At 42.3% G+C, this 106,089-nt stretch overlaps 2 protein-coding genes across 2 annotated transcripts; both read left to right on the top strand.

The window, feature by feature from the left end:
- The first annotated feature begins 9,828 nt into the window (after window positions 1-9,828).
- On the top strand, window positions 9,829-79,343 carry bmpr1aa (bone morphogenetic protein receptor, type IAa). The gene is made up of 13 exons (XM_015976647.3): window positions 9,829-9,991; window positions 30,847-30,925; window positions 61,477-61,739; window positions 72,553-72,715; window positions 72,984-73,086; window positions 73,514-73,613; window positions 73,696-73,783; window positions 76,555-76,690; window positions 77,016-77,208; window positions 77,290-77,587; window positions 77,725-77,900; window positions 78,557-78,687; window positions 78,796-79,343. The coding sequence occupies exons 3-13, from the start codon at window positions 61,676-61,678 to the stop codon at window positions 78,919-78,921; spliced, it is 1,578 nt and encodes a 525-aa protein (XP_015832133.3). The 5' UTR covers window positions 9,829-9,991; window positions 30,847-30,925; window positions 61,477-61,675; the 3' UTR covers window positions 78,922-79,343.
- Window positions 79,344-83,801: 4,458 nt separating this feature from the next.
- LOC139062257 (putative leucine-rich repeat-containing protein DDB_G0290503) lies at window positions 83,802-87,848 on the top strand. The gene has a single exon (XM_070543126.1). The coding sequence runs from the start codon at window positions 83,802-83,804 to the stop codon at window positions 87,846-87,848; it is 4,047 nt and encodes a 1,348-aa protein (XP_070399227.1).
- Window positions 87,849-106,089: the final 18,241 nt, after the last annotated feature.

Genomic DNA, 106,089 nt, shown 5'->3' with positions numbered 1-106,089 from the left:
AACAAGCGGAATCAGAAAATAGCGTTTTTAGCCCCGTTGATTTGCATTCATTTTTTTGATCTTCCAGGGACCCGTGGTGCAGAAGTAGATGGCCATGATTTAGGCTCCCTTTAGGGCTAGACAGGAACTCACACACTGTTTCAGTGCAAAATCCCTGGTAATTTTCAAAATAAAAGTGCTGCAGTGGTGCAATTTCATATATATGAAGCTTACATGTGACCCAACGGCTTATTTACTTACATCATCCCTCCAGAAGTGAGCGGTGTGTTTTTCATGGCTTTAATCCTGGCGGTGGAGAGGAGCAACATCATTTTTGACCTCAAACAGCTGTATCAAATGTAATTTCCTTCTTTTTGGTTTAATGGCGGATTGCGCCAAGACTCCCCCGGCATGAAATTAAGCGTTTTGAAGTTTGCGAGTAAGCCGTTCCATGCCACTGATGCTTCCAGTGTTGGGGGTTAGGTCATCGCAGCAAGACTTTCTAGTCATTCCACGTGTGAAATTCTCGACTAGAAGAGGCAGGGCTTTCTCGGTTTTGGTCCCTAGGCTGTGGAATGGCCTTCCAGTCGTGGTCAGACAAGCAGCCTCGCTGCCAGTTTTTAAGGGTCTGATCAAGACTCACTTCTATACTGTGGCGTTCCCTCAGAACGTGAGTTAGCCTTATTTTTAGATAATTTAGCTAAAAGCCTTTTACAGTGATCCCTTGTTTATCGCGGTAGATGCGTTCCAGACCTGGCCGCGATAGGTGAAAATCCGCGAAGTAGGGACACCATATTTGCAGTACAGTACTATATTGACTGTGGGTAAAACTCAAGAAAAAAAAAGTTTTACTTGTTTTTTTTTATAGTTTTATTACAAAAAGTGCATTTTATCATGAAATTGATGAAAAAAACAGGAATTTCTTGATATTTCGCTTAGAAAAATACCGCGAATCGGTGAAAAATAACGCGAATCGGCGAATTTCCCTTGAATAAGGCTCCAAAGAAAAAATCCGCGAAGTCGTGAATCTGCGATAAACGAACCGCGAAGTAGCAAGGGATCACTGTACTTTTATCTCCTGGTCTTTTCTGTTTAAATGTATATTTTTGGCCCTTGAATGGGTCAGTGATGGTTTAAATTCCTTTATGCATGTACAGCGCTTTAGTTCGCTTCCTGACTGATGGAAAGCTCTTTATAAACCAAGACGATGATGATGATGCTCTAGTGACTGCTGACACCACAGAGAGTCGATGCGGCATCAGGACATGGCAAAAGAAGGTGAAAGGTCGGAGCTTTAACTGCTGGACTACCAACACCAACACAAAGATCCTAAGACACTGTTGTGGATGGGTTTTGTCGGACTGGACGTGAGCAGAGCCCCGGCGCTGTTTGCAAACATACGTTCTACTCTTTTGATGCTTTGCGAGTTATGTTAACAGGTGGAGCTCGGACCGCTGGAGGTGGGGTAGACTGAAACAGATGGTTTCATTTCTGGGTACAAAGACAGGCTGACGAAAGTAACTCATATTTAAGGTAAAATTACATCTCAATAGTGCCAATGGTAAGATTTTATCTACATTAGCTCTCAAAGAGTTAAATAGCATGATCTGGCTCCTTTAATGATCCACCAGATAGAATCCTAGAAGCCTTTAGTTTTATTTTTTCTGACTTCACAGAGTTTCTTGTGAGTGCTGATGTTTTCTAACATCTGGAAATGTTCTGAAGCCTTACTGCTTGACTGTTTATGTTTCTGTTCACACTGCTGCGCCTCAGACAGCTTTGATACAGGAAGTGATGTCGGCCTGAGCAGGAAACAGTACATTTTTTAAAACAAGACTTTATTAAACAGAGGCTATGCTGTTGAGTTTGAGGTCTGGAAAATGATACAGCACTTCCAGAACAAAGCTGAATTTTGTGTTTGGTCCAGAAAAAAAAACGTTCTCTATCACTAGTTTTAGGAAAGCTGAAGTCTGGAAGAAATGACCAAAGTCCTCTAAAAGATCACTGAAGAAACCAGCTGTAGAGGGTTAGACTCCTGGTCCTCCTGGGAGGAGACTCGGAGACAAACCCGGGACTCGATGGAAAGATTATATTTCAGAGCTGGCTGAGGAACACGGAGTGGATGGAGGCCCAGTAGGATGGAGGGATGATGTCACTGCTCTTTGAAACACAGAAGCTGATTTAGCAGCATCTAGTGGTCAGTGGAGGAATGACACCTGCACCAGCAGGTGGAGACGTCTTCCTGCTTTGCTCTGGGCTAATGAACAGAAGGGTTTGTTTTTGGTGAAGGAACAGGAACAGCTCCAGGTGTCTGAATTGAGTACAACACCCTAAGTTTCTAACAGCATTGTAGTTGTGTGTGAACTGAGGACCTGGAGCTCTGCAGTGTGAACAGAACCTGAGATATCCCGACTATGATGGATTATTTTGGTTTTAAATGTTTTTTAGATCCACTTAATCAGGTTTCTGTGATGTTTCTGCAGCGATCGGTGCCTGGCACATGCTTTGTGTACAGTTTTTACTCTGTTCTGTCATTTTATACTGTTTGTTTTCTTGAGTGTGAATGTGTGCATGCAGACGGGTTTGTGGCAGCATGTCAGCGTTAGTTTGTGTCACTGCTTCATAACGGGGAGCGTTAACCCACAGGAAGGTGAGGAGCAGCAGGACAGACGGAGATTGTTGGAGTTATGATCAAAATGCTGCTTCATTACGTTTGTTTTGTGGGTTTTGAAGTATTTGTATTGCAGGTTGAATAAAATGAGCACCTCAAACACTTGGAATCATTTGTTCTGAAAGTTTCTTGTCTTTTTATTCATGCTGAGTTGGTAAAATACCTGGTCGACTCTGATTTATTAAAAATAAGGACAACTATAAATATATAGTTACAATATTTATCGGATTGTGTGTGTGTGCGCGTGCGTGCGTGCACGCATGTGTGTGTCAACATGAGTGTAATGAGGGGGTATTGTTAAAGTTCAAGTTTATTTATATAGCACCAAATCTTGACAAGAGTCGTCTCAATGCACTTCACATAGTAAACATTCCAATACAGGTAATTTCATTAAGCCAATCAGAAAAATATTTCCTATATAAGGAGTCCAGCAAATTGCATCAAGTGTCACTGACTTTACAGCAATCCTCATACTAAGCAAGCATTTAGCAACAGTGGAGAGGAAAACTCCCTTTTAACAGGAAGAAACCTCCAGAGAATCCTGGCTCAGTATAAGCAGCCATCCTCCACGACTCACTGGGGATCGAGAAGACAGAGCGCGCACACACACACACACACACACACACACACACACACACACACACACACACACACACACACACACACACACCATATATACCAAGTAGTGTTTCTATGGTTACACCGTGATTGCTTAGTAAATATTCTATTTGGTGAGAGATAAACTTTATTGTATTTATTCTAGTGGATCTATAATTAAACGGATAAACTAGCAGTAGCACATCCAACATCAAGGAAAGTAAAAAGTTATTATCAGGAGAGAGAGAATGTTTAAGTGGTTAGCAGCAGTGTGCTAGACGATGGCCCCCTCCATGAGGCCACCACAGCTCAGCAGAACATCATTGTAGCTTCTTCTGGGGAGAAAAACACTTAGAGAAAAAATAAAGTTAACAGCTGAAATAGCAGGAAATAATACAATTAAAGAGCAGATTGTAGAAGAAAGTAGTAGAGTGTGGAAAGTGGTCAGTGTATCCTCCAGCAGTCTAAGCCTATAGCAGCATAACTACAGAGATAACTCTGGATAACCTAGCCTTTTTTCAGCATCACTCCTGGAAAGGATTTCAGGAATGTAAAAGGCTTTTACATTCCTGATGATGGGAGGGAATGTAGGTATGTTGCATCATTTTAACTTGTAAAACACTTTAAGTTGAGTTGCATTATATGAATTGTGCTATATAAATAAAGTTTATCATTATTATTATTATTATTATTATTATTATTATCTAGTTCATAATAAATATTAAGAAGGGCATTTTGTGTTTTGAGAGGGAATACCATTGTGACAAAAACAAACCCCGTTAAGATTGTTTCAACCCTCTACATTACAGCTGCAACTGCACCTCCGGCCACATGAAATAATTATTTATTAATTTGGTTTTATGTGTAAATAAAATGAATAACTCTCACCAAAGTTGCTGATTATTTATAGATGAAAACCATCCTCCTCTCTGCAGGAAGACTTAGATAACACTGTCTCTGTGTTTTAGTTCCATCAGTAAGTCTTTTCTATGCCGTGGAGGTCGAGGCTGAGTCGCCTCTGGCTGAGACAAACGAGTGACGGGGTTGGGCGACTCTCGTAATGACGATCAGCTTCTCTGAAAAATCCATCTTCAAAATGGAACTGAAATAATCCCTGAGACCAAATCAATTTCTTCTTCTCTGTTAGCCGCCTAGTTTGCTATCTGTTCACAAGAGATGATGGTGGTGGACGGCTGATGACGAGTTTTACCCATAATACTCTTGGAGACGATTTCAGAGATCCACTTGTAAACGAGCACATCATAAATCTACATGTGAGAGTAAAAATAAAGCCAGTCATGCAGCACACATTTTTATTTAATATTTGACAGCTACTGCATCACTAAAGTCAGTCGGTCTTGTAATGTTTTTAGCAACCATGACTCAGTCCTGACTGGGGCAGCCCTAAATAAATCTGCATGAGAGGAATTATTAAGAATGGAGCCCATTCTCCTCTGAACACAAGCTATGGAAGTGCTTGTCTTCTCCAGCATCTATCGTTTGTTTAGAGGCGCCGTTCCCCCTCATCTGCCTCACTGCAGGGGCGGGCTCCTCCCAAGCATGCGCTGGGGTGCCAGATGGTGGACCAGAGTCTTCTCAAAGTCTTGCTCCATGGTCTTACCCAGCGATGTCCAAAGTGTGGCCTGGGGGGCCATTTGCAGCCCTCAGAGTGTTTATGCGTGGCCCTCACTAGCGTTTTTAGAATTGTGGAATTAAGATTCTCTAGGAGGCTGTTGATCGTTCCACAAATGTGGAATGACCTTCCTCCTGGCCTAAACTCCTGAAGACCCTGCTCTTCAGAGAGCATCTTCTTAACTAGCATCCTCCCTGCACCTGTCCCCCCTCTACCGTCCACTCCTTTGTTCCCTCCTCCATGATTGATGTCAAGTTGTTGTTATTGTTGTTGTTAGCCTCAAGGGCAACATGCCGATTATCACTTGTAAGTCGCTTTGGACAAAAGTGTCTGCTAAATACATAAACATATAAAATCATACATTTAAATATTTAATGTTCCAATTTTTACTAATATTTTATGTAATATTTTATTTATCTAATATTTTAATAATATTTTCATTACTATTTAGGCCTTTTTAGCAGAACAAATGAAAAATCTGAAATAATGTTTGCATTCTTAAATTTATATATTAATTTCTTTATTTTTTTATTTTTTTGTGGCCCGTGAGGAATTTTAACTTCATGATTTTGGCCCTCATCTTGAAAAGTTTGGACATCCCTGGTCCTACCAAACTCAGCCACACCTGGGTTTTTGCCTCTGTGACCACCCAAGTTGCATTCTGCTTGGGCTGCCGGCACCTATCAGCCATGAAAACTGACACTTACACATTGTAAACACTGCTGTTGGTTGGAACTCAGCCATGAAAACTGATACTGTTTATAATCCATCCAGATTTATACCAAAGAATTGTACAATTGTTTTCTTATTAGTTACGTTTTACATCGAAGGTCTTGTTGGTAAACTAGAGATCTGTTATTGGGAGATGGTTTAATACAAATCAATGGTGAGATCAGAGACGGGTGATGGTGGTGGCATTTGAGAAGGGCTACATGAGGGTTAGACTGATCATAATGAATATCAGCTGATTCCAATCACTTTGCTTCAACAGAAAAGGGGGTATTTGTGATGGTTCAGAAACTATTTGACATTTATTTAGTTCCTCTTTCTATTTTAATCCACATTTCTAAAATATTTGTCATCAATTTTCTGTAACTGTGACAAAAAGTGTTGCAACATCAGCAGCAGCAGCCAAACCCAAACACTGGATTCCTGCTGGATCCTTATCAATGGACTAATTATAAGTTTCAGACGTGTTATCCTGCCGTTACCGCTAGGGGGAAACACAGTCAGTTTCAACATCTTTGAGCAGAACAGAGGTCTCACTCTGACAGGTTCTTCCTACTTAGGATAAGGCAAACTAATGAACATAAATGATGCTTCATCTGTATTTTTTTTCTATAATTAATAATAAAAAGTATGACAACTGTACATTTACTTTATATGTGGTTGTTGTGTGAGAATACAATAAATAAACTCGCCTTCTTTATCATTTTTTCTTTATGCTTTTCAAAGAAAAGAGATCCATATTTAATTTGTTTTGTAACAAATATTACATTTTTTATATTTAATTTTTTTGTACTTACAAAGACTTAAATAAATATACAAATAGATTATACTTTTGTATAAAGATTTTGTCAGTTTCCTTGTTCGATCCCCAGACAAGGAAACTGGTTTTTGGGACATGGAACGTCACCTCGCTGGCGGGGAAGGAGCCGGAGCTTGTGGCAGAGGTTGAGCGGTACCGGCTAGATATATTTGGACTCACCTCGACACATAGCATTGGCTCTGGAACCCAAGTCCTTGAGAGGGGGTTGGACACTCTCCTTTGCTGGAGTTGCTCCGGACGAGAGGCGGAGGGCTGGGGTTGGCTTTTTGTTAGACCCGAGACTCTCTGCCTGTGTGTTGGGGTTTACCCCGGGGGACGAGAGGGTAACTTCCCTGCGCCTTCGGGTCGGGGAACGGGTCCTGACTGTTGTTTGTGCTTATGAACAGAATATCAGTTCAGAGTACCCACCCTTTTTGGAGTCCCTGGGACGAGTGCTAGATAGTGCTCCATCAGGGGACTCCATTGTCCTGCTGGGGGAGTTCAATGCTCACGTGGGCAATGACAGCATGACCTGGAGGGGTGTGATTGGGAGGAACGGCCCGCCTGATCTGAACTCGAGTGGTGCTTCGTTATTGGACTTCTGTGCAAGCCGCAGTTTGGCCATAACGAACACCATGTTCGAACATAAGGATGCCCATCGGTACACTTGGTACCAGGGCAGCCTAGGGCGCAGGTCGATGATAGACTTTGTAGTTGTATCATCTGACCTGCAGCCGTATGTTTTGGACACCCGAGTGAAGAGAGGAGCGGAGCGGAGCTGTCAACTGATCACCGCCTGGTGGTGAGTTGGATCAGATGGCAGGGGAAGATGCCGCGTAGACCTGGCAGACCCAAACGCATACTGAGGGTCTGCTGGGTACGCCTGGCAGAAGAACCTGTCAAGACTGTCTTCAACTCCCACCTCCGGCAGAGCTTTGACCGCATCCCGAGAGCAGTGGGGGGGCATTGACTCCGAGTGGGCCTTGCTCCACTCTGCGATTGTTGAGGCGGCTGTTGCTAGCTGTGGCCGCAAAGTGGCCGGTGCCAGTCGTGGTGGCCACCCCCGTACCGTGGACACCAGAGGTTCGGGGAGCCATTAGGCTAAAGAAGGAGGCCTACAGGGCGTGGCTGGTCTGTGGGTCTCTGGAGGCAGCAGACGGGTACCGGATAGCCAAGCGGGGTGCAGCAGTGGCAGTTGCTGAGGCACAATCTCGGGTGTGGGAGGAGTTTGGTGAGGCCATGGAGAAAGACTATCGATCGGCGCCAAAGAGGTTCTGGCAAACTATCTGGCGCCTCAGGAGAGGGAGTCAGCAACTCGCTCACACTTTTTACAGTGGGAATGGGGAGCTGCTGACGTCAACTGGGGCTATAGTCAAGTGGTGGAAGGAATACTTTGAGGAGCCCCTCAATCCCACCTACGCGCATTCCGATGAGGAGCCAGAGCCAGGACAACTGGGGATGGACTGTCCAATCTCCGGGGCAGAAGTTGCTGAGGTGGTCAAACCACTACACCGCGGCGGAGCCCCGGGGGTGGATGAGATTTGTCCTGGGTATCTCAAGGCTATGGATGTGGTAGGGCTGTCGTGGTTTACACGTCTCTGCAACATTGCGTGGTCATCGGGAGCAGTTCCTGTGGAGTGGCAGACCGGGGTGGTGGTCCCCATCTTTAAGAGGGGTGACCTCAGCCTCCCTGGAAAGGTCTACTCCAAGGTACTGGAGAACAGGGTCAGATCGATAGTTGATTCTCAGATTGAGGAGGAGCAATGTGGTTTTTGTCCTGGCTGTGGAACTGTGGACCAGCTCTATACCCTTGCAAGGGTGATGGAGGGGGCATGGGAGTTTGCCCAACCAATCCACATGTGTTTTGTGGATTTGGAGAAGGCTTATGACCGTGTCCCCAGGGGCACCCTGTGGGGGATGCTCCAGGAGTATGGGGTGGGTGGCTTTCTGTTAAAGGCCATTCAGTCCCTTTACCAGAGGAGCGTGAGTTTGGTCCGCATAGCCGGTAGTAAGTCGGACCTGTTCCCGGTGAGGGTTGCACCCTGCCAGGGTTGCCCTTTGTCACCGGTTCTGTTCATAACCTTCATGGACAGAATTTCTAGGCGCAGCCGTGGTGTGGAGTGTGTCGAGTTTGGTGGCAGGAGAATCTCGTCTCTGCTTTTTGTGGATGATGTGATCCTCATAGCTTCATCCAGCTCTGACCTTCAGCTCTTACTGGGTTGGTTCACGGACGAGTGTGAAGCGGCTGGGATGAGGATCAGCACCTCCAAATCTGAGACCATGGTTCTCGACCGTGAAAGGGTGGCTTGCCAACTCTGGGTCGGGAGAGAGGTCCTACCTCAAGTGGAGGAGTTTAAGTATCTCGGGGTCTTGTTCATGAGTGAGGGTAGGAGGGATCGGGAGATCGACAGGCGGATTGGTTTGGCATCTGCAGTGATTCGGACGCTGAGCCGATCTGCTGTGGTGAAGAGGGAGCTGAGCCAGAAAGCCAGGCTCTCGATTTACCGGTCGATCTATGTCCCAATCCTCACCTATGGTCATGAGCTTTGGGTAATGACCGAAAGAACGAGATTGTGAATACAAGCGGCCGAAATGAGTTTCCTCCGTAGGGTGGCCGGGCTCAGCCTTAGAGATAGGGTGAGGAGCTCGAACATTCAGGAGGGACTCGGGGTAGAACTGCTGCTTCTCTGGATCGAAAGAAGTCATTTGAGGTGGTTTCGGCATCTGGTCAGGATGCCTCCTGCACACCTCCCTGGGGAGGTGTTTCGGGCATGTCCTGCTGGCGGGAGGCTCCCCGGTCGACCCAGGACACATTGGAGAGGTTACATCTCCAATCTGGTCCGGGAACGCCTTGGGGTCCTGCCGGAGGAGCTGGTGGAGGTGGCTGGGGAGAGGATGGTCTGGAGCTCCCTAGTTGGGATGCTGCCCCCGCGAACCGGACCCGGATAAGCGGAGGAAGATGATAATGACAATTTTGTCTTAAATGTCTTCAAATTTTGATTTCAAATCTTTCAGTATCTAAATTAATATGTTAACTTTGCTGGTCAGAATAAGTTATTATGGGACTTACTGTAGAGCTGGACCTGCACTTTTTATTATTTTAATCATTTATACCATTTTAATTTCTCATAATACCAAATAATTTATTTGTATATTAAAGCCAGAGTCTGTGTTTATTTCTTCAGACAAATAATTATATTTTCAAAAAATGCCTAAATGAATAGTTTGACGCAAACAAACTATTTATTAATCCGAGATTCATCATCAATCTGCTTATCATCTATTGCATTTACCAGGAAATAGTCGTGCTGGACAAAAACTCCGTGAATACGTTAGGAACCTTAGAGTGAGCCGTCTTCACGCTCATAGACTATCTTAGTTGTGTTTGCTCTTCATCGTCTAACAGGAAAAACCGCAGAGTGAGAGGTCTTGCGGCTGGAGGAGGACGGCACTGAAAACATCGCAGAACTCGCTGGAATTTCGAGTTTCTGTTCCGCTGCTGCTGGTCTGGATCTGACCCACGGGATCGTTTTTAAAACAGGAGAAACAATCGGAAGCCAAACCAAAGCACCAATTAAAACAGGTAAGGCAGGTCCGCCCTAACCCATAACTTCTTACGGGTCCAAACCCTGTATGTACAGTCTATGGTCCTAACCCAATTGTCTCACCGTCTATGTCCTGGAGCATAAGTTACACACGGGGTTTAAAGGTGTTTGTTGTAAAACAACCGCGGAATTGCTTTCACAAGATGGACGAGTGTGTTTTTTTTTAACCAAAACTATGTGTCGCCTTGACATCAATATTATTTGATGATTTTACATTTGGTTTGTAGACTCAAGTGATTTAGTAAGAGTCCCATGGACTGATTTCTGCGTTGGCGCCAGGACATAGACGCATCCAACCGGGGGAAAAGTTTGCTTTACTTTAGCCGTAACTCGAAATCTCGCTGTTTTTAGGCGGAAATCACATTTTTATTTTATTTTAAAAGACTCCAGTTGGTGTCAGGCAAACGAGTCACTTTGTGTTTTTGTTTATTCTAAACCAGTTTGTTTACCGCTCGTTAGCCTGTTAATCGGTTAGCATGCCGGCTAGCCTTTTTTCGTAAATGGCTGGGAAAGTTAAAATGCGACAACCCTTTCGTGAGATTCTGGTTGTTTGTGAAGGTTGCATTTAGTGTGGACGTGCCCGGGTCAGACGGGTGTTTTTATCGTAAACAGGCAGCGTCCTCCTGGTTTTTGTCCCCGTGGGTGCTGCTGGTTTGGGACCAGTCTCATTTGCATCAACTCCATCAGCTGTCTGCTTTCTAACATTGTGTTTATTTATCTCCTCAAACTCGAGTAACGTCTTTGATCTGTTGCGTTGTGACTTTTAAGGGTAACTGGTGACTTATGTCAGAGAGGAGGTGTCTACCGCGTCATGGCTCATGACTGAGGTTGTTGTGGTTGTTGCTGATGGGACTCATCACTCAGCAGCCAATTAAAACCTCTAGTTCTATTCTTCTTTCTTTTTTATTTTACTTGTTCCCATCCAACCCCTAGGCCCAAACCGATGCTGGCTTTACATGAAACATGATCTAATCTAATGTCACAAACTCCTGAAGGGTAACAGCAGAGCTGCTGGAGAACCATCTGGGCTAAATGGTTGGTTCTGGTCTCGTTTGAACTCTTCAAATTGTTCCTAACACAGTCAGAATGGCTGCAGACTGAGCTCCAGATGTCTGAATGTGGTTAGAGCAGAGAGATGTCTGACCGGAGCACAAACGTTGGTTGTAATCGTGCTTTGGGCCAGTTCAGGCTCAGTAATGTAGAATCGTGTCAAAAAGCTGCACGTCTGGGCTGATCCACACATAGATTTGGCGTGGCTCCAACCACAGCTGCTGCCAATCTTTTTTCTGATGTTGACTAATCTGTGATTTCATTGATGCCTGCTTCCTGTGGGTCTCTGTAACTAGAACCTTCCTCAGAACATTCATGTAAGGACCAGTAAAGCAAAGGAATCAGAGTCAGAAGGGTTTATTTCCATATGTGTGAGAAGGTTCACAACATTAGGTAGCTGCTGTGGTGCTTGGTGCAAAAATCAGAAATAAGTACAATAAAATAATAATAATGTAGAGAAGCAACAGAGAAAAGACTAATATACACAAAACAAGTCGGTACTGGTGAGAGCAGATCAGACACAACACTGGGTCAGGTGACTGGAGTGGGCAGTCCTAGGATTGTTATTCATGAGTCCAACTGCAGAGAGATGAGAGGTTCGGGTCCAAATGGATCAGAACCTCCTGATGGAGCAAATCTAAAAGACTGTCCAGGGTGAAATGGTCCTGGAGGTGTACAGGTCCTGCATAGAGGGGTGTTTGCAGCCAATGACCTTCTCAGGTGAGCGTACAAGCCACTGCAGCCTCCTCTTATGTCTGATGGAAGTGTAACAGTCTGCTCACTAACACACCGTAAACACTGCTGTTGGTTGGAACTCTAATGTGGCGATGGTGATAGAACGTGTGCTGATCTACCAACGCAGAGCGACGGTGGAATTATTCACATTAGGGCTGGACAATATATCTGCATCAGAATCGGTATCTGCCGTTGTTTTTAACATGTCAGTATCGATCCGATAAAAAAAAAAATACTGGGCTGATATTATCAACCGATATTTTTTTCATCTTGTCACCATTTGTTTGCCTGTTTCAGAGGGTGAGGGGGTGATGTGTGTTTGTTTAGTCACGTGACAGTGATCGTAATCATCTCAGAAGCATACATGTGTGTGTTGCATGTACGTAATAACAAATTCAGCTTTAATGATTTTCATTCTATACAAAATCTGCTGATTTCAGAAGCATTAATGTCAGTATATCAGTATCGGCCATAACAATGACCTTAATATCGGTATTAGGGTTGTCACGGTGTGAAAATTTAACCTCACGGTTATTGTGACCAAAATTACCACGGTTTTCGGTATTATTGCGGTATTTTTTTAAACGTGCTACATTTTCATACAATTAAATAAACCCTGTTTGTCAGAAAATATTGTCCTCAGTTTGTGTCTAAGTTTAGCCTAAAATGTGTTATTTTGTAATGATGTTGTTTATTTGTTTACATTTTTTCCCTTTAGTCTTTAAAATACCAATATTTGCCCATAACTTCTTATTTTATGTCTGTTTGATGTCATCATTTTAAAAATATTAGATCAGATGATACTCAGTACTCAAGTAGCCTTCTAATCAGATACTTTTTTTTACCCTTACTTGAGTAATAAACCCTATATCAGGAAAATATCATCCTCGGTTTGTGTCCTTCCAGTGAGCTTTGCGGATGTGGGGAAAATGTCATCAGGCAGTAATCATTGTTAAATTCATAATTATTCTCAGAGAGACCAACTCTTATCTGCCCCTGGGAGCCCCGTAATGCATAGCGTCATTTCAACATGGTGGTGTCCGCAACACGGTTTATATGCAGGTAGCGGCGCGTTGCTGCCTTTCACAGACACTTTTTCTGCACGTGCTGCAAACAGGATAGCCGTCTTCTATCAGCTGTCCCTCGGCATTCTTCAAATATCCAAAAGATGCCCGTACTTCCCACTTTGTCTTCTTTGAGGGATAATAAATGTCCTCCTGAGCGCTGCCGTCTCCTTTGGCCATTATTTCAGCTTTAGGTTCAAGAAAGTTTTGGTCGTAAACAACAAAGTGCGCATGTGCTGCCGGCAACTTCAGCAGATGATACGGTGGCTGGTAAGGGTCACCGCGCCCACACCGCAGCCACGGTAAACCCACCAAGATAATATAGTTTTTTTTAAAAACAAGACGGTTATTATTATTGTCAACTTTTTTACCAGGGTTTACCGCTACACCGGTTACCGTGACAACCCTAATCGGTATCGGCTCAAAAATTTCATATTGGTGCTTCACTAATCCACTTGGACGTGACACGCTCTGAGTGTGTTTACCACACCTTCATGACCATGTGGATGGACTCGACCTGCGGGCCTGATGGTGTTATTGCAGGAGGTGAGTCTAACCCGGGGCTCATGCTGTGTTCAGTAGAATCCAGACTTGAGACGGTTTAACCATGACCCCTGCTCTAAAATTAGATCAGCAGCTTTTATCACAAACACAGTTGCTGTCAGGTGTAATCAATAATCTGGTTTTTACGTCAGAACAGCTGTTGAATGAGTACAAAACATATTAGCTTTCAGGAGTGTGCTGGCTCTAATTTAAACATCTCCTTCAGCTGCAGCGATAAACGCGAGGGGTGGGGAGGGGGTCTGGATTCAGACAGCTGGGCATTCCTCAGTCCGGCCCTGGATTGTAGATCCACAAATAACTGACTGGCCGAGCAGGAAGCAGCAGAGTAACCATCGCCAGATGATCCTGTTGTCCTCATACCCCACACTGCTATCACCAGGCGCGTGTGTGTGGTTGGTGTGTGTGTGTGCGTGCGTGTGTGGAGCAGCTCTACAGTGAACTCAGACTGATCATCAAGTTAAAGGACCAACAACTTTGGCGCTAAACCGTCCCTCAGCTGCGTCTGACAGGCACAAGTCTGCCGCTTGGTTTAGGAAAACCAGACTTGTTCTGATGGGTTTTCTTTGCTGATTATAGGTGAGGGGTTTACTCTTTGTTCTCATTTACCTCCACTTTTTCTTAGAACATGAGTGATTTATCATTTCTCCACATAAACCAATCAGAGAAACGGATAAAATAGACCCTCTTCTTTTCGTTTTCCATCCCCTTCTTCCTCCTCCTGTTGGTTTCTTCTGTCGGTCTGCTTCGTCTCCGATTTCTGTCTCCTGGGAACGTTTCCAGTCTTGGAAGTTGAACCTGGGGATCTCTCCTTTTCTTCAGCTCTGTTTCAATCCCTCTCTCCACTCCTTATCCTCAGTTTCCTCCTCCTCCACCTCTCAGAGATTTTCCAGCCTGTAGAACGAGGATCAAATTTCCGAGGGAGTCTCTGAGGCTCTCTGGCAAGGTTGAGGTGGAGGAGGGAGGAGGTAAGGAAAGAAGGGAGGAGATCAGGTTTCATGTCTCCAGCACTCTCCTCCCTCCTCCTCCTCCCCCACCGACTTGGAGACAGAGTGGCTGGGCTGGGGAGCAAAACATGCAATCCAGCCCTCTCCTCTAGCCTCTCTGCTGCAGCACAGCAGATAAATAAAGGCAGTAAATGGCAGCCGAGCACACAGAGGGGCGATTCTTCACCTCCTCCATCCCTCCCTGCACAGACGCTCTGTAACCTCCTCCCTCTGTTGGTTCTGCTGGGTTTGAGACCAAGGTGAAGCTGCTGCAGAGCCAGGCAGGTTCTGGTGTTTTAGCTGAAGCAGATTCTAAAGAAGAGTTATTACAGGTTTATGTAATGAGGAGGAGAACTCATTTTTTATGATGACATCATTTATACTGACCATTGTTAAATGTTCTAAACTCTGTTCTTCGTCCTGATATCAGCAGCAGGTCGGCGCCTCCGCCTGCCCTCCAACAGTATTGATCTCTGCTTTAAATACGCCCAGCCCAGTGAATAATTCAGACTTCCTCACCACGGGCTCAGAGGTCCGTTGAATGGGAGGAATGCTGGTTCTGATCCCGGTGGGAGCTCAGATGTGTTTGCTATGCTGAATTATTGATGGATTGAGGATCATTCTCTGGTCCAACCGATTCTCTTAATGTAAAAACTAAAAACTGTCACATTAAGTCCAGCGTGAAAAGGAGCAGTAGAAACATTAATCCACCAGATTAAAATCAAATACTTTCAAAGTTATTGGCTTTAAATATCATCTGTTGGTTTTCTCCAGCTGTTCAGTAACCAGTAAAACCTAAAAGGTAACGAAGCAGCTGCTGCGTTGATTCTAACATCAAAGCTTCTGGTTTTACAAACAACGGAGACATTTTGTCTTCTTGCTCCTCATTCCTGAAGAGGATTGACCTTCTTTTCTCAGTAATCCTCCCTGATACCAGCAATGATTCCTCAGATGTGACTGTGGCCCCTGACCTCCAGCCTTGTCCTCTGACACCCCCTACCTGCCAGCTCGGCCTGGATTAGACCCCTCCTTGTTGATCTGAGGCGGCTGGTCAGGGAGAAACTTTTCCAGATGTTTTCAGAACTCCTAACGATCCCACAGTTTTCACTTAGAGCCGTTGGCTGTTGGTCTAAAAGACGAGACGTTGTTGGGTATTTACCACGTTGGGTGGTAACGATTCATAAATTCATCTGGGATCTTTTTAGCGCTGCCACCAACGACTATTTTAGTAGTCGACTAATCGTGTCATTAATAAAGTTTAGCTTATTGCACAAGAATGCTCTAATATACCATCATTAACTTCTAGTCTGAAGTCTGATCAGCTATGTGCCATCTAATAATAAAGACAAGATGATAAATGACCCGCACTTGGATAGCTCCTCTCAGAGTAAGGATTCCAAAGTGCTTTACACTACAGTGTAGGGCTGCTTGATTATGGCAAAAATGATAATCACGATTATGGTGACTGAAATTGAGATCTCGATTATTTAGGACGATTTTTCAATTTATGGTGATTTTATTTGTTTTTATTCAGTCATAAAAATACTCAGGGCACAATCAGGACAAAAATAAATAAGAAACAAGATGATCACTAAAATAACTCCTGATTCCCAGGATAAAAAGACCAATATACTTATAGCTCATAGTTTATGACCCAAGGGCTATAGACCTTGGTTTAACTCATTTAAGTCTAACCAGTACAGACCCAAATACCAATATCTTGCAAATACTGTCAGCAAGAATTATACAGTGACATTTATAACAAATAAACGCAAATAAATTGATGTTCACAAAATGTTGCATAACATTTATTGAGTCGTGTCAAGGTGCTGTACGAGTGTGCACTAGCACGTGTCCTCAGAGAGATTAGTTATTATTTATCAACGTGAGGAACTTATTTCTATCTATTTCTACCTTATTTTTAAACTATTTATTTACAAGTCCATCAGTTAATGTAATAATTGTCCCAACCACAGCTGCACCCCCCAACCCGGTCTCAGCAATCGGGGCAAGCTGCACGCGTGTTTAGCACGCCGCACGCGCACATTTAGCCGTTTTTAGCAGCTCAGGAGTCCGCAGGTGCGGTGTGTGTGTCACTCACTCTGGTTAATCCAACAGGGAGCTGGCTCCGAGAGCCGTTTCTTTAGTGACTGACACATCACTACATCATTCCCTTTCCTAATGTCCTGAAGAACGGTCCAGAGCGCAGGCGGAGTGTTTAGCTAACCTGCAGGAAATGTCGACGACAGTTATCCAGAAAGTAGCTAAGGGTTAGCAGAGATGTTTCTGAGGTGTTCGCTAGGTACTTTTAAGATTTAAAAAGGGGGTCTGAAAAGCTGTTGGAAATAGCGTCAAAGTCGTTAAGTTGGCAACACTGAGTACGTTTACATGCAGCCAATATCCGGGTTATGATCAGGTAAAGGGCGGGATTCGGGTTTCTGAGTTGATCAGAATAACCCGTTTACAAGCATAAATAGAAAGAGTTACCCCTAACGTGCATAACCCGATTTAACTGCGGACGTTGGGGTAGCATCAAGACGTATGGACTACGTCCAGACGCAATATGCATCATTTCCGGTTCTTCTTGTTCCGGTATCCGTGAAAACAACAACATGTTTCCCAGTTTGGAAGAGATAGTGACCGTGTTTGTTTGCGCTTTAGTTTCCTCGTCACTCAAAGTGTGGTGCTGTGCCGCGACTCGCCATTTTGCCCCCAACTTGTTGTTTACCTCCGGTGTTCTGGCACGTACAAGACGTCTCGCTACTCAAAAGACCAAGATTCCTTGCGAACAGAGCATGCGCAGAACACACGCTTTGATGGGGATATCCCGGTATGCGTTTACACGACCAAACATTCGGGTTAGAAAAGGGTTACCCCAGGTGTAGTAACCGGGTTTTTAAAAACCCGGTTATGAGCAAATCCGGGTTTTTGGCGGTGTTTACAAGGACCTGCGGAACCGGGTTATTGTGAATATTCGGGTTTTAAAAGGGTTACTGGCTGCATGTAAACGCACTCACTGTGGGAGGAGCGCTTCATTTGCAACTCGGAGCAGCGCAAGTGGGAGGAGCAAATAATCGGCTTGTTTTGTTTTTATAATCATTCAAAACTCAGATCGTAATCGTGATTAAAATTCAATTAATTGAGCAGCCCTACTACAGTGTATCATTCATCCATTCACACACTGATGGTGATGAGCTACAATGTAGCCACAGCTGCCCTGGGGCGCACTGACAGAGGCGAGGCTGCTGAGCACAGGTGCCACCGGTCCCTCCGACCACCACCAGCAGGCAAGGTGGGTTAAGTGTCTTGCCCAAGGACACAACAGCAGAATTCTCTGTCCGGAGCCGGGATCAAACCTGCAACCTCCCAATTACAGGACAACCCGCTCAACCTGTTGAGTTACTGCTGCCCCATAGCTTATCAAACTACTTTAATTAACTTTGTAACCTGTTAATACAAAAGCTACAGTCAGATTTAGGTAGGCACCTAAAACCAGAAATAATTTGTACACAAAATGACTTGAGTTCACAAGAGACATGGTGGCTGTGTTGAAGCGCTTCATCTTCCAGTTTTAACTCAAGAAATGGCAGCAAGGTACGCCTCTAGCACGGCTAGTCCACATGTCAGCAGTCAGGGACCATCGACAGCTCTGAGGGTCTGCTTTACCGTAAAGATAAAAGATATTAAAGTTAGTTTATTTACCAGATTAATAATTCTGTTATATCAAATAATGTAGGTTAAGATTTAACACAAAGAAAATGTTTTATGCTTTAAAAATATTAGTTTCTTGATTGTTCAGTCAGCACCCTTTTTATTTTATGATAAAATGCATTTTATTCTAATGTTTGTTTTTATTGTGTATTTTATTTTGTTTATTTTATGTGTCAAGAGAGAAAGATGCATCACACATAGGGCTGAAACGATTCGTCGAGTACCTCGAATAATTCGAGTACAAAAAAGCCTCGAGTCAAATTCTCTGCCTCGAGGCTTCGCTTAATTCATGTTTAATTAATTCATGGCTTTGCAATCGCCCGGGGTCATGTTTCACCCGGACCAAAATAAGTGACGCACATGCACATTGCACTGAATGCACACGCGAATAGCGAAGCGAATGTAACTTAACTTCCTCTTAAGCCACGGCAGACAACGTGGACCCCGGTGGAGTGCGAAAAAGACAAAATGTCAAATGTGTGGGACCATTTTTCACTTCGTAAGGCGGAAAACGTGGTCCAGTGTAAATACTGTAAAATGAATTTAGCCTACCACAACACCACATCATCAATACTGCAGCACCTGACCAGGAAACACCCACATGTAAATGTCACTTCTGCAAGCGGACTCGGAGGTCTGCTAAATATTCTGCGGACACTGTGCGACTTTTGTGTTTGTAGTAGAGCTGAAACGATTCCTCGAGTACCTCGAATAATTCGAGTACAAAAAATCCTCGAGTCAAATTCTCTGCCTCGAGGCTTCGTTTAATTCATATTTAATTAATTCATGGCTTTGCAATCGCCCGGGGTCTTGTTTCACCCGGACCGAAATAAGTGACGCACATGGCCACTGGACTGAATGCACACGCGAGTAGAGAATATAACTTAACTTTCTCTTAACAACGTGAACCCCGGTGGAGTGCGAAAAAGACAGAAAAAGTCAAAGTTGTGGGACCATCTTTCACGTCGTAAGACGGAAAACGTAGTCCAGTATAAATACAGTAAAACGGATTTAGCCTACCACAACACCACATCCTCCGTGCTGCAGCACCTGTAAATGTCACTTCTGCAAGCGGACTCAGAGCCTCTACAAGATAATGCTTTTTAGCCTGTTTTTCTATATATTCTGCGGACACTGCGACGTTTTCGTTTGTAGCACTCAGTTTCAGCTCACACCGTACGTCTGGTAGCAACACGTCAGTCTTAAAATGTGCTAAAAATAGCAGTTTTTACACAACACGTCGGACTTTTTATTGTGTTATTGATGTCTGTTGTCCCTCGGGGTTTCTGCAGGAGGACACGGGTATTTATGAGTGGCGGAGGAAAACGAAAGAAAGTAAATAAATGTTTTGTGATCAGTATAATTTGACAAAATCACAGCAAACATGCTTTTGGCAATCCTTGTTAGTGTGAGACAAAAAGTGTAGAAATTAAAACGGACGTGTGTTAATAGGGAAACAGCCGGCGAGCTGTTTGCGCCGTGAGCGGTTCTGGTTCTGTTTGGGCCGCAGCCGCTCGCAGCGCTACTTCAGCAGTTATCCTCCTAGTTTTTGTCTGGCTTGCAGGCTAGCAGATTCTCGCACGAGGGGAAAATCGGCTCAGGTTTACTTATTTTTTGCACACGCATTTGTTTACTGTGAAGTAAAGTTGAAGTGCTGAAGTTATGCAAACTAATTTTGAATAAAACTTGAATAACTGGCAATTGCTTGCTCATTTTAAGAGGTCTTTCATAATTATAACATGCTATTTGATATCAAATCACTTTTATTGTCACGTCACATGTGCAGGTACACTGGTACAGTACATGCGAGTGAAATTCTTGTGTGCGAGCTTCACAGCAACAGAGTTGTGCAAAAATACAGCTTGTAAAAACAAGTAAAATATAAAAATGGCTAATCTAAGTATACAAATGAATAAAGTAAACAACAAGATAAGAGATATAAAATGTACAGAGGTTGGTATGTGCAAAACAGTGGCATTAATGTACAGTATGGAGCGTGCAATGTTGGAACTTGGTGGAGCTCGCGACGAGGCAGCCATACTCGGCGCCATCTTGGCTCATCAATATATGATATAAAGGTTTACAAACACAAAAGGGTAATTTATTAGAGTGCTCGATTAATCGAAAAAAAGATTCGATAGAGTACTCGATTACAAAAATATTCGATAGCTGCAGCCCTAGTTTGTAGCACTCAGTTTCAGCGTACACTGTGTCTGGTAGCAACACGTCGGACCTAAAAATGTACTAAAAATAGTAGTTTTTACACAACACGTCAGACTTTTTGGTGCGCTGTTGATGTCTGTTGTCCCTCGGGATTGCTGCAGGAGGACACAGGTATTTATGAGAGGGGCAGAGGAATACGAAAGAAAGTAAATAAATGTTTTGTGATCGGTATAATTTGACATAACCACGGCAAACATGCTTTCTCGACAACCCTTATTATTGTGTGAGAAAAAAAAGTGTAGAAATTAAAATGAACGTGTGTTAATAGGGAAATAGCTGGCGAGCCATGTTTGCGCATGTGCCGTGAGCGGTTCTGGTGCTGTTTGGGCCGCAGCGCTACTTCAACAGTTATCCTCCTAGTTTTTGTCTGGCTTGCCGGGCTAGTAGATTCTCGCATGAGGGGAAAATCGGCTCAGGTCGTGTACTTATTTTTTGCACAGGCATTTGTTTACTGTGAAGTAAAGTTGAAGAGCTGAAGTTTTGAAAACTAATTTTGAAAAAACTTGAAGAATACCTGGCAATTGCTTGCTCATTTTAAGAGGTCTTTCATATTTTATAACATGCTATTTGATATAATGGTTTACAAACACAAAAGGGTAATTTATTAGAGTACTCGATTACAAAAATATTCGATAGCTGCAGCCCTAATCACACACACACGCACACACACACACACGCACACACACACACACACACACACACACACACACAATTTCATAGCCGTTGCGCAGTGCCACGGCTGAGCCTATGTAGGTGAAACACTGGTCATTTATATGGATATTCCAGCAATCGTAATAAAACAGCAGAATGTACGATTTTTCTGAAGCAAAGACCAAATTGCCGCATGAGGGTGGAGCGAGATGAAACGCAAACGGGGTTCCCCTGACGGCCTTTTTGGGCCGTGTTGTTTCTGTGATTTGGGTGTTTCAGCCAAAAATGCACTTTCAGGTAATTTTCAGCCTACGTTTTTGGGTTGCCAAATTTTTGGTGCATCCCTACTAACAGCGTTAGTCTAATTGTTTATGAATGGTAACTATAAACAGATTTTCGCCACAATGAGCTTCTGCATCAGTCTGATAGTAAATGCTGAAATACTTCACCAAAAGTATTTCTGCTGGTAAATAGTCTGTAGCTTTAAAGCTGCACTAAATGTTTTTGGACGTAATTGCAGATGTACAGCTGGGATGTTTGGGTTCATGCTTCAGAGTTTTCTCTGCAGTCACCTTTGTCTGCATTAACCATCAGATGTTCTAGATAAAGCTGGATACTTGCTAGGTTTTCATGCCAGAGCTGCTGCAGCTTCCTGTTCAGGACAAATCTTTAGTCTGCTTTGACATTAAGCCACCTTCAGACACAAAGCAGACATTGGCATGTTTACTCTGCAGCTGTCATAATTAATTATATATTTTTGAAGAAATGATGGGATTATGGGTTATATGGGGTGATTTTAGCCTGTAAAGCACTTTGAGCTGTATTTTTATATGAAAAGTGCTATACAAATAAAGTTTGATTGATTGAAAAGACACGCCCCTTTGTTGGCTTCACTCTTAATCTGAAAGATAAGCTAACAGCTAGTCAGAATGAAGCCAGTTACAAACGGGCTGGAGGATGCATATCTTTATATGCAAATGCTGTTTTATAACCATGGAATCACCATAAAACTCACTTTTTGTAGTTATTTCAGCAGAATTATGAAAACCTAGTTAAAAAATTGAGTGGAATTTAACTCGTATCCATTGTAACTATTTACAGAACGTTTTATGTAAATAACCATGTAATTTTACATTAAAATTATAGTTCTGTAAAATTTAATATAATTCCATTCACATGAACTGCTACAGTTGGTTTAAGATGAGATAAACACTTAGTAACTGGCTTTATTCTGCCTAAATGTTGGTGAGTCCTAGGAAATGATTTAAGGTGGTCGTGGGTTGTGCATTGAGTTTTATTCTTTGTCCCTGTTTAGAGCCAAAACTCCTGGACATCTGCTCCCATCCAGAAGGTGTGAACTAGGATGCACATTTTCCAAAATTTCTTTAACTGGTTATAGCCGGTTTACTGGAAACATACCGCACACAAACATTTGCCCCCACTCTTTAAATAATAAATCTTATTCCATCCATTGTAATATAATCCTGATGTACGACTAAAGTCTCACACTCATTAAATTTCTGAACTAAAAGTAAATATGACAGCTGAAATGTCCGTCAGACTCAGGACCATTTGGCATCAAATACACAGCACGCTTATAAGCGCATTCTGGAGGCCACGCTTTTTAAAAAACACTTTAGTTTTCTTACATTGAGCTAAATAATTACACTAATTATTTAGTTCAAGACAAATTAGCAGTCACACTCAGGCTGGAGCGTGATGGCCGACTGACCTGTTGTTGCACATCCCTACTGTGAACGCATACAGGAAGCTGAATGTAAACCATCCTGGACGCCTCCGCTGTCATCAGTGTGAGGAGAGTTTTCTAAAGAACAGTCTGCGTTTGGGATGCCACTTCCTGTTCCTCCAACTTAGTGTGATGCTAAATAATCTGACAAGATTATGGACATTCTTTATCGCCAGCTGCTTTTTTTTAGATTTTCTTTTATCGACTTGCAAAAGAAAAAAGATTAGCATGGAAATGTAATAAAACATGAAAACAAGCTGTTCTTTGAGCAGATGAGTAGATTTTCTAAGTTTGCTTCTGAACACTAACCACGCCACCAAACCACTCTCTGATTTACCTTTGAATAAAGCTCCTCTTTCCTTTTACCATTACCAATACTCTGAGAATATACTTACCTTTAAATCAACAAGTTTAACAGAAACCACTGAGATGTCTCGTATGGGAATTTACCATACCACTTTTATTTAGAAAGCGCCTTTAACATGGCGTTACAGCCAACCAAAGAGCTGCACATAATAAAAATATCACACGAGGCATAAAATAGTTGCATCATAAAAACAATCTAAACATAGTACAACAAAGAATGGTCAACCAGACAAGCTGTAACCATAAAAACAGATCACACATTTAAAATCAAAGAACCAAATAGAAAAGGAGTAATGCTTTAAAAATTGAAGGCTGGGGAGACTCGTGTTACAGTAGAACAGCTGGTCACTTGAGCCTCAAGAGCAAAGGTTATAAAATTGTTTTGGAAGATTTAAGGCGTCTGATGACAGTATCATCTGAATGTTGAAGGGTAAATGGTTTGTAGTTAAAAAGCATCTTCTAGAGTCACAAACATTCATCCCTTCACACACTGTTGGTGATGAGCTACACTGTAGCCACAGCTGCCCCAGGGCACACTGACAGATGCAAGGCTGCTGTACGCAGGCTCTACTGGTCCCTCCCTCCATCGTTACTTTTGTTTTAAATATTTTCAGTTTTTTTATTTAGAACATTTAGGATTTCGTTAAAAAAGTAAACGAGCATCAGTCAGGAGTTACGGATTTACATAGTTATTTCCTTCACTGCCAGACATTTTCTGATCAGAAAAGCCCCCAACTGCCAGCGTTCTTGAGCATTTTAACTTTATTTTTTTTTTTTGGAAGAGTCACTCACAGACTATTGTGCTCTATGATGTAAACGCCAAAACCTCCAGTAAAAAGAGTAGACTCACTTTTTACATTGGGAAGAATCAGCTTTTTCAGTTCTTCCACGATAAGGTTTATTGATTATTACACTGATTATGTATTTTATCTGCGTTTAAGTTTAGCAGCAGCAGAAACAACATTTATCAGTTTTATACTTTAGAGGGCAGCAGGCTGCAAACAGAACATAGCACACGTGTAGGTTACAGATCATGTTTAGCTAAAATAGGGAAACTTATGTAAAAATAAGTGTTTATATAAAACACTCAAGGATGTAGTTTATAATTTGAGGGTTTCTGTTGTCAGCATGCTAGCATAGATGCTATACTTTTTGTCCTGATATAGACTTAAATGTGTCAGATGTTCAGAGCTCTGCTCCTGCTTAGCTTCAGATCTACAAACCAGGAGATGTTACTGTCTCCAGGATTTAATATTCAGTCACTCTGTTCTCTCTGCCTGCTGTCAGATGGGACTTGAGCTGATCTAAGTTTTTATGACTAGGAGGAAAACGTGTGGCTGTAGATGCACCTCTAACCTGCTGATTGTTCTTCCAGTCTAACATCTAGTGGGTAATAGTAACTGATTTATTAGAACGTTAATTTAAATAAAACTGTTTCTGGTTAAAAACGTATTAGATGACAACATAGATGTGTGAGGTGTGCAAAACCAAATAAACATGTTTCATATATTTATTTATTAAAAGCCAGAGGTCATAATAACAGAAAACTGTGTGATGAGTTTTACCGGCACAAACATTTTCAGTCAGGGATCGGTATGTTTTAGTCTCACAAGACCCATAAAGACCTTCTGCTGCAGTGAGCTCAACAGGCTTCAGACTTCTTCAGGACATGAGGATCTCTCTCTCTGACATCAGAACCCACCAAAGAAGACTCCAACACCTTCAGCTGGAACCAGGTGTCTGCTGCTGCTGTCATGGAGATCCCAGATGTGATGAATGTTCTAGAGAGAAAAGCACGTCTTTAGAGAGCTGCAGTCTTCATGTCATGATGTGTAAAATAAAGTAAGCAGCAGATTCATCAGGCTGAGATTTGGAATTAATTACAGCTAAACAGATCTAGGCCTACTGATGAGCATGTTGGGAATAAAAAGACAAAAACAAAGAAAAACATCACAACAAGCACACCTCCACCAATGCTCCAGCACCAGTACAGATGAATGGTGTGTTTGGAGGGTTTTTAGGTCCTTTAATTTTAATATCAGTGATTCTATAAAAGTTATTTTATTCATACTGAATCTTGACATCTGCAGGAAACCTCAGAGAAAGTTGCTACATTGCTAGCATTAGCTTTGGTACGTGATAGCCTCCCCATCACCCCACCAGTCCACTACCAGCTTTTACTCCATCACTGACCGCAGCTGCAGCTCTCACCAACCTGCTCATCACTCATCACCACTCATGATCAGTCCCTCTGAAAACACGAGGATGGACAGGTGTGACCTGTAACTGTTTAGCTACTGATCTACATTTAGTTACTTATGCTGATATTTTATCATTAATAATTCTTAATTTCTTGTTCTGTCTTCAAGTAAAGATTCTAATCCCAACTTGACCTCAGATGATGAATTAGTGATATTAAACAGATGCAAATGAACAGTCCTGCAGTAAATACCAACGTTGTAAAGGTTCTGTTGTTCAGACATCCTGATTCAGCTCTGGTTATTCTGGAGGACACATCGTGTTACCATGGTGATCCTGAGTGTGTAACATGCTTCAGCAGGTCACTGAAGTCGGCGTCATGGGGTTTAACTGAAAAATATGAACTAATTACTCACGTTCATGATCACATTTTACTTTACTGATGATGTCCTAATTTATGCTGCTGTCTGTCACATGATCTATAACTCAAACTAAGTTAATCACGGCTGTCTCAGAATAAAACAGCTTCTCTCTAGTTGAGATGGTTTTAGGGTTGTCACGGTATGAAAATTTAACCTCACGGTTATTGTGACCAAAATTATCACGGTTTTCGGTATTATCGCGGTATTTTTTGAACGGTGTTGCATATGTTCAGAAAGCATTGATAGTCCTGTTCTACACAAACTGAAATAGTTCTGAAAAGGTTTAACAGTGTTTATTAAACCTAAAATAACAAAAAGCCTTAGCAAAAGTGCAACTTTTCACACGTAAAGGAACAAATAGCTTATTTTTCTGGAACATGTTACAGTAGTCAGTGCAGGTTTAAATGATACAAATCCAAACATTCAAAACATAAACAATATGTAAACAAATCAAAGAAACACCACTTGTTTTCTCATATACTTGTTTTCTTCATTATCAAAATGAAAATCTAAAACTCCAGTCCACACTTGACTTGAGCACTGTACAAGTCAACCTTAAAAAATATGTATTTAAAACAAATAGCCACTTTAAACAAATTACTAAAATAACTACTACACTATGTAATCAAATCCAAATGTTCAAGTATAAATGGCATTGAATAAGTAAACAAATCAATGACAAGGAACTAATTGTATATTTCTCTTCATCATCAACAAATAAGATGCTTCATCCAGCAACAGGGTGTCCGTGACACGGTTTAAATGCTGGCAGAGGACGCTGCGGCTGCAGTCTATAGTGACTCGTTGCATTCTCCCTCAACCAAAAGTCCTCACGTCATGCATTTCAGCTAAAATGCTAATGTTAACTTACCTTGCACTGGCTGTAGAGACGTGGGTGATCGTCACGCAGATGTGCCATGAGATTTGAAGTGTTGCTGCCTTCTGCAGACACTTGTTTCCTGCACGTTCTGCAAACGGGATAGCAGTCTTCTATTAACTGTCCCTCAGCATTTTTCAGAAATCCCAAATATGCCCATACTTCCGATTTAGTCTTCTTTGAGGGCTGATGGATGTCCTGGGCGCTGCCGTCTCCTCCTTCGGCCATTATTTCAGCTTCAAAGTTTTGGTGCCGTTGCAAACTAAAAAGTGCGTGTGCGCGCAGCGGGAACTTCAGCTGAAGCGACGGTGGCTGGTAAGGGTCATCGCGCCGAAACCGCGGCCACGGTAAACCCACCGAGATAATTTAGTTTTTTAAAAACTGGACGGTTATTTTTATTGTCAACTTTTTTACCGGGGTTTACCGCTATACCGGTTACCGTGACAACCCTAGATGGTTTAGTAACTGGAGTTGGAACGAGTTACAGAGCTGCATGGACACAGGAAGTTAAAAACGTGTCTTATGAAGAGTGGTTGGTCCTCTACCACTCTGATCTTAACAGTCAGACATTTTTGTGTCTTAAAATAATTTATTTTTAACTCCGAAATCACCAAAGAATTTACACAACACTAAACATAAATATTTAAAACTGCTTTGAATGAATTAAAAAGCTGAATCAGACAGAAATAGGGCAACTCTGATTGCTGTGGCTGGGACAATCATTACATTAACTGATGGGACCTATAAATAAATAGTGTATAAATAGATAGAAATAAGTTTCTCACGCTGATAACTAGGGCTGGGGGTAAACGATTATTTTTAAAACGATTATTCTGACGATTATTTTATCGAATAGTCGACTATTCTAATGACTATTTAGAAAATTAATCTAATGATTATTTTTCTATTGCACAATTAACAAAAAACAGAAAATCTCAAATAAATTCCTCAAAAAAAAAATGATAAATTCTTACTGTAAGAGAATAAACACTACAGGCCTTCCATTTTGTATAACACTGCTTTTATTGTGTTGTTTGGTTATGTTCTGGTGACGTGTAGAACTTGGGAGTGCAGGCTGCTGCCTGAGAGGTGGTAGAAGATGGAGTGTCTCCATGCCGCTTTGTTTTGGTCACTTATGTGCGTGAGGCGAGTGGTCTTACGGGTTAAACCAAACTCAGGTGATATTTTACACTAAACCGAAAACCCACAACACTCTAAATGTAATAAAAGGGAGATCTACACCACAAAAAAGATGAACTCTAAACCAAAACGTAACAGCTTATCCCAACGCAAGAAGCTGTTAGCGAAGATGCTAACAGTAGCTTTACCAACATTAAGTTCAAGTTACCAAGTTTAAATAAACCAAAAACACCCAGCAGCAAACAGACCAGCACGGAGGAGAGACTGCTACCACCAAAACAGCTCTCCTCATGTCTGAAAGAAGCTCCTTAATGAAGGGAGAAGCGCTCCCGGTGATTTTCTACATCTGCGATAGACACGAAGCAGCGCATCTGACCCCGGAAGTGTTTGTCCGTTGCCGGGAGACGAAGGGGCAAAACAGGAAAATAATCTAGTAGTGGACGGACGTTGTTCCGGGTCTTCGGTATTTGGCGGAGATGTTAGTGAAGGCGGAGAAGAGGGTGAACTAGAGGAAAAACAGGCAGATTCCTCCTCTATTTACAAACTCCTGGGGATGCAACAAGTGGGCGCGGTGCGTCGACTTCCGGATCTGACGTCGACAAATTTTTAGAATCGAGCCGTCGACTTCGTCGAGGCTTCGCTACAGCCCTACTGATAACACGCTGATAAATATGAATTAATCTCTCTGAGGACACGTTGCTAGTGTACAGACATACAGCACCGCTTGACAGGACTAAATAGATATTATGCAACATTTTGTGACCGTCACTAAAACACATATGTTTATATATTTTTTATTTGTTATGAATGCCACTGTATAATTCAGTATTTGCAAGATATTGGTTGGATATTTGGGTCTGTATTGGTTAGGCTTAAATGAGTTAACCCTCAGCTCTTTGGGTCATAAACTATGAGCAAGTGTGGTGGGCTTTTTATACTAGTAATCAGGGGTTGCTTTTTGATTATCTTGTTGCTTTCTTTTTCTTTTTTCTTTTTGCCGTGATTGTGCCCTGAGCAATTTTATGACTGAATAAATAAACAAATAAAATCAACATTCATTAAAAAATCGTCTTAAATAATCGAGATCTCAATTTCAGTCACAATAATCGTGATTATCATTTTTGCCATAATGGGGCAGCCCTACCACAATGCCATTTCCTGTCGTGTTTCTAAATGTTACTGTATGTTGTCATGTTCTTAAGCTTGGTTTGAAGAAAATCCTTAAAACTAATTAAATGACGATGTCTGGCAGAAAATTCCCGATCAAGTATTTTCCTAAAACTGTTCAGGCCTAAGGAAGGCTTCCTGCAGTTTCTGCTCAGCTGTTGGTGCTCGGTGTAGTTCATGTAAAAATAGTTGGATGTGTTTGAGGGCAGGATCTGTTTCCCCCGCTCGTCTCTTTTTCTTGGCGTTGCGTCACGGTCTATAAACGTTATGTGTTTGTTTCTGTGTGTGTTCCAGCTTGTGTGTTATACCAACGGCTGTTTCTACCAACCCCATGACCGCTCTCAGTCCCCGTCTTCAGACCGCTATTTTCTCATCAGCTGTTCTATATTAATACAGAGGCTGAATCCAACGCTGCCGGAGTTCTTTCTGCCTTTTTCCCCCGTCCTGGGGTGGAGCTGAACACGCACACACACGCACACACACACACACACGCACACACACACACACACACACACACACACACACACACACACACAACCGCACAAACACACACGCACGTACGCACATACACACACACGCATGCATGCACGCACACACACACACACACACACACACACACACACACACACACACACACACACACACACACACACACACACAACCGCACAAACACACACGCACGTACGCACATACACACACACGCATGCACGCACGCACGCACACACACACACACACACACACACACACACACACACACACACACACACACACACACACACACACACACACACACACACACACACACACACACACACACTTGTAGTTATATGTTTGTGTTGACCTCCATTAATTTTAGTGACTCCACTATGTCTAACCCATACCCTAACCATAAGCAATGGGGTTCTTTTCCTAACCTAAACTAAAGGTTAATTCACACCATACCTCTAAAACCAACTTTTAGGGTGTTTAGCATCGTTGGGACCAAGGCAAGTACACACACACACACACACTCAGTAGAGCTGCTGGTGAGCTCGATTTTCCACGTGAAATCGGGGCCTCTTCCAGCTGATGTGACTTCAGCCCCAGCTCGGTGTTAATCCAGGAGAGACGATGTTTTCAGAGCCTCAACGTAAACATTTTACTTTTTATCTATCATACAACCTTAAATATTTAAAATGACATGCCTTAGATGAAAATGTGAAGTCTGTTAGATCATTTGAATATTTAAAACCTAAGCCTTAGTACAGATGAAAGATGTCTCTTTTACCTGAATATTTCTCAGTCTCTTTTTTTTCACCCAAGCAGCCACATTTCTGATCTATGTCCGAGTTCTTTATTGGTTTCTCAGGCTTGCTGGAGGTCTCCTCTTTGAGGGATGCTTATTGTTTCTGTTAAACAGAGTTTTACCATATGAAATGTAAACTGAGCTGCTGACCTAGCTTGTTAGCTTTTAGCAACTTTGTCTATGTTTCTGCTGTCTAAAAGGGACTCTTATTTTGAAGTTAGACTCCAGTAAGAGCAACTTCCTGCTGTATCTGTCTAAGCTGTTGGCTGGAGCTGCGAGTGAACATTAACTCACTGTCCTGACATCGGCTGCCTTGACTAAATAAAGCTTTCTTTGCTGAGCTTTAATACAGAGGGCTCTGTGCGGAGGAGGCTGCTCCAGCTGTTGGCCACGCTGACCCACTTATCTCACAAACAACACATTCAGAGTTCCCAACTGTGGGCCAGAAGGAGGCGCATACTAGGGTTTGTCGGCGGTCTGGCCTTTATTATTTTTGTCCTTTAGAAGCTTACTACACAAATGAAAATTGTGCACGATTATGGGATGTGTGAGATAGCCGGCAGTGGCAGCACCAGGTGGGCTGGATCAGGACTGGGACTGTTTGAAACAAACCACAAAGACAACCAACTCCTTCCTACTTGTGTTCCAGGCCGTCTGCTTCCAGACTACGTTTCCCATGGAGCTGTGCACCAACACACTTTTGGTTCTACCGTGGAGTCTCCTAACAGGTATACAAACACTTTCTGCTCTGCGTTCCGGATGTTTGTTTTGGGGTGGGTACCAGTGATTTCTTCTGGATGACCTTGTCCCCTCCCCTTTGCTCTTTGAGGAGATTAACCTTTGACCCCAAAGCTAGAGGCAGAGTCTGCCAATCAGGAGGCCTCCTGGTCTTTCAATTACAGAGTCCGATTGTGTCATTGGAGCTGTCGTCTGGTTTGATTAATAACTGCAGTGCAGGAGAGCAGGAAGAGCACTGATTACAGCCAGCCTGAAGGCATATTCTCCATCTGATCGTGTGTTTCTGTGGAGAAAAAGTGTGTTTGAGCCAATGGTCAGGAATGTGTGGAAAAGGTGAGGTCCTCCCTCGATGTGGGGTCTTGATTGTTGGTCTGAAATCTGCTTCAGCTTAGGGTCGTGCAGTCTGAGGATATAAGATTGTTAAGGATTATAATGTGATGACGATCAACCAAAGTTTGGAGATTGTACAACCATCTGTTTGCATTCCATCGCCTGCCTGTGCCGTTATTTCTGGACGCGTCTACAGGCACACAGTTTTCTTTTTCTCTCAGCCGAGTAACTCCATTTGCTAGTCTGCTTCTGTCCGCATGACAGACACACCGTTGAACCAGTCAGAACAGGTTTTAGGCAGCATGTTTTGTCTGTTTAGCTGGGCTAATAAATGATTATGGGGGTGCGTGGCTCATTCCACTACTGTGCGTCGTCTGCGACTGCAGGGCGTGTGGGGTCGGGGGTGGATGCTTGGCCTGGCTGGGGACCTAGCAAGGCCTGGCGGCCTGCCAGGCTTATAAAGCGCTGGCAGGCCTGCCTTACCCTTTTTTATTTACTCAAGGTGTTCCCGCGGGCTCATTTAAAAGTATAAAAAGATCTAAATATTCATAAATTTAGGACCTTAAAAAGTAGGGCTGGGGGTAAATGATTATTTTTAAAACGATTATTCTGACGATTATTTTATCGAATAGTCAACTATTCTAATGACTATTTAGATGATGAATCTAGCGATTATTTTTCTAATGCACAATTAATAACAACAAAAAAATCTCTAATAAATTCCTCCAAAAAATGGATAAATTGTTACTGTAAGAGAATAAACATTACAGCCTTCCATTTTGTATAACACTGCTTTTATTGTGTTGCGGTTGTTTATGTTCTGGTGACGTGTAGAACGTGGGAGTGCAGGCTGCTGCCTGAGAGGTGGCTGGAGATGTAGTGTCTCCATGCTGCTTTGTTTTGGTCACTTATGTGTGTGAGGCGAGTGATGTTACGACTCTTCCTGGGGAGTTTGGCTCGTGTGCAAAAAGGAAGGGACAATAACGGGATTTAAAAGTTAAAATGATGAATCAGGCTTATTTACAACTACAATAAACAAAACAAAAAAAAACAAATCTTTCCATCCACAGGTTGGGAATAATAAAACTAATTCTGCCTGTGGGGAATTAAAACAAAAGTACAAATAAGTAGGGATGTCTCACTGGGCAACGATTAAAGGGTTCTGGACCAAAAAAAGCATCTCCAAAGGTCCAAACTCTAAACTGGGTGGTTAAACCAAACTCAAGGTGATATTTTAAACTAAACCGAAAACCCACAACACTCTAAATGTAATAAAAAGGAGATCTACACCACAAAAAAGATCAACTCTAAACCAAAATGTAACAGCTTATCCAAACGCAAGAAGCTGTAACAGTAGCTTTACCAACATTAAGTTCAAGTTACCAAGTTTAAATAAACCAAAAACACCCAGCAAACAGACCAGCATGGAGGAGAGACTGCTACCACCAAAACAGCTCTCCTAATGTCTGAAAGAAGCTCCTTTATGAAGGGAGAAACGCTCCCGGTGATTTTCTACATCTGCGGTAGAGACGAAGCAGCGCATTTGACCCCTGAAGTTGTTGTCCGTTGCCGGGAGACGAAGGCGGGCAAAACAGGAAAGGAATCTAGTAGCGGACGGACATTGTTCCGGGTCTTCGGTATTTGGTGGAGATGTTAGTGAAGGCGGAGAAGAGGGCGAACTAGAGGAAAAACAGGCAGATTCCTCCTCTATTTACAAACTCCTGGGGATGCAACAAGTGGGCGCGGTGCGTCGACTACCGGATCTGACGTCGACGAATTTTTAGAATCGAGCCGTCGACATCATCGATGCGTCGCCACAGCTCTATTAAAAAGTCTTAAAAATTCCCAGATTTTCATCCAGACGTCTTAAATTTTATGAGGTCAAGTCTTAATTTTTAAGTTGTTTAGTCCCAGGAAGCATTCGCCATGATAAATAGTAAAACTTGGTTATCTACTGTCTGCCTTTTTCTGAGGGGCCATGTTGGTACTTGTGAATACGTTACGAGTCTCGCGATAACTGCAGGCTACATAGAGCACAGAGAGTTTGCAGCTTGTTTGCTGCTAGCTAAAATCTGATGAGTTAAGTTGACTGCTTGCCACTGAAAACACAGGAAAGTGCGAGTTCAATGAGAGCTGGCTGTCTCCCACAATCGATACGAAGCTCGCTGTAAACTTTGCAAGAGGACCATCCGGTTAGGGACCTTGGGTGTAAAGGCACTTGAGTCTCACTCGCTCGTATTTTGCATGACAAACGTTAAAGTGAGCACGCTCATTCTGGCGTTTGTGAGAATGGGTTTATGAACGACGATCTCTCCCTGTTCGAGCTCCAGATCTCCATGGAGCTAAAACCTTAAAATATCCTGTTAACCATAGACTTTAAAAAATGTGGACCCTGAAATTGACTTGCATTCATTTTTTTGTTCTTCCAGGGATCCATGGTCTGGAAGTAGATGGGCGTGACTTAAGCTTCCTATTAGCAATGTAGCTTTACATTCCTGCTGTTCAGCTAGTGGCAGAAAACAAAAGTGGTTCTCCAGAGGAGTCAAAGGATGAATCAAACGTTAAACTGTGGTTTTAATGAGGAATGGAAGAGAACTGAGAACGACGAACCTAAACTTGGAGACGGCCACAGAAAAGGAGCGCTCAGAGAGATAAGAGGAGAACCACTCCAGAGCAGATCCTGATAGGCCTACCCAGTCTCTCAGCCTCTCCAGTATTAGGTGATGGTCAACAGTGTCAAAGGCTGCAGTCGGGTCCAGCAGGACCAGAACAGAACAGTCCCCTACATCACTGTGAGTCAGAAGGTCGTTAGAGACCCTAAGAAGAGCTGTTTCAGTAGAATGAGTTCTACGAAAACCTGACTGGAAGCTATCATAGATGTTATGTTCATCAAGAGCAGCTGTGAGTTGTTTAGCCACAACCTTTTCCAAGATCTTGGAGATGAACGGAAGTTTAGAGATGGGTCTGAAGCTGCTATGGAGAGAGGCGTCAAGACTCGGTTTTTTAAGAAGCGGGTGGATTACAGAGTTCTTAAAGTAAGCAGGGACCTGACCAGAAACCAGAGAAGCATTAATTATAGAGAGCACGCTGGGACCGATGGACTGAAAAGCACTTTTAAACAAAGATGAGGGTAAGATGTCGAGGGGGCATGCAGAGGTCTTCATAGAGTTAACTAGTTTGGTTAACTCAGGCAAAGAAACAGGAGCAAAGCTATGATGGGCCTGGTTGGAGTCGGGAGAGGCGGCAATAAGGCTGAAGGAGAGATGCTAGATCTAACATTATTGACTTTGTCCACAAAGAAAGACAAAGTTCTCACAGTCTGCAACAGAGTGGATGGAGGCTGTAGGAGTGGCAGGAGAGACGATGCTGCTGATGGTGTTAAACAGCACCTTGGGGTTCCCTTTGCTCTGGGACACCAGGTTGGAGAAATAGGAAACCCTAGCATCTCCAACTGCAGAGTTAAAGGATGTCAGAAGATCCTTTAGGTGCAGCAGATGGACATGGAGATGGGTTTTCTTCCACAAACGCTCAATTATTCTGCATTGGCGCTTCAGGCTGTGAAGGCTGTCATTACACCAGGGATAGGGTTCACTGCAGGAACTGATCTGATATTGGTGTGTGTATGTGGTGTTGCTGGGCTGAGCGCTGGAGTTCTAACCTGAGGCCGGACCTGAACTGAGCAAACCTGAAGGTTTATGTTAACTGAGCAGGTTGGGTCGTGCAGTTTAGGATTTTTAAAACGTTTTATGAATTTTTTTTTTGTATTAAAAAGAATTTGATTCATTGTCTTAAGGACTGTTGTGACTAAAGAGCTTTTGAGGGATGGCGTGCGTTGTCTGACATGTTTTTGATTTAAACTAAAATAAATATCTGACATCTTCCATTTATCGATGAAAACAAATCCCAAATACGAAATAATGGTGATGCATCGAGATATTGGATAAAATCGAATTGTTCACCCGATAATCTTAATCGAATTGTGCGACTAGTGAAAATCTACACCTTTAGTTCAGGCATCTTGTTAGAAACGTCGATGAGGAGAGGGACGTAACGCCACCTCCAGGACTTGGATTGTTGATGAAAGCTAGCTGCAGGAATAACAAACAGACAGCTGTTGAATGCACATCTCATAAACTAGATGATACAAGTCAAAGTGCTTGTCACTTCTGTATCATGCAGGCTGGTTTTTATTTTATTCTCAGGTTTAGGTTAGAGTTTCATCCTGGAGCAGTTTCACATCTTTGAGTTTTTCTAGACGTGTGCGTGCATGTCTGCATGTGTTAAAAGGCTCATCGCTGCCTTTGTTTCAGCTCGCCATGACTCAAGCTGTCTGACTTCAGAGCTTGCTGACAGACCTTCAAACAGAGCCGGCCAGTCTGCAACACCAAATCACTCCCATATGTTCCTCACAAACCTGCCCCCACAGGCCTTGGCTCAAACTCTGCAGCCTGCATCTCGGTCGGCCCGTCTCTGCTTACAGCTCAGCCTCTGATTTAGTTCCGCACACGTTTTGGTGCTCTGGGATAATAAGGCTCTACCTGTGTGATAGAAAAAACCACGTTAAGATTCTCCAATGAAACAAACCCTGCTCTGACCTGATAAATACACGCCCCGTCATTGGCTCTCACATCAGAAGCTTGTCTTCCTGTCTGAACTTGTCTCTGCAGCTCAGTCCACCATGTTTGTGCAGCTGGAACCTCTTGCTTCAGGTAGCATCAGTGGGGAAAAAGGCAGAAAACTGAGTGCTCTAAAAAAAGAAAAGTTATTTTGGCTATTTAAAGTTGAAGGAAAACAAAGTAGCTGCGCCACAAGTGATATTGAGCACAGGTTCCAACAAACCACAGAGCCGTTTTCTCACCTGAACCAGCACCACCCAGTGGAGCAGCAGGATTTTAAGCTGTCCACTCCCAGATGTGAGTGAGACATCCCCCCATATCGTAATTTAAATCAATATCGACTGATAAGAAAACTGCTCTTGTGATTGGATCTTGGCCTACTTGGTCCACACTTTTATTGTTGGTCCAGAAGGTAATATTGAAAGTTTTTCATCATCCTGTGCTTTTAGCTTCATGTTTTTCCTTCAGCTTCCTGCACACACACTCAGGACCACCATTCAAGCTGTTTGGTCCAAGCATGGCCCAGTGGTCTGGCTGTAGTTTCCATGGTGTCATAGTGGATAAAACCACCTGGACCTCACACATACAGACTTGCTCTCTTCTGCTGTTAAAAATATTTTTGCTGCAGTGTTTAACTTTTGTGATTTTGGGGAAAGTTGAACTGTCTTTTTATATATATATATATACTGAAGACCAGTACAGCAGTAAATTATGTTCAGGAGGCACAACTGAAGGTGCCGCTCTCTGATCAAATTCATTGTAAAAAGGATGAGATTCACATTTGAAATGTTTACAACATGATCTTAGTCGGGATGCACGATATGGGCTTTTTACCGATGTTGTCTAACTCTTAACTCCTTCGCTGCCAACATTTTTCAACGTTTTCACTGCGCTAGGATAATGTCAACGCTAGGGATGGGTACCTTTGACATTTGAATCGATCCGGTACTAATTCCCGGTACCTAGGAATCGATACCGGTACTTAACAGTACCAATTTTCAATACTTTTGAGTGTTTAATATTTTTAATTCTCTTTTATAATTAAATATATATTTTTCTCAATATATAACCATATTTGATAAATATCACGATAAATAACATACAACTGTTTGTATTTTAACATCGTCCTTGTAGTTTTATAAGTTGATAATTAAACTGAAGCAAACATCTTTACTGTGAACTAAATTTACTGTGTATCTTCATTCCTTTTACCATCCTTTTTCAATTGATTTTTCCTACTGGAAAGTCAGAATTTCCGAGGAGAAAGCGAATGCACCATTTAATGATAACAATGGTGGCATAGGAAGCTAACATATCAAGCTAATGTTATCTTTAACAGTTTATTTAACTGCTGGAGCAGATTTAAACGATGATGCCTCACACTTAAATCGTTGTCACTGGTTTCATCTTCACCCAATCACCCGTCGCATTTAGTAAAGTGAAGCCAAACTTTAGAGCGCGTTCATGTTCTTCTAGTCGGAATTTCGGAGTTCCGAGGAGAAAGCGAACGCACCATTAGTGAAACGGAAGCTAACAAATCAAGCTAACGTTATCTTAAACATTTTATTTACCTACCGGAGCAGATTAAGATGAGGATGTCTCACTTAGATCGTTGTCACTGGTTTCATCATCACCCAGTTACCCATCACATTTAGTGAAGTGGACCCAAGCTTTAGCTTTCGTTCTTTCTACCATGCTGCTCTGTTTACAACTGGCTTGCAGCGACCGATGACATAACGCTCTTGCACATGCGCAGCTGTCTAGGCAAGTTCTCGTTGTGACGGACGGGTACCGAAACGAGGCACCGTTTCAAATGAAGTGAATCGGTGCTCGGTCGGTACTGTGGAACTCAGCGACTTTCTCGCAGGGCACATCTCACGAGTCTTGTGCTCACACTGCACGACCCAGTTCTCGGATGCGAGCTGACTGCTCACACTGTACGTCTTGTAGCAACACGTCGGCCCTAAAATATGCTAAAAATGGCCGTTTTTACTCAACACATCAGACTTTTTTGTCTTGTCTTGCCTGTTGTCCTTCGGGAGTGCTGCAGGAGGACACACAGGGATTCGCTTCAACATTGCGATACCCTCACGAGGGACGAGCAAAATATTAAACACGCCAGAAGTCCATGCGAGCTCATGATTGCTGATCGGTAGCTGGTCACGTGGTGTTAATTGCCTCTTGTAACCCCCTGTACACTACACGACGCTCGGTGCAAAACTCGCCCCGATCTCGTGGATTCTCGCACGAGTGGAAAATCGGCTCAAAAAAGTGAAAAAGTCGCACAGTGTACGCCCGGCTTTAGGGTCTCTAATGACATTCTGACTCACAGTGATGCAGGGGACCTTTCTGTTCTGGTCCTGCTGGACTTGACTGCAGCCTTTGACACTGTTGACCATCACCTGCTACTGGAGAGGCTGAGAGACTGGGTAGGCCTATCAGGATCTGCTCTGGAGTGGTTCTCCTCTTATCTCTCTGAGCGTTCATCTCTGTGGCCGTCTCCAAGTTTAGGTCCTCCACCACCTCTCTAACCCATGGTGTCCCACAAGGTTCTGTGCTAGGGCCTCTGCTCTTCCTCCTCTATCTGCTTCCTCTTCAGCAAATCCTGAGCTGCTTCAAAGGAATCTCCTACCATCTTTACGCAGATGACATCCAACTGTACATGTCCTTTAAGCCCCATGAGATGTCTAAGCTGCAGCTGTTACACACCTGCTTAGACTCTATCAAAACCTGGATGGCTGGGAGCTTTCTTCAGCTGAATGAAGATAAGACTGAGATCCTCATCTGTGCCCCAGACAAGCTGGTTCCCAAAGTCAGAGACTCTCTTGGTCAGCTTGCTTCTCACACCAAACCTTCTGTCAGGAATCTTGGCGTGACCTTTGACCCAGCTCTCATCCTGGATTCTCATGTCAGTTCTCTTGTTCGCTCTTCCTTCTTCCATCTCAGGAACATTGCTAAGCTGAGTCCCATTCTGTCTCGCTCTGAACTTGAGACTGTTCTCCACACCATCTCCTCACGCTTAGACCACTGTAACTCTCTTTTCACGTGTCTGAGCAGAACCTCCCTGAACCGTCTGCAGGTGAGTGAGAATGCCTGTGTTCGGCTTCAGACCAAGTCCTCCAAACACACCCACATCACCCCACTTCTCCTCCATTTTCATTGACTGCCAGTCAACTTCTGGGTTCTTTTCAAGATCCTGGTTCTGGTCTATAGGGCCTTACATGGACAAGCACCATCTTACATTGGTGATCTTCTTAGTCCCTACACCCCCAGCAGGTCCCTGAGGTCCAGTGATCAAAGCCTACTGGTTGTGCAGCACCAGGCTAAAGACCAAAGGTGACAGATCATTTGCTGCTGTGGCCCCCAGACTCTGGAACTCTCTCCCCCTGAGCCTGAGATCAGTGGACTCAGTGGACTCCTTTAAAAAGCAGCTGAAGACTCACCTGTTCAAGCTGGCTTTTGTATGACCTTCTTCACCACTCTCTCTTTATTCTGCTCTCCCTACCTACTCCACCTTCCTCAGGATCCACTGACTTCCCTCTTTCCTATTCACTCTTCCTCTTTCTTAACATTTTCTTTAATCACAATTGTCTATTTTTTGCTCATTTTAAATATATTTTTAAGCATTTTCTAAATTCCTTTTTTATAGTTTTTACATTTTTTGTTTTTGTGAAGCGCCTCGTGATTTTAATCTTGAGAGGCGCTATAGAAATGATATTTTCTTCTTCTTCAATATTTCCTACTCGGTAAATGTGGAGGACATGTCCCACTCTGACAGATTTGGATGCGACGCTGGTGATTTATGAAAACAGTACATTCACACTGATTTCACAAGTAAAGTTTTCCCCCTGTCTTAGTGCTGTTTTATTATGATCACTGGAATATTCCTATCAATTATGTGACAATTTTTACTTTCGGTTTCTGCCCGGCATTTTTTTCCCTTCTTTCTTTTACATTTTCGCCACGTCTGTCACTATTAGCGATGTCTTACCATCCTTTCTACACCCACCATGACCTGAACACCGTGAAATAAGCTTTGCATCGTTTATGTGAAGCGTGTTTACTCTCATGAAGCACACACTCTGTTGCTGCGCGCAGCATTAATGTCGCGTCGTCTTACTGGACGAGTGAAAATCTTGATCAGAGGGTGAATATTACTCTTCAGAACCAGAGTCAGCTGTTACCAGGCCTGTCAGCAATGTACGTTTCTCCCCTAATATATAATAATATATACCCTCTGTGAGCTCCGTTTGTGTCTCCTCCTCATTCTGGAGCCTCTGGTTGAGGGGCAGTTTTCAAAATCTATAAACTCTGAAAATTGCAATAGAAACACCCAAAACTGTTGTTCAGATTGAAGTTACACATCTCCACTATCTTCTGGTGTAAAGTAATAACTTGAGGGATGAGGGATTTTATTTGCAGCTGTGGCTTGTTAAACGCAATATTGCGACTTTGGCGCTTAAAAGAATAATTTTACAGTACTCCTAATGCTATGGTTTCTAATTATAGAAATAATTTCTTTTGGTTTTTGGCCTTGGTTTCCTCCTTTTTTGGTTTCAGCCTAGACTTTTCGTTTTGATTCATCCTTATGTGTTTGTAACCTTGACCAGATCTGTGCCTTGCCACGATTCTGTCTCTGAGCTCTTCAGGAATTTCTTTGGTTCTCGTCTGCTCTGACATGCATTGTGAGCTGTAATGTCTTATATAGACATGTGTGTAACTTTCCTTATCAACTCCAGTTAGTCGAATAAACCACATCTAGACTCCAATGAAGGTATAGGACCATCTCAAGGATGATCAGAAGAAATTGAAAGCACCCGAGTTAAATATATGCCTGGTCCTGAATACGTAGGACCATGTGATATTTCAGTTTCTTTTTTAATAACTGCAGAAATGTCTGCAATTCTGTCAATATGGGGTGCTGTGTGTACATTAATGAAGAAAACATTCAATTTAATTGATTTCAGCAAATGGCGGCAATATAAAAGAGTGGAAATGTTGACTGGGGTCTGAATACTTTCTGTACCCACTAGGGCTGCTCGGTGATGGCAAAAATAATTATCTATTATTTTGATTGAAATTGAGTTATCTATTATTTAATACTATTTTTAAATTGGTGTTGATTATTTAAATTTTTTTTATTTATTTATTTGTTTGGTCGGTCGGGAAGAGGGCTGAAAAAGTTGCAGTCGAGAAGATCCAAATGAGAACCCCCCCCCCCCCCCCCCCCCAACCCGGTCCAGGCGGAGTGCAGCTGATGCTAGTGTGTAAGGGCCATAAAAGAGCCATTACTCTTGCTCATAGTTTATGACCGATATCTAAGCCTACCCAATACAGACCTAATTTGATAAACATATCTTGCAAATACTGACAGCAAGAGTTATTCAGGGAATTTAAAATATAAAATCATTAGAAACATATAAACATCTAGGTTGTAGTGAACTTCCACAAAATTCTGCATAATAATTATTTAATCCTCTCCAGTGGTGCTGTAGAGGTGTGTACCAGCAACATGTCTCTCGGAGAGATTATTTATCATCGTGAGGAACTTATTTCTGTCTATTTCTAACTTATTTCTAAACTTTTTATTTACGGGTCCCATCAGTTAATGTAATAATTGTCCCAGGCATTTTGAGCCACCACTCTCCTTTCACAGCAAATGGAGTTGCACTACAACACACACGCCCCCTCTCGAAGTCTCACGGCAATCAGGGACACGCTGAATGTGAGTGTGAAGCACGCCATTTGTGCACGTTTTGCAGTTTCTTAGCGGCTCAGGAGCCTGCAGGTCCAGTGTACGTCACTCACTTCAGGTAATCCAAGAGGAAGCTGGCTCTGAGAGCAGTTTAGTTTGTGACATTTACGATTGTGCTTTTTGCTTTGAACCGTCTGGCGCCTGCGCACTTGTCAGACCTACTCACACCCTATGTGCCAGAGCGCTTGCTATGGTCAGCTGATCGCCTGCTTCTCTGCACTCCGACAATGCATTACAAGAGTTGTAATTCTCAATTTGTATATTATAAAGGTTTGATTTTCGTCTTCGTCTTCGTCTTCCTCCGCTTATCCGGGTCCGGGTCGCGGGGGCAGCATCCCAATTAAGGAGCTCCAGGCCGTCCTCTCCCCGGCCTTGTCCACCAGCTCCTCCGGCAGGACCCCAAGGCGTTCCCGGACCAGATTGGAGATGTAACCTCTCCAACGTGTCCTGGGTCGACCCGGGGGCCTTCTGCTGGCAGGACATGCCCGAAACACCTCCCCGGGGAGGCGTCCAGGAGGCATCCTGACCAGATGCCCAAACCACCTCAACTGGCTCCTTTCGATCCGGAGGAGCAGCGGTTCTACTCCGAGTCCCTCCCGAATGTCCGAGCTCCTCACCCTATCTCTAAGGCTGAGCCCGGCCACCCTACGGAGGAAACTCATTTCGGCCGCTTGTATCTGCGATCTCGTTCTTTCGGTCATTACCCAAAGCTCATGACCATAGGTGAGGATTGGGACGTAGATCGACCGGTAAATCGAGAGCCTGGCTTTCTGGCTCAGCTCCCTCTTCCCCACGACAGATCGGCTCAGCGTCCGCATCACTGCAGATGCCGAACCAATCCGCCTGTCGATCTCCCGATCCCTCCTACCCTCACTCGTGAACAAGACCCCGAGATACTTAAACTCCTCCACTTGAGGTAGGACCTCTCCCCCGACCCGGAGGTGGCAAGCCACCCTTTTCCGGTCGAGAACCATTGTCTCAGATTTGGAGGTGCTGATCCTCATCCCAGCCGCTTCACATTCGGCCGCGAACCTACCCAGGAAGAGCTGAACGTCAGAGCTGGATGAAGCTAGGAGGACCACATCATCCGCAAAAAGCAGAGACGAGATTCTCCTGCCACCAAACTCGACACACTCCACACCACGGCTGCGTCTAGAAATTCTGTCCATAAAAGTGATGAACAGAACCGGTGACAAAGGGCAGCCCTGGCGGAGTCCAACCCTCACTGGGAACAGGTCCGACTTACTACCGGCTATGCGGACCAAACTCACGCTCCTCTGGTAAAGGGACTGAATGGCCCTTAACAGAAAGCCACCCACCCCATACTCCTGGAGCGTCCCCCACAGGGTGCCCCTGGGGACACGGTCATAAGCCTTCTCCAAATCCACAAAGCACATGTGGATTGGTTGGGCAAACTCCCATGCCCCCTCCATCACCCTTGCAAGGGTATAGAGCTGGTCCACAGTTCCACGGCCAGGACGAAAACCAAATTGCTCCTCCTCTATCTGAGATTCAACTATCGATCGGACCCTCCTCTCCAGTACCTTGGCGTAGACCTTTCCAGGGAGGCTGAGGAGTGTGATCCCCCTATAGTTGGAACACACCCTCAGGTCACCCTTCTTAAAGATGGGGACCACCACCCCGGTCTGCCACTCCCTAGGAACTGCCCCCGATGACCACGCAATGTTGTAGAGACGTGTCAACCATGACAGCCCTACAACATCCATAGCCTTGAGATACCCAGGACGAACCTCATCCGCCCCCGGGGCTCCGCCGCTGTGTAGTTGTTTGACTACCTCATCAACTTCTGCCCCCGAGATCGGACAGTCCATCCCCAGGCCTCCCAGCTCTGGTTCCTCCTCGGAATGCGCATTGGTGGGATTGAGGAGCTCCTCAAAGTATTCCTTCCACCGTCCGACTATAGCCTCAGTTGACGTCAGCAGCTCCCCATCCCCACTGTAAACAGTGTGAGCGAGTTGCTGCCTTCCTCTCCTGAGGCGACGGACAGTTTGCCAGAACCTCTTTGGAGCCGATCGATAGTCTTTCTCCATGGCCTCACCAAACTCCTCCCACGCCCGAGATTTTGCCTCGGCAACTGCCACTGCTGCACCCCGCTTGGCTATCCGGTACCTGTCTGCTGCCTCCGGAGACCCACAGACCAGCCACGCCCTGTAGGCCTCCTTCTTCAGCCTGACGGCTCCCCGAACCTCTGGTGTCCACCAGCGGGTACGGGGGTTGCCACCACGACTGGCACCGGCCACCTTACGACCACAGCTAGCAACAGCCGCCTCGACAACCGCAGAGTGGAACAAGGCCCACTCGGACTCAATGTCCCCCACTGCTCTCGGGACGTGGTCAAAGCTCTGCCGGAGTTGAAGACCGTCTTGACAGGTTCTTCTGCCAGGCGTTCCCAGCAGACCCTCACTATGCGTTTGGGTCTGCCAGGTCTACGCGGCATGTTCCCTTGCCATCTGATCCAACTTACCACCAGGTGGTGATCAGTTGACAGCTCCGCCCCTCTCTTCACTCGGGTGTCCAAAACATACGGCCGCAGGTCAGATGATACGACTACAAAATCTATCATCGACCTGTGACCTAGGCTGCCCTGGTACCAAGTGTACCGGTGGGCATCCTTATGTTCGAACATGGTGTTCGTTATGGCCAAACTGCGGCTTGCACAGAAGTCCAATAACAAAACACCGCTCGAGTTCAGATTAGGTGGGCCGTTCCTCCCAATCACACCCCTCCAGGTCAAGCTGTCATTGCCCACGTGAGCATTGGAGTCCCCCAGCAGGACAATGGAGTCCCCTGATGGAGCACTATCTAGCACTCGTCCCAGGGACTCCAAAAAGGGTGGGTACTCTGAACTGATATTTGGCCCATAAGCACAAACAACAGTCAGGACCCGTTCCCCGACCCGAAGGCGCAAGGAGGCTACCCTCTTGTCCCCCGGGGTAAACCCCAACACACAGGCAGAGAGTTTCGGGGCTAACAAAAAGCCAACCCCAGCCCTCCGCCTCTCACCCGGAGCAACTCCAGCAAAGTAGAGTGTCCAACCCCTCTCCAGGTCTCGGGTTCCAGAGCCAATGCAATGTGTCGAGGTGAGTCCGACTATATCTAGCCGGTACCGCTCAACCTCTGCCACAAGCTCCGGCTCCTTCCCCGCCAGCGAGGTGACGTTCCATGTCCCAAAAACTAGTTTTCTTGTCCGGGGATTGGACCGCCAAGGCTCCCGCCTTGGTCTGCCACCCGATTCGCATTGCACCGGACCCTTCATGTTCCTCCTGCGGGTGGTGGGTCCACAGTTGGACGAGCCCATGTATCCGGTTCGGGCTGGGCCCGGCCGGGCCCCATGGGCGAAAGCCCGGCCACCAGGCGCTCGCTCACGGGCCCCAACCCTTTACCAAATAAAAAAATACATGTACAAAATGAAAATTTCCTGTTACAAAACAAGAAATACAAGTACAGACTGAGAATTACAAGTTAGAAAACTAAAGTTACAAGTTACAAATCCAAAGTTACGTGTCATGAAACATGTTCCAAGTTACAAAACCTGGTACAAGTTACATTGAATATTGTCCCAATCCTAGCTCCATACACATGCTATTGAATAGCAAACACGACGTACTCACCGCCACAAATATCAGTCAATAAGGCAAAGAAGACTTAGTCGCCATCTTATTTTTTCAGTAACATCCTGCCTACCAAGTGCTGTGATTGGCCCAACAAACCAATAGAGCACTATGATTAGACCGTTACTGGGCCGTGACCAACTTGGTTTGCAGTTAAAACATCCCGCCCATCTGACTGATAAAGTACTGTTAATGGCCTGCCAAACCAGTAGAGTGCTGTGATTGGCCTGCTACGCATGTCAGTGATTGAGGCAGTCCGCTATTACATCATGGTATTATATTACTTTTGCTTCTTGTCAGCAAATGGTGTGTTTGACAAAGTGTGTTTTCCTTTACCTGCTTCCTACATTCCAGCAGTGTTTTAAGGGGGGTGATGGGGGGAGGGCGAATCAGTCATGGGGAGTGAGGCAGGGAGGAGATGAGTGGTTATCGATAAGATCCTTCAGGGCTGTGATTGGGTCATCTGTGGGATCCTGGTGTTGATTTTATGTTCTGGATGTGTTTGCATAGTGACTCACCTTCAGAATAGAGACAAACGCTACGGCGGTGATGGACAAACCCATTGCTATGGCAGTTAAAGTGATAAAAGCCCCTTTTCCAGCTAAGGTTGCAGGGATTAACCGGCTTGACTGTTCACTACAGTGTGAATCTCTGTGGTTAACCCATTGTTAAAAAAACGCACATACACACATTAGCGGACCAAAACAAAAGTGAAACTGAACTGAGGCAGAATGCAACAGCAGACACAGGGGACTGCTCAGTTTCCATCGAGGAAGCGCTTGAAATCTCCTGTGAGGGAATATTTTAGATTCCCAAAGCTGCTAAAGGAGAAATTCAAGACGATGGCTCGTCCATCTTCTGAGCTTGTAGAAAAAACTTGCAACACCTACTTGTTACCTTTGAGATCATGTTCCAACTTAGTCAGATTATGTTAGTGACTGAATGGATTCCCTGTCTACGACAAGCCATTTTAACATTTAATGTACAACACCTCTTTGTAGTTACTGTTCTACATAGCAATATCAAAATGTATCTTCGACTAAATAATATACTTGTTGATGAATTTGAAAAGAAGTACAGGTGCTGGCCAGTAAATTAGAATATCATCAAAAGGTTGAAAATATTTCAGTAATTCCATTCAAAACGTGAAACTTGTACATTATATTCATGCAATGCACACAGACCAATGTATTTCCGATGTTTATTACGTTTAATTTTGATATTTATAGGTGACAACCAATGAAAACATCAAATCTGGTATCTCAGAAAATTAGAATATTCTAAAGGCCAATGAAAAAATGTTTGTTTCTCTAATGTTGGCCAACTGAAAAGAATGAACATGAAAAGAATGTGCATGTATAGCACTCAATACTTAGTCGGGGCTCCTTTTGCCTCAATAACTGCAGTAATGCGGCGTGGCATGGACTCGATCAGTCTGTGGCACTGCTCAGGTGTTATGAGAGCCCAGGTTGCTCTGATAGTCGTCTTCAGCTCCTCTGCATTGTTGGGTCTAGCGTATTGCATCCTCCGCTTCACAATACCCCATAGATTTTCTATGGGGTTAAGAACAGGCGAGTTTGCTGGCCAATCAAGGACAGGGATACCATGGTCCTTGAACCAGGTGCTGGTGGTTTTGGCACTGTGTGCAGGTGCCAAGTCCTGTTGAAAGGTGAAGTCTGCATCCCCATAAAGTTGGTCAGCAGCAGGAAGCATGAAGTGCTCTAAAACTTCCTGGTAGACGGCTGCATTGACCCTGGACCTCAGGAAACAGAGTGGGCCAACACCGGCAGATGACATGGCACCCCACACCATCACTGACGGTGGAAACTTTACACTGGACCTCATGCAACGTGGATTCTGTGCTTCTCCGCTCTTCCTCCAGACTCTGGGTCCTTGATTTCCAAAGGAAATGCAGAACTTGCTTTCATCAGAAAACATAACTTTGGACCACTCAGCATCAGTCCAGTCCTTTTTGTCCTTGGCCCAGGCGAGACGCTTCTTGCGCTGTTTCATGTTCAAGAGTGGCTTGACACACGGAATGCGACACCTGAATCCCATGTCTTTCATGAGTCTCCTCGTGGTGGTTCTTGAAGCGCTGACTCCAGCTGCAGTCCACTCTTTGTGGATCTCCCCCACATTTTTGAATGGGTTTGTCGTCACAATTCTCTGCAGGGTGCGGTTATCCCTAGAGCTTGTACACTTTTTTTCTACCACATTTTTTCCGTCCCTTCGCCTGTCTGTTAATGTGCTTGGACACAGAGCTCTGCGAACAGCCAGCTTCTTTAGCAATCACCTTTTGTGTCTTGCCCTCCTTGTGCAAGGTGTCAATGATTGTCTTTTGGACAGCTGTTAAGTCAGAAGTCTTCCCCATGATTGTGGTGCCTTCAAAACAAGACTGAGGGACCTTTTAAAGGCCTTTGCAGGTGTTTTGAGTAAATCAGCTGATTAGAGTGGCAGCAGGTGTCTTCTATATTCAGCCTTTTCAGAATATTCTAATTTTTTGAGATACCAAATTTGGAGTTTTCATTAGTTGTCACTTATGAATATCAAATTTAAATGTAATGAACATTGGAAATACATTGGTCTGTGTGCATTGCATGAATATAATGTACAAGTTTCACGTTTTGAATGGAATTACTGAAATATTTTCAACCTTTTGATGATATTCTAATTTACTGGCCAGCACCTGTATATGAACAAGTAGAAATGTTATTTAAGAAATGGTCTGATCATGCTGTGAGTTTATATGCTTTTACACAGATAGTCAACCAGAATTAGGGGTTGCATGACTTAAGTTTTTTTTAAAGTCGACCGTCAAGTAATGAAAATAGGGTCGACTTCGACTAGTCGTTGATGACTTCATACGGGGGGGGGGGGTTCGCTGGAGTTTTTGACAATTAAAATTGCTCCCACATTTTCTAAGTTAACACACATCTCTCTTAACAACGGTAGTTTCTGCATCATTCTTCAGCCCTCTCCCCCCTCCCCCGCGCAGCGGCCGCAACCTGCAGCCTCTCAGAGTTCCTGCTGCTCTAAACATTAAAATAATTATTTCATTTTTTGTTCCTCACTTCTGATTACCTTCAATGGTGTCTGTTTGTTGCAACAGCAGGTACAAAATCTAACTTATTTTTATTTGACTATTTTTCTGTCCTGCCTGTTTATTATCTTCCTGCATCTCCTCTCAGTCCTAAAGAAAAACCGCTACCTGGGTTCATATATCCTCATGTCCTCATGAGTTACCTTTGAACTGCAGTTCCAAAAGATCCACCCACCGCAAAAACAGTGGAGAGCACGCCGACCGCATCAGTGAGGTAAAGTCACCAGAGGACAAAACACGTGATGCATTTCGCTGCTGTGGAGCGAAGCGCATCAGGCACAAATAAAAGACAGAAAACATAAAAGGAAATGTGGCGACATGAACGATTGCGTGTTAAATTAGTTTTTGAGGTGGCGACACCTAATTTGATAAGGTTACTGTGGCCGTGCTCAGGACGCAGATGTCTGGAGCGCGTCAACGATCAGAGCTTTGCATGCACAAGCTAGCTAAGGTTAGGATGGGGGTGAGGGGAAGATTAAATTGCAAGAGGGTAAAGGTCACAATTCGGTCAAAAGTCTGTTTTATCGCGGGCGTCAGATACCAAAGCTCTGGCACAGCGCGTCGCCTTCCAACGTGCAGGGGCTCGTCACCTGCTGTCTTTTCCGAGGACTGCATCTTGTCGGTCATTATCACGTGACAGCGACTAGTCGATGAAAGGCATAAAAAGTCACTACAGAGCAGTGAAGTCGACTAGCTGATACAACCCTTTCCCAGAATATTTAACTCGGGATGTTTTTCTACTCAACATCAGCCTCCTTAAACTCAAACCACGTATGTTTAACAGATGTTACCCTGTCTTCTTTACGAGCACGTCTCCATCCACCTGCTGCAGAAACAGCTCCTGTGTTCACAGAAACAGGAATCCATGCTGCAAACCCAAAATGAATCTTCATGTTTCCAGTACAGACTTGAACATGTTTGTCGAATGATTTGTGCAATAATCAGATTTTTATTTTACTTCCACAAAATACAAGTTCTGCTTTAGATAATACTGAAACGGGGACGGCTTGCCATCATATTTAACAGCTGGCGCTCGTTAATTAGGCCGTCATTTTTTAAGTTGGGTAGTGTAAATGGAGGCAGGGAGGCTCGCTACCTGTTGCACACATGCGCAGTGGGCATTATTTTACTCCAATAATCTGAATGGCTGTGTAAATGCACGTCAATCGGAATGATGATCAGACAAAACCACCTCTCTCAATCGGATAGAAATTTTATTCCGATCGAGCTGAATCAGATCAGAACATTTCGATTGACATGTTTACTTGCAGAGTTTTTGATCTGATTGGGCGTTCAATCCGACTGTGTCCATGTAAATGTGGCAAATATCACTACCTCCATGGAATCATCCATCTTGACTCACAACAGGGAAGGCTGTTGTTGATTTAGCATCCAGGAAATGGCAGAGAATGTCTCTGCTAGTAGAAAGTAGCCATTTGCATTAGCAACTCAACCACACAGAAGAAGAAGAGATATTTTCTATAGCGCCTCTCAAGAAAAAAATCATGAGGCGCTTCACAAAAACAAAAAATGTAAAACTATAAAAAATAATTTAGAAATTAGTTAAAAATATATTTAAAATGAGCAAAAAATAAACAATTGTGATTAAAGAAATGTTAAGAAAGAGAGAGAGTGAACAGGAAAGAGGGAAATCAGTGGATCCTGAGGAAGGTGGAGTAGGTAGGGAGAGCAGAATAAAGAGAGTGGTGAAGAAGGTCATACAAAAGCCAGCTTGAACAAGTGAGTCTTCAGCTGCTTTTAAAAGGAGACCACTGAGTCCACTGATCTCAGGCTCAGGGGGAGAGAGTTCCAGAGTCTGGGGGCCACAGCAGCAAATGATCTGTCACCTTTGGTCTTTAGCCTGGTGCTGCACAACCAGTAGGCTTTGGTCACTGGACCTCAGGGACCTGCTGGGGGTGTAGGGACTAAGAAGATCACCAATGTAAGATGGTGCTTGTCCATGTAAGGCCCTATAGACCAGAACCAGGATCTTGAAATGAACCCAGAAGTTGACTGGCAGCCAGTGAAGCCGGAGGAGAAGCGGGGTGATGTGGGTGTGTTTGGAGGACTTGGTCAGAAGCCGAGCAAAGGCATTCTGAACCACCTGTAGACGGTTCAGAGAGGCTCTGCTCAGACACGTGAAAAGAGAGTTACAGTAGTCTAAGCGTGAGGAGATGAAGGTGTGGAGAACAGTCTCAAGTTCAGAGTGGGACAGAATGGGACTCAGCTTCTTGATGTTCCTGAGATGGAAGAAGGAAGAGCGAACAAGAGAACTGACATGAGAATCCAGGGTGAGAGCTGGGTCAAAGGTCACGCCAAGATTCCTTACAGAAGGTTTGGTGTGAGAAGCAAGCTGACCAAGAGAGTCTCTGACTTTGGGAACCAGCTTGTCTGGGGCACAGATGAGGATCTCAGTCTTATCTTCATTCAGCTGAAGAAAGCTCCCAGCCATCCAGGTTTTGATAGAGTCTAAGCAGGTGTGTAACAGCTGCAGCTTAGACATCTCATGGGGCTTAAAGGAGATGCACAGTTGGATGGCATCTGCATAAAGATAGTAGGAGATTCCTTTGAAGGAGATCAGGTTGTGGTGATGAGGAAGCAGATAGAGGAGGAAGAGCAGAGGCCCCAGCACAGAACCTTGTGGGACACCATGGGTAAGAGAGGTGGTGGAGGGCCTAAACTTGGAGACGGCCACAGAAAAGGAGAGCTCAGAAAGATAAGAAAAGAACCACTCCAGAGCAGATCCTGAAAGGCCTACCCAGTCTCTCAGTCTCTCCAGTAGCAGGTGATGGTCAACAGTGTCAAAGGCTACAGTCAAGTCCAGCAGGACCAGAACAGAACAGTCCCCTGCATCACTGTGAGTCAGAAGGTCATTAGAGACCCTAAGAAGAGCTGTTTCAGTAGAATGAGCTCTACGAAAACCTGACTGGAAACTATCATAGATGTTATGTTCATCAAGAGCAGCTGTGAGTTGTTTAGCCACAGCCTTTTCCAAGATCTTGGAGATGAACTGAAGTTTAGAGATGGGTCTGAAGCTGCTATGGAGAGAGGTGTCCAGAGCTAGATGGAAGGTGGTCTCTGAAAACCAACAGCAGAACTGCTCCAGGCTTGTGTTATTTGTGGAGATGAAACATCCACATTACAAGTTAGTGCTGGAGTCGTGTTGCTGTCATCTAATCTGGGGTGTGATTTCCAAATATCAGCAAATAAGACTGCAGGCTGTGCAGCAGCCAGAAAGCTCTGAAGCAAACAGTGACTCCGCCCCCTAGCCAATCAGCAAACGACAGACGCGATGCTGGCCCAGGTCGGTGTGCTGGAAACTACGATGGAGCAGGCACTGAAAGACGGAAGGTAGGGGGGAAATACCAAACTGCTGTTGGAAAAGGCAGCCAGACTGAATCGCACCAACCCAAGTCACGCTGTTGGAAAAGTCCTATTAAGACCTCATGTGAACCACACCAACCCCAGGATCAGCCTCTTTCTATGTATTCAAGTTTAAATGCAAGCTTGTGTTGTCCTTATGGGTTCTAGGAAATCTGTGTTGCAGTAACCGGAGAAAAGAAGAGACTAATGTTCCACATCAAGCTTTATGACTTCGTTGATTATCTTGTCGACCTTTTAAATAAAATAAAATTGGTTTTTGGAACAGTATCGGTACCACATTCAATTGAAAAATTCTGCTTCTATTTCAGAAGTTAGCATTACTTAAAGGTTAAAATGCCTTTGACATGTTTTGGTCCAAATCTAACAGGATCTGAGTACCCAGGCTGGATAATTGATTTGGCACCGGACTCTGTGATGTAACAGAACCCTGCAGATCTGAACGCATCACTGAATGGGAGGTTTTCAGACCGAGGAGGCTCCAAACTATTTGAAAGGATGTCTAGGTTCATAGTGACCCCATGCACCTAAATAGGAGATTTTTGGATAAAAGGCTTGTCTCATAATGTATAGATACATTTTTATATAATGTCCATGTTGCAAAATATGTATTTTTTTGTCTGTTAGCAGAATATCACATAAAATACAAACAATGTTTTAAAAGTTAATGCAATAAATTTAAGTATTGTTTTTTTTTAGTAGATTTCAGTCTTTGAGCAGGTTTCTTTTAACAGACATCTGGTTTCTCCTCGTACTCCACTATCTAAACTTAAAACGACTGAACCAGTGCAATGGGTCAAATGGGGCAGAGGTCACCTCTAGATGAAGCAAGGTACTGCTGTGGTTGTGGGTTCATTCTAAATCTTTTAGACTTTGTAGTAATTGAAATAATGCGATTAAAGAAAAACGAGAGAGCAAAAGATGAAGAGGAGGAAAGGAGGCTGAAGATGCTGTGCTCGCCATGGCCCGTGTTGTTCTGGGTATTCTTATGCTAATCCATGGCAATGGAAGAGGCACAGAGCAGCCAAGCAAACAATGGCAGTGGAGCCAGAAAGTCTGGCCTGCAGTCTCTCAGGCCCTGAAAGGCATGTCGGGCAGGGCGCCGACCACGACAGGAGGCTGCTGCAGCACCCAGAGGCCTGCCTGCAAGGAGGGGCCCCCAGAGGGGTTGGGCAATGGGGCCAAGATGGAGGGAGAGGGGATGGATGATGCAAAGCTAAAGGAAAGAGAGAAAATCTGGGAAAGGAGGAGGTAAGAAAAGGAAGAGGTCTTAAGAAAAGGGAGAAATCCTTTAGGATGGGGTCATAGGCATCTTTAATGTTTCTAATCATTTCTGTTTAGGTCGTTAATGTGACAATATGCTGAACATTTTAGCAAGTGTTTCAATCAAACAAACTGAATTTGAAAATAATCTAGGTAAAAAATCCACCACAGACCAGAACCAAGACCATCTTCAGCTGTGTGTCCAGCTTCTGAAATCCCCTTGTTGGAACTAAAGTAATATTAACTCTGTCATCTTTGGCTTTTTTCGTGGATTCAATGGCATAAATTGAAACTAATCAAGTATTAAAAAGCAGTGACAAGGACAAGATGTTGTTCCAATCAGTTAGTTTCCTTGATAAAATCAGCAAAATCATAACACCCACTTGCATAACAGATCAGAGAACCGAGAGAGCAGTGAACACAAACAGCAGAGCATCCCTCCACCTCGCTGTAGTTCCTCTCAGTCAGTATTGTCCTCCAGCTGCAGCTTTGATGCCAATCTTCCCTCATTACTGCATTTATTTGTTGAGCTCAGGAGCTGCAGCTATCAGGCCTCAGCAGGCTTTATTTAGTCTGCCGCCATTCTTCCAGATCAGGAAGTGAAGACACATTAGGGCTTGATTATCGATGTCTGGCTTTTCATGCCACAGTTAGTCCTGAGGGGGTTGAGGTCAGGGTGGGGAAATTATGGATTGATTATTAATGCCTGCAACCGTCTGTCTTTGTTGTTTTCACAGACTTAAATTAGATAGAGCTATTTTTCCTTTTACAAAACAAGTGTGTGCTCTTTTGAGGTCCACCACAGAATCTGTCAGGTTTTGATCTAAGATTTGGTCCGTTTCAGCACCTTAATTATTTTCTTTTTCAGCCATTCTGCTGTAGCTCTTATGTATATCTGACATCATTAGCCACATTTCCACTATAGGATTTAGGTTGAAAGTACACGGGCTTGGTCATCTCAGCCGGTGTGTTGCTACATGATAATCGCCCTTGAAGGATGTCAGCATTTGCGACCATTTCAGCAATGTGTGGCATCACTGGTCAGTGCTTGAAAGCACCCACAAGTTTAGACATGAGCAGCATTAAACGCGTGCTATTTTTTCAGGGTGTGTCGTATATTTTACGTCGTTCCGGACATGCGCAAAGAAAATGGTTATGTGCAACATAACCCACTAGAAGAGTCCTGGTTAGATGTAGAACAAACACTTTGCAATATGATAGAGCTTTTGGAGCTACCACTTATTAGCTCAAGCATAAGAAAACATGAAAGCTTTAAAAGTATTAATATCAGCACCTCTCTGACAGCATGGTGGGAATATCTAATAATGACAGTCTTCACTAATACCAAGCAGGCGAACACCCATCTGGAACAACTCGGACATTTTGCAAAACATTAAAATGATTAACCTTCCGGACTGGAAGTGTTCTTTTAGCTGGAACATATATTTGAAGGATTGTATTGTATCCCATTTAACTGAAAAGTCTCCCAATATGGGGTCGATAAGAATAGATTTTTAGAATATCACCCATGTAAGCTTAATAAGGAACAATTACAAACACAATCAAGAGTACTAGACTTCTTTAATCTCAAACACCCCAAATTACTGTCTAAAGTACTTAAGACACTGTTAGCAGTTTCTACTGAAAGGTGGATCTATCCGTCAGCTTTAACTCAAATTTCTGGTTTCAGACTTGTTTAAAAACTTTTAAAATTACCAGGAATCCCGATTTATAATTGCTTCAATACAAAATTCTGCACAGTGTACATTATACAGAGTACACTATACAGAGTACGTTACATAGGTCATCGTCCCCAGATGGGAATCTGTGCTGGGCCTGGGAGATTGGGTCCTGGCTTGTATGCTGCTACATTGAAGCTAATCACCATCAGCATGTGAATGAATGAATGATACATTGTATTGTCAAGCGCTTTGGACTCTTCTGACTCTGAAAGGCGCTATACAAGTACGTGTCATTTATCTTGCCCAAGGACACTTCCACACCTGATATGGAAGCCAGGACTGAATCACCAACCTTCCAACTGGCAAACCAATGCAGGCTAAACCATTTGCCCTCCACTACCATGCTGAAAGTTGGAATCAGTTGTTGGTGCTAATATGGATTTCTCCAAACCTATTGCTATGCATTATGGATAAAAATCACAGCCTGGGTCTTCCTAAAAACAAGACATTATAGTAATCTGAAAGCCTGCAGAGATAATAATTTCATGTTTTACGTTGTGTGTTGATGGTGTGGGAATTAAACCTATAACTGTTTTCTACTTGGTGCCTTGCCCTGGTTTAAACAAATCAGAGGCTGATATGTTCCATTTTCAAATCGTCTTCTTCTGCAGCCAAGTAAAGTGTTCACAGCCAGAAACATAAAGGGTTAAAATCCTAAAAATCTGCTTGAGTTTCTGTCACCATATTTCCCAGCACCCTTGGAGAAGTGTGACCTCAAATTCCTTACTCTGGGGGGTTATGGCTCACTGACTCCTCATAAGAGCAGTTCATTCTGTACAGGTGGGATGGCAAACACTACTTTCTTTCATTCCTTTCATGCTGAATGTTACTCCTCCAAGACTAATGTCACGTCCATGTAGCAAGAGCAGCTACGCTACATTAGCCACAAGTAACCTGAGAGGGCACCAGGACGGGCTGGGAGATGGGACCATGGTTTGAACCCTAAAGAAGTTGGTTTATATCAGACCAGATGGATTGGATGGTGTCAAATTTATCGCTTCATGCTTAGTGTTGCAACAATTTTATATTTTGCTGGTACGATTATAGTCTTGAGAAATAATCATGGTTTCACAATTACCACGATTGTTTTACATGAATTTATTTCACATCTGTATTAACATATACAAATCACACACACATTCTATAAAGCGTTAATTAAGTGCATTATTACTGAAGAGTGTACCACTGATTACTAGGGCGCAGTGTGGGGGAACCCTTTATGAATGGTTTTCTTCTGTGAAGCCGGCAGAGCATCTTCAATTACGTTCATGATGCAATGCGTCTATTTTACTGTTCCACTTGTATCTGTCTGTACAGCTGTTTCACATTTGTTAAGCTGTTGCTGTAGTGTTATATGTTGTTAGTTTGCATGCTAAGTTGCGCTTCATCATCCTGTGTTTGGTAGCCCATGTGGTTGTTGCATGCTGCTGTTAGCCTTAGCTCATGTAGCTTTACACGCCGCTGCAGGGCTCCTTCATTGTTGTCAATAGTTACCTGACACCGAGGAGTGTTCCTTCAATTACAATCTAGAAAAGTTTTGAACCCCTGAAGTTATCTAGTTAAAAGTTAAAGTCCCATTAGTTGTCACACACACACTGATGTCTGTGCAAAATTTGTTCTCCGCATTTGACCCATCCCCAGGGAAAGCAGTGAGCTGCAGACACGGCTGCGCTCGAGAACCATTTGGTAGTTTAACCCCCCAATCTAACCCTTATCCTGAGTGTCAAGCACGGAGACATTGGGTCCCATTTTTTTTCAAGGTATTTGGTATGGTGCGACCAGGAATTGAACCCTGATCTCCCAGTCTCAGGGCAGACACCCTACCACTAGGCCACTGAGCTGGTCTGTTGCTGCTTTTCAGAGGTTCTCCTTAGAAATAATCAGTTGTATAATCAATTATAGTTTAAAACTTTTAAATACACTCAAAGTTGTGGAACACTCATTTAATCAATACATTTGCAGTGGTCTCTGGTAGGAATGAATGCCTTGAAAGTCATACTCTGAGGAAAAAATACACCAGTCCACCATTTTCAGGACTTACAAGTAAGCCACATCACAGCTGAGCTTCAGACGGCAGGTTTTTGAGTCTTATTTGCAGTATATTTGGACATCTCGCCTTGGATTGGATAACGGCAAAGTGACTCTACCACTGTCTCCACAAATAGCACAAGCCAGGAGAAGTTCTGCTGTGTGGTGGAGTTGCTAACGCTAACTGTTAGCAGACAACAACTCAGCTAGTAGAAGCTGTCTCATGAATGCTTAACCAACATCCTGCCAGCTCACTTCAACCAGCACAGTGAAATGAACACTCAGGAAAACCCTTTGAACCTTTTGTCACAGCCTATGTGAAGGTTTTTCATAGGCGTGGGTAATATCTCAATCCTTATTTAGGGCTGTCGCGGTAACCGCAAAAATGAAATATCGCGATATGAAGAAGCCCACCGCGCTGCATCATGGGCCACCGCGATTACTGAACTTGGTTCAACTCAATGATGCATGTAGAGAAGGATGGCTGCACTGGTATCAAAACGAAACGTTACTTCGCTCCTTTGGGAGCACTTTGGTTTTCAGTACGTCAGCTGCTGCGCAGCCAGAGTCCTTGGCCGAGACGGAGCTGCCACCAGCGGCAAAAAATAAATAAATAATAAACGCTCTGAGACCTCCTGAAGTCCTGGACAAGCACTGCTTCTGCAACCGTCCCGAAGAGAGTTTGAACCGAGCTGGAGCTCACTCGCTACCTGCAGGAGGAATGCATCCACCCTAAAGAACCCCCCTGACATGGTGGAGCAACAACCGGGAGAGATTCCCTTTGCTCGCCAGAGTCGCACGCAAGTTGAGTTCGGTAGCGAGCGGGGCCGGAGCGGAGGGGAGCGGAGGTAGTGGAATTTGGGGTTAGTGCAACGAGCGCACCATCCGAGAGGGTTTTCAGTGTTGCTGGAAATGTTGCCACCCCTCTCAGATCCTCTCTCAAACCGTATATGGTTAACATGCTGGTTTTCCTTGTGGGTAACAAGGACGTGACCGAGCTATAAATCACCGTCATTCGTGTGTGTGAAAGTGAAATGATAGTGCGCCCGGTACATGCAATTTTTTATGCTTGATTTTAAACAACTAAACAAAATGGGGACTTGTTTCTTATTTGTTAGATGCTGCAGCCAAATTTGCATTTAAAAGTTTAACCTTCTCCTGAATTTTGTTGTTTTTAAGTTCAGTCGGACTCCAACTGTCGGACAAACAAACGTTACTGCGATCTGTGTTGTTACTGCCCTTTGATCTGCATTCAGTAAAGCGTTATAAAAGAAGGCACGGCAATTTTTAACCTTTTTTAAATGTGTAAACATTATGTTTAGATAGTACTGCAATAAAAAAAGGACTGCAATAATATCGCATACCGCAATATTAAGCCACCCTGAATCACCGCAGGGGGAATTCCTCAACCGCGACAGCCCTATCCTTATTACAATCCAGTGCAAGCATTTTATCTTCAAAGATTCTGGAGATTTAGTCAGTTAAGTCATGTGCTGTATGGGACAGCAGTAGCTCAGAAGGGAGAGCGGGTTGTCAAGTATTCGGAAGGTTGAAGGTTCAATCCCGCCTCTAACCAGAGAATGCTGCTGTTGTGTCCTTGGGCAAGACACTTAACCAGCCTTGCCTGCTGGTGGTGGTCGGACGGACCGGTGGCGCTAGTGTTTGGCAGCCTCGCCTCTGTCAGTGCGCCCCAGGGCAGCTGTGGCTACATCGTAGCTCATCCCCACCAGCATGTGAATGTGTGTGTGAATGGGTGAATGACTGATTGTGTTAAGCGCCTTGGGGGGTTGCAGAACCCTAAGAAGTGGCTATTCAAATACAGGCCATTTCAAGTATTTTTCAAAGAAACAAAAAGGCAACAGAGCAAGAGAGCTCTGGTCAGCTGAGGAACACATTTATACACATATCACAATATCTTTATTAGAGATAAACACACGTAAAATTAATCTTTGTCCTGCAGGCATTTTTCATATTGTTGTATCAAAAACAACCTCACTCAAATCAAATAACAGGAAAGCCCAACCTGAGTACATTGTAACTGACTTTGACTCATGCAGACCCGCTATCGGGTCAGGGTTGTTCAGAGAAGTGTAGAAGTGCGTGTTTGTGCCATTGAGCCAAATAAAAGCAAGCGTCTAGCTTGTGTCGGCGGCGTCTGGGTGACGATATCTCAAGTAGGAGAATCTCACCTCGTTGCCACAACAAAAACACACAAGTTTGTTTGTGGCTCTTCGCTCCATTTACAGATGGAAGGCGACGGCAGCTCAGCGAGATAAAACACACAAAGACTCATTCAGACAGACACAGGCAGGACAAGATGAAGCAGGCCTGATGTGAGCCCCCGAGACAGGAAGCACACCTCCCCCATCCTGCCCCCTTTACACACACCCTTTTCAAATCACCCAACACATCCAGTTCCCTTTGAAAACATGTGTGCCTGATGACGGACGTGGAGACTCTAAAATCACCACACATCACTCTGGGGAGCTCTAGAGTCGACTAACAGATTCTGTCACCTCACTGAGAAAACTATGTAGGTGGTGCTGGAGGTCTTCAGCACAAACACCCAAAACCTCCTGAAGGAGTTTGATAACTGTCCCTCCTACTCGGTAGAGTCATGTTCGAGCTCGTCTCTCTTATTTCTTGTCTGCTTCTTAACACTAGAAAGGCCATGGCAGTCATTCTGACTGTTTAGCCATTTGTATGTTTAAATACTTCATCAAATTAAAAACATACACCCTTGCCGGTCCCCAAATTTTCCTAAAACAGTGTACAGTTTCATAAAAAATGGATTTCACCATTGTTATTGTGCAAAAGACAGGCTAATATAATCATGTCTAGCTATTTTGATCCGAGACAGTCATTTGGACTACCAGAGAATTTCTTGCTGCTTTTCCCTCTGAATAACTGTCAGGTTATTTGGGGGGGTTTCAACACTATTATTACTGTCTGTGAAGGTTCTCAGTCATCCAGGTCATTGTAGTCTAAGGAGCTTTGAAAGAAAAGCGTCTGGACTTCTTTGAGTTGCTTGAAGACGTTTCACCTCTCATCCGAGAGGCTTCTTCAGTTCTAAGGTCAAATAGGAATCTGGGACTCTCCACCATTTAACCTTAGAACTGAAGACGCCTCTCGGATGAGAGGTGAAACGTCTTCAAGCAACTCAAAGAAGTCCAGACGCTTTTCTTTCAAAGCTCCTTAGACTATTATTATTATTATTATTATTATTATTATTATTATTATAGTGTTATAATAATAATAACACTGTTATGGGTATCTCAGGAAGCGCTCGTGGTGTTTTCAGCAGAAATATTTAACAAGAAAAGTTGTTTTTATTGTTGGTTATTGGCCAGAATCTGCATGAACATTGTAGAAGTTCAGTGTAACTATACTCATTACCATCCATATAAATTTTAACTGGGTTCAGTTTTTCACTTTAAGGAATTTTGTCAGAAATCATTATAGAAAGTTAAAATTCTCTAAACAGTGAAGCACTGTGACGCATACGTCACTGAAAGACAGCTTACAGGGAAGCTGCTGCTGCTACATTGTGATTAGCTGGATTTTGTTTACTTTCATGCTCTCAATGATTGTGGGAAATTGCTTTTACAGCAGCAGCAAACGGTCTGAGCCATATGTCCCAGCTGTACACACATTTTTTTAACTAACAGGTTTGATCTTAAATTATAACCTACATCTATAACTCCTTCTGGAACTGCTACCGGTCCTTTTAGACGCCTAATGAGTCCCGCTAGCATGACTGCAGCAACACTGCTAATCGCGTTAGGAGTGTAAGGGCAAATGAGTCATTTGGGAAAGCTACGACACACACTCAGATATGATCTAAAAGATGGTCTAAATATTTCAACAATAGATCCTCCTGGGACCAGTAGAACCTCCGTGCCATCCTGGATTAGTGCAAACAGCAAAGAGCTAGCGAGCTACTGCAGCATCCCTGTCAGACAGAAAAAGAGTTACTCTGATAAGCTACCGATTACGTTTTCTGGAGTTATATTAATATATCCAGTGATAAAACTGGCAGCAGGTTCTTTTATTTATCTGTAGATTATTGAATTATATTGGCACAGCCTGGTGCATCAGCAGAGAGAGCATGGTGAGAGTGCTGCAATACCAGAAATGTTACAGAGGCTCATCGGCTCTACTGGGAGTGTCACGTGTTTGAAAATGCCCACAGCTTGAGGGGGGACCCACAGGAGTGTGGTAACTTGTACTTCTGGGCAGGACCAGTTCAGGGTCTTTGTTCTCCATTTCCCCGGTTTGAGATGTGTGAAAAGTGGGCAGAGGTCAGACCTTTTTGCCGAACCCCCCAACTCCAAGAGGCAGCATCTCTCCACAGGAGTTCTTTGGTTGGAGCTAAAGATGAAGAGGACCCCCCCCCCCCCCCAAATCTGTTACACAACTCTTTATCCTCTAATCATCATCAATATCTTGATCTTCCTGCAGAGTTTTAGTCTGACAGCACTCGGGTCATACAGCTGCTTTTGTCTGTAGGAAAATACTTTCTCACATAAAGCACTTTAGAAAACAAAGACAAATTGTTGATTTAGTTTTTTATTTAAATCAAGTTTAAACAAACCAGAATTGTCTCTGGCCTTTTTGTTTCAGCTCCTTTGGTTTCTACTCAGCTGGGAAAACTGTGGGCCAGCTTAATTCATTTTGGATTTCTTTCCTCCTAGGGTTTTTGGTCCCAAAGAACCAGTGAGACCCAAGTAGACCCGATGTGATTTCACCATCAGAACCTTGAGGCCATTGTTTCCTCCTGTTGCACCTTCATCGGAACTTCCCTCTTCTTCAAGCTTCTCCAGCTGGGGACTGAAACATCTTCCCAGTCCGTGTGTTCAGAGGCTCGGTCTGGACCTGCTCTCCAGCTGCAGGATGGCGGCCCTGTCCTGTTTGGTTGTGATAGTTGCTGCTCTTCTGCTACCTCTCAGAACTGATGGTGAGTCTGTTTCTTAACTGGTAACAGATGCATACACACAGTATAATTTCAATTCAGTTTGTTTATAAAGCGCCAAATCATGACTAGAGTCGTCTCGGGGCACTTCACACAGTAAACATTCCAGTACAGTTCAGTTCATTAAGCCAATCAGCAAAAAGAGCATGAGAAAGGTCACCTTCTCCTACCGCCTCAGAGTAGCTGATAAGAGCTGTCACACAGTATCTGGCCCACAACGCAAACAGGTTAGAGCCATCTAATGACTTGCATGGCCTAGTAACCGGGTTAAATCACTTTCTTTGTACAGAATTAAACAAAATGTGTTCTTTAGTTGAAGCGGGCAACCTTTATCATTGGTTTAGTGTTTACTGAGCTCGTCAGGTATGTCACATGTATAAAGGTTATTTATTTATTTATAAACTCTGTCCCTCCTGAGGTCGCCTCAGCCTCTCATGTCATTCACTTTGTGTTTCCGTTTACTGAACAAACGGAGCATCTGTTCATCCCCAAACCGGTGTCACGGCGATTCTTCAGCATTAACTCACTCAACGCAGAAGAGATCTGGTTACACCTTTGTAGCGTCAGCTGTGTGCAGTCCAGGCGTGTTGATCAAATGATTTGTAGATAACGCGTACTAGCCAAAGCTCGTTAGCTTTCTCAAACGGATCTGCAAGCTTTGTGCTAAACAATGTTGACTGTGAGGTGTAACATTTTGTTCTTCTGCACAAAGATGTGTCAGATGATCTAAGGTAGTAATATCTACATCCTTAGCTTTTATTTTGTTAGCTTAAATGGTGGAGGCACAGATCTGGGTAGCGGCTGCAGATGGTCCTTCTGCCCTCCAGTGTTGTGTGGATGTGCGCCATTACCCAAATGTAAACAACATTCAAGGGGTCTATACTTTCTTCAGCACCTATCACATGCATTAGCTACAGGAAGGAAACAGAAGGGAAAACGATCAAGTCATGGAAACGCTCTTCTTCGTCACAGGGAAAGTTTGTATTCCTGGCCCTGCCCACTTTGGATTGGGACCGCCCACAGGAAAAAGAGCATAGGGTGTCTCTGCTAGTAGATGCTAACGTTAGCATTAGCAACTCACACTTTGGGTTGTCACGGTGTGAAAATCTAACCTCACGGTTATTGTGACCAAAATTACCACGGTTTTCGGTATTATCGCGGTATTTTTTTAAACGTGCTACATTTTCACACAATTAAATAAACCCTGTATGTCAGAAAATATTGTCCTCAGTTTGTGTCTAAATTTTGCCTAAAATGTGTTATTGTGTAATTATGTTGTTTATTTGTTTACATTTTTTCCCTTTAGTCTTTAAAATACCAATATTTGCCCATAACTTCTTATTTTATGTCTGTTTGATGTCATCATTTTAAAAATATTAGATCAGATGATACTCAGTACTCAAGTAGCCTTCTAATCAGATACAATTTTTTTTACCCTTACTTGAGTAATAAACCCTATATCAGGAAGATATTGTCCTCGGTTTGTGTCCTTCCAGTGAGCTTTGCAGATGTGGGGAAATGTCATCAGGCAGTAATCATTGTTAAATTCATAATTATTCTCAGAGAGACCAACTCTTATCTGCCCCTGGGAGCCCCGTAATGCATGGCATCATTTCAACATGGGGGTGTCCGCGACACGGTTTATATGCAGGTAGCGGCGCTGCGGCTGCTTTATATAGCGACTCGTTGCATTCTCCCTCAACCCAAATCCTCGGAGCACGCATTTGAGCTAAAACGCTAACGTTAGCTTGCCTTGCGTTGACTGTTGTGGGTGATGGTCACGCAGATGTGTCATGAGATTTGAAGCGTTGCTGCCTTTCACAGACACTTTTTCTGCACGTGCTGCAAACAGGATAGCCGTCTTCTATCAACTGTCCCTCGGCATTCTTCAAATATCTAAAAAATGCCCGTACTTCCCACTTTGTCTTCTTTGAGGGATAAAAATGTCCTGAGCGCTGCCGTCTCCTCCTTTGGCCATTATTTCAGCTTTAGCTTCAAGAAAGTTTTGGTTGTAAACAACAAAGCACGCATGTGCCACCGGCAACTTCAGCAGATGATACGGTGGCTGGTAAGGGTCACCGCGCCTACACCGCAGCCACGGTAAACCCACCCAGATAATAGTTTTTTTAAAAACAAGACGGTTATTATTATTGTCAACTTTTTACCGGGGTATACCGCTACACCGGTTACCGTGACAACCCTACTTACACTACATGGTGGAACATGTCATTAGTTATTGTAATTGTTATCAACATTGCATTTTTTACCCATCACTTTTCTCTGCTGGCTGGGTGATTAAAGGGCGGGATGCAAATGTAGAAGCACCCTATTTACACAATCAGTTTTATACATAGAATGATAGCAAAAATGAATACAAAATTTTAAATTGTAATAATAATAATAATAATAGTAAAAACACAAATAATAGTAATAATGAACGACAACAAAAATAAATCTGCCTCACAAAAAACTGTAATCTTAACATAAGTCAATGAATAATATTCATATAAACAGATGTTTTCTATGAATATAAATACTTTTAAGTGTATTTAAAACATGACATTTTCATTCACATCTCTGAAATACACAGGATCACATACAGTCATAGTAATTAGACATCATCTTTTTGATGTTCATTTTTTTAAAAGATTTAACTGTGTTGCGTGCCCTGATTTTGAGTTATTCCGTAATTTTACTCCTTCTACTGAACAACTCTGACTCCTAACATTTGTTGTGACTTTATGTTTTACATATTGTCCTTCCCCTCTTAGTTCATACTGTGTCATTTTGACCTGGAACCGCTTCTGAACACAATCTGGAATTATTTTATTATAAACTTTAAAAAGTGCTTGTGCTTTTTGTAAATTGACCAGGTCTGTAAATGAGTATATTTAGTTTTACAGAAAGGGGGTGCGTTGGTGTGTGGTACTCAGAGTTATTATTCTTATTGGTCTTTTCTGTAATAAAAACATGGGTTTTGTGTGAGTTTTTTAAGTATTTCCCCAGACCTCCAGTACATCATGTGTGGAAGTACTAATGTTTGGTATAAGAGTAGTAAAGATTTCCCATTTAAGATATATTTAGTTTGATTTAGTACTGCAACAGTTTTAGACATTTTAGTTTTAACATTTTCTGTGTGCAGTTTCCAGCTCAGCCTCTGATCTGTTGTAACATCCAGAAATGTGTTTTCATTTACTCTTTAATTTCTTCTCCATTTATTATTAAATTTGTAAGACTCTTGTTTTTGGTTTCCAAATATAGAGTATTGAGTTTTACTTGGATTTAATGATAATTTATTGCTATCTAACCAGGTCTTTAGTTTTTCTAGTTCTTTTCCAACCGTGTTTAGAAGCTGTCCCAGGTCTTTCCCAGTAATATACACATTTGTATCATCTGCAAAGAGAATGTAATTCAGTTTATTGGTTACTTTAGTGATGTCATTGATGTAAAGTGTAAATAACTTGTTGATTTTACATTGTGGATTTCTGTGTATTATTTTCTGTCTGTTAGGTAACTTTTTCACCAGTTATGTGCTGTTCCTCTTATGCCACATTTATATAATTTGGTTTGCAGGATATTGTGATCTATTGCGTCTAATGCCTTCTTAAGATCTATTTTAGATATTTATTATCGACTGTTTTAGATATTCCCTCTACCATGCTAATAGTTGCCATTGCCGTTGATGTTTTTGTTCTAAATCCATACTGGTGCTCACTTAGTAGATTATATTTTCTATGAAACGATCCAATCTGCTTACAAATGTTTGTTTCCGTTATTTTGGAGAACTGGGATAACAGCTAGATTGGCCAGTAATTGGGTGACCACCTGACTTTAATATTGGTATAACTTTAGTTATTTTTATTTTACTGGGGAAAAGGCCTGTTTTAAATATTTGGTTACAAATGTATGCAAAAAGTTGTGCTATACATTCTGATATGTTTTTTATCAATGACATGTCAAAACACTCAGAATCTTTGGCCTTTTGTCTTTATATTTTTTGACAATGAAATGATTTCATTTTCATCAATGTCCTTAATAAACATAGTATTTTTGTTCGCAGTAATGTGTTCGATAACCTCCATTTTAACTTTAGGTTTTTCTGTTTTATTTGCTAGACTGGTCCCAATATTTACAAAATAATCATTTAGTGCATTTGCAATTTCTCCATGGTTATTAATGAGAGTTACATTTTCACTGGTCAACTTTTTTCCCATCGTTATTAATAAAAATGCTTTTTAATGTTTTCCATCTTCCTTGAGTATTGTTTTTGTTCTGTTGTAATAATTAGTCAAAGTAATCCTTTTTATTTTTTCTCATTGTGCTAGTTAGTTTGTTTTTATATTTCTTGTATCGGTTTTCAGCCTCTTTTATTCTAGTTGTATGAATATTGTATAGTCCGTGCATCCGCGGGATCTTAAAAAGTCTTAAAAGTCTTGAATTTGATTTTGAGACCCCTGCAAATACCATGATAGTGTATTCTGCTTTTTACGGGAATTTTGCAGCCCCTTTGTCATCCATGGCTTGGTATTTTGTTATTGCTTCTGTTTTCTAATTGGACAGTTTTTAATTTATAATTCGAGTATTTTTGCTAAAAGGATTTCGAATGCTTTACTTGGTTCATGCTGTTTAAATGTCTGATTAACCAGCTTTCCAGCTCTCAGAAGCTCTCCCTGTCGTCTGCTCGCCACTCCTCCCAGCAGGAAGCTGTTGAACTGATTGTTGCCGCTCTCACTTCCTCTCAGCCCATAAACCATTTCCTGCATGGCACAGTACAAGCTGTCAGCGGCGCTAAACGCTCCAAACAGCCATTGTTCTCCGGAAATATCCTTCTTTCCCTCTGGAGACAAATTCCCTCTTTGAAGCTGTGTTTATTTATTTTTGTAAGATCAGGGGCCAAGACTCCATCTGTGCTTAACAATGCATATTTAAAGTCCAATTAAACATATTTATTATTTACATCAAATCAAAACATACCAAAAAGTGTTTCATATTTCTGAATCGTTTCTCCAGCTTAGCAGCGATCCTTGTGAAACTAAACGGGAACATCTCGTCTCATCCGGCTGCTCAGTTCTGTTTGTTGCTTCTAGATTTTTAACGAGGTTGTTAATCACCTCACAAAGAAGCTTTCAGCTGTCTCTATAGTAACGCTGTGTCAGTCCTGTAAACATTGCTTCAGGATGGAGGTGCTTTATTGGGTTGTAAAAGTGGACGGCAGATAGGAGGAGGAGTCACATACAGTTAGGGTTTTGTCCCAGGTTGGCTTCTTCTGTGAATTAAGAGTTTATGTTCACATCTAAAAGGTTGTATTTCCATTTTGCTTCTCAGGTTAAAACAAACTAGTACCTGCAGGCAAGACTCAGGGTTAAAACAGTCGTTTTTTTCTGGGATTACGTCTCATTTGTTTATTTTAGTTTTTGTCCAAAGAAGTCCGGTTTATTCTATTAGGTTGATTTTGTTACATATTCTGGCATCATTCATTTATTCTTTCTGTTACTGCCCGGTGTGTCCCATAATGCACCAGTGCAGTCCTGTCAGATTGTACCTTGTTAGTAGCCTTCAGCCAGGATCGCTCTGCTCCAGTAACTGTTTGGCTGTAGTATAATGCTTGGCTTTATGAGAGTTACTTAAAGTAATGTATTCTGGATTGATTCAGCTATTTACTGTAATTCATGTAAAGTCCTTTTTACAAGACACACCGTGCCGGCAAATGGGCATAAAATTACAGCAACAGTGTGTCTTATGAACGCGCCATGCAGACATGGCGTTGCGTGAATTTTGCAGCATTCATTCCACCTCATTTGATAGTATTATTGGGTAATTGTCTGTCTTAGAAACAGGTGTCATGATGACGTGGGGAGTTGCTGCCTATGGAAGTGTATGTGTTACAAAAATAATATTATTATGCAGTAGCAGAAATGATATTTCATTTTCATATTACCACTGCCAAATTTGACTCATAAATAAAAGTCATAAGCAATAAGTTCTTCCAGACCTCCAAGGCTTTATTATTCTGAAGTTTGTTTGCTAGGGAATTTTCCCGCATTGTTTGCTCATTCCTTTTATTGTAGCAAATTGCATTCTTAAATTTAGGTTAGCAGCCCTCTTTTCTTTCCAGCATCATCCGAGACCTTGGTTTGCCATCAGCAACCCAGTCTTCATAAGGTAGTCTGGACTCAGTGTGCAATGCTGAGGCATGTTCAGTCCACCCTAGTAGCGGCTCAGATTGTGCTGTTACTTTTTAGTACAGAAATCTTCTGTGGTTATTCAAGCAGTCCACAATATTCTGGTACAGAGTGCATAGCTTCTGTCTTGTGTTCCATAAGTTTACAGTAGACATCTTTAAAGTATACAGTTTCTTTATGCATGCTAACCGTAGTCGAGCTTCCATCTGATAGTAAGTTGCAATTCCTAATACCCTTGTCTGTTACTTTAGTCCAAGTCAGCTTCTGTATAGACGCACTCTCGGGTTGGAGCAGCACCGTCAGTGTTTCACAGTTTAACTCAATGTAGACAGGGATATGATCGGTTGTTTCCTGAGGATACAAGATCTCTGCCCTGGATAAACATTCATGTGCATCTGCAGTGCATATACAGTGAGTTGGTGCAGTTACATGCGCACGACCGACATCTGAGTCGATCCAAATCGATCTTATTATAATAAGCTGGTAGTCTTTATCCTAGTTTACATGCGCATTAGAAAACTATCCTCTCAAATAAAGTTTGTTCCACTCCGGTACAATAGGTGGCAGCATGCCCCTTTTCATGTCGGCATTCTTCCGGTTAGCTTATAGCAACACAAGCGGTAAAGAGGCTGGCGGGATGCAGACTTGGGTGATGGGTATTACCCACAATGCAATGCTACGGGAGAAACGGCTCATGTTCTTTTTCTGAAAATATGTATTTTCTAATAAAAGTAGTTCATTTTAGGACAATTAGTTGATGCTCTGAATGTTTTAGACAATGCAGCAATGAATGTAAATTTATTTCTAATAATTGTTTGGTTGTTTGTTTGAAAGTTGTTAATAAAGTTTTGTTTTAAGTATCACAGTGACCAGCATCCCGGCATGCTTTGATGTCAATGACGCAAATCTCCCCGTCTCAATTAGGCAATTATTTGCACACTTGTGTACTACGCACTCGAAGCCTTACAGCACACTTTCTCTTAAGTGCATTTTGCTGAAAACCACAGTGAGTATTGAGATAGGGCTTAAGTCTCTGGGCAGCGCCATATTGGATGCCATGTTTCCTGCCACGGATGCCCTTGAGGACAGAGCACATTTACTGATTTGTAACTAATGGATACAAAACTTTCACTAATAATAAACATTTTGTTTTACACGTTTACGTCTTCACTCATCGCCAGTGATGATAGGGAGTCTTATGTGCTTGTTTTTTTGCTGGAGGTTGCACTCCCAGGGGTTTTTTACCCTAAAGGCCATTCGTTGGTAAGGTCTTATTCAAACACAAAAATACTGCTTGCTTGCAGTGATTTACGTATGTACTGCCTCCTGTCGCCAGGGACAATAAACATTATCACTTTAAGGATCAACAACCTGCTCATATTCATTGTTTTGAATTGAATTTAGGGCTGAACTAGGGCTGGGCGATATGACGATTTAGACCGTTTTACGATCTACACATCTGACGGTCTGTCATTTTTGAGAGACCGTTTTATCACGATTCACAGCTCTGCTGTTGAATTTCTGCCTCTGAATGAAAATGGAACTTACCCCAGGCGAATGACACGCCTTTGTTTGACCCTTAACCAATCAGAGTGAGTCATAGTAATGCATTAGTGCCCCGCTTGTTTTCACTTGTGTGTGAACAAACATGGCTTCGCCGCGGCTGAGCGACACGTTCCGAAGAGGAACGCAGGGTTTCCTTAGCGCGCAGCGCTAACAACTTAGCGACGTGACATGTCTCGGAGAAAGCGTAAAAACACGTTGGACGCTTCTTCTGAAGCAGGAAAATAACACCGCTTCTTAAGCAGAGCACGACGCCGCCTCGGCTCGTTCACCCCCTGCCGAGCCGGTGTCGGTACCGGACTGTATGGCAAACTGAGCTCGGTCACTCGGTCGCTGGAGCTGACCCGTGACTGCCTGATGGAAAACCAACGGGTTTCATCAGACTCGTAGTTTCTTGTTTTTGCTGGGACCCCCTGTATTTTACCGCTCCCTCCTGCAGTCTTCCCCTATTAACATTTAAAATGATTCTGTAAACTCCGTGTATCAATAGAAAAAATCTCCGCCTCTGCCAGCTGCAGTAAATGTAGTCTCCAAATAATAAGAGGTGCATTTATCTGTGTATCTCCTTTCATCCGCATTAGTGATATTCTCAGCACCAGAACAGTGAAGCAAAGAAAGAATCCTGAGTTTGTTAGTAATTTTATTTATTAGGTGCATCTAACCTGTTCTATTTTTCTCTGAAATGAGATCAGTGCTTCTATGGGTTGTCTCCAATCTGCACTGGAAAATTTTACTTTATTTAGAGACTTGTTGCAGAAAATATTCAGAATGTGCAGTTTTTTGCTACCACAAGCGATCTCTGGTCCAGCCGCACATCAGAGCCGTATTTGAGCTTAACTATCCACTACATGAGCAACTGGGAGCTACATAGTATTTTGAACAAGTTAATGTTTGCACAATACGTTTGCAATTGACATGTTTGCACTTAAATATGTTTACGATTTTAATTTATGTTAAGTTACTTGAAAAACGAGAAAAACTGATTTTTGTAATTGTTTCTCTCAGGGCTTTTATCATCTCTGGTGTGAGTTTAAAATATAAGTGTGTTAGCACTGTGCTGATTATCCCTAATATGAATAAATCTTTATTTATTCAATGTTTCTCTTCTTTAATACGCAATTGAAGTTATGCTATTCATGGATAAAAAATCGTGATAAAATCAAAATCGTGATAAAATATTGGAAAAATCGTGATATTCTATTTTTGCCATATCGCCCAGCCCTAGGCTGAACCATTTTGAAAAATAATCTAATTGTGATTTTTTTTTTCTTCAATATTGCTATTGCGATTTAATTCATGATTATTTTCTCAAGGGGCTTTTCTCATTTTTTTTAACTAATGGAAGCAAAAAAAATCTATGTAACTTGTACTGAATATAAACAAGTTTATGCATTTGCATATTTGTCTGCATATCATATCAACAAGTTTATTTGTCTACATAAACACTCACAAGTAAAAGAAAAAATTTGCATTTGAAGGTGCAATGCTTTGCAGCCAGGAGCGCATCCCTTGAAGGAGCATAGGTATTAGCATCAACTGTAAAAATTTATTAGCAGGAAGGAAGTGTGTCCCATTTATTTAAGTCTTTTGTGTTTAGAGTTTTTGACTTCTAGTCCATGCAGAGCTTCCATAGTTCAGTTACATCCATAGCTGCAAGCCAAAACTCTATGAAGTTGAAGTCTCTTACAGTTTTCTAGCTTTACTAAAATATCTGTCTGTGCTTATTTGATTGATAGCAGTTTTTACTTTTTATTAGACTCAAAATGTAATCATTTGGCATGTTCCTAATTCGTAAATTGTAAGAATGTAATTGGCGATATTGGCATTAGCATCCCTATGGGTTTTTCAATGTATATTAGCGTTGTGCTAACCACTCGCTGCCAGTCAAATAGCAGCCATTGTGAGTAGAAAATCTCCTTTTGTCACATCTCAATTTAATTGTATATGCAAGTAATCATTCAGCCCTAACTGAATTTGAGGAGAAATCCTGCAAATATTAACAGAAATATCCATGAAGACTAAATGATGGAAGATTCTTCTTTAGACAAGGGAAGATGATCCATGATCCCTTCAGCGGGCTTTTAAAACTCATAAAGGAACGTTTGGAACAGCTGAGGAGGATTGTTTTTGATGGGACGTCAGTTTGGCATTATTTAAAAGATTTTATTTGCAGACGATGACTCAGTGTTGGCTCTCGTAAAGTTTTTTAGTGAAATAATTCCTGGCCCAGACTCATCAGCTGCTCACATGGGGGATAAAAAAAGCTTCCCGGCTGAATTACCCAGCATGCTCTGCCAGACCTCAGTCTCCACTCTGACTAACGCTGCAATTACTTACACATGTTGACACACAAGGGAGATATTTCCAGACTCCACAGGCCCTCTTTCTTCCTGTCACTCACAGGCTCTCAGCCAATCAGGGCTCAGCGTAAGTCTGGTTCCTCTGTCTGGTGTGAGTTAGTCCGCTTCAATTGGAAGGAAAACACGATGGAACTGGGAAAGCTGAGAGACGACCGGGCAGTTCAGAGAGAGGGAGAGATAGAGAGAGAGAGAGAGAGAGAGAGTGTGTGTGTGTGTGTGTGTGTGTGTGTGTGTGTGTGTGTGTGTGTGTGTGTGTGTGTGTGTGTGTGTGTGTGTGTGTGTGTGTGTGTGTGTGTGTGTGTGTGTGTGTGTTTACTCTGAGGAGAGCCTTAATAAGGAAACATTTACAGAAACGTTAGTCTGGAGAAAATCACCAACCAGCACTACGAAGTACAGTTTTTACATTTTTAGTATCAGAAATAACCAGATTAGGCTTCATACTGGTTTGAACTGTGGTGCATGTGTGTGCCCTTTGACCCCTGGCTTTATGCTCCATATATGGCACTCCTCCTCTGTGCCTCCATGCAGCCTGTCATCAGCTGATAGAGGAGGAATGTTTCACCTCCTCTGATAAATCTGACTCGACTCACTGAGCTGCAGCTGTTCCACATCAAATAAAATCACCTTTAATCTGTGGGTCTGTTTGTGTGACCAGCTGTAAATCCAGTGCTGATTCCTCATTTATCCGTGCAGCCGCGGGTCAGAACCCTGACCACGTTCTGCAGGGGGTTGGTGAGAAACCTGAGGCCCGGCGTCCCGGCGAGGACTCCACCATCGCGCCTGAAGACCTCCCCCGATTCCTCAGCTGCTACTGCTCAGGTCACTGTCCTGACGACGCCGTCAACAACACCTGCCAGTGAGTAGGCACTCCATCTGAACCCAGTTGGGCATTATGGGGTGTTCTCCACTTTACTGCTGTCATTCATAAACAGAAGCAGAACAGTTAAATCCATCATACGTGTGCGATTGGATTTGTTTTTAGCTTCACAGACAAATACAAATATCAGGAAGTTATTTCTGAGCTAAATGACTCGGGGCTGAGATGCTGTTGGTCCCCCCCATGAAGTCTCAGATGAATCTGGTTGCTGGTTCAAAGCGGTGCATTAGTGCGTTTGTGTCTTCAGGACCAACGGTCAGTGCTTCGCCATCATCGAGGAGGACGAGAACGGAGATTCCCAGCTCACCTCCGGCTGCATGAAGTATGAAGGCTCTCACTTCCAGTGCAAGGTATGCTGATGTCACACACACTTCGGTGGGTTCACCTGCACAAACACAAGGTCAGATGCTGCTCAGACCTAAAGGAGCTTCAGATCTCTGCAGGCTGGAGCCATTTGATAGATTTTTTTGGCTGATATTTTTGCCTCTTGTTGCCTTTAATAAATGGATTCTGTTGGTTTTGAACGGTAACACGGTTCTTTAACCTTGGTTTTGAAACTGGAATAAGTGAAGATTTGCTGCAAAAAGTTTCTTGAAAATGGTTTCTGTTTAAAATGTGCTTTATATCATATTTATCTTTTTTATTTAATTTTTATTTTTTTATTTTTTTCAGTTTTTACAATAAATCAGTAATGATAGATGGATGTCGTCTCTGGTTGACCTGAGATGTTAAAAGAGTCCACAGATGTTTATTTTCTGCTCTCTGGTTGGATGACAGGACTCTCCCAATGCTCAGACCAGGAGGACAATCGAGTGCTGTAACACAGATTTCTGTAACGGAGACCTGAGGCCCACCCTACCGCCACAGATTAGCACCGGTAACCTGTCAGCTGATCTGAGAGCAGTGATTCAGGTAAAAATACAGCTGCAGGTTTAAGTCAATTTTGCTTGTTTCTGCAGAGAATCGCTCCCATTGGCTAGCCTTCCTCATCTCCATGACAATTTGCTGCTGCACTCTGGTCTGCGTCACCATCATCTTCTACTGCAGGTAAGAACTCACCTGGAAATGGGTTGAAAGCAGCTCTAGAAATGCTAAACGGCTTTTCACATCTGGGGAAGATGTTTTCCGTAGGGATGCACAATAGCAAAAACATTCACAAGGATTGTCTTAAACCCTGTTAAAAATCTGGTTGACGTGGAACTGATGCAGGGTTCCCGCTGGGTCTGGAATTTAGGAATTTTAAAATAAGAACTTATAAAGTCTTCAAAAAGTAATTTTCACAACTGGGTCTTAAAATGTGTGCTATATGTAAATCTGTACTGTATTTGTCCTTTTAAGTTTCATTTGTCAACCACTATCGTTTTTACTAAACGTAGCATAAATAAAATGTGGCGGAATCAATAATTGCGAACGCAGCGCAGCCTCGGGTCAAAATAGTCCGAACACGTGACGTAGTCAGCTCCCGCGCTACAGCAGTGATACAAACGGTAAACACAACCTCCAGCAGAGAAGAAACTTAGCAGACCATAAAAAAGGTTGACTGACACCTAGGGATGGGTGCCAGAACCCTGGACCTCTTTAAGGAAAAACATTTGGTTGGTACTGATATCAAAATATGTATTAATGTCCTAATGTGCCACAGCGGGTCACATGACTGATCCCAAGTCACGTTATGAGTGGAGGAGACGCGTCACCTTTCAACAAAGGAATTTCTTTAGCCTAGTGGCATCAGAAAAGCTGATGAAAAAGCCACACAAAAGAGATGAGATTGTGTGAGAACGGGTTTTAACAGCATAGTCATCAGTCATGACATCAGGTAACAACACAACCGGACAAAAGACTATAAGATTAGAACTAGACAACATCAGGCACCAAAATCGGGTTACAACATTAGGGATTAAAATCAAGTCACAACATCAGGGATTAAAATGAGGGTACAACATCAGGGACCAACATCAGGGTTTAAAATCAGTTTATAACATCAGGGATTAAAATCAGGTTACAACATCAGGGACCAACATCATAGATTAAAATCAGGTTACAACATCAACGGCTGACATCAGGGATTAAAATCAGGTTACAACATCGGGACCCAACATCAGGGTTTAAAATCAGTTTATACATCAGGGTTCAAAATCAGTTTATACATCAGGGATTAAAATCAGGTTACAACATCAGGGACCAACATCAGGTTACACAATCAGGGATTAAAATGAGATTACAGCATCAGGGACCAACATCGGGTTACAACATTAGGGACAAAAATCTGGGATTAAAATGAGGTTACAACATCAGGGACCAACATCAGGTTACAGCATCAGAGATTAAATGAGATTACAACATTACAACATCTTTTTTTTTTCCATTTATATAGCATTGTTCACAGACGCAAAAGTGATTTTGACACAAATTGCTTCACAGTAAACAGCAACAGAGCTAAATGTAACACCAGTGTTCCGTTTTTTGTCACTTAAAATGGAAACACCAGTTATTTAATAAAGCACCTCCCCGTTCATGGTGTGAGCTGAAGCATGGACCATGTTTGGCTGCGAAAGCAGACCTGACCCACGATGGCAAGGCATTTTAACATTTTATCAACAAGCACACCTATTTGTAATACCTATTTTACATGGCTGCAATATAATTAATCTTAATCTGGATTTTATTTTTTACTAGTCATAATTAAAAATGATGATATCAACAACTATTTTATACTAGCAGGAATACAATGCTCATTTACCCACATCATGTAACAACAGCATGTAACAGCTTGTAACAACAGCATGTAACATCATGTAACAACAGCATGTAACATTATGTAACAACAGCATGTAACATCGTGTAACAACAGCATGTAACATCATGTAACAACAGCGTGTAACAACAGCTTGTAACAACAGCATGTAACATCATGTAACAACAGCATGTAACATTATGTAACAACAGCATGTAACATCGTGTAACAACAGCATGTAACATCATGTAACAACAGCGTGTAACAACAGCTTGTAACAACAGCATGTAACATCATGTAACAACAGCATGTAACATTATGTAACAACAGCATGTAACATCGTGTAACAACAGCATGTAACATCATGTAACAACAGCATGTAACATCATGTAACAACAGCATGTAACATCGTGTAACAACAGCATGTAACATCGTGTAACAACAGCATGTAACATCGTGTAACAACAGCATCATTTCACACCAGTTAACCAAATCCGGAAAAGAACATATGTAATATCATCTGGTAACAACGTCAGGAAAACAACAGGACTTTTCTTGTTATCTTGAAGATGTTTTACCTCTCGTCCAAGAGACGGCTTCATGTCTAGAGCTTATTGTCAGCAGGAGTCTGCAAGTCTTATTTTTATTACTTTTTCTTTAAAAAGGGCTTCTGTGGGTACCAGTGACCAAGTTGGTGTGACTGGGTGAATGATACACTGTAGATCAAAGCGCTTTGGAGTCCTCTGGCTCTGAAAGGTCTTATACAAGTGCAGGTCATTTATCATTTACATTTATTTTAATATTGAAGATGTTCGATTGATTAAAGATGGATATCAGAACCCCAATAATCCAGGATTAGAACTCTTCAGATATTAAATAATTTTATGATTAAACCAACAATCAGAACTAAAATCATCTAATAATTCTCCTCAAAACCAACGTTATTCATATTTATTATACATAAACACACACCTAAATGCCCATATCAGGAAAAAAGACCAGATCCAAACATTTCCTGCAGATGTTTTTAGGACTTACTCGTGTGTGTGTGTGTGCGTGTGTGTGTGTGTGTGTGTTTTAACAGGTACAAGCTGCAGACTGAACGTGAACGATATCCCAAAGACACAGAACAGGAAGTGTTCATCAGAGATGGCGAGTCACTCAAAGACCTCATTCATCAGTCACAGAGCTCTGGCAGCGGTTCGGGGCTCCCCCTGCTGGTAGGAACAAAACAAGACGCTCATCTCCTCCATATTAGCAAAACTTGGTTATAAAACCTAATATATGATATGTATATAGTCTAATCCTTGTCATACAGCAGTAAAAAGTGGGTTTATATTCTTGGTGTAATTAAACAAGAGCAAAAAAGTTACTTAACTCAAACTGAAGCATTAAAAAACACACGTTATAAAGTCTGGAAACATAAAGAAAACGTAAAACAAAAGCATCACAGCTGCTTAGAAGAGAAAAAGACGATCAGGAGGAAATGCAGAAGTAACAGTGGCGGATGAAGACATGATATTCTGTGTTATCTGTGCTTCTCAGGTGCAGCGGACCATTGCCAAGCAGATCCAGATGGTTCGTCAGATTGGGAAAGGTCGCTATGGAGAGGTGTGGTTGGGACGGTGGAGGGGCGAGAAGGTAGCTGTCAAAGTCTTCTTCACCCGTGAAGAGGCCAGCTGGTTCCGTGAGACAGAGATCTACCAGACAGTTCTGATGAGACACGAGAACATCCTTGGTAGTCTTGCCACATCAGTTCTAAAGCAGATGATCAGACAACTGTGACATTTATGCTCATCTGTTAACTTTCATCCTGCAGGGTTCATCGCTGCAGACATCAAAGGTTCGGATGCCTCCACGCAGCTCTTCCTCATCACAGACTACCATGAGAGCGGCTCCCTGTACGACTACCTGAAGCTGACCACGCTGGACGTTCAGGTTCTGCTGCGGCTGGCCTACTCGGTGGCCTGCGGCCTCTGCCACCTGCACACAGAGATCTATGGCACGCAGGGCAAGCCAGCCATCGCCCACCGGGACCTGAAGACCAAGAACATCCTGGTGAAGAAGAACGGCACCTGCTGCATTGCCGACCTCGGTCTCGCCGTCAAATACAACAGGTGATTTTGTTGTTTTCCTCTGATATCCTAACCTGTAAAGGTGTCAAATCTGATGTAGTGTTTGAATGAAAGACTAAGCTGCTGTAAACGTATTTCAGTCCTTACTAAATTATAAAAGCTTCTTCGGCTTGCCATAGTGACACAAACGAGGTGGACATCCCTCTGAGCACCCGGGTGGGGACGAGGCGCTACATGGCCCCTGAGGTCCTGGATGAGAGCCTCAACAAGAACCACTTCCAGGCATACATCATGGCGGACATCTACAGCTATGGCCTTGTTGTCTGGGAGATGACCAGGCGCTGCATCACCGGAGGTACACACACACACACACACACACACACACACACACACACACACACACACACACACACACACACACACACACACACACACACACACACACAACTGTGCTTTTCACAGAGCATACCTTATATTTATTTTTATTTTATTGACCTAAAAATCACTTTGAAACATGCCAGTCGAGGTTGCCCAAAGTTCTGAACACTGATACCAAAGTTCAAGGTTTTTATATTATTCTCTTTTGTTTTTTTGTTTTTTTTGGGGGGGCACTGCACCACCATGCCTTACTCATTCAGACCATTACTAAAATGGAACATTAGGTACACAGATTAACAACAACAACATTTTAAAAAAACACTGAAAATGGATGTTCTGTCCATTTTGGTCACTCTTGATAAAAAATGTAAATGTTCCGCTCTGGCTTGTATTTCATTGCCATCATACATCCTAGCAGACCTCACCACCAGCTCCCCTGAGCACTGCTCATGGCTCTGGACACTTGACCCTGGGTTGGTTACTTCTAACACCTGTCTTTCATACACATAATTCTGTCTCACATCTACGTCCTGTCTCATCGGCAGAGCCAACGGGCTCGGAAACCCCCGACTTCCTTGTACATATTTGGTCTTCTGTGTATCAGCTGAGTGAGCCTGCTTTCTCTCTGCTCAGGTATTGTGGAGGACTACCAGCTGCCGTATTATGACATGGTGCCCTCTGACCCCTCCTATGAGGACATGTTGGAGGTGGTTTGTGTTAAAGGACTTCGGCCTACTGTGTCCAATCGCTGGAACAGCGATGAGGTGAGACTCCTCTGTAGATGGAATGAATCCCAATGAGTCACCTAGATGTTGCCTTCAGTGACTGTCAGAGGACCAAACCAGTTTCATTAATTTCTGTTGTTTCCACAGTGCCTTCGAGCCATGCTGAAGCTGATGTCAGAGTGCTGGGCCCATAACCCCGCCTCCCGCCTTACAATCCTCAGAGTGAAGAAGACGCTTGCCAAGATGGTGGAGTCCCAGGACATCAAAATCTGACCGTCCTTCCCTTCCAGACTTACTTGAGTCGCTCCACCCGGACCGGATCAGACTGGATAGGTTCTGCCATGCTGCCTCTTTCATCTCGAGGAGAAACTGGGAGATAAAACAGGGCCTTCCTCAGAGTTGAACTGTGTACCTCCTTCTCTTTTTTTTTTTTTTTTTTGTCTTCCTCATTGGGAGTGAGACAGCCAGGCGTGATGCTTTCTATGAAAGCCAAACGAGACGATAACAAATCTTCTTACTGAGATGAGAGGAACAGACACATTTTGTTTTTCCTCTTCAGGACTGAGCCGTAAAGGAACCAATCTCCATCTTCAGTAGGAACTTTCTAAGGTACTCTGAGAACATGTGACCTGAACGTGTAAATAAATGTTCTACCTGAGATCTCTGGAGTCCAGCTGACTCCAACAGGAGACGTCCTCCGTCCTGTTACAGTCTGTTCATTTCCTGTCCATGTGTCTCAGATCAAGTGGTACGTGTAGGGGTGGGGTTCCTTATAAAGCCCCGCCCACCCTTCTAGTTAATCATATATGGTTGCGGGCTCTTAAGCGTTGAACTGCGATGCTTCTATTTAAGATGTGAGATTTGAATTAAAACCAGCAGACAAACTAAAGTGGGTTAAATTACCTACAGTATAGTTAGCAGCTGCTGCTCCTTCACCATCACCTGCAGTTTCATCACCACAAAGGTGCTAACACATCAGGACTAGTTGATCATTTAGCCTGGTTCAGCACACTTACAGTTACAGCCCTGTTCACCTATTAAACACTCCATGTGTTGGACTTGATATGCCAACAGAAGTAAAGCTGTTCAGCGCAGTCAGGCTAGCAGTTCCCCTTTGCTACCAGTCATTGTGCTAAGCTAACCTCTAAAGTGAAAAGTTTAGCAGGACGCAGTGCTTGCTGTGGCTCTGTGTGCATGTGCACACGTCTCTATAAGGAAGGAAAGTGCCCTGAGTAGGAAAAATCTAATGATAAATGTTAAAAGTTTTGTTTGTACAGCATCTGGTTTGGTGCCTTATGAATTTACCAAGGAAATGAAAAACTCGTATTCCGTCTGTCCAAGTTACCAATTTTTAAATAAATATTAACCTTATTTTAGTAAACAAATGTGTCCGTGTTGGCTCTTTCATTCTCAACATCCAAAGTTTTGACATACGGATCAGAACAAAATAATAGTTTTATTAGAACACTTTTGCTTGTTCATCAGTATGGTGGCCCTTGTGGTTCAAAAACGACAAAATTTGTTAGTGTGTTGTGGCTTTTAAGTTTGCATACATATAAAACATAAAGGTACTGCACTTTTACGAGTGAACTTTTCGTAAACGCTGGGCTTGCCTATTCCACGTTCTTTCATTTGTCGTATTTTGCTGCTGAACAGACCTGGTACCAGGAACCAGAACCATCTCCAATCCAACTCTGATCTCTGAGGCAGTTTCGGATCCGTTTCTGCTAAATTTAACATGAATCTTTGAAAAAACATTTGAATTGAACTTTATTGTCATACGCATAACGAAATTGTGTTTGGTGTCTCCCGGCTACACTATAGAGTAAATAAACAATTATAAAAAAGGGGGTTCCCTCTTCCTGGACCTCCTGTAGTCCACTATAACCGCCTTGGTTTTGTTGGTAATCGAGACCAGGTTGCTGAGTGAACACCGTTCTGTGAGATCATGAACCACCTCTCTTTAGTGTGTCTCATTGTCCGAGATCATTCTGATGAACCGATTGAAAATCTACATCAGAGTTCCTCCATGCAGCCAACCAGGAAGAGAGAACAGCTTCATCATCCTTAGTTTAGGTTCATTTCAACTTCTCATATATTAAAGATTAGTTTAAACTCATAATGTACTGTAAATATAACAAAGGTTTTAAATCAGTTCAAACTTTACCGTTTGAACTGATTTAAAACGTTTGTTACACAAGGTTAGTCAAAAAAGAGAAGAAAAGGGAACAGCATCAAGTTGCAAAGTCAAAAGAGAAACAAAAATTCAAACCTATCAGATCAGAACATCAAAAGTGTCTGTTTATACTAGACTAAAAGCTAAAGTTCAAATAAAACAATTTCATCAGAATATTTGACAGTATTTTTGTCTGGGATGACCTTTGAACCCAAACTAAATGTTTTATACAGTAAAGGCTTGTAAATGTCATTCCTCTGTGAGCGTTCAAGAGCATTTAGTAACATTTCAGAATCAGGTTGAAGTGATTCCAGCAGGAAGTGGGAGTGAGAGGACTCTAGACGATTATCAGCAACTCCTCACTGGAATAACATGGATCCCGGAATAATCACAGCTTCCCTCTTTGAAGGCAGAGGAAGAAGTTTTAGGAAGAAACACTGAAAGCATCAATCTGAGTGGAAGAGACAAACTCAGCACAGAAACACAGAAGAATCGAGAGTTACACCAAGCGCTGGGTAAAGATGGTAAGTGAATGTGGTGTGGAGGTGGATCAGTGTGTCAGAGGAGCCTCTGAAGAAGGCGCACTATGTCAGGGATAGAGGAGAAGGATAAGGATATATGTTATTGTGACAAGGAGCATGACGGTGAACATCAAAGCTGTCCAGATTCCAGGAATGATCCTTCAGTTCGATCTACTTCATCCTTCCTGTCTGACTTTCAGGATCTCCTATCTTCAACTATTAAACTAGACAGGATAATCATTGTTGGAGATTTCAACATCCACGCTGAGAATCTATCTAACAGCTCCACTAGGGAGTTCCTAAACACGTGTCTGGTCCCACTCACAGAGCAGGCCACACCCTGGATCTGGTCTTTTCTTACGGACTTCTTGTTGATAAGCTGCAGATAAATGATGTTGTGTTCAGTGACCATAAGTCAGTTTCCTTTCATATTAACCTAAATTCTGAATCTCTTTTACCAGTCTCTGCCAAGCAACAACATATTATCTGCAATTCTACCATTTTAAATTTCTCCTCCCTCTTTGACTTTGTACCTCCTTCCTCTGATGACGTAGAGCTCCTTACCAACTCATTTAATGATCACTGCCTCAAAATTCTAGATCAGGTCACCCCTTATAAAACCAACCGCAGTTCCAGTGCCTCCAGTTCACCCTGGCTGAACAACCAGATTCTTGAACTTAGATGCTCCTATAGAAAAGCAGAATGACAGTGGAAGAGGACAGGTCTAGTTGTTCATCGCAAATATTTTAAAGAACTTCTCGAGTCATACAACAAAGCTGTAGAAAATGTCAGGTATCCTTTCTTCAGCAACCTCATATGTCAAAATAAGAATAATCCTAAGGTTTTGTTTGATACCATCTCCAGCATAGTTTCTTCAGCAGGCTCGGCTATCTTCAGCTGATGACTGTAACAGATTTCTCCACTTTTTGCAAACAAGGTGCTGAATCTGAGATCCAGCATTCCACCAGCCTCCTGGACTCTGTGGTCATTTTTTGGCAAGGGAAATGATCATTTGTTGCCATTTTTGGGGTGTTTATGAATGAGGAGGAGACCCAGCATCCTGTGATGGCACTAATAACATCAAGAGATAATAAATAAAGTAATATTTAGGTCAATTTAACCCTTTACCCGTGACCAGGACACTGTAATCAATTATTGGCAAGGGAAATTATCTTTTTTTTTGTTGCCATTTTTGGGGTGTTTATGATGATACAGTAGACATTATGAGTACAGTAACATCAACAGATAATACATAAAACCCTTATTTGGTCAATTTTAGCTTCCATGAAAATCTGAGCGATTCAATCACTTTTTGGCAAGTAAAATGCCATTTTAGTTGTCTACAATTAAATCATCAATAAAGAATTTAAAGCTATTTTGAGGCGTTTCTTATAGGTAAACAGGAGGGTGTAGTCTCTATTTGGCAAGTGACAATCTTAATTTTATGTGCTGAAGTGCTTTTATCTTGTTAATTTTAAATAGAGCAAAGTAATGTATAGATGGTAACCTACACAGTGTCAATAAAGCCAAAGCTTGATCAGTTTAAATACTATTTTTCAAGTAAAAATGTGCTCCAAACTAGTTAACTGTGGCTCCATGTCAAGTGGACTAAAAGGAAGGAAGGGAAAAAATCAAATCGCTGGAGAATTGTTTATTTACATTCAATACAGGGTGCAATTTTACATTGTTTATTTATTTTTTAGTATCAAGGCTGTAACATAAAGATAGCCAGTTCTTACCACAAACCATCTTTCAATCGCAAATATTGCAAAAAGGATTAATATATCCTCATTGTGAACGTTTAAGACAAATAGCAACACTTAAAACAACTTCCGAACTGGAAAAACTAATATCCGCGATAAACATCTGTTTAAGTACCGGAAGAGGTTATCTCTGCTTTCTGGCTGTCCATATTGCTAGATATGCTGAGTTTTAGGGCGAAATCCTGGGGAATTTCGTCTAGAAATGCATTACCTAACCGTGCGCGATCCCGCGGTGGCTAATCATTTTTTGGCAGCGAGTCGATTTATGGCAGTTGCTTGGAAACAGAGCGTGCACGAGTACGCTCCACGGACTGGTAGAGGTGTGCGCATGCGCATTTTAAAGAACGTTGAGTGGGCGGTTCTTCAGAAACATCGATTGCTACACCTTTAATTTATTTATTTATTTGTTTATTAAATTCATTAATTAATTATTAAATTATTAGTTAATTAATTAAAGGGGTAGAAGCAAAAGGGGTAGAAGCAAGTGCCTGCTTCTACACTATAGTACTACTACTACTACTACTACTTTACGGAACTTAGCTTGTATGACACATCAAAGGCCAGTGACGTCATCACTTAGCTGCATCACTGTATTGCCCACCTCGCTGAGGGATTCGATCAGACAGCATCTGACTTTGTGACAAGTTACGTGTTTTCTCACTCCCACTACAGAATTTAATTTCTTATCTCAGGATGATTCAAGGACCAGTTATGTCAAGACAGCAGAGACAGCGAGCTGAGAAATATGCGCAACTCTCGTATGACCCATCAAGGCTCGAGCAAATTACGCTTCTCACAGAAGAAAATAACAAACTGAAAAGCAAACTTGAAGAAACACAGGAGCACTTTAGCAAGGCTACAGGACTTCCACTTGAAGGATACCAGCTGAGACAACAGTGTATTAATTTGGAAAAACAGCTTCAGGCTTCTCAAAATCAGCTTATGGAAAGTGAGTCGATGCGCATAGCTGACAGAAACTACATTAGCGAACTTGTTCAGAACATTCAAATCCTGCAATCTGAGCTGGAAATTGTAAAGACCAGTGACTGGAAACGAGTCGATGTTATAGCAGATGAAAAAAACACGTTGTTTAACGACATTTTAATCAAACTGAGGCACTACAAAGATGAAATCTTTGGTCTCCAGGCTGCCTTTAATGAGTTCAATGGGTGGAAAGGTCAAATTAAAACCATACATGGTAAGACAGACGCCTTGACCAGCTCGATAAGTCACCTAGAGGCGAAACTAAGGGACCTGGTGAAAGAAGGTGAAGACATGAGTGTTTCCAAACAAAACGACACCATAATCAATGTGCCTTTATCAGAACTGAGTGATATAAAAGAGAGAAATATAGATTTAGAGTCTGAAATTAAAGGCCTGACCATAAAGAATGATGAGAATGAAAGACTAATTCAGGAACTGAGAAAAAAATTGGAAAACAGCCACAGAGAAGAGGAATGCAATTCTTTAAAATCAACAATTGAAGAGTTGCAGACATCTGAGGCAGCGCTTCTAAAGGAGGTTCATGAGCTGAAGGAAACGCGCTCGATGTGCAATGAAAAGATTAATAGGCTTTCTCAAACCATTGAAAAGGCTGAACGTGAGAAAATGAGTGCAGAGAAGATTTCTGAGGAGCTAAAACAGATAAACGAAAAATTGCAGATAGTCTCCTCATTTAGGGACAGTTACCAAAAGCAGAAAGAGATGAACATTCAAGAGTCTCACTTGCAGAAAACGATATGTCTGCAGGGGCAACAGATCAAGCAGAATGATTTGGAGGGAAGAAATGAGATACATCAGTCTCTTAATGATAAAAATAAGCTGAAAAAAGATTCTCAATCGTCCGAACTTCAGTTAAAATTAGATAAATTAAAGGTGAAGCTAGAAAACAAACAAGAGCAGTACAAGGAGCTTCACAAAGACATCTGGAGTTTTTTAGAAACTGTTTCTGATAATGCAGGAATCTTACTGAATAAGAAGGAACCTGCCAGTAATCAGATATCAACAGCCTTAGAACAAATCAAAGTTTATATAAATAACACTTCGCAGGGCCTCGTTTCTCGCAGGAATTTACACAAAAAACTAACAGCGAAAGCCGCCGCCCTAAGGAAGGCAGAACAAGAGCTGGAGTCCAGTAATAAGGTTATAGATGAGCTGCGTATTCAGCTCGAGGAGATGAAACAAAGGCACAACACGGAACTAATTGAGCTGGAAATGGCTTCACAAGAAGGAATGACAGAATATATCAAGGAAATTAGCCAGCTGAAGGACGCAATTAAAACTGCAGAGAATGAGCTGGAATACTTAAAAAGTCCAGATTTCGAGCCAGACAAAGAACTCCTGAAAAAGGTGGAAGAACTGTCTCTAGAGCTCCTGATTAGCAAGGGCAAGCAAAAACAGCTTCAGAGAATAAACGACAAGCAACAGAATGAATGTGAGGAGCTCAGGAAACAAATCAGTGAACTCAGCGCCGATAATGGGAAGTCAAGCTCTGAGGGAAAATTTGAAGAGAGATTTTTGAAGGCACAGCCTTCCAAACCGAAGAGGGTAAAAGCGCCTCTAAAGAAGAATGGAGGGGAGAATGAAGTGCTTTCGCCAGGGGAAAAGGCTCCTAAATATGATGCAGGGATTCAGAAAACATCAAAGAATGAAGAAATGTTTACCGACCCATGGTCTTCAGACTCTGATGATGAAGTTCAAAAGAGCTTTTGCAAAGAAATATATCCCAAAGAAGACAGTTGCTCAAAAATACCAAAAAAATTGGGGCCTGAGGTGGTAAAGATGGACACTTCTCCAACGAAAACTGAAAAGGATATTGACTTATTTTTACCTGAGAGATGGTCTCCAAAAAATCAAGCCAAAACATCTGAAAACAGCAAAATAAGTGAACAAAGCCCACCATCCAGGTTCAACCCCAAACAAGGAAAAACCCCTTTATCTTCAGTGAGAAGCAGACGTACTGATCTCCCCCAAAACGTTCTACCAGTTCCTACAGATGAATTTGAAAAGAGCTTTGGGAATGAAAAATCTCCCAGGGCACACAGATATACAAAATCTACAAATGAACTGGGGGCTGAAGTAAAAAAGATGGACACTTCTCCAAATAAAATTGAAAAGGAGAAAGAGTTTATTTCATCTGAGAAAAAGTCTCATGACGAGTTCTTGGATTCATGGTTGAAGGAATTTGGTTGGTCTGATGATATCACTGAAGACAGATTGTTGCCAGGCTCCGATGGTGGCTCTAGGAATGAAACATCTCCCAAGGAAGCCAAAAGCACGAAATCTACAAATGAACTGGGGGCTGAAGTAAAAAAGATGGACACTTCTCCAACGAAAACTGAAAAGGAGAAAGACTTAATTTCATCTGAGAAAAAGTCTACCAACGAGATCTTGGATTCATTGTTGGAGGAATTTAGTTGGCTTGACGATATCACTGAAGACAGATTGTTGCCAGGCTCCGATGGTGGCCATAGGAATGAAAAATCTCCCAAGGAAGCCAAAAGCACGAATTCTACAAATGAACTGGGGGCTGAAGTAAAAAAGATGGATGCTTCTCCAAATAAAATTGAAAAGGAGAAAGAGTTTATTTCATCTGAGAAAAAGTCTCATGACGAGTTCTTGGATTCATGGTTGAAGGAATTTGGTTGGTCTGATGATATCACTGAAGACAGATTGTTGCCAGGCTCCGATGGTGGCTCTAGGAATGAAACATCTCCCAAGGAAGCCAAAAGCACGAAATCTTCAAAAGAACTGGGGGCTGAAGTAAATAAGATGGACACTTCTCCAACGAAAACTGAAAAGGATGTTGAATTATTTTTACCTGGCATATGGTTTAAGAAACATCAAGCTAAAACATCTGAAAACAGCAAAATAAGTGAACAAAACCCACCATCCAGGTTCAACCCCAAACAAGGAAAAACCCCTTTACCTTCAGTGAGAAGCAGACATACTGATCTCCCCCAAAACGTTCTACCAGTTCCTACAGATGCATTTGAAAAGAGCTTTGGGAATGAAAAATCTCCCAGGGCACACAGATATACAAAATCTACAAATGAACTGGGGGCTGAAGTAAAAAAGATGGACACTTCTCCAACGAAAACTGAAAAGGAGAAAGATTTAATTTCATCTGAGAAAAAGTCTACCAACGAGATCTTGGATTCATTGTTGGAGGAATTTAGTTGGCTTGACGATATCACTGAAAACAGATTGTTGCCAGGCTCCGATGGTGGCCATAGGAATGAAAAATCTCCCAAGGAAGCCAAAAGCACGAAATCTACAAATGAACTGGGGGCTGAAGTAAAAAAGATGGACACTTCTCCAACGAAAACTGAAAAGGAGAAAGACTTAATTTCATCTGAGAAAAAGTCTACCAACGAGATCTTGGATTCATTGTTGGAGGAATTTAGTTGGCTTGACGATATCACTGAAAACAGATTGTTGCCAGGCTCCGATGGTGGCCATAGGAATGAAAAATCTCCCAAGGAAGCCAAAAGCACGAAATCTACAAATGAACTGGGGGCTGAAGTAAAAAAGATGGACACTTCTCCAAAGAAAACTGAAAAGGAGAAAGACTTAATTTCATCTGAGAAAAAGTCTACCAACGAGATCTTGGATTCATTGTTGGAGGAATTTAGTTGGCTTGACGATATCACTGAAGACAGATTGTTGCCAGGCTCCGATGGTGGCCAAAGGAATGAAACATCTCCCAAGGAAAGCCAACAGCGCAAAATCTACAAATGAACTGGGGGCTGAAGCAAAAAAGATGGACACTTCTCCAAAGAAAATTGAAAAGGAGAAGGAGTTAATTTCTTGTTTGAAAAAGGTGGAGGCTGGTTCTGAAGATGTTGAGAAGAAGAAGAAAAAGAATGTTAAGTTTCTATTACTGTGCCTCTGAAGATAAAAATCCCGCGGCGCTTCACAAAAACAAAAAATGTAAAAATATAAAAAAGCATTTAGAAAATGTTTAAAAATATATTTAAAATGAACAAAAATAGGCAATTGTGATTAAAAAAATGTTAAGAAAGACAGAGAGTGAACAGGAAAGAGGGAAATTAGTGGATCCCGAGGAAGGTGGAATAGGTGGGGAGAGCAGAATAAAGAGAGAGCGGTGAAGAAGGTCATACAAAAGCCAGCTTGAACAAGTGAGTCTTCAGCTGCTTTTTGAAGGAGACCACTGAGGAAGGAACCACGCACACAATCTGGTCTCAACCCCAACCCAAGACGGACCGTTCTACGTCCAATTAGAGGGAAACCTATTGAGCCAATCACCAAGAACGTTTAGTTTAGTTTAGTTTATTTCAAACAAAGAAAACATACATAATTTTTTAAAAAGTACCACAAACAGAAAAAATACATATCATCCCTTCTGTGTTTGAAAAGGAGTAGGCTGAAGTGGAAACTTATATATCCCTACCCCTTTATACAAGTCATTTTTACTTGTTTACTTAAATCTAACACAAAACCTACATTAAAACAAACAAAATGGTACAAGTCACCAAAAAACCACCAAATTATATGGAAAAAAACAAAAAAAGAAAAAAAAACATCTTTTTACAATTGATACAATTTACTTTTCCTTGGAATAAAGGACACCCACATAAATCATCTATTTTCCACTATATACTTGTTCAGAATATGTTTTTTATAATTCATTTTAAACACATTTATATTTGTGCTTACTTTGATTTCTTCTTCTAAATTGTTCCATAATTTAACCCCTATTATTGTGATACACATCTGTTTTAATGTTGTTCTAAACTTATGTATCTTTAAGTTTAGTGTCCCTCTCAGGTTATATCCTCCTTCTCTCTCTGTGAACAGTTTTTGTATTTTATCAGGCATTAGTTTATTTCTTACTTTATACATTATTTGTGCTGTTTTGTATTTAACCAAGTCCTGGAACTTCATTGTCCGTGTTTTAATAAAAAGTTCATTTGTGTGATCCAAATATCCTGCATTTGTTATTAATCTGATAGCCCTTTTCTGCATTGTCATTATTGTTTGTAAATTGCTTTTGTACGTGTTTCCCCAGACCTCTACACAATAGCTCAAATATGGCAGTAGCATCGTATTGTATAATATATAAAGTGCTTTCTGATTAAAAATATACTTAGCTTTCCCCAATATAGCAATGCCCCGTGCAAGCTTCCCCCTAACATATTTGATGTGTGGCTTCCAACAGATCCTGCTGTCTATGACCACCCCAAGAAATTTTATTTCATATACTCTCTCAATTTTTACATTATTAATTACTATATCTAATTCATTGTATCTACTTTCATTACCAAACAACATAAATTTTGTTTTCTCTAAATTTAGTGACAGTTTATTTACATCAAACCATTTTTTTAATTTATTTATTTCCTGTGTGACCACATCCAGGACCTGTTGCAATTCCACACCCGAGCAAAAAACATTTGTGTCATCTGCAAACAATACAAACTTCAATACTTGTGAAACCCTACAAATGTCATTTATGTACATTATGAATAGTTTAGGTCCTAAGACTGATCCTTGAGGTACCCCACATTGTATCTCTCTTAGTCCTGATTTATGTTGATTTATTTGCACATATTGTTGTCTATTTGATAAATAACTTTTTATCCAGTCCAAAACTATACCCCTGAAACCATATTTTTCCATTTTTCTCATCAATACATCATGGTTTACTGTATCGAAAGCTCTCTTCAGATCTAAAAACAACCCTATTGCATGCTTCTTTTTGTCAATGCATTCTGTTATTTCCTCATTAAGATCAATCAGTGCCTGGACTGTCGACCTATCATTCCTGAAGCCATACTGGCATTCCGTCAGCAACTCACATTGATCAACAAAATTATTGAATCTTTTAACAAACAGCTTTTCTAATATTTTGGAAAATTGTGATAGTATTGACACAGGTCTATAATTTTTAAATTGATGCTTATCTCCTGTCTTGTAAATAGGAATTACCCTTGCTACTTTCATGTTATTCGGAAAAACCCCCTTTTGAAAAGAAAGATTACAAATGTGTGTTAATGGTTTTACAATGCCCTCAATCACACATTTCAGTGTTTTCATATCAATATCGTTCCAGTCTGTACTGGTTTTATTCTTCATATTTCTAACTATCTCATAAATCTCCTTCTCATCAACTGCTCTTAAAAAAACAGAATTTTTATTTCTTTCAACATACTCTGTGGCATCCGTTTGTATCTCATCAACTATTATTTTTTCCTCCAATTTACATCCTATGCTTACAAAATATTTGTTGAATTCATCCACTGCTTCATTCATGTTTGTAATATTATTTTTTCTCTCTATAAAATTGTGTGGATAGTTATTATTCCCTGTCTCTTTCCTAATTACGCCATTTAATATTTTCCAGATGCCTTTTATGTTGTTTCTATTGTGCTCTAACTTTTTAATAAAATATTCACGTTTACACCTTCTCATTATATTTATGAGTTTGTTTTTATATCTTTTGTACTTTTGTTCTGCTTCTGTCGTTCTGTTTTTTATAAATTCTCGGTAAAGTGTGTTTTTCTTATTGCATGCATTTTGTAGTCCTTTTGTCATCCACGGTTTTTCTTTATACTTATTCCTCTGAATATTTTTGATAACTGGACAGTTTCTGTCAAATTGACTTTTAAATATATTTAAAAAGGTATCATATGCTTGGTCTACTTCATTTTTTTCATAAACAATATTCCAATCTTGTTCTAATAAATCATTTTTAAGACTATTTAACCTCTGGTCAGTTTTCATTCTTTTATACATATAGTTAGTTTCTTCTGTTTCATTTTTATAATGACAGTCATAAGAAGCAAAAACTGGTAGATGGTCACTCATATCGCTTATTAATAACCCACTTTCCACCTTTTCTTCCGTTATATTAGTGAATATATTATCTATTAAAGTAGTGCAGTGTAATGTTATTCTAGTCGGTCTGGTTATCAATGGAAATAAACCTAGACTGTACATTATATCAATAAATTCCTCTGTACTTTTGTTTTTATTTGGATTTAGCAAGTCTATATTGAAATCTCCACAAATAAACACTCCCTTCTGGTACAGATTTGTAAACATCTCCTCCATTTTATTCTTAAATGTTTCAATCTTAGAGCCTGGTGTTCTATATATACAGCTTACTAATATGTTCTTCTTCTTTTTCATGCTTATTTCTACAGTTACACATTCCATCACTCCCTCAATAGTAGTCGTCATCATTTCTGCTTTTTTGTAATTAAGATTTTTGTCAATATAAAGTGCCACCCCTCCTCCTTTTTTTCTTATTCTGTCTTGGTGGATAAAGTCATATCCATGCAATTCAAAATTTCCTTCCTTTTTATGTGTTATCCATGTCTCTGATATGGCAATGATAGTAAATGGCTTCTTGAATTGTGCTATATATTCCTTGATGGCGTCAAAATTTGCATATAAGCTTCTGCTATTGAAATGAGCTATTGTCAAACTATTTTCTGACTTCATCTTCATGTTGAATTGTTCTTCATTGTAATAATTACATTCATGTATTTCATTATTAAAGAAATTGTAATCAGGATCAATATTGCTGTCAAAATCCCAAAACCTATCTTTACAGCCTATATTTGTGTCAATATGTAGTTCATTTGTCATCCTGTTCATTATAAATTTCTAATCTCCCTCACACTAATCATGTTTCAAAATCCAAATATCATTGAAAGATCAAGTCCTAAATGAAATTTCATTATCCTCATATTTTAATCTACACATTCCATTCCTCTATCCCATCATCTCTTTTACTGAAATTGATCCAAATCTTCTAAACTTTTAATCACCAGTATCTTTGCTTCTTCTGGAGTTCCATTCAATTTAACAAAAATTTTACAATTTGCAGTCCAGGTACCCTGGATCTTTTTCTGCTTCCTCAGAAAACGGGCTTTCTTTGCAATTTCTGCATTATACTTTGTCAGATGCTCATTTACATAGACCTCAGTTCCTTTCAACTTTTTTGCCTGCTTAAGGAGTGAATTTTTCATCTTTCTGCTCACAAATCTCATTAACACAGACACTTTTCCCTTCGTATTCCTACTTGATAAAACATGACATGCTTCAATGTTGTTCTCACTGATTTCAATACCCTGTGAGTGAAATAAAGTTGTTACCTGCCTTTCCACATGATTCATATCTGTATCAGTTGGTTCATCCCCATTATTATTTGCTACAGCTCGAGCATATGATCTAGGTTTTATATCAACTCCTGTAATGACAACATCATTTATTCTTGAATATTGCTCTAGTTCATCCACTCGTTTTTGCAAAATATAGATTTGTTTGTCCTTCTCAACATTTTGTTGTTTCAGTTTTTTTACTTCTTGTACCAAATCCATAATACTTTTCTGTTGTTGCCTGACTGTTGTAAGTTCTTCAGCCAGAAAGTCAAGTTCTTCCTCCTGTAAAGTGGAAACCCATTATATAGGGGGAAAAAGCCTGGACTTCCTTATATTTTGAAGGTGTTTCTTTTAGTTAGTTAGTTAGTTAGTTAGTTAGTTAGTTAGTTAGTTAGTTGTCTGTTTCAGTTTATATGACTCTTCCGTATATTTTTCACTGTAGAGCTACAATTATTGAGCAGTTTACTCAAATGTGGTCAAAGCATTCAGCTTGGAAAGGTCGGCTATGACTTTTGAGTTTTTTAGTTTGTTAGTCAATAGATAAATCATTAGTTTGTTAGGTTTTAGATGAAGTACAAAAAAAGCATGTCATATTCCTGAGCCGAGGTGAGTGACACCATCTCCACTCTAACTGTGATTGAGCTGATTTCCCTCAGGTGAGGAGCGGAGGGGGCGACAGCTGCAGAAGATCCCAATCAGGAACACAGGTTTAAAAGGAGGATGGAGACACCTCACTACAGTGGATGATTGCACCAGTTTAGGTAGTCCCAGCCCTTTGTACTCGTTCTTGTTTGCTCGCTTTGTCTCGTTATTGGATACTTGGATTTTGACCTCTGACTGTTTTTGGATTATCCCTTAAGCCTGGTGTTTGTTTCCCTTCCTTCAGGATCCTCACTCAACCTGCTTCCCTCTCGCTGTTTTGTACACTGGATTCATACACCACGTCCCTTCCGCCTCCGTTGTTCTTATTGGCCCCTCTCTGCGACCTCACCCATCGCGGATCGCTCACCCTCTGCCCAGCGCTCACCTCGGCTCCCCCGCCTCCCTCATTCATCCCGAGCGCTACTTGTACTCGAGCTACACCGCTCACTCCCACAGGACTTCCCTGTGCTATTTTTGTTCCCGTTTAATAATAAAGAACTTTACTTTTACTCCATCTGCTCGACGAATATTGATTCTGCATGTCTTGGGTTAGACACTTACCTCAAGTCATGACAGAATCACCCGGCCATCAAACTAACCCAGCGCAATCTGCACTCGCCGATCTGGCTACCCAGCTGTTACAGCAGGAGCAGACTCTTCCCGTCCTCATGGAGCAGCTTAACATCGTTAACCAGCGTTACCAGACCAGCACTTGGACACCGTCATCCAGCAACTTCATGAGCGACTTCCTGTTCCAGCCTCTGCTCCAGCCCTTGCTCCAGCGTCAGCCGCCGCTTCGGCGTCCGGAACGGAACCACCAGTTCACGCCTCTGGAGGAATGGTTCCACCCGGACTGGAAGTGTGTGGTCCTCCGGAAGTCACCCACTTCCATTCGGCTCCACCTCTGCCATGTCTGACTTTCTCCGGTGAGTTCGAAGACTGTTATGGCTTCTTGCTTCAGTGCCACCTCGCTTTTGAATGCTCTCCGAGATCTTTTCCAACAGACTCTATGAAGATCTCTTTTATTGTGGGACTATTGAGAGGCAAGGCACTTAGGTGGGCGGAGGCCAAGAGCAGGAATCCTGATTTCCTGTCAGGCTCCTACTCTGATTTCCTGGAGGATTTTAAATTGACTTTTTGTAGTTCTGAAACCACCACCGATATCAGGAAGAGACTCTTACACCTCTCGCAGGGATGGAGGACAGTGGCGGCTTTGTCCCTGGAATTCAGGACTTTGGCTGCTATGACGTCATGAAACGATGATGCACTAAAGTCGGCCTTCATCAAGGCTTTGAGTGACCGGGTCAAGAACCACCTGGCTCTGTGCCCCGAGCCATCCACCTTGGATGGATTAATTTCGTTGTCCATCTCGATAGACAAGAGACATCGGGAGCTACAGAGGTCTTCAGCGAGGGACCTGTCACCACCACCTCCTCTTCATCGCTCAGCCCATAGATCTCCTCCCCCGGACTCTTCTGAGGAGCCTATGCAGTTGGGACGGACTCACCTGACGCCTGAGGAACGTAGACACCGCCTCATCAAAGGACTGTGCTTACACTGTGGGCAACCGGGACACTTTGTGCAGACCTGCCCAGCAGCGTTAAAAGGGCGTGCCCACCAGTGGGTCCGGGAGTTCTGGTGGGCAGCTATTCAGGTAACAAAACCTCCCGTTTCCTCATAGACTGCCTTGTGACTTTCAATACCCTTCGTCACCAGACGACTGCTTTAGTGGACTTGGGAAGTGAGCAGTCGCTGGTGGATCCACAACTAGTGTGTGAGTGGGGAATACCACAGAACTGCTCCCGGAGCCATTGTCAGTTTCCTCTCTGGATGGGAGGTCTCTGTCTACCATCACACACCGGACCCTACCACTCCAGCTCCAGATCTCAGGTAACCACACGGAGACGCTGTCACTGTTTGTGTTCCTCTCCCCGCAAAATCAATTTGTGCTGGGCCATTCCTGGTTCAAGGCACACAACCCGCAGTTGGACTGGAGAGCCAACCGTGTCGAGACCTGGAGTCCAGAGTGCCATTTGACCTGTCTAACCTCTGCATCTTCTGGACCCAAGGACTCTTTCGAAACTCCGAAGGAGCCGCCCGATCTCACCCAGGTACCCCCTGAATACCATGCCTTACAGCAGGTGTTCAGTAGAGACCAAGCAGCCACATTACTGCCTCATTGCCCTTTCGATTGTGGCATTGACCTGTTGCCAGGAGCTCCGCTCCCATCCAGCCGCCTCTACAACCTGTCTAAACCTGGACAAGACTGCATGCGGTCTTACATCACTGAAGCTCTGACCAATGGCACCATCAGGCCATCTACCTCGCCCCTGGGAGCTGTTTTTTTCTTTGTGGCCAAAAAGAATGGGTCTCTTCGTCCTTGTATCGATTACCGGGGCTGAAACCAGATAATGGTCAAGGGCAAGTATTCGCTTCCTCTGCTCTCGTCTACCTTCGAGCCAGTCCAAGATGCCACCATTTTTACCCAGTTGGACCTTCGCAATGCTTATCACCTGGTCAGAGTCCGCCAAGGTGATGAATGGAAGACTGCTTTTAAGACACCCCTGGGGCACTTTGAATATTTTGTGATGCCCTTTTGGCTCACTAATGCTCCAACCGTGTTTCAAAGACTGGTGAACTCGGTGCTGGGGGATTTCATTAATGACTTTGTGACTGTCTACCTTGATGACATTTTAATCTTCTCCAGGTCCATCGCCCAGCACCAGAGACACGTTCGAGCCGTACTCCAACGGCTGTTGGAGAACAGACTATTTGTAAAGGCCGAAAAGTGTGAATTTCATGTGTCTGTGGTTACGTTTCTGGGTTTTGTTTTAGAGAGCGGACGACTGAGGGCGGACCCAGACAAGGTTCAAGCGGTAACGGAGTGGCCCACCCCTGCTACCAGGAAGCAGCTGCAGCGGTTCTTGGGCTTTGCAAACTTTTACAGACGGTTTATCCATAATTACAGTCAAACTGCAGCTCTCCTAACAGCCCTCACTTCTGTAGCTAAACCTTTTTCTTGGTCCCCAGAAGCTGAAGCTGCATTCAATACACTGAAAAAGAAGTTCACCAAGGCCCCAGTCCTTTCCAGACCTGACCCCAAGCAACAGTTCACTGTGGAGGTGGACGCCTCAGACACCGGGGTTGGAGCAGTCTTCTCCCAGGTATCCCCGGTCGTCTACAAGCTTCATCCTTGCGTCTTCTTCTCACGGCGTTTGACGGCCACCGAGAACAGGTATGACGTGGGGGACAGGGAGTTCCACAAATACATTTTAACTTAAAGGAATATTCCCCCACTCAGTAAAATTGTGTCTTGTTAAGATTCCCCAGAGTTAGACAAGTCAGAAAAAGCATTTTATAACCAGCCCAATATGATCTGGCAGCAGTTGGTTTTCTTAGCTTAGCATAAAACAATGTAAGTGAATTCACATACATTGTAGTGTTTTTTTAATGTAGGTGAATGCAAGCCTTCCCTTCCATTGCTTTATGCTAAAACAACTGGTTACAAAATGTTTTTTCTGACTTAGCTAACTCTGGGAAATCTGACAACACGCACAAGTTTAGGGACAGAAGATCCCTATAAGAATATTAAAATAATAAAAATGCAGCAATAAATAAAACGTAATAGTTGTGCTTTGTAACAAAGTAACACTCTGTGGAAGTTAACTTGGTGAACTTATTCACAAAACTTATTCATAAAGCTGGCGCCATCTGCTGGATAGGTAGCGCAATATCGGCTGTCTTTTTGGCCGATAGCCGATAGAGTTAATGACCTTAATATCGGCCGATAATATCTGCCGGCCGATATCTCGGTCGGGCCCTAGTTTTAACTGCTGCAAATCTGCAACGCCTGCCTCCAGAGGGTTATTACGTCAGCAGTGGACAGATTTTCTGCATTATTTGACAACAGCTTAGTTCATGGTGATGACCCAAACTCTTTTATCCATCAGCCTCGTGTATCTTATTTACTGTGGTTCTGTCAAAGCGTTAGGTCTCACAGAAGAAACTGTCTTTGGGTCAAATATTTACAGCTTCAGAAAGACATGCCGCCAAGCTGAAAGGTGAAATCCACTAGGTTAGAGGTTCATAGGCAGCATTTTAAGGAGCTTATAACATCTTTGAATGAGATGGTGAAAAATTCTGAGGATATCATGGTGGCTGCAGACAACCAGGCAGTCACAGACATAGTATTGTTGAATCTTTCTGCAGTTTTTGACACTGTTCAGAGCTATGAGAGGATCTCTGGAACTGTTCTAGATAAAAGGATTCTGACTTTTGTATACGGTCTGAATCTATCAGCGATCACCAGCTGGCTAGAAGATAACTTCCTTCAGTTAAACTCTGAAAAGACTAAATGTCTGATCATCTATAGTAAGGCCCTTTCTGACCTCAGTAGCTCAGGAAGTAGAGCAGGTGTTCCAGGACTGCAGAACATCATTAAAAACTCTAAGAAGGGCAGACTCAGTACTATGACCGGCAAGGCTGGATTAACCATATGGGCAACTGGGCAATTGCCTAGGGCCCACGAACTCTAAAGGGCCCATGGCAGCAAGGGTACGAGCAAAAATACTGTACGCCTATCTGTAATCTCCCGCTTTATATTAAACTAGGGTGACCGTACGTCCTGTTTCCCCCGGACATGTCCACTTTTCACTCTCTGTCCGGGGCGTCCGGACTGGGGGCTCTTGATGAAAATGTTCGGCTTTTCATCCAGGAGCAGGGATCGAATTATGGGGGAGCTGGATATCCTACATCCAGGGGAGCCGGAAAAAAGTTTTCTACCTGTATTACATAATTTATGGACTCTTCTGAGCAGAGAGCACAGACAGCGGCACAGCGCTGCGTTGTTGCGCAGCGATCCAGGCAGCTGCGTCCAGCGCACGGTCCATTCTTAAAGTGGCGCAACCAAAAAACTATAATTAGCACACGATCGTTCATGTCCGCACATGTTCTCTACTTTCTGTCTTATTTGCGCCTGAAGCGCTCTACTGCGGAACCCTGTGCTGCGGTGATTTCACCTCACTGACGCATCGAAACGCGCTCTCCGCTTTGCGGTCAGGAGATCCCTTTGATCTGCTCAAAAGTAACTGAAGAGGTGAAAATGTAAGAATCCAGGCAGCAGATTTTCTGGAGAGTTTAGAGGAGATGCAGGAAGATGAGAGACAGACAGGACAGGAAAATAGTTCAATAAAAACAAGAAAAACAAAGTAAAATGTAGGTAGATTTATCTCCACTACACGTTTCTACCTGTATAAAACAATAAGTTACACACATGTAATATTTATACATCTGATACAGTTCAGATCACCTTCGTAACTCAGTCACACACCCAGGGCCGTTTCAAGACATTTTGGGGGCCAAGGCTAAATGACCCCCCACCCCACCCCATAACTGGGCTCCCCAGAAGCCTCTGTGTAATTCATACCCTCTCCAGGAGTGATAGTTATACAGTGTTTATAAAAGCCCCTCAGACATTACTGACATGTTCTAATGTTATCAGATGAAAAACTAAATTATCAGACATGCTGTCTCATCTGCTTCTTTTCTAAACTTGCAAAAAGTAACAAAACCATTTTAAAGCCACTATTTGTGGATTCTTAGAAAGTTTCCATGGAGTGTGTCACAACTTATTTTTTCATTGATCCTATCGTCTAATCTCACAGCTGAAACAAGCATCCTTAATAATCTGTGCACAGGAAGCTTACCGATGCTGTAGTAAAACAAAAAGTATAATAATTTATTATTAATAAAACCTTGTTGCAGCACTAAAGCAGAAAAATGAGATTTTGCAATAAATATGCTAAATATTTACATATGAATTGTTTTAGAGCCCTTCTAAGCCTGATTTATGCTTTTCCGTCTGCGTCAGTGCGGAGACATGCAAAGCCATTATCCGTCCTTGCGTAGGGATCCGGCAGGCACGCAAGTACGCACGGAGTCAAGCCCACTTTTTGAAACATCCGTCGAACGAGACGGATTACGCAAGCTTGTGATTGGTCAGGACGCCGCTGTTGTTTACAGCGCCGCCATTGCAAAGAGAGCCGTGGATATCTAGCGGCAGACACGGAGAAGCTCTAAGAATATCTCGCGAAAAAACTCTAAAAACATGAACGTTTAATTCCCCCGTGACTGGAGGAGTGAAAAGATGCGCAGCAAGCGTTTTATTTGTGGACGGAAATGACAGGAAACGTGGGTTTAGAGGTGGGGAGCGCATGAAGCGGTGGGAGAATGAGAGACAAATTTGTCCGTGTTAAAAGTCTCTTATATACACAAAAAACACAATATAAACACACTATCTTGGACCGATACATGACATGATACCACAGAACAGCGCTACGCCCTCTGTTGTCCTGCCGGGCAATTGCTTTGTAACACTCTCCAGGAGACGAAGTATGAAAGCAAAACGCTTCCGTCAATCCGTGCGTGTCTGTCCCTTGCGGAGCTGACGGAGAAGCATAAACCATGCTTTATTGGCAGAATCTGATATTAATTTAGTTCTTACAAAAAATGGGTCCCAGCGTGGTTTGTGTGGCGCTGCCATAGTGTGACGTCATAGGCACAGATCCCCTGTCCTCATGTTTGGAAATGGAAATATGATCACCCTATATTAAACAAACTGTCCACCCGGGCTTTCGCGCTGCACAGAGACGCGTCGCTGCCTATGACTGAACGTCAGTTGAGAGTCAGTCTCATGCAGACTGACCAATGAAGAGAGGGCCTCAAGTTAAGACCCTCTCCTCATTGGTCAGTCCACACAAGGTGGGTCAAAGGTTACCCTGAGCGGGTTACATGATGTCAGGCATTCAAGTATTGAGTATATTTACTGCATATTACAGTAAAATATTCTGTATGTGACCATATTATGGTGATCCTTGGGTCGTGATGATGGAGCTCTTGAATATTGTTGCCCAGGGTACAACAAAGTGTTAATCTGGCCCTGATGACCGGGACGGAACCCTGCTTGCAAAGGGTCTAAAATGTTAAAAGTGTTAAAAACGCTGTGATTTTAATTATCTTTCAATTGTTTCATGACATTTTATTTAGTTCTTAGGATGATTTAATGACTATATGTTGTTTTGTTGATCTCTGTGAAACACTGATTTTTCTTTCTGTGATAAGTGCTATATAAATAACTTTTATTTACTGACCACTGCATAAATTTGAATTAAGTTTGAAAAATCTCAAATCCCTAAAAATGTAACAGGTAGCAGTTTAACCATTTTTAGGCAGACTGAATATTTTTTCCAGATATTCACCACTATACATCTAACGTCTCAGATGAGCAGCATATTTTAAAACATCACTTTCTTTAGTGTCCCTAAACTTTTTGTTTTTGAAGCATCTACATCAGTGTCGCCACCATGAAAAGCAAAATAAAATCACCCTGAAGTTAGTTTTAGGTTTTATATATGACAGACATGTTAATCCTGGTTTTTAAATGTTTCACAAAGTTGTGACACGATACAGCAGATCTGATCATCTTTTTGTGTTGCTGCTCATCACAGACATACAATTGAAAATATATAACAGATTTCACTTTAAGTAACTTCACCCCACAATTGTTATATGAGATTATACAGATAGTTTCCATATTTATTATTATTTTGATGGGGACATTTGTAGATTTGACAATAGCTTCCACATCATGAGACTTAATGAAATTTTGTTTTGCCATTTCATTTTTAGATGGTGTTCTCTCTTTTTAGTGTGAAAATGTTCCAGAGATGTTGTGGTACTTTACCTCAAGTTCTGCCAATGTTTACTGAGATACCAAGTTCACTTGTTTTGTTAAAACATTTGCAGTGGTTTCTAGTATAAATAAATGCCTTGTAAGTCCATCTCTTTGGGTAAAAATGCTCTGATGCTCCTGTTTCAGGGAAGAGAAGTTAGTTGTAAGAGAGGGCAAGAAACAGCAGGATTTAATACTCTATAGGGAGTCTAAGTCACTTCCGCACCATGGGTCCCAGGCAAAAACAAAAAATGAATGCAAGTTAACAGGGCTAAAAACGTTATTTTGTAATCCACTTTGCCTTACGCCCTGGATCACACATATGTTGTACTGCAATTTAAATGAAAGTAATGGTGGGTGTTTCGACCACGCCAGTCATGTACTTTGAGATTTATTAACTTGTAAAAGTTTGTAATTAGCATGACTACAAACTAGAAATTGGCATGTCGCATATGTGATGTCACGTCACCACATAAAATCCTCTCCCCTAGCGTAGCTGCTACTTACCAAATGACCAGATTTATGGTGGTTCTTTCCTCCTGCGTGAGGTTTGCTGAACTTACAGCCCTTTTCCTTTAGTTTTCTCCATGTCTGGTTTGACGATGTCACTTTCGTGAAGTGCACAAAACAAGTGGAATTAGAAAATAGCGTTTTTAGGCCCAATGACTTGCATTCATTTTTTCGTTCTTCCGGGCACCCATGGTGCGGAAGTGACTTAAGCTTGGTTTATGCTTGACGCATTCACTTTCCGCTTGGTGATGCGGCTCGCGGATGGAACGCGCTTCACAACTCGCAGCATTTATGGTTCATGCGGCTCGTCTCTGCGGTGAGCCAATATTCTCCCAAACTGAACGGGGCAGCATGGAGCTCTACGGCATGCATCCAACACTACACCATAGTAGAAGTAGAAATTACTGCTGTTTACAACATGGCATTCCAGCATTTTTAACAGCGTCCTCGTCTTTTCCGACAGTGCGAGCTATTTCTCTCCAAGAATTATTAACAACATGTTGATCATGTGATCTCTGAGAGCTGAATCATACAAATGTCTGTATTTACGAACCTCTGCCATACTAGTTCTTGCCGGTCCGCCATGTTTTTCCGCTTCCGACCGTCCGCGTGGTAATTTCCTAGGTGCGCGTTGCGGAAATTTTGGGCCGTGTGAAGGCGCGGTGGAGGGGCGTGGTTGTTAAAATGACGCAACTTTTCAGCACGGAGCCGTGCGGACCTCGCGGACGCGTCAAGCATAAACCAACCTTTAGGCTCCCTATTATTTCCTGATAGTCAGACACCTCTTATTGGCTGGTTTCTCTGTGAACTTGCTCATGCAGGAAGCCCACCCTGCAAGTTGTAAAACAGCAAGAAGATGTCCCCCGCACAAATTATTCTCTGAAACTACAAGGTTTATCCCCCCTGCCAAAAAATAAAAAATAAATCAGATTTCTGCCTCTGCTCCAACCCAGAATCCTAAAATCCTGACATGTTACATTGATGGATCTGCTCAGCTTTTCAGCAGTCAGCATTCAAACAGCATTTCTGCAAGAAATGCTATTTACCGGTATGTAGCAATTTTCCTTACGTATGTTTTGTTAGTTATTTTACTTTTAATCATTTTAACGCTGTTATCCACATCCACAGTTCCAGAACTGCGCTGCTCTAGGTGGCTGCATGTTGGAGTAGCTCTGTTGACTATATGTAAGTTTTGCCTTTTCTTTGACATTTTTTTCTTCTAGTTTCTCAAGACAAACGGTATTTTTTGGACATTTTACTTTTCTGTTTCTGGTGCTGTGAAGCTTGGAGGATTTTTACTGTTATTTTTTCACTTTTTGAGCATTTGTTATGATGTGTAACCATGGCAACAAGCTGGTTTACAATCGGGAGCAGCTGATTAACATTGGGAAGGCTGACATAATACCTCAACTGAAGCCACAAATCCCAAATGAGCTAAAACGTCAGAAGCGTAGGTGCAGAGCGGGAGCAAAACGGAGACAGAGAAAGAGGAAATTCAAACCATCTCTTCCATCGATCATAATGGGCAATGTGAGATCCCTGGCCAACAAGATGGATGAACTCCAAGCCCTTTCAAGGACTCAGCCAGAGTATCGGCATTGTAGTGTTATGTGTTTCACTGAGACGTGGCTGCAGGACCATATCCCCGATTCCAGCATCTCTCTGCCAGGATTCCTGACTGTACGAGCAGACAGAGATCTGAAGAGGAGCGGGAAAAGAAAAGGAGGTGGAGTGGCAGTGCTTGTCAACAACAGATGGTGCCATCCAGGTCATGTTTCAGTGAAATGTCGTCTCTGCAGCCCAGATGTTGAACTCTTGGCAGTAAGTTGTCACCCATATTATTTGCCAGGAGAGTTCACCAGTGTTGTCTTGGCAACCGTTTATATTCCACCTTCAGCCATTGCTGAAAATGCACGTGATGCCATCAGTTCAGTTGTTGCTAAGCTACAAACCCAGCACCCCAATGCATTTGTGGCTATTTCTGGTGATTTTAATCATGCCTCACTCTCTGCTACACTTCCAACATTTCAACAGTTTGTCAGCTGCTCCACCAGAGAAAACAAGACATTGGATTTGTGTTATGCAAATGTAAAGAATGCATACATGTCCAAAACAAGACCTCCTCTGGGACAATCAGATCAAAATCTTGTTTTTCTCTGCTCAGAATACAAACCACTTGTTCAGAGGCAACCTGTGAAGAGAAGAGCTGTGAGAAAATGGTCACAGGATGCTGAAAAAAGCCCTGCAGAGTTGTTTTGAGACCACAGATTGGATGACTCTCCGCCAAGGATATGAAGAGGACATCAATGCCATGACTGGATGTGTCACTGACTATATAAACTTTTTTTGAGGCAAAAAATAAACCAAGATATATATATATCATGGGTGGTCTCATCCTTACAAGCTTGGGTCCTCTACCAGAGGCCTGGGAGCTTGTGGGTTCTGCAGTATCTTAGCTGTTCCTGGAACTGCACTTTTCTGGACTGAGAAGTCTGATGTTTTCCTGGGTTCTGCTTTAGCCATTTTGGGGGGTTACAGCCTCGAGTGTCTCGATGACCATGGGCAACACTGTCCAGGCTTTCTCAAGTTCTTCTTTGAGGCCCTGGTACTTCTCTAGTTTCTTGTGTTCCTTTTTCTTGATCTTGCCATCACTTGGTATTGCCGCATCAACCACGGCTGTCCTCTGTTGTTTGTCCAAAACCACAATGTCCAGTTGGTTCACCATCACCATTTTGTCAGTCTGGATCTGGAAGTCCCACAGGAATTTAGCTCTCTTGTTCTGTACCAGGGGGTTTGTTCTCCCACAATGATATTTCAAGCTCCTCACTGCTGGCTTTTCCTAGTTCAAGTCAGAGGTAAAGGTTCAACAATAAGAAAGAAAAGGGTCTTCCTGGGAGAGTTCCAAGACCTAAACCTCTGCTGAGTAAAAACAATAGAAAGACCCATTGTACATTGACCAATAACATTTTCATATTCTCCTAAATGTCTGTGGACTGATGAGACAGAGGACAGTTTGGATAAAAAGAATAGATGAAAAATGTTGGAATAGTTGATCCATGAACTTGATTACCTGAAACGTTATACAAAATTAATCTAATGTTTCCGTTTACGTCTTTGTTAGCATCTGCTCTTGTTCCATAAAGGTATCCAAAACACTAACAACCCTGTTCATAACTGTAGCAGCCTAGCTCTGCTGTAATAAGCTGAGGCCACCAGATGGCGCCTCAATAACAAAAAAATCAAACTAAAACGTAAACCATTTGTGTGTTTTCAATGGTAACATAAAGACAGTAAATGCAGTTTTTGTGGTTATTTTTTAATAAAAGAGTTATGACAATTAATGTACAGAAAAATCAGATGGAAAAGGAGTAATGACCCCAAACTCTCAGTAATCTGATTGTTGAATATTAAGATTCTTTCATTATCTTAATGAATGAATCTTAATGTGTCATTTCTTCATTTGCAGGTTTATAGTTATGTGTGTGTAAATGTTTTGTTAAGAATATTCAAACTGTTGTGAAAATGTTTAAAATTAAAAGAGATCACAGGGGTCAAGTAGAGTGAAACTGACTTTTTAGGAATGACAATCACAAGCGCAATGTTGCCCTCTTGTGGCTATTTATCTCACTGCATACAGCTGCAGGAGCACCGGTTGATCGCAAAAAAATCAAAGAAAACAAAAATAAGCCAACATGATTGATAAAAAAGACCAAAAAAATGTTTCTTTAACATTAGGAATAACAAATTAGGGTTGTTTTTAAAACAGATTTTCAACTAGATCAGGATATTTGTAGGATTTTTTTTTAAATATTAGTTTGTGATATTAAAAAGGTCAGATCACTTGAGCGGGTCTTTCAGCAGAATGATGAAGGATGAGAGGGTTGGAGCAAATGTTTCACCTGCTCAGGTGAGATGCTTTGAGCTGGTCTGCAGAGGGTAACATTCACTAGAAAAACTCCATGTGAGGACTTCACAACCATTTGTCATTTGCTTTTATCAACACTAAGCTACTTATGAATGTTGAATTATTTTGGTTTTATCGCTTCCAAGCAGCCATACTTTCCTGTAGCATGTTAAAGTGGCCTTACTTGGCATTTCTGAGTTTTATTTTTGTATTTTTCTTTGGAGTATGGCTGTTGTTTTATGCATTTTCTATCATTTTTCATTCCTGAATGCATATTGTGCCATGTGTGCTGTAATAAAAATTGGGTGGAAGTAGATAAAGGTCAGACCGATGGGTCAGACCCGTAATGTCAGACTATGCATTTGATGAAAGAAGACTCATTCTTTCTTTTTACAAAGACAACACCAAAAAGGAGGCATCAGCCCAAAATATCAACAATGAATTAACTGGTTAAATGTGGATAAAAAATATCAATAACTAATCATTTCACCACGGTAAAACAAAACGCTCAGAAATGTAATGGTACACGTGCCATGGCCGACACTCGTTTTGACATATAATTTGTGAGGGTGCATGCTGCCGTTTGAGCCACATTAGCTTCCGCGAAAAAATAATATTACAGGTCAAGATACTGGCCACATGCTGTAGAGGCCAAATAAAGATTTTTGGCTGATGTTGGGTGAACAACCCAAAATAATGATATTTAGGTTGAAAACCCCAGAAAATTATATTTAGGTGATGTTTGCATGAAAAACCCAAAATAATGATTTTTGGGTGACATTAAGGTAAAAAACTAAATAATTATATTATTCATGCATGTGTAAAACTGCTCCTTTAGAGGACCTGCCATCTAATTACCCCTTAATTATGTGCACATTTAATTGATCATTGTGCAAATATTATGCAAATTTAAAGTCATCACAGCATCAAAATTAGATACCTTTCAAAGTTTTTTGCTAAATATTTCACCATTGTAAGTCAAACTGCTTAGAAAGGTAACAGCACACCTCCTGTGGCCGAGCCACTCGTTTTGATATATAATTTATGGGGGTGCACACAGCCATA

This window comes from Nothobranchius furzeri, chromosome 12, assembly GCF_043380555.1.
Source record: "Nothobranchius furzeri strain GRZ-AD chromosome 12, NfurGRZ-RIMD1, whole genome shotgun sequence".
Lineage (NCBI taxonomy): Eukaryota > Metazoa > Chordata > Actinopteri > Cyprinodontiformes > Nothobranchiidae > Nothobranchius > Nothobranchius furzeri.
Note: the sequence above shows the minus strand (reverse complement) of the source record. Positions and strands in the feature narration are given on the sequence as shown.

What these genes read in the sequence shown, in the direction of transcription:
- bmpr1aa (XM_015976647.3), top strand. Translation starts at nt 61,676, where the DNA reads ATGGCGGCCCTGTCCTGTTTGGTTGTGATAGTTGCTGCTCTTCTGCTA. An exon ending in GCCGTCAACAACACCTGCCA is followed by an intron (nt 72,716 to 72,983) that starts GTGAGTAGGCAC and finishes TTGTGTCTTCAG; the next exon opens with GACCAACGGTCAGTGCTTCG. An exon ending in ACCATCATCTTCTACTGCAG is followed by an intron (nt 73,784 to 76,554) that starts GTAAGAACTCAC and finishes GTGTTTTAACAG; the next exon opens with GTACAAGCTGCAGACTGAAC.
- LOC139062257 (XM_070543126.1), top strand. Translation starts at nt 83,802, where the DNA reads ATGATTCAAGGACCAGTTATGTCAAGACAGCAGAGACAGCGAGCTGAG.